Raw genomic sequence first — 144179 nt, 5'->3', positions numbered from 1 at the left:
CAGCTTTGACCACAAGTAAGTTTAGAATATTGTCATCACCTAAAAAATAAACCCCTTATCATTTAGTGGACTCTCCTGATGTCCCTCAGGGTTCATCACCCTGAGCCACTAATCTCCCTTATATCTCTATGGATTTTCCTTTTCACAATATTTCATGTAGATAGAATCCTACCATATATAGTCATTTGTGACTGGCTTCTTTCCCTTAGCACAGCGTTGTCAAAGTTCACCCATTTGTACCATGTTCCAGTATATTCTTTTGTGTTGCCAAATAATATTCCATTGCATAGATACACCACATGGTAATTATTCATTTTTCAGTTAATGGGTGTTTAGGGAATTAGCACTTTTTGGCTATTATAAATAATGCTGTTATGACCAGTCATGTACAAATTTTTGTGAGGACATATGTTTTTATTTCTCATGGGTATATATGTAGGAGTAACATTGCTGGATCTTAGAGCACCTCTGTGTTTAACCTCAGAAAATGTAAAGTAATATCTCATTATAGTTTTGATTAGCCTCATCCTTAAAAAATTTTTTTAATGTTTATTTATTTTTTGAGAGAGAGAGACAGAGTGCAAGCTAGGGAGGGGCAGAGAGAGAGGGAGACACAGAATCTGAAGCAGGATCCAGGCTTTGAGCTGTCAGCACAGAGCCCTATGTGGGGCTCGAACTCATGAACCGTGAGGTCATGACGTGAGCTGAAGTTGAATGTTTAACTGACTGAGCCATCCAGGTGCCCCAGATTTGCCTTATCCTAATAGCTAATCATATTGAGCATTTTTTTCTTGTACTTATTGGCCATTTTTGGAGAAATACCTGTTGATATCTTTCATTCATATAGGGATATGGATATCTGTCTGTCTCATAATTGAGTTCTAAGAGTTGCTATGTTTTCTAGATACAAGTTCATTATAAAATATTTGATTTGTACAAATTCTCTCCCATATTCTGTGGGTTGACTCTTCACTTATGATTCCTCGAAACCCCAAATTTTCTAATTTTGGTGTCAAACTTACCTTTCTTTTTCTTGTGCCATTTCTAAGAAACCATTGCCTAATCCAAGAGCACATGTTTTCTTCTAAGAATGTTGTATGTTTAGCTTTTGCATTTGAGTATTGAATATAGTTTCAGAATTTTTGTATATGATGTGAGGTAGAGGTAGAAATGAATTCTTTGGCATTTACATATCGAGTCTTCCCATCACCATTTGTTGAAAAGGCCATTCTTTTCCCTTAGAATGATCTTGGTACCCTTGATAAAAATCATTTGACCATGAATGTGAAGGTGTAGATTTGGACTCACAGTTTTCTTCTATTTATCAATATATCTATACTCAATCCAGTGCCACACTGTGATGCATGCTTACTGGGGCTTTTAAAAAAATTTTTTTTAACATTTTTATTTATTTTTGAGAGACAGAGACAGAGCATGAGCAGGGGAGGGGCAGAGAGAGGGAGACACATAATCTGAAGCAGGCCTCGGGCTCTGAGCTGTCAGCACAGAGCCTGACATGGGGCTCAAACTCATGAACCGTGAGATCATGACTTGAGCCGAAGTCAGACACTCAACCAACTGAGCCACCCAGGTGCCCCATTGGGACTTTGTAGTAAGCTTTGAGATGGAAAAGCATGAGTTCTCCAACTTTGTTCCTTTTCAAGGTTGTTTTGATTTGGGTCCTTTGAATTTTTGTACGATCTTTAGGATCACATTGTCAGTTAATACAAAAAAAGATGAAAAAAATAGGTGATTATTTTTTGGGGGTGATTTTTTTCTTGGGGTGGCATGATTTTTTTTATTGTTTAAGTCAAAGTAAAATAACTTAGTGTTAATAGTTATAGGTGTATACTATAATGATTCAACAATTCTATACATTCCTCAGTGCTCATCAAGAGAAGTGTAATCTTAATCTCTTTGATCGATTTCACACATCCTCTCGCCTACTTACCCCACTGGGAAGCCTCAGTTCTCTATATTTAAGAGTGTTTTTTGGTCTTGTTTTCACCTTTGTTCCTTCGTTCTGATTTAAATTCCCTGTACGAGTAAATCATATGGTCTGTCTTTCTCTAACTTAGTTTGCTTAGCATGATACCCTCTAGGTCCATTCATGTTGTTGGAAATAGCAAGACCTCATTCTTCGTTATGGCTGAGTAATGTTCCAGTGTGTGTGTGTTGTGTGTGTGTGTGTGTGTGTGTGTGTGTGTACATACCACATCTTCTTATCCATATCCATGGATACTTGGGTTGCTTCCATAGCCTGGCTATTGTAAAATAATGATGCGGTACGCAGAGGGGTGCTTATATGTTTTTGAACTAGTGTTTTCATTTCCTCTGCATAGGTATCTAGTCATGGAATCACTGGATCATACAGTAATTCTATTTTTAGTTGTTGGAGGAATCCCCATACTGTCTTCCACAGTGGCTGTACCAGTTTGCCTTCTGACCAACAGTGTGTCAAGGTTCCTTGTTCTCTACATCCTCGCCAACACTTCTTATTCTTGTGCTTTTGATTCTAACCATTCTGACTGGGGTGTAGCGATAACTCCTAATGGTTTTCATTTCTACTTCCCTGATGATTAGACTGTGCATCTTCTCCTTTGTCTGTTGGACATCTGTATGTTTCTTTGGAAAATTGCCTATTCAGGTCCTACACCCATTTTTAAATCAGGTTATTTGTGGGTTTTTGTTGTTGTTGTTGTTGGTGGGGGTGGTGTTGAGTTGTGGAAGCTCTTCATATATTTTGAATGTTAACCCCTTAACCAGATATATTGTTTGCAAAAATCTTGTCCCATTCCGTAGGTTGCATTTTTGTTCTGTTGTTGGTTTCTTGGTGGTGCAAAACCTTTTCATTTTGGGGGGTAGTCTCAAGTTTAACTTTGCTTTTATTTCCCTTGCCTGAGGAGACACCTCTAGAAAAAAAGATTTCTGTGACTGCTGTCACAGAAATTACACCTATATTTTCTTTTAGGAGTTTTATGGTTTCAAGTTTCACATTTGGGTCTTTAATCCATCTTGAGTTTATTTTTCTGTATGGTATGAGATGGTGGTCCACGTTCATTGTTTTGCATGTCGTTGTCCAGTTTTTCCAACATCATTTGTGGATGAGACTGTCTTTTATCAGTAGTATATTTTGCCTTCTTAATTAATTGAGTGGGTGAGATCTTACCTGGATTGTATTGAATCTGTAGATTAATTTGGTGAATGTTGCCATCTTAACACCTGTGAGTCTTTAAATTAATGAACATGGAATGTTGTGGCATTTACTTAGATCTTGACTTTCTCTCAACGTCGTTGTGTAGTTTTCAGAGCAACAGTTTCTCTTGTTTCGTTAAACTGTTGATAGCATTTTAAATGAGATTGTTTTACTGGTGCTTTTTACTATTATACACTGCAAAAGTATAGGAATAAAACAGATTTTTCTATACTTTATTAATTTAATTAAAAAGACATTTAAAAATACTTGTATGCTGTAACCTTGCTGAGCCAGTTGTTTTCATTCTAATAATTTTCAGTGAATTTCTTAGGATTTTCTATATACAAGGTTATGTCACCTACAAATAGAGATAGAGGCTTACATCTTTGCGATCTGATGGTTATTTGTCTGTTTGTTTATTTATTTATTGCCTAACTGCACTTCCAATACAATGCTAGTTGGAATTGATGAGATCAGACATCCTTATCTTGTTTCTGACCTGAATGTTACACCTACTTTACCCTTGTGGGATAGATCCCACTTGTCAAGGTATACAATCACTTTGTGGTGAGGCTTTTTAGATCTATATTCATAAGAGTTCTTGGTCTATAGATGTTTTGCCTCGTGATGTTTTGTTTTGGATAGCAGAGTAACCCTCCATCATGGCGTAGGGACCACAGACTCTGCCTATTCTGACATTCAGTCACTTTTCTTAAGTAAGTTTTCCTTTATTTGCTGTGTATTTGTTTCCTATGGCAGATGTAGCAGATGACCACACACCTTGTGGCTTAAAACAAAGAAAGTTATTGTGTTGCGATTCTGGAGGCCAGAAGTCCTAAATCGGTATCATTGGACTAAAATTACAATGTTAGCACTGACTTGTGCTGTGTTGGGGTTTCTCTGGAAGGATCCATTCCTTGCCTACTCCAGGTTCTGGTGGCTACTAGCTTTCCTTGGTTTGTAGCCACATCACTTTAACCTCGGTGCCCATAGGTCATAATATCTTCTCGGACTTTGTCTTACCAAATCTTCTGGTTCACTCTTGTAAAGATACTTCCAATTGAATTAATAGCTCAACAAGATAATCCAGGTTAACCTTTTGATTTTAACATAATCACATCTGCAAAAAAACCTTTTTCTTAAATGTTAAAGTTATGGGAGTGCCTGGGTGGCTCTGTCAATTAAGCGTCTGACTTTGGCTCAGGTTATGACCTCATGGTTCGTAGGTTCAAGCCCCACATTGGGCTCTATGCTGACATCTTGGAGCCTGGAGCCTGCTTTGGATTTTGTGTCTCCCTCTCTGTTGGCCCCTACCCTGCTCATACTCTGTCTCTGTCTCTCTGAAAAATAAACATTAAAAAATGATTTAAAAAAGATAACAGTTAGAAATTCTGAAGCTGAGGACATGGGGTCTCTGGGTCGCCATTATCCAGCCTACCACATGCTTGATGCCCTTAGGACAATTTCTCCAGACTTGAAATGTTTTTCCCTTGTAACTAATTTTACTAGTTACGATTGCTGGTCAAAAATAGGTGGCAGATCTCCTCCATTGCCATTCCAGAAACATTAAAAAAAAAAGATTTTATTTAAATTCCAGTTAGTTAACATACAGTGTACTATTAGTTTCAGATGTACAATTTAGTGATTCAACATGTAAAAGTTTTTAATCTAACATTTTCAACTATTTTTGGAAGAGTTTTCAGTTTATATTTTCTGTCCCTTTTGGGGACCTGGAACTCAATAATTTTAATAAACTCAGCATCACGTAAACCCAATTCAAAGCAGAACAGTCATGAGGTAATGACCCCTGGCTGCCAATAGGTATACATGCATTCGTGTGTAAAAGTGTTATTTCAACAGTGGGTTCTAAAAATGGATGCTATTTTATCCTAGTGGTTGATAGAAGTATCTGACAGAAGAAAGTTTTTAAAGGGGTCTTAGCAAATTCTACCTCTCATCACACATTGAAGGGTATTGTGGGGAGAAACATACCTGAGGTCGGCTATGATGATCAGAAGCTTGAAGTCTATGGGTTGGACGAAATCTTAGTGTTGACATTGCCAATGTGCATTCTCTTCTCTTTAGATAATTGAAAGTTGGTTTTCCTTTGGGAAGGGACTCAACCCTCATTCTCTGTGCCTGGGGTGCAAGATGGACTCCATGCTGTTTGGCTCCAAGTTGCACATGTTGGCGCATGAGTCAGCCATGGAAGGACAGCCTATTACCCTTGGCCCAGTGATAGGTGTATGACTTAAATGTGGACAAAGAGTGTTGGTGTTGTCAATGGTAGTTGTAGTAGTGTGGTTTACTTCTATGTGTATGTATGCATATGTGTGTTTTCCATTGAGATTCTTTTTAATACAATTTATTGTCAGATTGGTTTCCATACAACACCCAGTGCTCATCCCACCGGGTGCCCTACTCAGTGCCCATCGCCCACTTTCCCCTGTCCCCCACCCCCATCCACTCTCAGTTTGTTCTCTGTATTCACGAGTCTCTTATGGTTTGCCTCCCTCCCTCTCTGCTTGTAACTTTTTTTTCCCCCTCTTCCCCTCCCCTGTGTTCCATTGAGATTTAAACTGGGAAACTGTTGCTGGAACTATGTGAAAAGGGATGCTCTTTTTGTTGCATGATGGATGAGGTAAGAGGATGTAAGCCTAGAAATGCCAGATGCCAGTTTTGCTACTATTTGAGGAACACTATGGGAAAATAAAGTCAAGAAAGAAGAATGTGGAGAAGGGAGAGAGATGGTTCTATGTAAGACCATTTGGTAGGACCCAGCGGTGACCACTACCGGCAACAGTATAGGGTAGTCATTTATCTGAGGAAGTACATCTCTCCCCGTATCCAACCTACTTCTGTGCACATAGACCTTCCATTTCTTGTGCCTGGCCAACTTGGGTTGAACCTCTGCCCCTTGAAACTAAAAAAAAGTTCCCTGGGAAATAAGTGCATTCATGTTAATTTTCAAAAAAACGTGTAAGTCAGATATCTCATCTAACATAGGTATCACACAATAACATTACTCCCCCGTCAGAAGTTGATCTAGCGCTCCTTGAATCCTTAATATGCACCAGTTGCTAATCTGCCTGAGAGCTTTAAAGGTCGTTGGAATTAGGAATTTGTGTAGAAGAGGATGTGATGGTAGCCTCATCACTGTTTAGAGATCATGATTCTTTGTCTCATGTCTGTTTCTCCCAGGCAGAACCTCGCCGCATTCATACCCAGGTGGGGGAAGCATATGCTTCCTAAAACCAGGTACTTAGGTCCTTCCTAGGGACACCCAATTACAAAGATCCCTTGTCAGCCAGACTGTTGCCCTCTAGCAGCAAAAGCCAGGAATCATCTAAAACCTTCTCCTGAGCCTTCATTACTACCAAGAACTCCAAACACAAACACCTGAGGGAACAGAGAAGCTCTAAGTCAGGATTCCTACCGAGCAGCAGGCATATTTTTGAACAAGCTTGAGTTGTCTCCTGTAGGGATCACGAGGAAAAGGAGAAATTGTAGGCTTAGAGTGTACGGTGGGATATTTTTCAGGTGTCTTGATACTGTGTATTGTGCTTGCTCGTGCTTCTGAAGTTTTGGGAGCAGAGCATGGAAGGTGGGTCGCTTGGCTTTGCAGGGACTCTGACACATCTGTGCAAATGGCAAGCCTTTCTTGGGGACAACGAGGGAACTGGGCCACAGGAGAGTAAAGTTTGGCCCAGCTGCGGTGACTTACTCTCTCCCCCGGAACCAAGTATACAAAGTGGGAAGTCCAGGGTGGGGTGGGAGGGGTGGGGGTGGGGGTGGGAGGGGTGGGGGGGGTGGGGTAGGCTCTGCTGAAAGTGCTGGTTATGGGTAGTGGAGACAGCAGGGAAGGATTTTGCTAAATTAGGAAATGAAGGAAAGAAAAGGATAAAATAACTCTTGTGATTTTTTTCCCCCCAGTGGGATAGTTCTTTTATAGTTTGATGTGAGATCTTGGATAGAGGCCGTCTATCTTTACTGTTCTAGGATTTCTTCCTTCTTTTCTTTTTATTTTCTTTCCCTTTCTCTTTTCTGGAAAACATCCCTGGGAGCTCAATTACTCAGATATCAGAAATATTTTCTCATGTTAACTTAGAAAGGATAGGCCACCTGCTTCTTACACAGATCCCTAAACACTTGCCCCACCCCCCAGCAAATCTCTATGGATATTGGCATGTTGAGATATTACTGCTTAATTTGTGGGAAGTAGACTCCTCAGAGACAGATGACCAAGAGGTGGAAAAGACAAAAAACAAAAAAACAAACGCTGAAATGGCTTCCAGAAGGTTTTAGTGTTTTGTGATTTTGAGTTCTCTGGGGACAGACGAGAGGGATAGTCAAAGGAAACGTTGATATTTTACATGGCGAGATTTAACATCAATTTCCTCAACAGAAACACCTTCAAAAACAAATGAAAGCTGAGCTTTGAAATAGTCAGCAGTGAAGCGTGAGTCTTACTTACTCCAACATTATTGCTTTTCTTTTTCGGGCATACCTGGCCCATGGAAAGCTATTTATTTATTTATTTATCATTTTTTGTATTTTTAGGTTTTTCAAACGTTTGTTTATTTTGAGAGAGAGAGAGAGCGTGCGTGAGCGAGAAGGGGAGGGGCAGAGAAGGAGGGAGGGAGAAGCCCAAGTAGGCTCTTCCACTGTCAGCACAGAGCCCAATGTGGGGCTTGATCTCACAAAGTAGGAGATCATGACCTGAGCTGAAATCAAGAGTCTGGTGCTTGGGGTGACTGGGTGGCTCAGTTGGTTGGGAGTCCGACTTGGCTCTTGTGGCTCACGAGTTCGAGCCCCACGTGGTGCTCTGGGCTGACAGCTCAGAGCCTGGAACCTGCTTCGGATTCTGTGTCTCCCTCTCTCTCTGCCCCTCCCATGCTCCTGCTCACATACTCACTCTCTCTCTCTCTCTCTCTTTCTCAAAAATAAATAAATAAATAAATAAATAAACATTAAAATAAAATTTGAAGTTATTCTATTTGGAAATACTTGGAGACTTGAAATAAGCTGTATAAATAGTACACTGGGTTCCTGAATGTCCCTCCTTCAGCTTCTCCCAATGATAACATCTTATGTAAGCATCGCACAGTATTCCGAACCAGGAAATAAACGACTCTAAAGACATTATTTAAATGCTGCCCTTTGTCCCTCCTAATGTCTCTTTTTGTTCTTCCTAGTTTATAATCCAGGATCCCATATTTCATTTTGTTATCTCTGTGTTGTTTCCTCCAGTCTTGGGACAGTTAATCATCTCTCTCTTTTTTTTTTTTTTTTCTTTGTCTCTTCACATCCTTGACACCGTTACATGGTATCAGCCAATCACTTCCCTGAATGTTTCTCAGTTTGAATTTCTCTGCTTGCCTCTCCACCGATGTTAAAAATTTTGTCAAGAGCGCTGCAGAAGTGAAATTGTGCCTGTCTCCCTGCCTTGTGTCAGGAAGAACTTGATGTTGATACATCTTTTCCCTGTTGATATTTCCTTCAGTCACTGACTAAAAAGTGGGGTCTTCTGTGTTCTGCTACTGTGAACTTACTGCGTTGGTTTCCTAGGGTTACATGACAAAGGACCACAGGCTGACTGGCTTGAGGCAGTAGATACTTATTTCCTCATAATTCTGGAGGCTAGACATCTGAGGGCCATGCTCCCACCGGAGCCTCCAGGAGAGAATCTTTCCTTGTCTCTGCCAGATTCTGGAAGCCCCAGGCATTTCTTGGCTTCTGGCAGCGTAATTCCAAATTTGGTCTCCATGGACACATGGCGTTCTCCTTGTTTCTGTCTATGTCTTTCTCTTCTTATAAGGAAGCCAGTTAAATTGGGTTAAGGGCGCAGGAAGAACATGAACGTGAATTTTGGGGCAGACTGTCCTGTTCAGTTGGGTTACTCTTACTCTCTTTGTACCTTAAGTGCTTTGTAGGGGAGTTACTTTGAGATTGTGCACAGATCCATTTTCTCCGTAGACTTTAGCCCATTCATTTTAGAATCCCCGAGTGATTCTTGCCTGCATCATTGACCGCCGTGGTGTTTGCAAAACGATGAATTTCATTCTCTACCATTTCTTCTAGACTTATCAATTAGAATTCTACCATAAAAAAACTGTCTCTTTTCTTCCACGTATGCATATTTTAAATAATTTTTTTTGGATTAGTATGGTCTCACTGGTTGCTATTAGTTTTATAGATTATAACCTATTACTACTATATACACACACACACACACACACACACGTGTGTGTGTTATATGTGTGTGTGTGTGTGTGTGTGTTATATATATATGTGTGTGTGTGTGTGTGTGTGTGTGTGTTATATTTTTAATAGTCCCAGATTTGGTCACTGGAAACCTTTTAATTTGGCCCCCATTCTTTTTTTTTTATGTTTATTTATTTTTGAAAGACAGAGTAAGACAGAGCACAAGCAGGGGTGGGGCGGAGGGTGGGGGAGCCGGACGCAGAATCTGAAGCAGGTTCCAGGCTCTGAGCTGTCAGCACAGAGCCCGACGCGGGGCTCAAACTCACAAACCGTGAGATCATGACCTGAGCCGAAGTCTGATGCTCAACCGACTGAGTCACTCAGGGGCTCCTGGCCCCCATTCTTGAAGTCTGGCCACGTCTTGATCAGCGAAACTTTCCTTAATGACTCTGCTCCTACTTTGCTGTCTCTTCCTGAGTTCATACTATACACTGAAGCTAGTACCACATTCTAGCCCTTACTTTTCTGTACTTTCATGTAACTATTAATATTTCTTTATCCTCTTGTCTCATCTTCCAGACCAGGAATGATTTCTTATGTCTCTTGAATTTTCTCTTTCTTTTCAAGATTAGGTATTGAATCTCCAGATTGAACTCAGAGTAGGGACTCGGGTTATTCCGGCATTGTTAATGGGTGTATTGTTTCATGAAACCATAGGATTCTTTAGTCCTTTTCGAATAATTTAAGACCTGGTTGTCTGACGTTCCTTTCTGAATATCACAGCTTTCTCCTTTGCCCTGGCATACGTTTCTCAGCACCTGGGTTTCTTTGTGTTAAATACTAAGTACTTCTGACAATGCTTGCTTGGTTTTAAATTTCCTACTAACTTTAATTAAATACGCCCAGCAGCTTTTTACCCACTTCCCCAAAGCCTTAATTATAAGAGCATATCAGTACACAGAAACAATTACTAGTTCCTTCCTGTGACAGGGCGGAGTAAGTACATCTGGATAAATGTTTGTCGAAGGATTAAACCAAAGAGAGCCAATTTTCATCTCCATTCTTTGGGCAAATGCATTTGCAAGTAGCTTTTGCCAACTTCATTTTGGACTGAACTGCTGAATACCTCCATACCAGTGATAACTTGTGGACTGGGGGTTGTTTGCAAACCTATTGTATCCCATCCGTGAAGCTGCTTCAGAAGTGAAAGGCATCGATCCTAATTGCAAATGCTCTGAAAAGTCAGGTTTCACCTCGAGGGTCCTTTTTATTGCATTTTTGGAAGATGGACTGCACCTCAATTGAAGACAGTACGTGTGCTCTGGAAAAATATAGAGCATTTTGCTTAAGTCTGTGCCCTTCTGCAAAGAAGTAATAGCATATGGCATCAATAGAATTAAAGAGGATTACTTGTCACACATGGCCACCTGTTTATCCACATGGATGCATATTTTCAGAAACCCTTGAACATGGACCTAGCATACTGAGACTTACCGGACAGGACTTGTTTGAGATTAAGAGACTCTAGACAGTATTTTCTATCTAACTTTGTTTCTATACTTACCGTAGAGTAAGTCTTTAATATGGGATGAACATTATATTCAGAATAATCTGCAAATTCCACTTACAAAATGGTTTTGTGAGGAGGAAGAACCTTGTTGAGTGGAAAGGCGTGAGAGTTGAGGAGTTACCGGGGGAAGAGCTAAACTCTTCTGCACTTGGCATTTGAAAGGCAATGTGGGAGGCAGGAGACAGCCCTCAGCTATGGGATGTGAGACTAAAATCTGCATGGGTGGGGGGAGGGGCGGAGAGGGGAGCAGGGTCAGGAGAGGAAAAATGGAGGTAAGAAGAGGCAAGCCCAAATCCATACAAGTAAAAACTTCAGGGAAGAGACATGTATGATGTGGATTTTGGATTTTTTGGCTTTGTGTCCCCCATCTTATAACCAGCGGTTTTTAGCAAATTCCAAAGTCTGAGCGCTATCCTGTCAGTTTTGCTCCTTGGTTTAATGCCAGCTTTCACAATGCACAGTGAGGACCAGTTATTCAAGAGGTTAAAGAGACCCTTGAGAAGCCAAGTTTTCTTCTTTGCACTCCCTTGTCATCTTGGAAATAGTTGTGAGCTCCAAAAGTAGGAGAATGGACTATATGGAGCCACTCTTACCTGATCCCTGAGGAATAGGGAGTCTGCACACTAGGTGATCCTTCATGGCAGGCCAAACAATGCAGAATTAGGCCTTCTCATCTCTATTTTACATGCAAAAGAACTGAAGCTTAGCCAGATTACACGGGGCAGGTAGCCAAGCCAGATTTTGAACCCAGGCTCTCTGATTCCAAAGCCACACAGGCCTCCTAAATTCTAGCCTTTACGACAAAGGGAGCTGTCAGTAAATGTTGAGTACAGTTGGGTAAGAAATGTCTTGAAGACCTCGTTTCAATAGAACATTGGATTGCTGGTAATGGAGGAAGGATGGAGTTGGGCGGAAAGTCATGATATCAACCCTTGGGGTGCATGAAAACTCATGCGTGTCTCAGAGGAGTCCTACGTGGTGATCCTGGAGGATGGGGTAACTTGCCGAGATTCTAGGACTGGAAGTGGCAAACAAGAGATGTGCATGCAGGCAGCAAGGCCATGGAATCTCGCCTCCTAACTTTGTCCCGTACATTCTGTCCTTGAGATACAGAGTTCCGTGTGATGGAAGCGTGCCCATTCCACAGAGGTGTTGTTGTGATAATCCCCAAATATGCCCGAGTTAGTAGTCAGATGCAACAATTGATAGAAGGACAACCTATTTGTATCCACGTGGAGGGGCCTAAGAGTAAATTCCCTTGCAGCTCAGGTAGACTTCGTTACTCCGTCCCTCCCTTGTGCATTTCACTTCTCCCCAGTCCTACTGGCTTCACTCTTACAAAGATTATGAATCATGGTGGTGGTGTCTACAGCTAGGAGTCTACCTGACTCCATTTCATAGAAAGATCTGTTTAGCAGAGCTGGAGAGCAGCTCCCTTCAAGGTCTAAAATTCCGTCCTTCTAGCACAATCCTCTAAATTGGGGAAGCAAGGGGAAAAAAACCCAACAATGCTCAGTGCCCCGCCCTAGTTATGGCGGTGGATAGATCCCAGCTGTCAGGGAGTAACCCTCTTTTCGTTTGGATTCCAACTCTCCCGTGGATGTGTATTCCAACTGGCCCTGTCTCCATCTTTAGCCTCATTTCCTCATGAGAGCATCAGCCAACACAAAGATTCTCTTTCGAACGAGTTGGCAGGGCTGTGAGTTCACTGCTGGCTCTTCTCAATGACAACTTTCACAGTCGGGGTTTTGGCGAGAAGATCTACAGCTCCTCCTTAATTCCAGCCTAACAGGCAGTGCTAGGACTTGTTCCTGGAGAAGAATAGACAATCACCTCCCTAGAAAGAGATGGGTGGCTTTTAAGGAGTTAACACGGAATGATCTTGCTTAAAACAATGGTGGGAAGGGTGTTGGTAATGGTGAAAACATACGCCGCTGATTCCTGCTCTGTCTTATTTTACTTGGCTGCTGTCATAAGCAATAAAACTTCTCCTTTGTGTGACTGCTTGGCATTGTCGGAGGTGAGAGCTAGAAAGTGGTGCCCTCTTCCTGGCTCTGTGCTGATTTCTCACATAAGCAAAATAGTTCACCACAGTACGCCTCTTTGCCTGTCCTTGTCTAAGAGAGCTAAAGTGCTGTCCTTACTTGGACACCTCTGTCCTCTGTTTTCCTTTGTAACTTAACCACCTGGCACACTTGGGGCTCTGGATTGTGGTAGAAAATCGGGAATGAGTCAAAGGCTGGCACTGGCGAGAGAAATCGCTAAATAACTGAGTGAATTTAGTGTCCACACTGGACTCTTAGCATTGAATCTGGCCATTTCCAACAGACTGAAGCCTGGATCCTTGGAAAACAGGGAGAGCTCTGAAATCACAAGCTTCATTCACTGCACAAATGGTATCAGCACACCATTGTCTGGTCCATCTGGTCAACCATGAGGCCCGAGCAACTCTTTGTCCTCGAGGAGAAAGAGAAATTAAAAGAACAAGTGGTTTGGAATAGATCACTCTTTCATATAGCTTATAAATACATATGTGAAGCTGTCTACACAGATTCTGGTCAGATTAGAAATGTGCATTGTGGAACGCTGTCACTTGGGAAACGTTGCTACATTTGCTCGTTTCCATGTTAGGATGTTGTCCTTAGAATAGTCTGCCACAACCTCATTCTGGACCACGTGGGAGTGATTCTGAGTGTTGGTGGGCAGGGGACCAGGAGCCTGGCACACAAAGAGATCGTAAGAAAGATTAAGAGTGTCTCCTCCCTGGACCTTTTGGTCTCATCTGTAAGTGGAGAACACAGTAGGGCACCGCTGTAACTAATGTCAGAACAGGGCAGTGCCTCAGTCTACAGTGAACTTGTCCTCGCTTGCTGACCCCTCAGAGCCTGGAGCTTGCTTCGGATTCTTTGGCTCCCTTCTGTCTCTGCTCCTCCCCTGCGTGTATTCTCTCTCTCTCTCGCTCTCAAAAATAAATAAGTGTTAAAAAAGAAAAATAGAGTCTCTGCTCATTTTATAGGAGGGGCTCGAGGATTCTCATTAAGAAAAATGCTGCAGATGCTTATGTGGCTGCTGAGGTTGATGAGATAGTAAAACAGGAGAGAGAGTTAATTAAAAATGGATACATCCATTTGACCCTTGAACAATGCAGACGATGAGGCGCCCACCCCCCTGCGCGATTGGAAATGTACGTGGAACTTTGGGCTCCCCCATAACTTAATAGGAGCCTCCTGTTGACCAGAAGCCTTAGCAATAATATACGCAATGAACACACATTTTGTATGTTACATGTATTAGATAGTGTATTTTTACAATAAAGTAAGCTAGCTGAGAGAAAACATTAAGGAAGAGGACACCATAAGGAAGAAGAAAAACATTTGTGGTACTTGACAGTTTTTATCAAAAACAAATCCACAGGTGAGAAGACCAGGCCAGTTCAAACCTGTGTTGTTCAAGGATCAAGTGTGTGTGTGTGTGTGTGTGTGTGTGTGTGTGTGTGTGTGTGTAATTGTGTATGTGTGACACACATAGGTATCTATAAATGTATATCTGTATATATACACATTCATACTTGTATATATTCAAACACATATCTCTGATAGCTTAACTTTGAATACATATTATATAGTAAACCGAATTATATTGTCAGTGATATACGTCATAATGGTGTTCCCGCCTCACCTTTGAAACACACCAGAAAATAAAAGCAAGCTTTAAAAATGGACACTGTTGGGGATGCCTGGGTGGCTCAGTCTGTTAAACATCCGACTTGGGCTCAGATCATGATCTCACAGTTCTTGAGTTCGAGCCCCACATCTGGCTTTCTGCTGTCAGGACAGAGCCGGCTCTGGATCCTCTGTTTTCTTCTCTCCCTGCCCCTCCCCCACTCATGCACACTCTCTCTCTCTCCGTCTCTCTCCCTCTCCCTCTCTCAAAAAATCAACATAAAAAAAAAAAAAAGGACACTCATGTTTCAAGACCAAAAAAGCTGACCCTGTGAACATGCTTGCCCTGTGATTTTCTTAGGTTTTCATAGTCTAAAAACTCCTCAAGGAAAGTGTTGGTAGCCTCAGTCAGCTTTCCTTCATTAGGAAAGCAATGTTCCTTCCAAATAGCATGTTTTAGAGAAACAGTGTTTCCTGGTTAGATGGTCTGTGAGCTCTCGGCATGGGTCTAGTTAAGGAAATGTCTCTCGATGCCTATACCAGCATCACAGCCCTGCGGTGGGCAGGAATCAGGAAAGCTTGTTTAAAAGTGCTCACAAAACCTGTCAATCTAAAAACCTTTCTACTAACTATAGCCTACCTCTGTTTTACTTTGTCTTGTTTCCATATTCTATGAAAGGGAGAGATAATCATTTTTTTCCCTCCTGTTTTGTTCATTCCAGTCCCCTTCGGTAACTTCCTAGAATCTTGAATTGTTTTCTTTTTCTCATGACCTTTCTAGAAGCTCAAGGATTCACACCCAGCCTTTTTTTTTTCCCTTTTACCCAGTGAGATCTATAAGTATTACTAGTTCAATGAGGTGTACAATTGCTACGCTACCTATTTAAACTCCCATTAGTTACAATCTTAGTTGTTAAGCATCATTAAATAAGCATTCTCTGGCCTGAGCGTCTAACACCTCAAAGTCACGCAAATGCTGGTTCATGAATTCTGATAAATACCTACGTACAGTTTTGGGCACAGGCCACCATGTTTTTCAATCAGTATGAGAACCTTCTAAGGATAAGTGATGGAAATCAGGCATACATACTTAAAACAACAGTGCCCCCCACCTCCCCCGCCCAGTGACGACTAACAAAAGAAGTCGTACCCAGTGTAGCTGTTGTCAAGCCCTGCTTTCAGTATAATAGAGCGTCTAGCTGAAGTCCATTACGGAAAGTGCCTGTAGTCACCCTATGCAGCTGTTTGTTCAAAGATACCATACGAGCTGGCAGATCATAGGTGAGGGCTTGTGTGTACCAAGCTAGGTCATCAATATAGAGGAGACCAAGTAGTTCAAGGTAGAGCTCTTGCCTGTAAGGAGTGAATAATCTTAATAATCCAAGGTGCTGTAACAACTTAGGAAGCAGAGGGTCAGCAGGATTGAAGAATTAGGTATAGAGAATCGAGGAACCAGTCAAAACAAGACCATGATCACTACCAACCCAGGCAAAGGACTTTGACGTCCTTCTATCAGGATGGGAGATAGTTCCCAGTCCACTTGCCTCAGAGCCTACGTAAGGGTCACATCCGTCTACCAATTATGATGGTCCCTATGTCATTCAGAGTAAAGATGGGTGCATCATCATCTTGTTTCTTTGCTAGTCCCTTAGAAACCAACGTGGTAAATTTTCTTCAGCGAATAATCTAATTTTCCAACATCTTATCCTAAAACCGCATTTCTATGTTTAGAGACAACCAGGGTATACTATGTTTCCCTTCTCAAAAACAGGTTCAGTGTGTGTTTTCAAATAATGTCATGGAGGTGTGGCACTGGAAGACAATTGAGAGATTCATTGTAAGTGACAGGCTCGGAGTAATTATTTGCATAATGCAATATAGGAACATCACAGCATTAATCTGAATATTTAGGTGAAAATGACATTTTTGGCTTTTATTATGCAAATAAACTCGCCTCTGTCCTTTATTTCACTTTGAGTGCAAAGAGAGTAGCTCACTTATTATGTTCTCAGGTGGTAGAAATTTAATTCGTTTAATCTGATACCTAAAATCAATTAATTTCTGCCTTTTTAAATGTCTTTTCTGCCTTTCGTAATTTTATGTGTTCCTTTTCCTGTGGTGGTATCTTTTAGGAGTGAGACAAGTTCTGGAAAGTTGTTTCATTAAAAGTATAAAAGAAGAGAAGAAAGAGAATAGATAGCAAACATCAATCTCTGTAGGACAATTATCAGGAAAATAAATACAGCCAAATGTGCAGCTATCCTAGAAAGCCCTTCATAAACCACAGTATTGCCTCACATAAATTTAATAGGAACCAATCAATTTGCTCTCATTATTTTTTAATGTCTATGCACTGCAAAAGCGTACACATGACTCTAAACTAAACGTAATTGTGTCTGCAAACCAATAAAATAGGGCTCATTTAGCATCTAATTCCAAGGAGGATTATTACCCATGGGTATACCATAAGTACAATGCCCCTTCCTGATCTATAAACGAGATGATCTCAGATAAGCGCATGTACTTGATTTGGTGAATTATAATTTAATAAATGTTTGCCATCTCGTGTAAGTTGTGGTTAAGATTTTTATTGGAACCACATAGTTTAACTTATAAAATTCCATTGTCGGGCAGGTTTCGAATGGAGTCTCTCTGACAAGAAATGGCCATAATTCGGGGTGTCTCGTGGCTCAGTCAGTTAAGCATCTAGCTCCTTTCTGATCTCAGCTCAGGTCATGATCTTGAGGTTCGTGAGTTCGAGCCCCACATCTGGCTCTGGGCTGGGAGCGTGGAGCCTAGTTGAGATTCTCTCTCTCCCCTTCTCTCTCTGCTCTTCCCCTGCTCACACATTCTGTCTCTCTCAAAATAAATAAATGAACTTTAAAAAATTCCAAACAAAAATGGCAATACATAGTTCTGTCGGAACCACACCCCTCCCAACGACGTATGAAAGAATCAAGCAATTGGATTAAATGTGACTTCCAGAAGCCTGCTTCAGATGCTGTGTCTCCCTCTCTCTCTGCCCCTCTCCTGTTTGTGCTCTGTCTCTCTCAAAAGTAAATAATAAAACATTAGGAAAAAATTCTAAATGTGACTTGCAGAGAAAAACCTGCTCAACCATTCAAGCTTCTTCTCACAGTGGTTCCGTAGAATTTTGTTTTTAAAAATAGTGGTGGAAATGGAGGAGGGAGAAGATTTCAAGAGCAAAAAGATAAAATTGTGTCCCTTTTTTTTTTTTTTTTTTTTAAATTTAGAGCGTTAGTAACAAGGCTATATGAAAAGACCTGGCTGATTCACTAGGCTAAAAGTTGCAGAGCTGCATTGCTGTCTGGGAAATTATTTTCAAGATGTTGAGAATAACACGTTCTTCAGCTTGAGTGACGACTTACCTTTATAAAAATCAAAAGGTCTCGAGAGCTCATTTTTCCCTCTCTTTCTCATCAGGGAAGACTCACGTGAAACCTGGAAAAGAATCTATCCGTTCAAATTAAAGCTAAGATGTCACCGAGCCCTTCAGAACTAACTGAAGTACCTCACACCTCGTATTGTTGAAGATCTAAAACTCTCTTTTGCTTACTCTCTTTTGAAAGAGGCTTCTCAAATTAGACTTGGTGGAAATTCAACAGTGTCAAGCTAACCACTAGCTGGTGATGAGTAAAAAAAAAAAAATTCTGGCAACAATAGTGCATAAAAAGAAATGCACTGCTGGTGAAGATTTTGCTTTCATTTATTTATTTTTAAATGTTTATTTTTGACAGACAGCGACAGAGACAGAGTTGGAGCTGGGGAGGGGCAGAGAGAGAGGGAGACACAGAATCCAAAGCAGGCTCCTGGCTCCGAGTGGTCAGCGCAGAGCCCGACGTGGGGCTCGAACCCACAAACCGTGAGACCATGACCTGAGCTGCGATTAGACATTTAACTGACTGAGCCACCCAGGCGCCCCTGAAAATTTTTGTTTTAGAATCCAGGTTCACAGATTCTGAAACGGGATAGTATGTGCTTAGGCCCTGTCCCCATTCCTTCCTTTTCTACCAAGTAATTTTTCTGTAAAGCTTTTTCTGTGTAGCTTGGCGTGAGTGATCCAGTTGTCTCATCTATGAGAAGCGAAGAGGAGGACTAAATAAATTTGATTATTCTCAATAATAAATGAGGACGATTACTTTCTGTCTGCAAAATGTTTGTCGCGGTATCTTGACCATAGGAGGTACTTAATATTTACCACCAGGCCACTCTATGTTCACGCTCTCAGGCTGTCACTTCAGCTGGTTTGCACATGTCTACTGCGTGAGCCCAGTTTTACCCTGGCATTTCATGTCTGTGCCTAAGTTCTTGAGAGGAGCCCCAAAAGTGGTAACATGAAGACGTATAGCTTGGATCCATTTGTAGGTGTGTAGCAACAGGTGCAGACTGATTTGGAATAGGTTAATTCACCAAACGCATCCACCGAAGTGCAGGCCATAGTCCTTGCCTGCAGTTTTGGAAAGACGGTGGTGGGCTTCCTCCTGTGGAAGGCAAAATCGCTCTAGATTTGCCCTTGAATTGATTGCCTCCCTTCCCTTGATTCTCAGTTACCCGCGGTCGTCGGTAGCATCGTTTTTCTCTACAGGCTCTCACCTTGTGAACATAGTGCATCTGTCCCATTCAAATACACGTGAATAAAGCGTGTGCCACTGGGGGAGGATGGAGGTGGGATTCTTGCGTTACATATTCCGGCCAGAGAATGTACATTTTATTTATTTATTTATTTATTTATTTATTTATTTATTTACTTACTTACTTACTTATTTATTTATTTATTTATTTATTTATTTATTTAATTGCCAGGTTGGCTAACATACAGTGTATACAGTGTGCTCTTGGTTTGGGGGGTAGGTTCCCGTGGTTCATCTCTTCCATAGAACCCCCAGTGCTCATCCCAACCAGTGCCCTTGTCGATGCCCACCACGCATTTTCCACCCCACACCAGTCCGAGTGGCTAACATGAACAACTCGGGAGACAACCCATGCTGGTTAAGGATGTGGAGAAATGGGAACCCTCGTGCACTGCTGGGGGGAATGCAAACTGGTGCAGCCGCTCTGGAAAACAGTGTGGAGGTTCCTCGCAAAATAACATATATGTATTTCAAACGAGTCCCAATTATTTGATTTCTCTAGTTCTGTCGATCCATTTCACTGCCCTAAAAGGGCCCCACCCTCCACTACAACCCCAGGGTTTCCCAGCGACCTCTACATTAGTCAAGAAAATGGTTCTGGTTTATACTTGACAGGAGAGAGCCACTCTTGGGACAATTTTGCCCACTCTTGTCCTTGAAACTCCCACTGTCCTTCAGCTTCTATGGCTTCAGTTTCTCTGGTATCCCTTGTCACCTCTGAGACAATCTTCCTCGGTGTCCTTTAGCTTGGCTGGTGTCAAAGTTTCATATTGCTGACCTTTTCTGGTTTCAGGTCTGCTCAACACCCGTTCTTTGAGTTCAGTCACGGTTGTCATTTTAACCACTTTACATCAGTGACTCCTAATGCAGGCTTGCTTGCATTCTGTGCGATCTATACCAAGAAGGCCAAGTTCCTCCTGGGCATCTCTCATCTAAAAGTAGAGTCATCTTCAAGGCTGCATCTTTTTATTTTCTTTTTCTCCCATGTTCTCCTTAGTTGCATGCCATTACACCCCCCACCTCCTTTTTTTCACTGTACAGTCAGTATAATTATGTGGATCTTTTCGTTTTTGTCTTCTAAATTTGCATCGACTCAGTCTTCCTCTGTTCATCCCTACTACCTCTTTCTTATTTAAATCCCCATCATCCTTCACCCATTATTTATGATACTCTCTGCATCAAACATCTATGTTGCTACTCCAGGATGTGTGATTCCAAAATATGCTGCTTTTGCTTAGGGATTATTTTGAGCTGAAGACAATTGAGAAGAAGCAGATACAAGAAAAGATATCTGTCCTCCCCCTGTTTGCCTAAAAGCAGGACATAAATTTGTAAAGCTGTCTCTCCCTTCCTTTCTATGAGGAGAGAGAATTTAATCACAAGAGAACTCTAGACTTTTCTCAACCCAGAGATAGCACCTAGAAGAAGCCGACACAACCCTTTCTAACTAGCTATTATCTACCATTTCCCCCCATTTATTAACATTTCTGCAACTTTCATCCCTAGAGGCTCAAAGTCCTTCCATTTGGCTTTGTCAATTCTCGGCAACATTTTTGTTCTTAGCTACTATGTTATACAAGTTCAAGTTCTAAACACCCCTTTGAGTTACTCATCACTGAGTACCTCTGTGTATATCAACAATATACATATTAGTGAACTTCTTTGTTACTCCTTTGTTAATCTGTCCTTTGTCTAATTTGCAAGGACCTAGCCCCTGAATCTAAAATGGGTTGAGGAAAAGGTTTTTTTTTTGTCTCCCCTACATATCTTTGCCTTCAGTCTTGCTACCCTAAAATTTGTCTTTATCATTAATGCAATCTACCCCCAATGCCTATCTATTTATACTATGATTTCTTTCTGCAGATTAAGTTTCTGGTTCCTTACCATGATGTCCTTGGCCCTTTCCTAGGAGGACTCTCTCATGTCCTGAGTTCCACTGCTTGCCTGGAATCTATACTCCATTGCTCCAAATTCCACAAATGCTGACCCATTATTGTTGACTGTAAACATTAGGCTGTTTCACAACCCAGTATTTTGTGCCAGCTGTTCTTCCTCTGGAATATTCTTTCTCCATTTGATTTACCTTGATAAAATCTGTTCATTCTTTACGACTCAGTGTACCAGTTACTTCAGGCAGTAGTTTCGTGACCTGCCCTCCTTCCCGACATATCCCAAACTGGATTTATTTATTTTCCCTGCTTCCATAGCACTCTGGGGAAACTGCAACTAGAGTTATCTGTTGTCTATGAACCGCTGGTAAGGATATTGAGAATGAGAACATTATCTTGTTCTATGTGTATTCCCATTGATTAGTTCCAGTGTAAATAACTGTTGAAGTTATGTGAATTCTAGCCAGATAGAGCATATTTGACTTGTCTTAAAGCAATTATCCCAGAGTAAAAATTGTGCAAGTATCTTCAAAAAATATGGCATACATAAATCACTGTGGATATTTTTTCCCAAGGTTTTTTTTTTTTTCCTTTTCTTTTCTTTTCCTTTGTTCTTCTTGCTAATTTTTTTCCTATGTAACAAGAACAAAGTACTGATTGGGCAATTCTTAGATTGTTTATGGCACTTTAGGGATGTATGGAATAAATTAGGCCATCTTGAGGACCGCAAATCTTTCTTCAGTAAAAAGTACTCGGTGACTGAAAAAGTTCTAATCCCCCAGCTGCTCTTGTGAGGCTGGAATGAATTGTCAGTGACTGAATGAAGTGTCTGTCCAGCTGGTCAGTCTGAAATGCCAGTGTGGAACTTAAAAGAGGGGGTTTGTTTTAGAAGACAGATTTCTGTTCTATAAATGCAGGAGGGTGCAAATGCAAGGGTTAAAAATAAACTTGTAAAAGTTTATAGTTAACAGAGATACCCTGCTACAAAAATGCTGTGGGAAAACAACTTGAGGGAGAGAAAACCAAAAAAAAACAAATGTTGAGAAATCATAAGTATGTGGTGGGGAAGTCATAGACGCCTCCAAACAGAAATGCTTTAGAAATTCTCTGGAGCATATTAAGTTTGTTTAAATATATAGTAGTCCTGTATGTGCTGTTAAAAGTTTGGTAGTTGTCTTGAGCAACGTTGTAAATGGATGCCATTAGAAGTTTGTTTCTCCATTTGAATGGAGTCAAGGGAATGTTTTTTACAAATCAAAGTAGAAAGATACCATGATTTCTTTTTTCAGTGTTGTTTGTGACAGTAAATGGGGGAAATGAGACCAGCCCCGTAAAATGCCATACTAATAAGGTTCGAAGAAATGGCAACACCATTTAATACTATTTTCGGTTTTTCAAATACAGCAGGGTGGTAAGGATTGCATAAAACATCCAGCAACTTGTCTCCCAGAGCTTTTGTTACAAAAAGGATTAAGGAAGGCAATGTAGGTGATACAAACAAACTTGGTTTCACACTTTAGGAAGTAGGCAGTCTCCTTTCAGAGAACTGTGAAATGGCCTAGAAGGCAAGAAGCCCTTATAGGGTAGAGAATAAATAACAAGGATCGACAAATAGAAATGATCTGATTGGCTGGGGCCACAAAGTCAATGTGTTAGGGGTGAGAAGGCCCATATTGCCTCACGTTTGGAGATTGGCTAACTAGTTACAGTGAGTTTCTGGTCAAGCAGAGCTTTCCAAGGGACACGAAAAGTTCTCATAGTTTCTGTTAGCTGCACCCCCAGCAGTACCAGCTCCATCTTGGGCTTGGACGGTTACTGCAACACTTCAGTATCTGGGGATGAAAAGACAGCTTTGTGCTCGTTTCTTTCTCACATTGGAATAAAATGAACTTGCGTATTTAAGTTAAGAGTGTGGCAGTGACTTTTTTTTTTTTTTTTATTTATTTTATTTATTTATTTTTGGGACAGAGAGAGACAGAGCATGAACGGGGGAGGGGCAGAGAGAGAGGGAGACACAGAATCGGAAACAGGCTCCAGGCTCCGAGCCATCAGCCCAGAGCCCGACGCGGGGCTCGAACTCACGGACCGCGAGATCGTGACCTGGCTGAAGTCGGACGCTTAACCGACTGCGCCACCCAGGCGCCCCAAGAGTGTGGCAGTGACTTTTAAGCAATTAGTCCGAGGAAGTTGGAAAATCGCTTACAAATATGCTTATCAAACTTTACATAGAATTGTAGAATTGGGAATCAAATCTCTCCACTCATTTCCTAATATCCTTTACAAAGGTAATAATGTTCCCAGGCTTCCTATGTTACGAATGTCAACAGCCCCACTGGGAATCCCAGGCTCCACTCCCAAACCTCACCCTCACCTCCCGGAGATATTTCAAGGTTAATTATTGTGCAGTCTAACTTAAAAATCTTGGTCTGTGTTGATTGTTTTTTTCCTTGTGCCTTAATGTCAGGAACCCATACATTATAGCTTAGGAAAGAAGGTCTCAAAGCAGATTAGTGGAGTGGGGGGGGTGGGGAGAAAGCACAGATACTGAGGGTGAAGGCTGGAATGCTCCAGCGAATGTGGCCAGAATCATTAAGGCACCCCTGACCCTCACCTATAATTTGTTAAATGGCTCTAGACTGTTTTTTTTTTTTTTTAAATTTTTTTTTTTTAACGTTTATTTTATTTTTGAGACAGAGAGAGACAGAGCATGAACGGGGGAGGGGCAGAGAGAGGGAGACACAGAATCTGAAACAGGCTCCAGGCTCTGAGCTGTCAGCACAGAGTCCGACGCCGGGCTCGAACTCACGGACCGCGAGATCGTGACCTGAGCCGAGGTCGGACGCTTAACCGACTGAGCCACCCAGGCGCCCCTAGACTGGTGTTTAGATACATGCTCTCCCCCGACGCTGAAATTCTGCGGCTTTTCGTTTTATATTCACTCTCTCCCGTTCTAGGACTTCGCCTCTCTCCCTACCCATTCTCCAAAACCAGAACAGAAACACTTGGCTTTCTGTTGACTCATTCTTTTTCTTCTCTTTTATCTTAAAAGCAACAGCTAAAAGAGAAAACCTCAAATCTGAAGAAAGAATGAACAGTAGTCATACCCTCTCCCTCCACCAACTGGCAAATCAGGACGTGTAAATTAATGAGGTAGTTGATAGGATAATCTTTTTCTGACCTTTAAAGACACCTGATTTATCATACATTTGTCTTAAGTTTTACTGTCTCCCTTCAATTTCAACTATGTCATATCTGTTACCAATGCTGTATGATGAGAATTTTGTAATTATTATTTTCTTTATGGTATGAGGGTATGGTAGCCTTGCCAAATGTCAGAGAATAATTAGGATGTTGAACAGGTTAAGCTTTGATAGACTTGTACCTCCTGAAAACACCTTTCCGTTATGTTGGCTCTCTTCAAAGAGCTCTTTTCAAAGCTCGTACAGAAGCCTCAATGCAGCTTCACTCAGACTGTTTTCCTAGACAGAAAAGACAATCCTTGTCTTCTAGGAGCCCCCTTCCCACCCTCCCTCCCCGCCAGAAAACCCCCAACAAATTGCCTGTATCTCATTTTCATTCATTTCGTAAGACATGGCACTGATAAAGACTTTAGAGTTGGACTTTCCAGAACATGATACATATCATCTCCTGTGATAGTTCTTAAAAATATACAAAGTGTGAGCCCGAAAGACTCTTAGATGCTGGAATTTCAGGCAGTTTATGGGGGGGGGGTGATAAGATGGAGACAGGGGCAGAAAATTTGGTATGGAGAAGTCTTTTCTGACGAATTTTTCACCTAGGCTTTGGGATACATGTTTGGGGGACATGACGTGTGTCCACAGTCAAGTAATAGCTACAGATGAGCTCCATAAAGTCAGTCACGAATCTCCACCAGCCACCCTTTGGAAACTTGTTGCGTTGGAAAGTCTCATTTGCATTGAACTTTCGTAAGTGTCTGTTACCAGGATCTTTACTCAGTTGATGGAATTGTCTGTCTGCTGACACTTCATAGTTTGTCGTTTTCACTCTTCGGTAAGTAGAGAGCCTGCAAAATGGCAAAATATTTTCATAAACTCTATAGATACCTTTTTCTCTGTGAGAGAAGGTGTGGTTTTTGTTTTTTTGTTTTTGTTTTTTGTTATTGTTAGTGTCCACTGCACCCTGCCCCCACCCCAGCCCCAATGAGGCAGTAAGGATCCCAATCGATATCTGCAACATTATAGTATAAAGTTATTAGAGGAAAGGAAGTTAAATAATAGTATCATTCTGGTAAAGAATAAATATGAGGAAGCCCATAAAAATTCACAGATTTTCCATTTCCGCAGATGAGTCAACTGGGGGAAGGTTGCCCCCAAAGGGTATGTGTCAAGATAGGTTTTGCCTTTTAATAAAAACAGAAGACGTGTTAAGGGATCTAGTGCTGGGGTACATTCCTTCCTTATGTGTGCCTGCATTTTTACCTGAGTTTTTCCTTTTGTCTATTTTCCAAAGCTCTCATTCATAATTTCTTTACCACCATCTCGCCTCTCAGGTTCAAATCTCACTCTTCCCTACTCCTCCAGATCACCGTCCTTCACTCCTCCCTCTCCTTTGGGTATTTCCCTTATGTTCAAGTTGCTTCTCTTCCTATATCTTGGTTAGGAGCGTGCTGTGGGCTTCATAGCCTCTGCAAGTTGTAGAATAATGACAAAGATGTCCTTCTCCTCCACTGAAGGAGCGTGCTTCAAGTTTCTCTTAAGGTTGCTGTCTGATAATATAAACCTTCTCAAATTCTCTTTTATGTCGTTGTCTGCTTTGATCTCGGAGATGACATCGAACTGGTTAGGCAAGTGTAATCCTCTCTGTTTACAGATGGAGAGACTGGAGGCTCTGAGACATGACCCCTTGATTAAAATTACACACTTGGTCAATGATGGCAGGAGACAAGAGCTGGGGCTCCCAGCTCTCTGTGTTGTGCTTGGTCCCTGAGCCGAGGCTGGGAGTAATGTTGGAATGCAAGGTCTTCAACTGCTGTGAAAAAAGGGTTCATCATTATAATCAACAAAGGTGCAGAGGATTTTCCCTTAGGGAAAGCGAGAGGGAAACTGAGGCCAATACCCCTCTATAGATTTACAAGTGTCAAAGTCTTTATCTGTAGGTCTCGAAAGCTTGCCACAGAATGTATTTCTCTATTGACAGCAGACCTCATGGATATTTCACATGTATACCTTTATACCTATATTATGAAATATAATCTATTTCATGAATTTAGACTTGATGAAATATTTTCAAGTCAGGAATATTGCATTAACAGGTGAACCTAACCACTCAGTTAAGCTAGTGATCCTCCACTTGTAGTGAATTTCCTTCTATACAAGAAGCCCACTCAAACCTAAGATGCTTTGGGGCACCTGGGTGGCTCGGTCAGTGAGGCGTCTGACTTTGGCTCAGGTTATGACCTTGCAGTTTGTGGGTTCAAGCCCCGCATCAGGCTCTGTGCTGACAACTCAGTGCCTGGAGCCAGCTTGGGATTCTGTGTCTCTCTCTCTCTGTCCCTTCTCTGCTGGTGATCCCGGTTTCTCTCTCCAAATAAACAAATTAAAAAAAAAAAAAACACAAAAAACCTAAGATGCTTTGTCGTTGCTATTACCCCAGCGCAAATTCCATGCCCCAGATTTTGTAAGCTCTGTTTTGTCATTAAGTACTCAGTTCAGTAGGTGTCAGCTTAGAGAAGACTTTTTTGAACAGCTATCTAAAGTTGACCCACATCCTTGGTCATACTCTTTCACATCATGATTTGTTTTTCATGGCAGTTATTATCACCAAAAATTAAGTTATTCATTATTTGCTTACTTGGGTTTTTTTCTTCCTCACCCTCTTGCCAGAATGGAACTCTGAGAGAAGTATCCTATCACTTATTCAACACTGTGTGTTTTAGTTGTCTATTATAATTATAATTTATTTTATAAATATGTCCATGTCTCTTGGTCACCAGGGCATTCTGAGCATTGAGAAGCATGCCTCACTCACAGTAGATGCTCAGTTCATCTTTACTAAATGGATGAATAAATCGAGGACACCTACTTCTTGCACAGATTCCCGAAAAGTGACCACCCAGCCACTGTTGGAGCTGGAATTGAGAAAGCCATGAATATTTTTCAGTAGTTTAAATTATAATGCCTGTTTACATATTAATGAAAATCAGCCACCCCCATTTTTTCATTCAACCCCCCAGCAGAGGTCAGCTTTCTGCTTATGGATCGAATACATCTAATCTTGCTTCCACTCTGCATCCATTGAAATGATGGACAGTAGTGTCCTTGTCCTTGCCATGTGTCCTCTGTTCAGAGTTAACCTTTTCCATTTCATTTTGCTATGACTCATATTGCATAATTTTTCAAATCCCCATCACCCTGACCTCCCCCCTGCCCACTTCCTCTTGCAGTGGACTTGAGTCAGTCCATGATCCTCAGATTTTTCATTAATTAATTAATTATCTAAATTTACACCCAAGTTAGCTAGCATCTAGTGCAATAATGATTTCAGGAATAGAATCCATGAATTCATCCCCTACATATAACACCCAGTGCTCATCCCAACAAGTGTCTTCCTCAATGCCCCTTACCCATTTAGCCCATCCCCCTACCCACAACCCCTCCAGTCATCTTCACTTTGTTCTCTGTATTTAAGAGTCTCTTATGTTTGGTCCCCCTCCCTGGGCTTATGTTAATTTTGCTTCCCTTCCCTTCTGTTCATCTGTTTTGTATCTTAAATTTCACATATGCGTGAAGTCTTAGGCTATTTGTCTTTCTCTGACTGACTTGTTTCACTTAGCATAATACCCTCCGGTTCCAGCCATGCTGTTGCAAATGGCAAGGTCCATGCTCCTCTTATAAAGAATTCCACCAAGTGTAGGAAGGACCCTAACCTCCTGCCTCCAGGAGGGGTTGGGGGAGTGTAGTTAATGGCAAGGGTTTTAAAGCCATTCAGATCCAGGCTCAAAAACTACCATTAGTATGGGCTGGCTTTGGGAAGTAGGGAAAGTCTCTAAGTCTCGGTACCCTCAATTATACAATGAGAATACAAAGAGAGAAAAAGATAATCAGACCTAAAAACCATTTGTTTTGGTTTGATCACACTTCTCCTCCCATAACTTCTGATCCAGCTGAGAAACCAATACAGATATATACCAGGAAGAAAATATCAGCTTTATTGAGAGATCAGATGGTACAGATGGTATTATCTAGAATATAAACTAATAGTCTGTTTTTCTTTTTTTTAATTTTTCATGTTTGTTTATTTTTGAGAGACATAGAAAGTGTGTGAGCAGGGGAGGGACAGAGAGAGAGAGGGAGACACACAATCAGAAGCAGGCTCCAGGCTCTGAGCTGTCAGTGCAGATCCTGACACAGGGCTCGAACCCATGAACTGTGAGATCATGACCTGAGCCAAAATCAGAAGCTTAACTGACGGAACCACCCAGGCATCCTTAGTCAACTATTTTTCTTACGTACTTTTTACTCAAACTGCCCTTAAACCAGGTTTCCCTGTCTTTTATTTTTTCCTTTATCTTTTCATTAAGCAACTAATTTTATAAATCTAGTGGAAGATTCTAGGTATATCTAGATTTCCTTTAAAAAACATAGTCTTGGGGTGCCTGGGCGGCTCAGTCTGTTGAGTGTCTGATTTAGACTCAGGTCGTGATCTCACGGTTTGTGGGTTTGAGCCCCGCGTCGGGCTCTGTGCTGATGTCTCAGAGCCTGGAGCCTGCTTTGGATTCTGTGTCTCTCTGCCCTACCCCTGCTTGTGCTCTGTCTCTTTCTTTCAAAACTGAATAAACATTAAAAAAAAATTGTTAAAAACATAGTCTTATATGATGCCAGACTGATTATCTCTTGGATTAGTCTTTTGTAATTGGATCAGGTATGTCACCAGCAGTTGTATCATCTATCAATTCGATGGGATCAAAGTCCCAGGTTTCTTTTCTGGCATTTTGAGTATGAATATTGATCAAGATGAGGTCAATAGCAGCATCGCACGGCGTATCACTGGAGTTTGTGCTCTACCTTGACTTATTAAGACTGAAGATGTGAGTAACTCCCGTGTCATCTCAGCAATGTCTCCTCGCCCTGTAAAGAAGAATGTAGTCCCAGATACTCTCAGGTTCTTGTTTTGAAACACATTGCCCTGTGTCTACTGCTTTGCCTTGCTACATCAGTAATCGTAGTTTCTAAATTCCAATCCTTAGTCATAGTAGAGTTCATTAGTGGGTCTAGAAATGACTCTTGGAACTAGGAAACGTTTGCCCAATGGAAGCTCTCTCACTTGATTCTTCAAAGATCACTAAGAGGAGAACAGCCAAACCCACCTTCAAAGTTCTGTCTATATGCGAAGAAGTAATTTGAATGGGCCTAGAGACTCAGCTTCATGAAAAGGGTATTTCCCTACTATCGTTTTCCTTATCTTTGGCTCCAATTTCCTTTTAACCATGTCTCCTGTACACTGTGAAGTGCAAAGATTATGCTCTTTGATAGCCCACCTGGAAAAAGGTAATTGTGCTTCCTGTTAGTGTTTGATCATTGACCCCAAGCAGTGGGCCAAATCCTCCCCCCCTCCTCCTTAGAGTCAGGCTCTTAACATGGATGGAAAGTCTCACTGGTTATTATCTCCAACCTTAGTTTAAGAAAAACAGCATTCTTTGTCTTCTTATTGGTCTTTGAGTGTCATGGCAATATTTACGACACTATTGTTTTTCTTTTTCCTGGGTGTCCTATCATTATTACTATCTATCACGCCAACCCAAGCCAAACAAAACAGGAACCACCAGAGTTGTAGAAATCGCTTGCTGTGTTGCCAAATTCATCTTTTGGTAGACAGTTGTGATTGTATTAACGTTATGTTTATTATAGTCAACATTCTGTCCCTACTAAGTCATGACTCTGAATCTCCAGAAAAGGGATTCGATTAATCAATTTATTTGAACATTAACTTTTATAAAATTTTAACAAAATTCAGACTGGGCCAAGAATTTCCCTAGTACTATTTTATTTTATTTTTTACATTTATTGATTTTTTGAGAGACAGAGACAGAGACTGAGTAGAGCAGGGGCAGAGAAAGAGGGAGACGCAGAATCCGAAGCAGACTGTAGGCTCTGAGCTGTCAGCACAGAGCCTGACACGGGGCTTGAACTCACAAACCTTGAGATCATGGCCTGAGCCGAAGTCGGACCGTTAACTGGCTGAGCCCCTCAGACTCCCCACATTATTTTCATTTCTAAGGTATTGGAGTCATCGTTAAAAATTTCTCTGCGTTATCTCTTTTTCATCTTAGCTAGTACAACGGTACATGTGCCCCAGTGATTTCCTCACTTTGTAAAATGGCACATCATTAGAAAGAAATTTAATAATTTATGAAATCTCAAAATGAGGGAAGATATATTACATATTGAACATACATACATGATAGAATGTTATGCAAACGTTAAAATATTTATGAAAATGTTTAAATAATGTAATAACATATAATGAAAGAAAATTACGCAAAGTCAAATAATTAAAAGAGGGCAAGACACCAAAATGTTTATTGGATGTGCTAATATAGAAATGAGCGATCAGGAGTGATGTATGTACTTTTATCCATGTTACCTTAAGATAGGATTGCTTGGAATTTTTTGTTTTTGATTTCTTTATTACAGAAGCAATCAAGTAAATCCATTAACATCATAAATGATGTAATCAAAATTACCCTTATTAGACTATGAAAATATTTTCTTCATAATTACTCCTTACTCTTAGTCCAATCAATGCCAGCGTAGGCAACTATGATTTAACATCATCAGAGATAGAGTTTTAAATGAGATTGTCAGTTTTGCCTATGTTTGTTGCTTGATTTGAGTGTTTAGCACGTCTCAGGTCAAATTGAGTCATTTACATTTTCCTGAACACGTCATTTCTGATGTTGATTTCGGTTATATAGGCTATCTTTTTCTGTCTTTCTCTCTCCCACTCTTTGCCTCTTCATCTATCCATCCATCCATCCCTCTGTGATAAAGACCGAGAGATAGACAGACCGACGCTTACATGATACACAATACCAGTGCTTTGCTTATTCTATGAGATAGTTATTATTTGTACAAAGCACAATTTTCTGGAACCATATTCTAATTATATGCCCCAGGCCACTCAAAACATATCTGAATGATACATATGGCATGTTATTAGTAATAATGAAATTTGGGTTTTCTGACATTAATATGCTGTCTGGTGACCACGAAGGCAAGTATGTAATGCTGTAACAATTGTTCCTGGGTCCCCATCTTGGATTCTCAAAAGGACTCCTAGATTTTTCTACCTTGATGCTATCTTGATTTACAGCCTTAGTCTTATTTCTTCTTTCTCAATTTTTATTTTAAGTCTTTGGATGCAGCTGGTCAGACCCCTCTTAAACATGCTCTATTGCCATTGAAAGTGCGCTTTTTTTAAATAGAATATTATTACACAATCCTAAGTCAGTGTTTCTTGAAAACTAGTCTGAGTACCAACTTGCTGTCTTGAATAGCACCCTGAGTGTTCATAAGGAGCCCCCCTCCCCTGCAGCAACTGAGTATTACTTGTTGGTGACAAGGTCCAGGAATCTGTCTTCGAACCACTCTCCTGGATGATTATCATACCCAACAAAGTTTGAGACCCATTCATTAAATTCTCATTCCGACAACTAAAGTCCATTCTGTAGCACCATTTAGACGGGCAACTTGTTCCTTTCCTCCCCCTCTTCGTTCTTGTCTTTCCCTCTGTTTACTTCTACATATTTTCATATCCATATTCCCAAGCGTGACTTAAAGTGAAGGTGAGAAAAATGGCAGCCCCAGCTCTGTCCACCCAGGCTCCACAGACAGCCGAAACATTCCAGCACTCAAGTGACATCATTGTTGGACTGCTTAGGAATTAGTTGATGCTTTCGTATGTGGAGTACTCCACTGTGTGTCAAAACATGTTCTGTAGCAATACCTGCCTATTAATTAGTAGGGTCATATTTTCAGAGAGCAGCTAGTATTGGATTCAGTATGATTCAAGTTCATTTTTTTTTTTTTTTTTTTTTTTTTAGTATTTCTTACATTTCGATTCTGGGAACTTGCATAATTTTAGGTTACGTATCTATTGTTGGGCTGAATTTGGAGCTCTTTAAAAATGACTTGTAACTATGATGTACGCCTGAAACCAGTCGGTTCCTGTATGTCATATACACTTTCATTAAAAAGATGTGATGATCCCTACAAAGGAACAAAGAGGGTTTTATAGAGAAAAACACACAAAAGTGAAATTATACCTATAGTGTGATTATAACGTTATAATAAAAGAGGAAAAATACATAGAAAAAAAAGCAAATGTAGATGTTATTAAAAATAGTTGTCTTTCACTAGAGGTACTCTTGATTTTTTTCCTTTCTTTTTATATTCTGTATTTTTATCAGTTCTTTACTAAAGACATACTACCCTTAGATGAAGGCATAAAATTCATTATTTTAAAGGCCACCTTAATTTCAGAATTAAATTAGGGAGAAAAAATAATCTCCTGCTCTTTTTCTTAATCCAGGAAACACGATGTTAACTGGACAGCCTACATTTAGAATTTGGAAAATTGCTAGCTTCTGAAAAACCGAAATGTTAACCTGCAAACGGGTTTTTTAAAAAAGAATACATCATTATTTTGGGTTATTTGAAAATTTGGGAGAAATAAGAAAAACAACCATACCAGCAAATCAGCAAGGATAATGAGTTCTAGCCTAGGCTTTTCCAATTATTTGTTTTTTGCATGTATTCTTTATATTTGATTTGATTTGATTTGATACCTGGTTTTACCAATTGAACTTTGTAGCAAATGCTTTTCTGTTTTCTCATAAACTTTTTATAGAGACACCTTCACTCACTAGGCAGTTAGTGTTTTGAGTCAAGTGTTTTGAGTGCCTGTGCCATAGATTATACGGCTATTATCCTATGAATATTGAACTTGTATACATGTTTTTTTTTTACATCGTAAATTATTTTTTAATACTGCAAAAAACCACACCATGCTTTGCCTTTTAAAGTATCTTTTTCTCTCCATCTCTCTTGCTCTTTACTTCTCTGCTTCTTTCTTCACCCCCTCATTCTTTTTCTTTCTTTTTTATCTTAGAGATTATTTTCTTAGGCTAAATTCTGAATAGTGGCATTGTGGGATCAAAGGGAATTGACATTTTTTAAAGGTTCCTAGCACACACTAAATTGTTTTTTAAAAGTTGACAGATTTACATTCCTACCAGTAGCATGCAAGAGTGATCTGGAAAGTTTTTAAATTGTGAACTTGGAGATGTTTTTGCCATGTTTGTTTGTTTGTTTTCCCTTCCTGAGCATGTAATCATACTGACTGGTTGGTACCTTGTTATAGAGAAGCCAAAGTAGACATTTTCTTTGATATAAAACCTGAAAAGCTTGTCTTTTGGGACATTTACTAATAGATGACCTAACCCAACAGCTTTCACAAATAATGACAGTTTCCTTTTGGAGATGTTTCTTTAAAATTTTTTTTAACATTTCTTTATTTGTGTGTGTGTGTGTGTGTGTGTGTGTGTGAGAGAGAGAGAGAGAGAGAGAGAGAGAGAGAGATACAGACAGACAGAGTCCGAGAGGTAGAGAGTCAGAGCACAGGACGGAAGGGTCAGAGAGAGGGAGCCATGAATCTGAAGCAGGCTCCAGGCTCTGAGCTGTCAGCACAGAGCCCGACTCGGGGCTCAAACCCATGAACTGAGAGATCATGACCTGAGCCAAAGTCTGACATTTAACCAACTGAGCCACCCAGGTGCCCCTGGAAACGTTTCTGATAGCAAATTAACCCAGCCAGATTTTCAAGGCACATTAAATATCAGATCAGAGTGCACATGCATGCTGTAAATTGAGGGTATGTTTTAAGGTCAAAATGGTAGCCCAGCTAAATTTTATATAGCCGTAACCATACCGCAAGTTTAGGACAGACAGCACTTTAGTTGCATGGTACCAACAGACAAATTTGAATAGAGCCAAATACCATGAGAATTGTTTAATTCTTAGTCCCAATGATGAATGGAGATTATATTCATTTTTTGTTTTGTCTTCTAAGACCACACAATCCAAATTGTCTTAATTCTCCGAAATGTTGAGGACGGTTTCCTCTCCTCGTGAAAATTCCTGGTGTGGTTGTTTTCCTGGTATCAGCCATCATTCTGTGGCATGACAACAGCTCATATTCCAGGGGCTGATGCACTCCAATCTCTCTCCTTTTCTGTTAACTGTGAGGTCAATAGTTAAGTTCGTCCTGCCCCGGACTTGATGTTGGATAGCAGTGGTTTTAACAGTTGAGTTTGACTTTGGGTGGTTTGGGGTGGGCATTCCTGTGGATGGATCTTCCAGTGCATGCTATGCTTATGACCTTATAAAAGAGGAAGCTAAACCTGACAGGCATCAAGTGACTCGCCAGGTCACAAAATAGAGTCAAGCGCAATATCCAAATAAGGTAGGCCTTCTGGCTACGAATACAACTTCTTTTCCCTCTACCATAAATGGAGATAAGCCAGTAGTTTTTCTTGGGAAAGTTCATTCTACTCCAGTAGGACATGTTCAACAGAGTCGGTCAATGTTAAGGAACAGGGGAGTTTGTGTACTATTCAAGGACGTGAGCTTTGCTGTCAGAGCTGTATTTGAGTTTCACTACCTAGCCTGATAACCTTGGGCAAATGACTGAACCGCTCAAAGCAAGGGTTCCATCTGTAAAAAAACAGCATAAAGTAAGATTGTACGTATGAAGGTGTAAAACACCGTTTGGCACGTAGCACGTACTCGCTAAATGATTTTATTTTTATATTAAATTTCTTACTTAAATTATATTTTTTACTCATTTCTACAAGAGTAATCCAAAACTAGTGTACATAAATATTGTTACTGTAGGCAGATGATATTAATGTCTTACATATTACATCATACTTAAGACTATCACGGCATTCTAAAAACTAATAGCCCTAGATTTTATTTCCTACTAAAATTAGAAAGTATGGGGCATCTGGGTGGCTCATTCAGTTGGGCGTCTGACTCTTGATTTCATTGCAGGTCATGGTCTCAGGGTTGTGGGATCGAGCCTGGCAATGGGCTCCATGCTGAGTGAGAGGTCTGCTTGAGATTCTCTCTCTTTTCCTTCTGCTCCTCTCCCCTGCTCATGTGCATGCGCTCGCACTCTCTATCACTCAAAAAAATTTAAAAAATAAGAATAAATGAATGAATAAATAAATGAATAAATATAGTATAAAGGTAAATGGAAATCTTCTAACTTAGGAGTGTCTTCAAGTGTTTAGGTCAGAGCCACATGTAGACGTTAATTAAAAAAAAATTTTTTTTTTAATGTTAATTTATTTTTGAGAGAGGCAGAGACAGAATGCGAATGGGTTAGGGGCAGAGAGAGAGGGAGACACAGAAGCAGGCTCCAGGCTCTGAGCTGTGTAGCTGTTAATTTTTAAAAGTATAGTAAGACGCAGGGCCTTGTCTTGGCTGTCCTGGGGAATCATGACCAAATGAAGAAGAGAATTAACGATGTTGAAGAGTGTGATACCGCTGTTTTGTAGGAATTTTTAAAACCTAGGACAAAGAGGCTCAAAGTGGGGATACAACATTTCAACTATTTACTGGAATTCAGAGCTAATCAATATAAGGAGTAGCAGGTTTTCTACCATTTCTTCATGCATGTGATGTTTCAAGGGAAGGAGGGGATAGAGGTCAAGTACTTCTAAAATCCAAGGATTATATACTTGGAGACCTAAAAATCTTCCTGCTCCCAGTCTTTTAGTCCATTAATTATAGGTGATGAACTTTACAAAGAATTAAGCCAATTAGCTCTGATGGTGCCAATCTAAAAAGCTTTAGAGAGTAGCTGTGAGCTTGGGAAGAATTTAGAAAACACTTGAATCAATTCTCAGATTATCTAAGATTTTATTTATTTTTTTTATTTCCTTAGGCCACATGAGACACTGTATTGAAAACACTTTTTGTTTCTTCAAGTCCTTCTTCTGTGGCTGCATACTGAACCCCAAAGAAAGAATTTTCTGTTTATTGTGTTCAAATAGTTTCCTGGGCAAAGGTCATAAAGTAATAAATTGAGAATTTAACTTCTAGTGGACTAAAAACTAAGGAAATGAATTTCTATCTCTATTACCATAAATCGACATAGGTGCCGGCCATGGAGTCTAAAACACATGACCACTTTCCATGTCACCTGTCAAACACAGATTGTTCACAGGTGGCTGGAGTGAATATTTGGCTCTTAGATTAATAAGTAATCAGGGTTGCAGGGCTTTTTGTTTTTTGTTTTTTTTCTTCCCAAGACAACTTATTCGCATGAGATAGTATTTGGCTCCTCTGTAGGTTTTTTGAAGGTGATCAAATGACACTTTGGTGCATAATTTTAAACAAGTCTCTTAGTGAAAGTTTTACAAGTCTTTGGCAATAGTTCCCATGGCATGATAGTTATTTTCTGTCCTACATCACTCAAAATGGAGAAATAAAATCAGATATAGTTTATATTCTAAGGACTCTTCCTGATTGTAGTGGTTCTTACAAGTGCCAGAAATGAGAATCACCTGGAACCTTTCCTAAAAAAAAAAACAAAAACAAAAACAAATTCTTCTTCCACTCTAGATTCAGAATTATTCTTTTTCTTTAAGTTTTTTGTTTTTGTTTTTTGTTTTTTTGTTTTGTTTTGTTTTGTTTTGTTTTGTTTTGTTTTTTACAGGATTATCAATTCGTGAATGGGACCAAGAAACTGAACTTTCACAAGGCAGCTCAGGGATTACTTCGACTGGATGAGTTTGAGTCATCAAACTTGTCTTCAGTTGACAGGCAATAAGGTCTGAGAGGTGGATAGTTGCTGAAAGTCAGACACTTAACTTTCTACATCACAAGAGACGCCCCTGATCCCTTGAGCTCAGACATAAGCTCATGCTAATTTTGATGATGGTGACCGCTATCGTACATAAAACTGTGTGCTTAAGGGGCCACTGCACAACTGCGAAGCTTAAGGAAACCGACAAAAATGTGTTAGCACCTCATTCTTGAGTAAGAAAACCCAGCAAGCTCTATAGCAATTCCTGTCAAAGACATCTGGAGTGCTTACTCTGAGAAAACTCCTGTTCTTTCTTTTCACGTATATCTGTGTGCAAAAGAAGCTTGGATTTCATTCAGCTTCTCCTTAAGAAACTAAAGCAGTAGAGATCAGAATTTGGAAATTCCTTAACCGATGGAACTGCAGAGTGAGACTATGAAATGGTAATGTGAGCTGGTGAGAATAGGAGAAAGGGTTGTAGACATTTCTGCTCATAAATACTTGGGGTTAGATTAGATTAATGTTACAATTGATCAAGGATGACACTTTTTCTTAACTTGCCTTAAGAACAGACATTCACTTTCGGGACACCTGGGTGGCTCAGTCGGTTGAGTGTCCGACTTCGGCTCAGGTCATGATCTCCCTGTTCGTGAGTTCGAGCCCCGCGTTGGGCTCTGTGCTGACAGCTTAGATCCTGGAGCCTGCTTTGGATTCTGTGTCTCCCTCTTTCTCTGCCCCTCCCCTGCTTGCGCTTTTTCTCTGTCTCTGTCTCTCTCTCTTTCACTCTGTCTCAAAAGTAAATAACCTTTAAAAACATGATAAGAACGGATGTTCAGTTTTGTTACAATTTCTTCCATTCGAATTGTATCACAATTCATCTTTCATCCTTACTTCTCTCCTATTTGTCTTTTTTTTCCTGGCTATATTTCTTACCCTTCTACACTTTCCTCATACTTTCTCATGTAGGCTATTCTTGCCATATGTTTCCTTACTCACTTTTGTTTGTTGAGTTGACACAGCCATATTGGCACCAACCTGCTAACCAGTCAGAGATCGCCTTCCGTTCTGAAGATGGTTCGCTGTTCATAGGAACGTGGTTGTAAAAACTCTTGAGGGAACCTGACTTGGAAGATGCTTTCTGTTAATTTTGTTCTGTAGAGTTGAGTTACCGAATGGATGTTTAAAAAAGTTTTAATTTAAATTCTAGTTAGTGAACATACAGTGTATTGTTTAGGTGTACAATTGAGTGCTTTAACGCTTACCTGCAACCAGGGTTGCTCATCATGATTAGGGCCCTCCTTAATCCCCATCACCTATTTATCCCATCTTCCCTTCTACCTCTCCTCTGGTAGCTATCATTTTGTTCTCTGTGGTTAAGAGTCTATGTCATGGGGTCCCTGGATGGCTCAGTCAGTTGAGCATCTAACTCTTGATTTCAGCTCAGGTCATGATCTCAGGGTTTGTGAGGTCAAGCCCCGCATTGGACTCTGCACTGACAGCATGGAACCTGCTTGGGATTCTGTCTCCCTCTCTCTCTGACTCTCCCTTACTCTCTCTTTCTCTTTCAAAAATAAACTTGTTTTCTTTTTAAAGGGTCTGTTTCTTGGTTTTCTTCTGTTTCCCCCATATATTCGTTTATTTTGTTTCTTAAATTCCACATATGAGTTAGATCATATGGTATTTGTTTTCTCTGACTTACTTTGCTTAGCATTCTACTCTCTAGCTCCATTCACATCATTGGAAATTTCAAGATTTCATTCTTTTTTATGGCTGAGTAATACTCTATTGTGTGTGTTTGTGTATATCTATATCTCTATATGTTTGTTCTCTCTCTCTCTCTCTCTCATATATATACACACACAGACACCCATCACATCTTCTTTATCCATTCGTGAGTCGACAGGAGGATGCTTGGACTGTTTCTGTAATTTGGCTCTTGTAGATCATGCTGCTGTAAACAGCAGTGTGCATGTCTCCTTTTGAATTAGTATTTTTCTATCCTTTGGGTAAATACCTAGTGGTGCCATTGCTGGATCATAGGGTAGTTCTATTTTTAACTTTTTATTGAATGGGTTGAATGGAGCTATTGCAGCTTTCCTTTTATCTCCTCCAAGTTCACGTCTGGGTCATCCCAGTGGACTTCTCTTAGAACCTAGTCATCGTGGGCTTTGTGTCCTCCTCAGAGGCTGCTTTATTCTTGGTGGATGGGAGTGGATGGTGGGTGGTCCAGACGTATTTCGGCACTTAAATTCCCATCCCCAAACTTTCCGGTGTCCGGGCAGTAACTCTGTCATCACTCACCTCTCTCTTTCCTCAGCCTCTTATTTTTCAGATACACATTAAAAAATAGCCTTTTATGGAAGAACCAGATAATCCTTTTAAAACTAAATGCTAAGCCATCTTTTGCCGTTGATACCTTGCTTGTGGATGGAGTTTTGTGTCTGATGTCATGTCTCCTCCTCCCCACCCTCCCCCCACCTCCAACCAGCACCGGGCTTTTCAGTGTTGAAATAAAAAAAAAAATGTAGATATACGTTAGGCTATTACCTGAATTGATTTAATTTCTTCATCATAGGCTTGAAGTGCTCTCCCTTATTATGTAAAAAAAATAAACTAATCCATCTGTCCTATGGAGGAAAGAAAATATTTGTGAGGAAAGCAGATAGTTGTAAAACAGAGCACAAATGAGCCACAAACTTGAGAGATCATCTATAAGGAAATCTGATAGGACCCCAGTTGGGATTGCTTTCACAGGGGAAGAACAAAAAGGAAAGTTTTTAACAGTGTCTAATGCATTGGTGAAAACATGGCTAGAAAATAAACAAAAAAATAATTCCAGGAAACTAGATGGTATGGAAGGGATGGAAATAGTCGACAGACAGCAACTGAAGATTTCAACTTAAGGTTAAAATACGACATAGACTTGAACTGAACCTTCAAAGTTTCAGAGCCAGAATATTGGAGAGTCTTCGAGGTTTCAGTTAACCGCTCTTAGTTAAAATCTGAGAGCCTGGATGAACCCAAATTGTTCGCATGGATCATAAAGTACTTTATCGATGAATGGTCTGATTGGCTACAAGACGAGGCCATGTTCACAGTTGTATTTTTAGCCTATTGATCGTTTTTTTGGTAAGTCTTCAGGTTCAAAGAGGTGAGTTACAGAGGGCCATAAACTTACCCAGCTGTTCTGAGAAATGTTTTATGTTTAGTGGGTGTTTGTTTCTTTAATCATCTAGAAAAAGTTGTCATCATACCAGGTCAACCAGCTTTTCTTTGTCTTTGTTATGACTGACTACCGAATTGTTGAAGAGCGCAAGCTCAAAGTGTTTATTTTTATTATTCGGTGAGCAGCGCTGCAGTGTAGCGTCTAAAAAATACACTTATCCATTTAACATAGCCTGGTGTGCCAATTTTACTACTGACTTTTCATCTTGCAGACTGCTTCATGTTTGGCCTCTCGATTCCACTCTACAAAAGTACACTTCTTTTCGTTCTCACCCTTAATCATATGTGGGATGAAGGAGCCTTTGCTGTGACATCTTCTAGAACAAAGATTCCTCAAAGCTCTTATTTTCTCTACTCACAAACTGTGGGCTCCCTCTCTGTTCTCTTTCTCCCAATCTTTCCTTTATCTTCGTCTAAATCAGACTTTGGCTGTCCCGAATACCTTTTCAACTTGAAATTCAGCAAGAGCTGTATCTTAAGGGGAGGACAAAATATATCATGTGTTATCCATTAGTAAAATGAGTGCCCCAGATCTCAGCGATGTTGGGTCATTTGCAACGTAGGACCGTAAATTTCTGGAGTTAGCATTCATATTTTCCCTATCTTGAAACGCTGAGGTTAGGTAAAAAGTAGAATAATTAAATTAAAAACTCTTTAGAGCGAGGGAAGAAAAAAAAAAAAACCCACCACAGAATGCTGTCATCAATGAAACCATAAAACTGTAAGGAGCAGACTATAGCGGGGTCAAGGGAAATGGAGCATGGGTCATGGAGAGAAAATTCCCCCAAGAATCGTATTTCAGACAACTGCTGTTGGAATAAAACCGCTTCTGGGACCATGCTTAAACTTAATCTGTAGTTACTGTTGCATATAAGATCAGTATGAAGGTGGTCCTAGCATATAATAATGATAATAGTAGTAATAATAATAATAACAATAATACTATTATCTCCATTATGTAGAACTTAAAATTTTGAGACCCTTCTCTGTCCGTTAATCCTATGATGTCAGATCTGTCAACAATGCTCAGGCAAATACTGTGATGATCCTTCCGTGTTCCTCTTAGGGTGATGTTTCTCTTTGTTTTCTCATTTTGCACAGAGGGAAGCCAAGTCACTGTCACATGAAAAGCAGCTGGAAGGAGAAGCCTGTCAGATGAGTACTTGCTTCCCTGGCACTGTCCGAATGTGCAGGGACTCCCCCAAGCCCCTTGTCTTCCTGAGGTACATTCTGCCTGTCCGAGTCCTACTAATTGACATGATCTTGCCAGATGTTCTGGTCTGTCTGGTGGCAGAGTTTCATGGGGGAATTTGTAATAGGACGGTTGCCCAAATGGTTATTATTCTGTTGCTTTGCTGGCCTCAGAGGGGTATTATACACAGAGGGATCATTACCCACAATACAGTGTGGGGGAGAATGAATCTGAGAGCCCCTGGAAAGGAATGCGGCGTGAAAACAAGGTCAGGGCCTCCCGTTGCTTTCTGACTTGTAATCGCCGTTCGGTGGCTTCCAGACAGCTGCAGGAGGCCCTGGTAGCATGACTGTGTGGCTGTGACATGTGTGAGTAAATGCTGGCTCCATTCTGTGCCTGAGATGTGTGCTCCCTCCACACCCACGGAAGGCTGCGCTTTTGCGGGACGCGGGCAATTTTGGAAGGTTGGCTTTTGTGCTTTGTAACTTTAGAAAAAGCTACTGATAGAGCTGACACTTTTTTGGATTCTCCTAGAACCCCGTCCGTACAGTAAGATTATTTCTGAACCTTCTTCACTACTAACTGAAATAAACACACATAATGAGAATTTGGCGTCAGGGAAATGTTCAGAAATGGCATTGTGTTTTTAAGGGGTGGAAGGAAAGCTCAAAAGTCTCAAACAACTGGAAATCACCCAGCTGCCTTTTTGAATCTGCTTAGTGGATTCAGTTACGGGTTCTACAAACATCTACGTTGTGAAGCATTTGTCTGCTTTGAGTAATGTCAAAATTAGCCGAATCAATAAATAAAGCTCTTACACAGTATGTACAAAGTGGGCCGTAATTATAAAGTTATTCAAGATCATGTTAGGGAATTTATAAAAGGATGAATTGAAAGAATCGGAAAAATGTTGACTCTGACTCCTATTTCTTATTCCACCTCCCATTGTTAAACGTTTTGACCCAATAGTGTAATTCCTTCAATTCATTGTGTGTGTGTGTGTGTGTGTGTGTGTGTGTGTGTGTATTTTAAGCTTGATATTATGGTGTATATTAATGGTGAGTTTGCCCAAATATTCTATGTCTCTGAATGTCACCTTTCCACCCTGAAAAGTGACAACACTGTACCCACTTTACTGACTTTTCCTGAGGATTCGAGAGTAATACACTGTGTCTTGTAGAAGTAGAAGTTGTGTGGGGACAAATACAAGGTGTATTGTTTCTCCATTCTCTACTCCCGCCTGTGCTAGGCTGGATCTTTGTCTCCTTAACATTTGATGCCTTTTTTATTCCTCTGTGGCTAGTTTCCTCTAAAAATGTCAGGATAGGGGTGCCTAGGTGGCTCAGTCGGTTAAGCGTCCGACTTCGGCACAGGTCATGATCTCACGGTTCGTGAGTTCAAGCCCCGCGTCAGGCTCTGTGCTGATGGCTCAGAGCCTGGAGCCTGTTTCAGATTCTGTGTCTCTCTCTCTCCCTGACCCTCCCCCGTTCATGCTGTCTCTCTCTGTCTCAAAAATAAATAAACATTAAAAAAAAATTAAAAAAAAAATAAAAAAATAAAAATGTCAGGATAGTTCATTTTAAAAGTTCAGTGAAAACTTCAGGTCTTGGAAATGATGAGGGGTGGTTTGCACTTTTATAAGTCCAGTGTGGCAGCAAGGAGAAAGGATTAGGGCAAAATCCGACTGGTACCTATTTTGGCTTTGGAGTGTTCTTCTCAGGCTCTTTCCCTGGCTAAAACCAGTTGACCACCATCACTGTCCTCATTGTGACAGTCAAATATTTGCTTTCTCAACAGGTCCTCCTGCATGGTTTTCTCTGTGTCTACAGGATTTTACCATCCCCCAGTTCCTCTGACTCCATGTTTCACTTCTGTCCCCTTTCAGCTCCCACCCATGGCTGACTCTTGAGAGTTTGTTGTTACTGGGATTTTCTTGCCTGATGACCAAAACTCTTGGCAACATTGGAGGGGGTGGGTGTGGGTGAGATTGTAGCCAGATAGTTCTGGAATGTTCCTTGGTTCCCCTACTAATGGTCTTGGCTGCTCCTCTGGTGGATAGCTGTGTCACACAAACTTGCCAAGGTGTGGCCTATACGATTGTGTAAATGAGAGAGAATCCTTACCTTTGTTTGCAATGGAAACATCCCAAGGAAGACAAACTAAAAATGTTGGGGACTTGGAATCTATCAAATGTGACTTTCAGCTCTGATCCTTATGCTTCCTGCTTTCTAGGTATGTGATCTTTGGTATATTGGACAAACTCTCTGGCAATCATGTGAATCGTGTGAATAAGAAAGGTCAAAGGATTGGCTTGCGAATTAAATGAAACATGGTATTCCAATAAAGGTCTCTAGCTCTCTTACCTACTTGTTTGCTTTACAAGAAGGTGTGCAATGTGTGCTTTTCCTTTTTCTTTTCTCTCTTCTTTTTTGTTTTCTTTCTCTTTCCTTGTGTTTCTCTCCTTCCCTCCTCCTTCCCCTTCCTTTGTTCCATTGTTGGGGAGTAGAAGCAGAGAGCTGTCTAGGTATATGGGTGCATGAAATGAATGCGGGATGCCAGGAAGGGAGCGAGGGTACCATTGTGCTTTAATAGCCAATCACCTACCCTCGATGGGCCCCAAACACAAAACTTCCCATGCCTTCACTGGAGTCAGGAGCTTTGTGAGTTTGTTTGGACAGAGTGTCACGATTGGAGAGGTGCACAGGAAAAGGAGGTCGGTCCCATTTAATCTATAGAGGATAGAGTTTCAAGATCAAAGGACAGGATGGCATACACTACAAATTGATTTCAAATGACAGGAATATAAAATCCATGTGAATAAATTCATAGATAGTCATATACAGTTTTCAAATAACTCTTAACGAAGTTTGCCATTTCCCTGGGTACAGACAATTCAGAACCGTATGTTCAATCACTTTAATATTTATAAGAAATAGGTGTGGAAGGAAGTTAGAAAATACAGAGGGAGAACTGAATCCCCAGTTTTCCTCGAAACACATTAAGCCTTGGATTAACTGCCTCCAAAATCCATTTTTGATAGAAAAACCCAGGCTGAAAGTTTTTCCAAGTTGCCACAATAATGGTACCGGCAATAAACTTGAGCGTTGTTTTTCCCTCAGGGAAGATTATGCTGAGTGCGTTTGATAGAATTTTATATGGAGAAATAGGGAAGCAAGGGAAGCCACGGGGGAAGGGGCGATGAGCAGCAGAGAGAATGAAAACATAGCAGAAGCATTAAAGCTTTAACTTCAATACAAATGATTTTCAGACTGTTGGAGAATACAAGGGTGATAGTCATAATTGCCCAGCTGTTGTTTGCAGACTACAGCAGCTGCACAGAAGTGCCTACACAGATACGGAATTTTATTGTCTTTTCTGCAATTCTTATGTGACTCTGGGTAGTGGGGGATATTATTTCACCCTTGAATGGAGGGAGGAAAGACCATGTTTTCCTGAAAGGTTTAGACAAACCAAGGAAGCGTGAGAATTCAACCCCTTCTCCACGTCCTTTTGTTGAAATGTGGATTCAAGGTGCAGTTAATTACACCTGTCTCATTAACACCATTGAGAATACTCCAACCCTGGATTTTTTAAATGGCCTTAAGTTGCATAGATAGTGGGGGGAAAAAAAACAAACCCAAAAAACCAGTTGCGAGTCCTTATTTTTCCCTTCAGTGACCTCACAATGATTAGGTCATTATGAAATGAATGACTTTTAAGATAATTTTGAATTTTAATAAAACTTAAGATTTTTCTCCTGTGTTTGACATAAACAGTGCTTTCTTTCCTGTAGTGTTAAAAATTGGTGTTTTTAACTAATGTGAAAAACTAGTAGTGTTAAACACTAAGAGGTAGTAAAGGAATGCTTTAATTAAAAAGGAATTCAGTGGACATTGTAAAAATGAGCCTCCTGCCTGAATTTGGGAGCTACTTGGCAAACATGTGGTAGAGAGTGTGACACAGAGGTAAAACAATTCTAGCATAATTTGCTAGCATCTCTACTGTCCAATGATTAGAAACCTTCAAGACACTTCCTACTTATATTCTGATGTCCTTTTCCCGCTGAACTGTGTTTACGTTTACTCCTTTATCATTGCCTTCGTTTCTTCAGTTTGAACCAAACTAATCCGACTTTACTTTTTCTAGTAGATTTCTTTTTCTTACTACTCGTGTTGTACCATCTCACAGTTATAGAGACGTGCGTTCATTCACTGTGGGGTTACATGTCAATAAACCTAGTGTGAGTTGAAAGTAATCCTGACTCAAAAATGCATTTAATACACCCAGCCTACTCTACAGCACAGCTTAGCCTCGCCTACCATAAATGTCCTCAGAAGGCCTGCATTAGCCTACAGTTGTGCAATATAAGCTAACATAAAACTTCTTTTATTATAATGTGTTGAACATCCCAGGCAATTGATTACAGAGAGCGAAAACCAAAATGGTGGAAAGCGTATTGGTTGTTGACCCTCGCGATTGCACGGCTGCCGAGAAGATGCACCTCGATGCTGCTGCCCAGCAAGGGACACAAACCTAGCCTGGGAAAAGATGAAAATGCAAAATTTGAAGTATGTGTCTACTGAATATGTACCATCACAAAGTCAAAAAGTCTTAAGTCAAACCAGCATACAGTGGGGACCATCTGTATTTGTATGTTTTCTTTACATCACCTTGCATAGAACTTTGTTTTCACTGATGGTTAAACACTTGTACTAGTTCATAATTTAGGAAAACAATACATTTTTTGCAGTGAAACGCAAAACAGTTGCTAAGCCCCTTACTGTGTGCTGGAGATGTACTTGAATTATGATTGCTTCCACTAATCCTCCGACAGACCCAGAGGATTTTTATTACGATTATGTGCATTTTACAGATGATAAAACTGAGAAGCAGAGATGCTAATGTGTGTATAGCTGTATAACTGGAAGATTACAGAGCTAGGGTTCAGACTCTTGTTCTGTCTCTAATGTTGGGCCTGCCCGAGATGGAGGTCCATCACCTTTGCCCTGCTCCCTTGATAATCATTCAGATTTCTTGCTCTAAATATGAATCATGTGGTTCCAAAATATATTTTCCAGATTTAACCTCTCCTGGAATTCTGACATCGTATATTACTTGTCTGGTTAATAATCTTTACTTGGATATAGAAGTAGACATCTCAAACATAACTAGTCAAAGTAGATGAATTGATTACTAATATCCCATGTCCTGTAATGAACTTCTTTCTGAGTCAATATCACAATCTTCCTCCTAATTGTTCAAATCAAAATTATGGATCTCTTTTCATTCCTGTCTTTTTCACATCCCTCTGTTTAATCAGTCGATAAACACTGTCAGTTTTACCCCTACAGTATATTCCAAATCCTCTCACCTTTCTCCATATTTAGTATTGACACCATAGTCCAAGTTTCCACTGTAATTAACCTGGTCTACAGCAGGAGGCCTCACGTAGGTCTCCCTGATTCCATTACTGCCCCTATGCGGTCCACTGGCAACCCAGCAGTTACAGTGATGCTTCTAGAATGAAAATTACATTGTAAAATAAATCTGCAGTAGATTCCCAAAACACTTAGGATAAAATAAAAACTCTTTTTTCATTACCTTTTTGTCTGAGTGATACTTGTTATCAGTCTAAGGCTTGAGTGACCTTCAGGGAACCATACAGTGTAAAAGTAGGCATCCTGTTACTTGAAGATTACTACTACTCCTGATAATTTTTCTTACACATATAGTTATTTTATTTTATGCGAGAATAGGGGTTCCATGAGTCAAGTGCCTTGCCCGTCTTAATTATATCTGTACTCAAAGGTACTTCATGAATGTTAGTGACAATCAAACGCATCCAAACAGGAAAATTTCATGCCATCACACTCGAACAGCCATCATTTGGCCAACATGCCCTATTGGACACTGCACGCATCTTTGCACATTTTCTTTGAACTACACTTCTAGATGTGGAATTCAGTCAAAAGGTACTCACACTTAACTTCTGATAGGCTTTGAATAATTGGCTCTTAGAGACTTACTGCTTACCAAGAGTGAATGAGAATTCCCATTCCACTGTTCTCTCTTCAACCGTGGGAGTTGTTAATTTTTTTTCAATTTTGCTGATCTGAAAGGTGAAAAATGGTATTTCATTATGGTTTGAGTTCGTGCTTACTTCATTAGCAGTTAAATTGAACATCATTCTGAAATTTAAATGCCATTAGCGTTTCTTCTTTTATGGATTCTCTGTTAAATTACGGTGCCTATTCTTGTGTGTGAGCCTGTGGGCACGGGTGCATTTTTTTTTCTCACTATTGATAAGCGAGAGGCCTTACAGGTATTACAAATAATTTCAGCCACATTTTTAATTTATTATTTTCTTTTTTAAAATTTATTATTTTCAGCCACTTTTTTAAAAAAGTTTATTTATTTTGAGAGAGAGACAGACAGACAGAGAGAGTGAAAGAGAGGGAGAGAGAAAATCCTAAGCAGGTTCCACACTGTCAGTGCAGAGCCCGATGAAGGGCTTGAACCTATGAACCATGAGATCATGACCTGAGCAGAAACCAAGAGTTGGATGCTTAATTGGTGGAGATACCCAGGTGCCCCTATTTTCAGCCACTTTTCATTTTTATTTAATTTTTATTAACTACTGTTTGTGTGCTCTATAGAAGTTGACATTTTTATCTGGTATTATTTACAGTTTTCTTTGGTGACTTTCTTCATTGTTAGCTCTAGAAAGCATTTTCCCTTCCTGATACTTTAAACACATTAACTAATGTTTTGCTGTATTTTTTTTTAAAGCTTCAGTCTTCATGTTTAAAGTTTTATTTCTCTGTCATTCATTTCAGTATCGAAATAAGGTAGAGAATTACCTTCTTTTTTTTAACTTCTAAAAATAGCATTTTTTCTAGTATAACTTTTCTTCCTAGCATCCTTAACTGACCACTTCTCACAATTTTTTTTCCACATTCTGTATTCCCATACATACCTGGATCCATTAGCTGATTCTCTATTTCAATACATTCTAAAGAGTGTTCTTGGGAAGATAATTTTAGGAATTCTCTTGGGAATGATTTCATGGTCACACAAGTCTGAGAAGCTTAAGATTGTGTAAGTTTAGACAGATTTCTATAGAATGGTACTTTCGGATTCTTTAATATGCTAAAATAGATGATAAGTCTCTAAGGAATAGACACAAAGAACGAAGTTTCCATTTTTGATAATGAGTATTTGTCCATGGAAATACTTTTGGGAAGCATTTCAGTTGTGCATACTTTGGCAAACCTGATCCATTCTTTTTGTTATTATTATTTTGTAAAGTTTACTTATTTTGAGAGAAAGAGAGCAAGCAGGGGAGAGGCACAGGGAGAATCCCAAGCAGGCTCTGCACTGTCAGCACAGAGCCCTATGAAGGGCTCGAACTCACAAACTGTGAGATCATGACCTGAGCTAGAGTCAACAGTCAGATGCTTATCTGTCTGATATACCCAGGCACCCCCCCAATCTATTTATTTTTAGTGATCTGTCTATGCATTGGTTAGTGCCACAATCTTTTAATGCATGTACCTTTATAATCTGTTTTATCATTTGGTAAGCCATGTCCTTGCTTGTTAGTGTCCTTTTTCGGAATCAAAGAGATTTCCCAGTTTGCACATGTCTCCCCCAACAGACATTTTACTTCATTCAGTCGCAAGGGGAAAATAAGTCATGAAATTTCCAGTGCTTCCGCAGGACAGAAGTTGGCTGAGGTTTATTTTTTTCTTTTCTTTCCTCGTCTTTACATTTCCTTCCCTTTGTTTAAGTTAAGAGAAAGCAAGATCTTGGATAACACTAAGGTTTTTCAAAGGCTAAGACTCATGTGAGGTTAGTTGAGATAATTCTCATTAAGAGGAAACAGAAAACCCCTGAGATGAGAGGGAGCAGCCAATCAATAAGAGACAAGCAGAGTAGGACAATTGGACAGTCACAGTCCTGAACGTTGAGAAGGAGCTAGGAGGCTTCAGGACTGAATAATAAGAAAGCGTTAGTAATAACGGAGGCATATGTCAGAAAGTGTATCTTACTTGTTCATTTTCCATGTCATTCTAAAATAACCTTTAAAACCGTAGTAAAATTTAAATTTTTTAAAGAAATTAAAATCTTGCTGTAGGGGAACCGTTGAAACTTGATGCTGAGACGAGACAGAGAGACGTAAAGCACTGCTATCTGTTAGCTTAGGAAGAAGATGTACCCTCAATTTAAAACTTTAGTTTACACACTGTACAGCAGTGAGAGGATTAAGGCACCTGAGGCAGATTTGCTATAAGGGAATAACCCCTGAACTTCAATCCAGAAAATGTGGCTCTGAGCCCTGATCTGTCGCCAGTTGTGTGACTTTGCACAAGGTGCTTAGGCTCTCAGGTCTTCCTATTTGTAAGGCTGTTATGTCCTGGAGCTTGATCTTCAGACATAGCTGACTGTGGGCGTCTCCTCCACCTCCACACTGGATGACCTCACGGTTATGGTAACTTGCATTCGGTCATGGTGGGAGTTTGTACACCATGGCCCGTGACGCATCCGGCAAATCAAGGTGGTCTTGTTGTTATTGTTGTCCTAGCTGTTTTCAGGGAGGCTGTGTGAGCATTGCTATGTGTCATCCATACCAGTTCTTAAAGTTGTTGGAACACCAGAATGATTTAATAAATATGGAAGCACTTTGCTAATTAATAACCTCAGCCAGCTGAAAGCATACATGTCACTGTATCTCTAAATACCTCGTTGGAGACAAAAACTAAAAAAAACCCTGTTGATTTCTAAAGAGAACAAATGTTAGAGTCCACAAGTGTCAGTCATTCATCTACGGCTAATTTTGGAAATATTTAAAGTATTTTCCTAGAGTGGGTATTTTGAGAGAGAGAGAGAGAGAGAGAGAGAGAGAGGGAAAGGAAGAACACGAGTGGGGAGGGGCAGGAGAGAGAATTCCAAGCAGGCTTTGTACTCTTAGCACAGAGCCCATTGCAAGGCTCCATCTCGGGACCTTGAGATAATGACCTGAGCCAAAATCAAGAGTCAGACCCTCACCTGACTGAGCCACCCAGGTGCCTCCTGAAAGCCTTGCTTCTATCATCTAAACATCTTTGAGTCATATTCCCAACTACTTTTTGACTTTGAACACCCTAGATACATTAATAGAAAATGAAGTGACCGCTTCGGTCAGAGATACAAATGCTTTCTGGTATAGTGGAAAGAGCATGAAATGTGGTCAGGAGAGTGGGGTTCTAGTCCTTACCAGAGCCTTGGTAAGAGGGTGGGGAGGATAAGTAGCCATGAGGGGAATCTTATCTCCGCTTCATACAGAGTCCTATCTCTAGCGATGGTCTACAAAATATTTTCCTGCCCTTCTCTTCGCAGCCCCCCTCCAAACCAGTCCATTGGCACACCACTTTTCAAGATTCTAGAACACACCTTGTGTGGGCTGAGTGTTGGGGGTTCTCTGCTTATGTAGATAGAATTAATGGTAAGTTTGACAAATATGTAAGAAAATCAGAAAAGAAATTTGTGAGAAAGTTTTACCCTGAAGGGTAGAAGCTGATACAAAATCAGCTGGCTTGATAGCCCTGATTGTATTGTATTGTATTGATCAAATTTGACTATAATAAAATTGTTTCCAGAAAGTTCTTTCTTGAGTTATTCGTTGGGGATTTGCTCTAACCTTACTATTTTTGGATAGCATTTAAAATTAGTTTTTTATTTTTATTCATTTCATTTCCTAAAACAAGAAAACTGATATATGTCATAAAAATTTTACTTCAATATGCCTGATAATGAAAATATTTTCAGTATATAGAGATGAGAACTTTAGTCTGACTATATTTTCTGCTTAAGTCTTTTTCATTGCCCTCTACTGGCATTTGATTGGTTGACTGTGTTTTAGATGGGTTAGATGGGTTTTTCAAGAGTTGACCTTTTATTAACATCATAAGATTCTTCAAAATATTGCTAGAATCAAAATTCTTAACAACACATAACAAAAGTAAAGTTTCTTTGCCTCCTTCGATAGGTCTTTGTTAATTTTTTTTTTTAATTTGATCTTGTGGCAAACTATTGTTTTGGTGTCAGCAAAAGCCTTTAGTCGTGTGACCACTAATGATACAGGGAGAACCCAGAAAGGCCAGTTTCAACTGGCCAGTAGCTGGACGTGGGACACCTGCGTGATTCAGTCGGTTGAATGCCCAACTCTTGGTTTTGGCTCGGGTCATGATCTCAGAGTCGTGGGAGCAAGCCCCATGTCAACTGCCTCACTGAGCATGGAGACTACTCAGGGATCTCTTTCTCTTACTCTCCCTCTTCCCCACCGCCCCTCTTCCCCACCCATGCTCTCACTCTCTTTCTCTCTAAATTAACAAAAGAAAAAGAAAAACAAAAAAAAGTGATTGGACTTGTGTTGTCAGCAAAAATGCAACTGCTGATGATATTGACAAATTGCTAATGAATCAGGTGACAGTATGAAGATTACACACTTCATTCCCTTAACTGGATGAAATACCACAGTGTTCTTAATATTGAGCACAAATAAAGTTTAGGTTGATGTTGCATTGAATCAATAGCTAAGTTTTGGAGGCCCCTGGGTGGCTCAGTCTACTGAACATGACTTGGGCTCAGGTCCTGATCTTATGGTTCATTGGTTTGAGCGCTGCATCGGGCTCTGCTGACAGCTCAGAGCCTGGACCCTGCTTCGGATTCTGTGTCTCCCTCTGTCTCTGCACCTCGCCTGCTCACACTCAGTCTCTTTCTCTCTCAAAGATGAATAAACACTTAATTTTTTTTTTTTTTAAAAGAGCCAAGTGTTAACCTAACAGAGGGATTTTTGTGAAAATCAGACTCCATTTAGGGAGCCTTAGGCTTGGAAGTAAATTTTTGGTTTCCTAAAATTTTACCCTATTAGGCTAATTTAATTTGATAGTTAAAATCCGTGTTATTTTACTGTAGTAATTAAAGTGTTACAACAATAAGAAAAATCCAATTATCCCTTTATTTTGATAGCCCTGTTACAATACTCAGAACACACTCTCTCAGGAAGTGGAAATAGCGGATATCCACCAGAAGGGCTGGTTTCCCTAACACTGCTGGTCAACTAGGTTTTAATGTTGTGTCTGTATCCTGCTCCTGGAGGAATACAAAATTGCAACTTCTCACCTAATTGGTGTACCACCAAGAAAAATTTTGAGGACAGTCTTGCTGTTTTGTTCAGCAGCAAAATGGGAGGGATTTTAGTGGGCGAGATGATGAATTTCACTTTATATCTTTCCATATCCCCTGATCTTTTTAGTTAGATTCTCATTTTAGGGACGCCTGGGTGACTCAGTCAGTTAAGCATCCAACTCTTAATTTTAGCTCAGGTCATGATCCCATGGTTCATGAGGTTGAGCCCTGCGTTGGGTTCTGCACTGACAGTGTGAAACCTGCTTGGGATTCTCTGTCTCCCTCCCTCTCTGTTCCTCCCTCACTCTCTTCCTCCCTTTCTCCCTCTCTCAAAATCAATAAACATTTTTTTTAAAGGTTCTCATTTCAGCCATTCTTTGTTCATTCCCAGTTGAAAGCTTATTTTTTTTTTATTTTTTTTATTTTTTTATTTAAAAAATTTTTTTTTTTCAACGTTTATTTATTTTTGGGACAGAGAGAGACAGAGCATGAACGGGCGAGGGGCAGAGAGAGAGGGAGACACAGAATCGGAAACAGGCTCCAGGCTCTGAGCCATCAGCCCAGAGCCTGACGCGGGGCTCGAACTCCCGGACCGCGAGATCGTGACCTGGATGAAGTCGGATGCTTAACTGACTGCGCCACCCAGGCGCCCCCCCAGTTGAAAGCTTATTGTCTTGCTTCTCCTTTATTGGTAATGTCTCTGCTAGTGCTTTCTACATGGCTACATCCTACTCACTTTTTCAAAGGTTTCTGTTTTAAACTTCTTCCTTTAAATCTAGTACTTGATTCATTCATTCACCATTTGCCATCTACTTATGAACTATATATCATGTATTGGGCACTATCGTAGGGTCCTGGGAACCTGATAGTAAATGGCTAGAGTTGTTCTATATTCTTGTTTCTGTGGAGAAATAAATGAGTAAACAAGTCAGGAAAATTATTATGGCTTATGACAAGGGCTGTGAAAGGAGGACATCAGCAGAATAATAGATGATAAGCCAGTGGGGGATTGTTTTTGTTCTCCGTTTTATACACAAAGGCATGAGAGCAGAGAATAGTTAACCACATGTTAATGGCCCCTGGCCAGCTGAGATTAGCCAGCTATTAAAGTCTGAAGGCCACATGTGTCCCTCTACTGTAGGCTGAGGCCAAAGAGAATTCAGTGACTATTTACTCGTGTGGCAACTGAATTCTGATGTAAGGAGTTTGGCTAAGTCAATTTTTATTATTTTTAAAGTTTATTTCTTATTTATTTATTTATTTATTTATTTATTTATTTATTTATTTAGAGAGCAACTGGGGGGAGGGACAGAGAAAGAGAGAAAAAGTCCCCAGAAGGCTCTCCACTGATAGTGGGACTCAAACCCACAAACTGCAAGGTTATGACCTGAGCAGAAGTAGGATGCCTTACTAACTGAGCCACCCAGGTGCCCTGGGCTAAACCAATTTTTAAAACCTTCTTCTTATAATTTAGAATAACCATCATCTGCATCATTAGCTCACAGAGAACAATGTAACAATAAAACAGCAGAGACCAGATAGAAGCATGTGAGGGCTCGACACATAGCAAGCAGGCCTTCACAAAACAATGGCAAAAGGACTGATTATTCTTTTTTTTTAAATGTTTATTTTTGAGACAGAGACAGAGTGTGAGCAGGGGAGGGGCAGAGACAGAGAGGGAGACACAGAATTTGAAGTGGGCTCCAGGCCCGAGCTGTCAGCACAGAGCCCAACGCGGAGCTCGAACCCACAAACTGTGAGATCATGACCTGAGTCAAAGTCGGATGCTCAACCGACTGAGCCACCCAGGCTCCCCAGGACTGATTATTCTAAAAAGTCTAAAAGGACTACCTGAAAGGCACTGGGGCAATTACTTATTCATTTGGAAGCAATAAGATTTGACCTTTACCTGACATGATGTGCAAAAGTAAAATCAAAAAGAAGAAATGATAAGAATTTGAAAAACATTACTATAAAATTTTTACAGAAAAGAAAGAGACATTTTTAATGATGGTCAGTAAAAAATTCTCAAGTTACAAAAAGCACAAAAGAAAGAAAAATATTGATGATGGGAGCACATCACTAATTTTCATGAAAAATAAAGCCAGAGGCCGGAGCAAATACTTGTAGAACATACAACTGAACAAAGAGAGAGAACCCAAAATTGATAAGGAGCATCCAAAAAAGAAAAGTAGAAACAACTCATTGAAATAGCAGTGAAAGGTATGAACAGGCAATTCACAGACGAAAGGATCACCAATTCATACATGTAAAGGAATAATAATGAAGGAAAGGTGTATTGGAATCATAGTGAGATGTATTGTGACCCATGAGATTGGCAAAAAATAAGACTGCTATTACCAACATTTATGAGAACGTAAGGAAATATTAAGCCTCATATTCTATCCAAGCGAGTATGAATTTTGCAATAATTTTAAACAGTCATTTAGTAATTTTTTTGTAAAACTGACCAAGCAACAGGATTGCTTTACCAATTCCTATTTTTGGTGTAGACCTAGGAGTAGCTCCTGAAAACAGACTGGAAAAAAAAAAAAAAAAAAAAAACAAACCCTGTAGGTGGATGTTTCACAGCATTGTGTGCACTGGCAAAAAAAAGTAGAAACAATCTATCAACAGAGGAGTGGATGAATAAATGATGAGTTATTTAGATAATGACTAAACAGATGATATATTTCACCGTGGATTAATTTCAAAATAATTTTTAGGGAAAACATGAACTACAATATGATGGTATATATGTAAATAGCAGGATGCTATATATGCTTATTAGATACGCATATTGGCAGAAAAATGTGAACTAGAAAGTACACATGAACTTGAGGAAGCACTTCTAGAAATGGGGATTCAGGTATACCTGGAAGATTTAGTTCCTTAAAAAACGTAGAGATGATGAAGTCGTCATTTGTTGACAAAAGTTACATTTGTTAGAAAAGTAACATTTGTCAAATCTGCATGGTAAATAAATAAGTCTTTTATTGTCCCACTCATCCGTACTTTAGAAATGTTTTGTAACAAAAATGATTCATGATTTCTTATTTCCTGATGTCATAGTTTTCTTTAACGTTGCCTTTTCTCCTGTCAGTCAGATGCTAACTGCATCACTAAGTTTTATACTTCTTTAAGTTCTACTTGCTTTTTTCACTTCATGTATTGTAATGGTGTTATAAATGGAGTTTTTTACTTAAAAGTAAAAAAAAAAACTATACATTTTTGTATATTCACGGCCACTTTTGTTTAGTAAGGAAATGTATAATGGAGTCTTCTTAGAGAATATTGAGGTGGTTATAGACCATAATTAAGATATGGTAGCAAGGCAACTCCAAAAACTGATGATGAGTATGATTGTTGACCTACAGACACAAGAGGACACTTGAAGAAAGTCTTCCTTTTCAATACAGAGTTGAAATTTGTGTAGGTTACAGTAGTGCTCTCTAGCCAAGGCCGTGTTGACAGGACAATGGAATCCATTCCTCTAGATCTGCCTTGCTTACTCCCCATTTATGGTCCGCCTTCTCCCCACTATGTGCACCGTTTTTGAGGTACCCTGATGCTAACCAAGCATAAACTCCTTAGATGTCTTTTAAGACTTCACGCTTCATCCTTCAGCGTTCATTTCCTGTTACGTCTTCTAGTTTCCCAGACACCGCCAACCTTCGTTACTCCCATGAGCCTTTCCTCGTGCTAATCTGCTTAGGATGCCTTCTGATCTTCATGTCTCCTCCTCCTTTGGCCAATTCTCCCTCTCTTTCAAGACCTGCCCCAGGCCTTGTCTTCCATATTCATTCCTGAACCCTGCTCTGAGCCTGCCTTCCATGTTGTCCTTAGAGCGGTAGCAAAAACTTAGGGGAGGGTACCAGCCATGTATGTTTGAATCAGGTGAGTAGACTCCATAGAAAGTGAAGTTCCTGGTTTGAGGACAGTGTGGGAGGAAAGAATGCTCTGCTTTGATAAATAGCAGAGAGAGCCACAGGACTTGAAGTTGCTCTCTGGACGGATGCAAGGAGTATCTTGAGTAGCACTTCAGTAGACAGCCCCCCAAATAGGTAAATAAAAGGAGGACCAGTGCCCACTCCCCATCTCACCTTGTACTTTGGTACCACGCACTTGACGGAAGCCCAGAGAAAATGGGGCAGGAGACTCACCGTAGACTGATCTGTGCTACTTGGTGGAAAAGGAGCATAAGAATAGAAACTAAGAATTAATAGAGCACTTTCAAAAGTTAGTTTTCTTTTAACCTTTGACTTGGTGGACTGATAGTCTACGTCATAAATTTGTACTTGTATGTGGAGATTGAGTGGGGAAGTGACATCCTTTGATGCTGCTTCCCCCCCCACACACTCCCCACCCCATGTCCCATTTAATTCTTCAACCTTGTAGTGCTGACAGGAGGATTGGAACCACCTGGACTTCTTTTGTTCCTTATTTTAATTTTCAGAGATGTGAGTCATATTTTCAATGTTCTAATACAAGGATATTAGTCGTCATAAAATTTTATTTCTTTGTGGTTTTGCCTTCTTGCTGTACATCCAGGCACTAATGAGTGCCATAACAGAAAGAACCAGGAACTCCAAAGTAAGTGGTCAACTTTATTTCACAGAACAGGCATTGTTTCACATTATTCTGTCTCACTCAGAATTCCTTGTTGCTGATATTATCAAGAAATTCAGACAAGAAGTGTAACATTGAAACTGTAGAACCACAGACAGATCTTGACCCCAGAATAAGAGGTCTTTGCGTCTTCTCTCTACTATGCATAGAGACTCCACTGGGTAAAACTTACCTCTTTTAAGACACTACCAAGTGTTTGGGGACAAGACACCACAAATAAACAAATTATACCCAGAAGGCTAGCTTCTGTTTTTTTTTTTTTTTTTTTTTTTCAGTTACTCCAAGCTCAAAATACTTTGTCAAATACAGAATAGGAAGCCATAAACACCTTTCAATCAAGTGGCCTGGTTATTGACGACCATCCTTTTAGAAACCATTAAGCTCTATTTATGGCAGACAAGCTACAGACATATTTACGTGATATGTTCTCATCACACCACAAGGTGTAGGGTGAAGACTGGATCCTCTTGGGTAAAATTCTGAAGAACTTGAACGGACTCTGAATTGTCTTGGAAGCCTCATAATTACACAGGAGCATCACTGAATTGTATCTGGGGCAGTTTCCGATTTCACATAATACTGGACTTTTAACTTCTTGAGATTTAAGAGTTACCCATTTCTGCTGAAGAGGAGGGTAGAAAATGATGTGTTCACAAATCATTAGCCCAAGTCTCCGGGCCACAGAGCTGTCTTGAAGCGTAACCCATTCCATTGGTAAATGGCAGTCTTGCAGAAAGTGGTGTGCCGACGAGAATTTTGTGATACCTTGATGTCATCCTTCCTAAAGTCGGTGACTCTTCCTGATGGTCCATTCCTATACCTCTGACCGTATCCACTGTTATTGAGTCACTACTTGTCCAGCCAGCACCTCTAAACGTTAGCACTTCAAGAACTGCAGTCATAAAATTTGCTTCTTTACAAGAGTCACCTTTAAAGAAACTATACATATAAAATCTGAAAATATTTTCCAACGCTGTGCTTCCATTTAGTGGTATCATGTTGCTGGCTTCTCAGGGGAAGCAGGTCTGTTAAATTACCTTCCCTGTGTCTTATGATAAGATCATGGTAGTGATCTCCGCATCCGTGGAGTTCCTTTTATTTTCAGTCTTTGAATCTATACTGAATTAAGGGTGCATGTAGATCTGTTCAGTACATTTTGTTTAGCTGAGGTAGAACTATTATTTTAATAGATCTGAGACCTTGGTCAATGCCTGAAAATCAGGGTGTTTGGTATATATTCTGAGTCTATTCTTTATTTTATCCCTTAAGGGAATCTTTTATGAAAAACTATTCAAATGCACTTTGGAGGTAATGTCGTAAAGATATCATGACATTAAACTTGACACCAGGTATGAAATTACTGTTGTGAGTGTATAGATGTGTTTTTTTCAGCGTCCACAGCAGAGCTGGTATTCCTTGACTTGTGCCCTCTTCCTAGCAGTGATACACAAAGGTTTCTGGTTTACTCTGGGACTCATTTATAAGCACAGCTTAGCCTTCCCTACATCACACACAAATAGAGGGACTATGCTGATTGCAGATAGGAATAAGAGAAACATACCTGGTATGAAAGGTTCATAGATTGAGCTGTCAGAAATGATGAGTGTTTGGAAGACTGGACCCATGTCTCTGCCTTCTGTCCCGGAAGGCCTGCCTCCTGTCTGAAATGGCCTGTAGGTTACATAGCTGTCATAAAGTTACCCATCAAATAGTTGTTGGTTTATGATGGAATTATTTTTAACTTGATCAATCTTTTGTGTTTTGGGAATAGAGCATTAATACGGCATTCTTACTTACTTTTCTGATAAATAAGAAAATCTCCAGAACTATCAAAATGGAAGAGACCAAATATGACCACAAATTGGAGATTGACATCATTTTCAAGAGGCCATTTTCCTGGTTTTACAGGAGCTTATCTACACTTAAGATTCAAAGAGGAAGGGTGTTACGGCAATACTGTACTATCTCTGTGCCCCCCTATATTAAGGAGAAGAACTTTTTTGGAACGTGGATTAACATCAGATTATTTAACAATGTAGAAAAGTTACATCAGAATTATACGGAGTTTGAGAATCAAAGCCAACCAGAGGTTAAATGATCGTGACACAGGCTACCTTATTTTAGTTGAAGACAGTCATTTTTGCCCCTGAGGGTGAAGAAGAAAGCAAGATGCATTTATGGTGGGATGCTAAGGAGATCCAAGCACCTGAATTAATACAAACCACCCGGGGAGTTACAGGAGGCTGTGCATAATCACAAGTAATATGGCGCTAGCAAGGAAGACTCACTGAGACAGGATTATGGGAGTCGAGGGAAGGAGAAGTCAAACAAGCTTCCTTGGGCCAAGGAAGAGCTCAAAACACTGTGACACCAGAGTTTTTAGAACTAGGCCAAGTCAGGAAGGAGGAGGAGTTTTCAAACTTGGCTCTGCATGAGAATCATCTCCAGCAAGTGTTAGAGATACATAAGCCAGCATTCTACCTCTGATCCACTAAATCTGAACTCTGGGATGATCCAGGTCCTAGCTGCTGGTGTTACTAAAAATCTCTAGGTAATTCTGACGCATAGAAAACTTTGACGTTGGGAACGCCCAGAACTCTCCGGTATGTTGGGTGAATTGTGAAGTTGTTCTCTGAAGAAGCAAGTGTTACTTCTCATGAATATGCCTGCAACCATCTAGATGATAAAATTTGGCTGACTCACAATGATTAACTGTCTTGGCTAGGCTTCAAATACCAAGTCCTAGGCTGCTTGCAAGGTTTAAAAAAAAAAAAAAAAAAAAACAAACTGAATTGGACTCCAAGGTCAGAAAACCATTTTGAATATTTGTTCCATGGGAGCTAGTTTGTTTGTGACATTAGGCAAGGCATTTAACCTTTAAACGTCATTTTGTTTCCTTTTTTATTAATGAGAGAAAAATTCCTTCTTTCTCATTAGGTAGGAGAAATCATTTTGAAAACTGTACTTTAACAGAAGTTTAAGTGGATCAGAAATTTAAGCCCTAACAGGTCGACATGCAGAAATCTAAAATATTAATGAATTTTATATAACTGAACTTGCCTTTGCTTTGAAGATAGAAATCTTCCAAGAGTAAATAACTTCTTTCTCGGATTTTAGTACATTCCGTCTGATCTCACCATTGCCTGTTCGCATTTATATATCATCTCTGGCGCTGTGGGGTTCAAAACACAGTCACTTTGAGGAAACTTATCAACCATCATGGTTTGTTTCCTTCTTTCTTCTACTTTTTTTTCAGGGGTTGTCTTGAATGAGAGAAGCTTCTGGAGCAGTGTGGACAGTTGGTCAGGGCTGGCTCCTCTCTGAGTCTTCCTTCATAACATTGCCCTGTCTGCCTCAGTTTGGCAGGCTGGATCTGCGGGTGTGGACGCCTTCTTGTATCTGTTGAAGAGAGGCTGCTCCCACCTTGTCTTTGGGGCATCGTGCTGGCGTGTGGCACTTGCTGTCATGCAGGTGTAAGGCTCGATGAGCCTGTCCTCAGATCCCCCCTCAGTGTTCAATACCCTGCCGGGCTCATGTCCTGTTTGGGGAAGCAACATAGTGAATAAGGAGAGTGTTTCAGGGTGAGGTCTCCAAGAGCTGGGGATTTGAGTGCATGTGAATTCTTAAGGAAATATTCGAAGAAGAAACTGATAGAGAAGTGGAGGAAGCCGGTATGGAAGGGGAAAAAGGCAAGCAAGGATTCAAGGTCAGGGAAAGTTCTAGTATCAGCCAGATTCTGTAGCAGCAAGTATACTTCCTATCGTCTTTCATCTTGCACTCAGGGGGCTGAGGTTTTTCACTTCTTCTGCTTTAGTTTAACTCAGTGGCTTATTAAGGCTGTGGTGGGGGGAAGGGGTGGTTGGTCATAAGCTCCCTGGAACTTTGCCATGGTGGTTCCTGCCACCCAATGGCATTCCTCAGTAAAAAACGTCACTGATGCAAGTCTTGGGCAGAACAGCAGAGGCTGACGGGTGGATATACAGACCTTGATGGAACATGAAGGTATTTGGGCGGGGAGCCAGGAGTGTCTATTACAGCTGATCTTGTGCAACTTTTCCATTAAGTTTGCAGCTTTTTCAAAAATCTGGTGGGTCACAACTTCTGCAGACAAACTTTATAAGATGGCTTGGTGTGATGAGCTTTAATCTCCATTGCTAGAGTTGGTCCCAAGACCCACAGTGATGGTCCTAATCTTCCCGCTACACCCATACCAAACTTACCCTTGGCTAACACCTCTGCTGTTCTAGAAGATAGCCTGGTGGGGTGAACTACACCAACGTCTGAGGAGTCTGAGCTCTGGTCACTGGCATTCATCTTCCACAGTTAAAATTCCTCTTGGAAGTCACTGCCATGTGTGACCAAGTAAGCTGATATTAGGCAATACTCTCACACATGACAAGTATATATACTCTGGACAAAATAGAAAAAAGGAAACAAAAACCAAAGACAGCCACTTGAAGACATTGGAGGAAACTTAAAGACTGAAGGTGGTGGAGAGGAGTCACCAGTTGGGTAGAAGGGGTAGTGGGGGTAGGAAAGGATTTTCTCTTTTTCGTTAGCTTCTAGCTTAAGGACAAGCCTCGTCAGGTGCAATATGTAGCATACAAACCGGTCATAGAAAACCCTGCATTTTCTCTGTCCTGAAGAACCAGAGGACAAGATTGAAGGCAGCTGTAATAGCTGGTCATGTATGGGGGAACACAGAACAAAGGGAACCAGAGAGAGCAAACCTCCCATTTTCCATAAATTTTGTGTGTAAGCCCTAACACTCTTTTAGATAACGCAGGAGCCAGATACATTAGGAAAAGTATCATTTAAGCTACCATGTTAAAGTTTAAAAAAAACAAAAAACAACGGAACTGATATTTGAGCTTTTACCCAGCTGACAGAATTTCTAGTTTTAGTTCAGTCCGGTTAATTACCTGATAAAACAAACAGCGAAGATCCTCAGTTTTTGGACCTGTATAACAGTTCAGAGTGTTCACAACACAGGATTCCAAATGTCCGTGATACAGTCCAGAATAGCTTGGCATACGGAGAAACAGGAAAATGTGCCCCATTATCCTGACCAAAGACAATCAGTAGAGACCGTTCCTGAGATGGAACAAAGTCTGGAATTTGCAGGCAAAGGTTTTATGGAAGCTATTATAATAATGGTAGGAAAATATGCTCACGGTGAATGAAAAAATTGGAAAATTCAGCAAAAAGTTAGAAACTATAATAAAGAACCAAATGGAAACACTAAAATTGAAACGTACCACATCTGAAATAAAGCTGGTCATTGAAACACTGAGCGTTGCTGAAATGCCAACCCTAGCTCTAATATGTAATAGTAACACTAAATCTTTTTGACGATCGGTATCAATGTTACCTGTCAAGATGGTAATTCCGTCCTTTGCCTGTTGGTATTGGTGTGAGGAGTCCAAGAGACCCAATGGCAATCAAAACTTTACATTTAGTAGGGCTCCACTCTAGGTCTTGCTGGATTCATTTCTCTCTGGGAACTAGGAGCTTTAGACACACGGAGCTTTAAGATACAGAGCTGAGAAGCGTTGATTGTTTATATATATCATTAGCTACAATTAGTAAGCGAGGACACTGTCTTTCCACCCCTAGGTCTGAGACCCATAAATTACACTAGGTGGGGACTCAGCACCACATAATGGCTGTAAATTTAATGTTTCCGTTGTATCTTGAAGAGTAATCCCCTACCTTTACAGAGGCTCGTCTCTTAGATGACATTTCAGAGGTTATTCTAGAGCTCTGCTAGGCGAGCAGATTCTAAATTGTGTGGTATGTGTTTAAACCAAGAAATGTTCTGGTCATACACCTACTGTTGGGCATCCTTCCAAATAAAGTAGGTCCGTTGGTCCAAGGCAATTTTTTAAGGAGACTGTATTAGTAAATATGACATTCTGTAAGCCCTTGGATAGGGTACATGCCAAGGAACTACTGTCAAGGGAGGCAATCTCTTTTCTCATCTTGGTAAAGGGAAGTTACTTTGCTTCCACGATGAACAGGGTGCAGTGTAATCAACTTGCCACAGGAGTAGCACGTTTGTTTCTTCAAGAGATGAGAATTGACCAAGTACTATATCTTGGTTTCTTTTGTTGACATATTGGACAAAATGAGTTAGTGTCAAAAACGACCTCATGTTTGATGGGAGAGAGGTCTATGAGTAGCTTCCATCTCTAACAACATGACTAATCGGTTTACCCATCCATCGCGTAAGCCCTTGGGGAACCAAGGACACATGCTGCCTGATAGTGATTTGATGAGGCGTCCTGGTCACTGTATTATTTAGTACACCTTCTGCAATGGGTGCTTTATCTTGGGTATTAAAATGTGATGCAGATATCCTTTTCTCCTGTGGTTGCTCTTACTCCACAGATCAAAGAAGCAGAGTTCGGGTTTTATCAGATCGCTGGTCTGTACATTCCATGTACACATTCAAGAACCAGAGTAATCACCATTGGATGAGTCTGTGGATCCATGGGACACTATACATGTTGAACATAAGCCAGCTCTCTATTTACCACTAGATAGATATACACCTGCCCATACAGTAACAGAGGATCAGGATAATAATTTCCATCCCAGGTAACAGGATCAGTCAGACTCATTCCGCTTAAAAATACCTACATGGTTTTCTTTCTTGAATATGCCTGTAATGAGGTGAATGGCTACAAGTCCCATGGGGAAAGGACAAAGAAGATCACTATTGTTAAAAGCTGTTGTGGCAATGCCTCTTCCTTTCTCAGGAACCTAATGTCTTTTCATCTTTGGATTCTAGGTGTAAAAATTATTCAGGTGTAGAAACTGAGCAGGAGATCATAACTTTTAGTTGAGGTGGTTGATAGCAATGTTCGTGATGTATGCCTGCATGCACATGTGCACGTGCGTGCGCACACACACACACACACACACACACACACGCTCATGTTAGTTACCCATCTCTGTTGGTCCTAGGCTTTCCCTATCTTTTAGCCATTGACATAAATCTCTCTGAGCTACTGCCCCTGGTTATTATTTCCACCTTACTACCCATCATGGTAATCAGACTTACTTTGCCTCTAATGGTGAAAGCCTGCTGCTGGAATTTTTGATACCTTTGGTTACTAGGAAGCCCAGTTCCCTAAGAGCATCTTATACTAGGAGTCCAACCCTTCAGAACACAGTCATTATAAGCTTCTCAGTGATACCAGTGACCCCTGCCAATTCATTTTTTATTGTCTTATATAGTAGTGTTTTGGTCATGTCATTTTATATATTAGATGTATCCTCACACGCTCCCTTCTCTGAGCCTTTTGTTCTCTCACTGTGTCAGGTCAGGGCTAGCATTTTTACTTGGTTTAATGGAGGCTTGTAAAAAAATTAAGACAATTTTTAGAGCAAATGAAAGTTCACAGCAAAATGAAGGAGAAAGGTACAGAGATTACTCACATCCTCTCTGCCCTCACATATGTATAATCTCCTTATTACTAACATTCCCCACCAGAGTGAACTACAGTGGGTCACGCTGTGTTGACATGTCATGTTCACCCAAAGCCCGTGACTTGATCATCTGCTCTCTGCATGGGACTTGTTATGGATTTGAACAAACCTATAATGACCAGTAGCCACCGTGTGATATCACCTAGACTATTTTTACTGCCCTAAGAATCCACTCCACTCTGCTTTTTCATCCCTTCTCATCTCCCTGGAAACTACTGATATTTTTACTGTCTCTATGATTTTACTTTTCTCAGAATGTCGTATAGTGGGAATGATAAACCTTTTTAGAGTACAGCCTTCTTAGATTGGCTTCTTTGACACGCTGGTATGCATTTAAGATTTCTCCATGACTTTCAGTGACTTGGTAGCTCATTTTTTATTCACTGCTAAGTAGTATTTAACTGCCCAGGTGTACCAAAGTTGATCTATTCACCTGCTGAAGGACTTCCTGGTTGTCTTTTAAGTTTGGGTAAAGTTGATGAATAAAGTTTATGAGTAAAGTTGCTATAATCATTTGTGTACGGCTTTTAGTGTGGATTTATTTTGAAACTGTTTTGGGTAAATTCCAAGCCGTGTGATTGCTAGGTCATATACTAAGCCTGCGTTTGGTTTTGTAAGACCCCACCAAAGTGTCTTTGAAGGTGGCTGTACTATGTTGCATTGTCGCTAGAGAGGAGTGAGTGGTACTGTCGCTCCACGGTGCTCACTAGCACTTAATGTTTCAATGATCCCAATTTCAACCATTCTAATAGTTACAGGATGGTATTGCATCGTAATTTGCATTTCCTTGATGACGCGTGGCATTGATCTTCTTTTCGTACACTTAATTGTCCTTTGTATATCTTGTCTGGTGAGGTGTCTCTTAAGGTCTTTGGCCATTTTTTGATTAGGTTGTTTGTTTTCTTATTAGAGAAAGTAATTTTTCTCTAAGAAAATGTTTTCTTGTTGACTTTAGGGATCCTTTGTATATTTTCGTTAGCAGTCCTTTATCAGATATGTGTTTTGCAATTTTTTTTCTCGTAGTCAGTGGATTATCTTTTTACTCTCTTGACCTTGGATTTCACAAGGCAGAAAGTTTTATAATTTTAATGAAGTCTGGCTTATCAGTTGTTTCACAGATTATGCCTTTGGTGTTATATCTAAAAAGTCATCATTATACCTAATATCATTTAGTTTTTTCCCTAATATCTTCTAGGAAGATATTTTATAGTTTTGCGTTTTACGTTCAGGTCTGTGATCTATTTTGAGTTATTTTATATGACAGGTATAAAGTCTATGTCTAGATACATTTTTTTTTTTTTTTGCATGTGAATATCCAGTTGTTTTTACATCATTTGTTGAAAAGACCCTCGTGGCTCCATTGTGTTGCCTTTACTTCTTTGTCAAAGATCAGTTGACTGTATTTTTAAAGGGTTTATTTTTGAGCTATCTATCATGTTGCATTCATGTGTTTTTCCCTTCTTTTGCCAATATCACTCAATCTTGATTAATGTAGCTTTATGGTAAGTCTTTAAATCAGGAAAATGTCACTTTTCCAACTTGGTTCCTCTGTATTGTGTTGGCTATTCTGGGTCTTTTGCCTCCCCACATCCCCACATAAATTTGAGAATGAGTTTGTTGATACCCACAAAATAACTTACTGGGATTTTGATTGGGATTGCATTGAATCTGTAGGTTAAGATGGAAAGGGCTGACTTTGTGGTAATATTGGGTCTTCTTGTTTATGAACATAGGATATCTCTTTATTATGTATGTATGTATGTATGTATTTTAAAAAGTTTATTTATTTTGAGAGAGAAGGAGAAATCACATGAGTGAATGGGGGAGGGGCAGAGGGAGTGAGAGAATCCTAAGCAGGCTCCACACAGTGCAGAGCCCGTTGTGGGACTTGACCCCATAAACTGTGAGTTCATGATTTCAGCTGAAATCTAGAGTCAAACGCTTCCCTGAGCCACCCAGGTGCTGCTATCACTCTAATTATTTTGACCTTTGATTTTGATCATCAAAGTTATGTAGTTTTCTTCATGCAGATCACGTACATATTTTGTTAGATTTATATCTAACTATTTAATTTTTGGCATGTAAATGCTATTGCCTTTTCAATTTCAATTCCACTTGATTATTGTTGGTATACAGAAAAGTGGTTGAATTGTATATATCAACCTTCTAGTATGCAACCTTGCTATGATTACTTAATAGTTCTGGGAGGATTTTATGTCTGTTCTTTCAGATTTTTGATAGAGATGATCATGTAATCTGTAAACAACAGATTAGTATTTCTCCCTTCTTAATCTGGCTACTTTTTACTTCCTTGCCTTACTGCATTCGCTAGAGGCCCATTGTTCTTTTTATAAACCTGCAAAAGCAATTCAAGCTGCACATGAGATCCAGCCTGAGGTTTTCTGGGAAGTTAAATCCAGAGTCAGAGGAAGTTGTCCCCGTATGAGCAAACTTTCCCTTATCCAGCTCTCTGTTCTAACTTTACCTCTTTCTCCATCTAAGACCTTCCAGATTCACTCCAAGGCCTACTCTTCCATTTTCTACTGGTACACATTATGCCCTGAAGGTCATTCAGTGTATATTCCTTTTCTTCCTTTAACTGGATAACTTTGTTCATTTGGGTCATCCTTGCTCTTAGTTCTTGGTTTAGTGTCCAGGGTGGGAGATGGGGGGGAATTTTGAGGAGAAGAGCACTTTCCTGTAAGATTTCTGTTTTGATTGAGGCATCAGCATAAGTTTTTAAGCATGAGGGTGTTGGTTCTGACCTCTAACAGGTCTAGAAGTTGTTAACGAATCTGTGGGTACTAGGACATTCAGTGCATATTCTTACATCACGTCTCAGGCTGCCCCTGTTTTCCTGTCAGGCACCTGACTTTAGAGTAGGGGACTTGCCAGTTTATTAATTCATTCTCCTCTGAAGTTCTGCTACTTTACAGTTAAGTCTTACACCTGGCCATCAGTTTGGTTTCCTCTCTGGGTACAGTTGATAAGAGGTTTTTTTTGTTTTTTGTTTTTTTCAAATACTGCCTTGGATGCCCTGAGGTTTTCGCAATATGCTTTAGGTTGCTAACTGGCTCTCTGGAACCTGTCATTTTGTCTTCTCAGTGCCTTACTGCCACTTAGGAACAACCGATTTCACAGTACTTATAAAGTACTCTTTCCCTTCTACCTCTCATAGGCCAAGGATATTGCAAAAGCCATTACCTTTCCTCCTACTTGTATGCCTTCCCAGTTCACCACAGGTGCTTGTGCAAAAAGAACATAACTGCGGAGGAGCGCCTGGCTGGCTCAGTCGGTTAAGCGTCTGACTCTTGATTTTGGCTCAGGTCACGATCACACAGTTTGTGGGTTTGAGCCCTGTGTCAGGCTCTGTGCTGACAGCTCAGGGCCTGCTTCTCTCAGGGCCTCATTCTCTCAAAAGGAAGGAAGGAAGGAAGGAAGGAAGGAAGGAAGGAAGGAAGGAAGGAAGGAAGGAAGGAAGGAAGGAAGGAAGGAAGGGAAGGAAACAGGGAAGGAAGGAAGGAAAGAAGGAAGGAAGAGGGAGGGAGGGAAGGAAGAAAGGAAGAACATAATTGCACCCTGCCATGTTTCATTGACATTGCATAAACTACTGTGATAAGATCCTCATTGATACCTGTCCTGTATGTGACCTGACTCTAGAATCCCATACATAGAGTCTAATTTCTAAAATCACTTCATGTACCAAATGTTTTAGGTTAGGTTTCTGAGAAGCAAATCCCGAATCAAGGATTGGCATACAAGTGATTTATTTAAAAAAAAAAAAAAGAAGTTTCTTGGAGAGAACAATGAGGAATTGGGAAAATTTGAATATGTGAAAAGAAGCGAGTAAGAGAGGTAGGAAATCTCCGTGAACTTCAAGGCTCAACCTGTTCCTATGAGGCAATACACATTTGACCCTGGAATTTATTTCATCTTTGGGCAGGAGAACTGGACTTGTGTGCTCTTCCACTGGCTACCATCATCTGCCCCTAACCATCCTTAAGGGTTTATAAGCGTCCAGGCCCTCGTCTATCTCCCCTGGGACAACCCTCTGAAGGAAACTGAGTGCAGCAAAGCACACACAGTGTAGGAGACAGGAAAGCAGCGAAAGAAACCAGAGAAAGTCTGAATGGGACACCAAGAAAAGCCACTGTGGGTCCCTTTGAGCGGCTTGAACACTATCCCCAGGAAAGCAAGTTTCCAGCACCCAGTGTTTTTACATTCCCTCAAACCTATCTGGATGTCTCTAGGATTTCACTACCCTTGATGTTCAACCCTAAGGTTTCAGACAACGTCACTAACACCCACCCTTTCTCCTTCTCCGAACTCTTTTTCAGTTATCCTGGCACCTGAAGGGCTTTTCACTTTCTTGCAGGAACCATCCTTGTAGCAAATCTTTCTTGTGCTTTGCTCTGTGACGTAGAAAAGAAATCCTGTGATCTTAATTCCCCTACGGCATGATACCATGTGTTCAAAAAACCTATCTCTATATTATTAAGAAAATTATTTTCTTTCAATAAAGCCTAGCTCCTGTGAAATAAAAAAAAAAAAAATGTCAGTTTCAACCTAATGCCGTGTATTGGTCTACAAATTCTGACTTGAAGCCAAGCATTGACCATCCTGAACTTGGCTGAGTATGGCTGCCCCTTGACGCAATGGATAGCACTGACTCAAAAGGTACTGTTGCAAAGGGGGCCACCGTGATGAACCAAATGTTGGTTTGCTAGTTCAATAATGTCATCCCTGACAAACAAATTATTGTAAAATTATTGAACATTCATGAATCTTCTGTGTTATAACATTTTTATGATTCTGCTCATTCTGTTCAGATTTTCTCTCTTCTGCTTATTCAGGCAATGCCAATTGACTTCTCTCTGTTCTTTTTCTTTTGCTGTTTGCCTCTAATAACCTTCTGAAATCCTCCCATACCGTGTTAGTTGGTTCGTTCTAATTCACTTAGGGCTGGGAAACCAGATGCACAGCCATGTTGGAATTGAATGTTTGAGAGTTTCATTAATTTAGATGAGAGACTAAGTCTTCTGGGGCATCGCATTAATGACTTATTTGTCAGTCCTCATGACTGACACTCCAGGTGCTGAGAGCTGTGTGTGTGTGTGTGTGTGTGTGTGTGTGTGTGCACGCACATGCATTTATGTATATTAGTGTCATGTTCATTTCTTCTAGACCCTTTGTAATACATAACTCCATTGAAATAGCTAGAAATAAGATCATTTGTGAGTAGGAAGATTATCTTCTCAACAAAGTGATATTATCCATTATTCATCACGTCTGCTCCATCTTTGACAAATTAAAGAAACTTAAACATGGAAACTTCTGGAAGTTTTCAGGTCAGTCTTTGTTAAGAGACCCAGTTTACTATAGATCCTACAGATTTGCATGCCTTTGGAGACAGAAAAAAAAGATGTTTAATTGCAGGGCGTGAAGACAAAGGGAATATGCAAAGCTCCAGGAACATGAATGAGCAAACCAATATGACAATCAAATTAACAGACCATGTGTGAAGCTGATTGTAGATGTGGGGTCTATAGCTTTCAATTAACCAGACCACACTGAGACATCTGGTGCTCCTAGTGTATCCCATCATTACCACTGGTTTCCAAACTGGAGAGCAGCTCTGTTCATTCAAGTTTATCTTTGGAAAAAATATTTTTGTATTATTCAGTGGAAAGCACCACATTCAAGGATATATCCCGAGCTGGCTGATCTTTCCCCATTCTAACAAGTAAAACTATTGATGTTGTATTAAATTGATTCCATTGATGGTGCTTTCTTGATGCATACATGGGTTCTAAGGAAACCAGAGGAAGTATCGATCATTCTCTTACTACAGGAGTTGTAGTAGTGGGTGCTGGCTGGTGGAAATGAATTGAGGAGGCACTGAGGTTCCTTCTGCTCTGGTTAGTGCATAAATGACGTTATGGTGGTCCCGCTTTACAGGTGGTTGGAATCCCTCCAATGGTATTGTGAATGACAGACATCTGCCTCTGGTTCAATCTTTCTAATGATGAGTTCTCCCAAGTTGCTATTTTTGCTCTTGGATGGTTGGCTGCAGTTGTCAAAAAACATCTCTTTCCATGGTCAGCCAGAATCAGCCCCCTTCCCTCTGTCTGTCATCTTGTTTCCAGTTCTGGGCCAGAGCAGCAGAGAATCAGTGTATTCTTCTAAGTCCTTCCACTACTTAAGAATGTCCTTGTTGACATCTATGAACAAAAAAATGAAATATAGTAAGTCTAGCTTAGCTTATTCCTTTTGAGCTCCTTCAAGTCTTTTGCTCATTGTCGCAGGCTTGCACTATATTCCAAAGATCCAGGGGCCAGGGTGACCAGAATACTGCTCATGAAGACCTGCTTACCTTTTGTCATTAACTTTTGACTTGACTCCCCACTGTCATCTTAATCATTTTTGCAGATACAGATCCCAGGCCTCAGAGAAAAGGCAGCACACACTGCGAGCTTCCTCCTTCAGTATTTACAGTGAGTTCCCCATAGTGCTGGAAGCTACACCGGAAGAAGAGAATATTGATGTTCCTAGAAAGTTTTTCATGGCTCAGCTCAGGATCTTGCAAAACAAAATCCGGAGGCTAGATAGATTTTAATGGGAACGCTTAGCGTTCAACTATGAGAGATTGTTGAGACTGATAGTCTGGAATGTTAATATGTGAACATTAACTGAGGTTATTTATTTTGGTTATATTTCAGAATGAAAGACTGCTTCATGGTTATTCATTTAAAAGAGTTCACATTTAGGAAATACTTTGAGAGAAGGATTCGTGCAGGGATAAAGTACCTGTCTTTTGGATTACTGAGAGGAAGGACAGAGGAGTGGAATTCTGTCCCTTTAACTTCTGTTTGCTTGAACAGCTTGGAAAGAGCGTCCACATGAGTGGACCATAGGCATGCTGGGATCTGAAGGCATCAAGTAGAAGGAGAAAGCATGGCATTCGTTTTGGCGGCACACTTTTGCCATAAAGATAATTATCAGGTCACAGACTCAAATCTGCTAAGTGTGGGTTGAGGTGGGAAGACCTGTATGGACAAGTCTCCAGTGTTGTAACTACAGGGACAGTTGGGTTTCTCTCCTCACTTTACTCATATAATGACACAGATACGAATGCATAGGACATTTGGTACACATAAAAGGCCAGCTCCTTTTCTCTTCCTTGACAGAGCCAGGAAGTTTAAAGCTAATGAATGACTTGAAATTACCAGCAACTGTACCACTGGGCATTTTTCCATGGGATACACGTGTGCTGTTGCAAAGGGACACGTACACCCCCATGTTTAGAGCAGCACTATGGACAATAGCCAAAGTATGGAAAGAGCCCAAATGTCCATCGATGGATGAATGGATAAAGAAGATGTGGTATGTATATACAATGGAGTGTTACTCGGCAATCAAAAAAGAATGAAATCTTGCCATTTGCATCCACGTGGATGGAACCGGAGGGTATGATGCTAAGTGAAATTAGAGAAAGACAAAAATCATATGGCTTCACTCAGATGAGGACTTTAAGAGACAAACCAGATGAACATAAGGGAAGGGAAACAAAAATAATATAAAAACAGGGAGGAGGACAAAACAGAAGAGACTCATAAATATGGGGAACAATCTGAGGGTTATTGGAGGGGGTGTGGAAGGGGGGATGAGCTAAATGGGTAAGGGGCACCAAGGAAACTACTCCTGAAATCATTGTTGCACTATACGCTAATTTGGATGTAAAATTTTAAAAATAAAAAATAAAATTAAAAAAATAATAATAAAATAAAAAAGCACCAGTCTTGAGGGGCGCCTGGGTTGGTCAATTGGTTAAGCATCTGACTTTGGCTCAGGTCATGATCTTACAGCTCATAAGTTTCAGCCCCACATCGGGCTCTGTGCTGAAGGCTCAGAGCCTGGAGCTTGTTTCCAATTCTGTGCCTCCCTCTCCCTCCGCCCCTCCCCTACTCATGCTTTGTCTGTCTCTCTCTCCCAAATAAATCAACATTAAAAAAAATTTAAAAAACAAAACAAAACTGAAGTACCAGACTTAAGAGTCTTCTTTGAAGGTGTTTACGTCTGTCTGCCGGTATTTTTCTATTGTCCTTTTCTCTTTCCCTTTCCTTGCTTTGTTTTGAGATTTCCCATTTGAGGCATTCGCCTTCTAACTGCTGGAAGTCCTTTTTGCATGAAGATGCGCAGCCTCACCCTGGACTTGCGTTTCCCCTCACAAGTGAGGGAACCCTTGGGCTTTCTCCTGGTTTCTTTTCAGAAAAGAAGTTTCGAATGGTGGCTGAGAGGAATTTGCGTTTTTGTAAACGGATACCAATATAGGTTACAAAATTAGCCCAGTCACCGGGCATGACTGGGGAGGAAACTGACATACGGGTGCTTGGTAGTGCCCAAGTGGACACTTGGGACTCTCTGAGAAGCAGTGACAGTAAACAGAGGGTCAGGATGGGAATTGGCTCATTAGCTTTTCTCCCAGTGCTGTTGCAATAAAATCTCACATTAATTCAGGTCCCCATTATTGGAAGAGGAAGTCAGGGAGTGTTGCCACCACATTCCTTGGCTCCAAAGGGGGGCAGTTTGTTGGGTGCTGAGGGATCTTCCCTTGATTGTACAGCAGCACGGCCGGGCTGCCATCTTTGCCTTCAGATGTCTTCCTTCATTCCTCTGCTATTAGTTCAAGGTTCTTTAGTTCCGTCTGAATAGAATTGCCTCCCGAGGGCACTCTGCTCTCCTTTACACATTTCAGGTCTCTCTGAGTCTCCAGGGCTCTTTGAGCTCACCTGCCTGTATCAGAACTGATGTACCTCAGAGCTTGACGGGAACAGTGCCCTTTGGGGCATATTAGAGCCATTTCAATTGGCAAGTAGAGAAAAATAAACACCACATAAGGAGCAGTAAAAAGATTGACTTGCAGGTTTTTTGGAGCTTTATGGTGAAGGAAAAGGATTTATTATAGAGGTAATCAGGCGTGGAGATGGGCTCTATGTAGAGCAAACAGTGGGTGGGCTTAGATTTGCTAACCCAGCATTGCTCAGAGCACAAGTAACACCAAGCTGGCCTTAAGTGGACGTTCTAATCTCTGGATAGCATCTTTCTTGTCACTGAAAGAGGCATTTCCAGGATGCCACCTAGTTGAAAATAGCATTGCAAGGAGGAGGTGGGCCTAGGTGGTAACTACCTTTTGGCCTTCACATCTGTAACTGGGACAGGTTCTCTGTGGTTCAGGAGAAGGCAATGGAATCAAGCCTGCCAAAACAATGAAAGCTTTTTCAAGACTGTGATCTGTTAGATAAACAGTTTTCCTTCTGTTCCCCATCCCATAAATCCACTGCTGACTCTGACTTATTTTTGTGTGTATCTCAGAATATAAAATCTTTTATTAACCACAAAGTAATGGGACCTATTCATCTAATTGATCACCCTTCTGCAGTACAAATATCTAAGGCAATAAAAGAATGGAAGGAACAGAGAGCTGAGAAAGATGAGCAGAGCTCTTGCATTTTTGAAATCTCTCCATGAGTATTTGCTTTTTATAGCAACGTGAACTTTTAGATTAAAAAGTGGGTGGAAGGGTAGATGTTAAAAAATTTTCCCCCCATTTAAAAAAAAGTTTATGTATGTATGTATGTATTTTGAGACAGAGAAATTGAGAAGGAAAGAGGGACACAGAGATAGGGAGGGACAGAGAATCCCAAGCAGGCAGAGCCTGATGCAGGGTTCAGTCCCACGAACCACGAGATCTTGACCTGAACCAAAATCAAGAGTTGGATGCTTGACCGACTGAGCCACCCAGGTGCCCCCTTTTTAGTTTTATTTATTTAATTGTTTGTTTGCTTCTTTATTTTATTATTTTATTTTGTTATTTTATTTTATTTTATTTTAATTTTATTATTTTATTTTATTTTATTTTATTTTATTTTATTTTATTTATTTTTTTTAGAGACAGAGCATGTGTGCAAGGGGAAATAGGCATAGGGAGAGAAAATGTGAGGTTTGGTCCCACCACCCTGGGGACCCCAGTCTTTTTTTCTTTTAACTTTATGAATGTTTGTTTATTTATTTTGAGAGAGGGGTGGAGACAGAACCTCAAGCAGGCTCTGAGCTGTCAGTGCAAAGCCCCTCTCGGGGCTAGAAATCATGAGCCATGTGATCATGACCTGAGCTTAAATCAAGAGTCAGTCTTTTAACTCACTGAGCCACCCAGGTGCCCCGTTTTTAGTTTTGTTTGTTTATTTTTTGGAGAGAGAGAGAGAGAGAGAGAGAGAGAGAGAGCACGCACGCGTGAGAGAGAGTGTGCGCAAACAGGGAAGAAGGGCAGAGAGAAAAAGGCTCTTAAGCTGACCTCATGCTCAGTGTAGAGCCTAACACAGGGCTTGATTCCACCAGTCTGGGGATCCCAGGGTTTAAAAAGTTCTTTGTATAGTTGAGCATTGTTGTCAACCTTGAGGCTGACAGAACACCACTGTTTGGAAGTCCTACAATCCCAGCCACCTTCCAATGAGTTGGACGGTTAGCCATGTATAGAATGAGTTAAAAGCATAGCTGTAAATAGTCTGTCCACGTACTGTATACACTTACTAGGTTCATAATTAAACCAAATAAATCTCCATTTCCTTTTTTTTTTTTTTTTTTTTTTTTAAGACACGACCTATTTATGTTTTCTGTGAAGGCCCATGATTTCTATTTTCATGAAAATTAAAGTGCATCCGGGGAAAGAAAATAAAAACTCCTACTTTATCAAAATAGTAATGTGAGAAAAAGTCTCGGTCTTACAAGGAAGTGATATGGGGGAGAGGGTGTGCTTAGCTCACATCTGAATGTATAATGATAGTGTTTAAGCACGACTTGACAAGTGCCGTAGAAATACACGGAAAGCCCTGGGTGAAAACTTTTGCTAGAGACGTCTTGCCTAGGTGTGAACTTCAGATTTTTTTTTCTGTCTTTTCAGTGTCAATATCCTTTCTCTGAATCATAGTCTTTAAGGGAATATTACTTGAGTTCAATTTCCTACCCAATTCCAGTTTGCTCTCTGTATCCAGTAATTCTATCGTCCTCTGACTCCTGACTGCCCTTTCCCTACATGGTGTACATGATATTAAACACCTTTATCAACCAAGTACCTGTTGTGTGTTAGGTGTTTCTTTACGCTTCCAGCTCCCCACTCTTGCCTACAGAGAGCGGATTTAATAAAGGAGATGGGCTTTGGGCTAAGGCTAGGGTCGCCTGAGTCATTGTCTTCCTGAATTCCAAAGCCTGTCACCTTGTTCGCTTCTCTCAACCTCAGTATTGGCACCCAGTAAGTGCTCACCCAGTTTTGATTCCAGAATTCATATAGTGACTAATGGTTTCTATAAACAAGAAAATAAGAGAGCTCGGTGTAGATCTTGTAATAATGAAGAATAGATCCAACATTAATTTGATCTGATAGATGTGTTTCATTATTTTAAGGTTACGTTTACGTTTAAGAGTTAAGATCACATTTGAGACTACACCTTTGGTGTCATGCAATCCTTTTATTAATATTTACTGACTTTACTATATGCTTGACACAGTCTTTGAAACAGTGGGACCCCCTCCCCCCATACATACATATACCTACAGTGTGTATCATCCAGATGTTCTGAGGCCACTTGGGTAAAAAATTACACATGTATAAACTATTAAATTATAAAACAGTTATATAAGAAAAGTCAAAGCCTTATTATGAAGGATTGCCTCACACTCAGTAGTGCACACAGTAAATGTTTAGAGTTTATAGTAGTAGGAGACAGAGCGACTTGAGTTTAAAGCCTGGTTTTGCTTCGTCATTGTCTCTTTCTTTCTCAAGTTCCATGAGAATGTCCCCTTTTATTCTTTGACTTGTCTTCACTTCTGCATACATAACAATCTCATTCCTCCTCAGTTTTTTTACCATAGGTTTAGTTGGTTAATAATTATATATGGATACCGGGGCACTTGGGTGGTTCAGTCAGTTAAGTGTCAGACTCTTGTTTTAGGCTCAGGTCATGATCTCACGGTTCATGAGTTCAAGCCCCGCATTGGGCTCTGCACTGACAGAAGGGAGCCTGCTTGGGATTTTCTCTCTCCCTGTCCCTTCCCTGCTTGCACACTCTCTCTCCCTCTCTCTCTCTCAAAATAAATAAATAAACTTTTAAAAAATTGAAAAAATTGTAAATAGATATGTGCATACATGCATAAATATATATACACACAATAAGATATATTTATGGGCATAGGTGTGTGTATGTGGCTAGAGATGTACATATATACACACATGCATACATATTTGTGGGTGTATGTATATCTATGTATGTATATCGGGTGTACATATGTATACATATACGTGCCAGGCGTTGTCATAAGTGAATCGTACACTATTTTTTTGGTCTGATTCATTTTTTTTTTTTTTTTTTAGAGAGAACATGTGCACGCAGGGGAGAGAGGCAGAAAGAGAGTCTTAAGCTGGCTCCTTGGTCAGTGTGGAGCCCAACACAGGGGTTGATGCCACCACCCTGGGGATCCCAGGCTGTAAAAAGCTTTTTGTATAGTTGAACACTGTCGTCAACCTTGAGGCCGACAGAACACCACCGTGTGGAGGTCCTACAGTCCTAGGCCCCTTCCAGGAAACTATTCACTTATTCAGTCTTTGCAGTAATTTTCTAAGGTAGGTTGTTGTACATCACTCTTTACTGATGGCGTTACTACGACGACACAGGGAAGCGAGGCAGCCTGTGGAAGTTATCTCAGCTAAGTGACATGCCGGGATTCAAATTCAGATGTCGTTCCATAGTCCGTGTTTACATCACTATACTTTGTTGCTTCTCAAATCATCTCTTTATAATCGTTTATCTGGTTTGGTTGTCCCAGTTAGACTGTAATCTTGAAAGAGTTTTGGCTTTTTATGTTAGTAGGCTTCGGATAGGACAGAGTAGGTAGAGTGTAGAAAAGGTCCAATCTAGGGGCTCCTCGGTGGCTCAGTTGGTTAAGTGTCCAATTCTTGATTTTTGACTCTAGTCATGATCTCAGGGTCATGGGATCGAGCCCCGGGTTGGGCTCTGAGCTGACAATGAGGATCCTGCTTGGGATTCTCTCCCCGCCCCCCCCCCCCCCCCGTTGTCCTCCCCCAAGTTATACATTCTCTCTCAAAAATAAATAAATAAACATTTAAAAAGGGGGATTAAAAAAAGAAAAGGTACAATCTAATATATAAAAATATCTAAATGTTGGGCAGTCTTGGAAGGAGAGGTGCTACCCTGTATGACCCCGAAACAGAATTCCAGCAAAGGTAGTGTTGGAGTGAGTCGAGGTAAATAGAAGTAACACAGGGTGGGTAGGTCGATGCCGGGAAGGCTTTTTATTCTATGATGATCTTCGTCGAGGAAAAGACATAATTTCAGGCGTTCGGTAGAAAGGTAATATTTTAGAACCGTACCTGAGAGCGGTACGATGTACTTGTGAAGAAGGAAAAGGACTGGAGAGTGGAGCAATCATTGTTCCTCTTTTCCAGAAAATTTCAGGAAGGAGGCCATGAGACTTAAAAACAATGGGTACAGGGGCGCCTGGGTGGCGCAGTCGGTTAAGCGTCCGACTTCAGCCAGGTCACGATCTCACGGTCTGTGAGTTCGAGCCCCGCGTCGGGCTCTGGGCTGATGGCTCAGAGCCTGGAGCCTGTTTCCGATTCTGTGTCTCCCTCTCTCTCTGCCCCTCCCCTGTTCATGCTCTGTCTCTCTCTGTCCCAAAAATAAATAAACGTTGAAAAAAAAAAATTAAAAAAAACAACAACAAAAAAAAAAAACAATGGGTACAGATAGTGGAGGTAGAGGGGAACGCCAAAAACGGAGATCCATTGATGAGATGGGACCCACAAGTTGATAGGAGATTGGAAGGAAAGGACAGAAGCAGGGTATCTCAGAGAGGCTTTACTCCTAGCTAAATAGGAGGTATGGCAAACGGGTAGGAAAGAAAACAAGTTCTGATGGGAACATATTTAGGTTGATGTACATTTAAGATGTCTATTGATGGGTGTCAGGTAGAAGATTTTATATACACTTTGGTATGGTGCTCTGGCATGTAGGGGAAAGATCTAGACTAAAGGTGAATTTTGAGAGATGTTGCTTTTTTTTTTTTTTTTTTTTTTGAGAGAGATCCTATTTCTTAATTGATAAACGACATCATGGAGAAGCCTTAAAAAAATTGACCCCCTCTCCCCCAAGTAGGCCAAGGGAGAAACCCCTTTGAAATATAAGCATTTATGGGGGCAGATGGAAGAAAATATTCTGGGGATGCCTGGAAAGGAATTCATGTTTTTGGAAAAGACAAACCAACCAAACACCCCAACCAACCAATGAAACAACAAAAGCACACCTAGAAAAATATCTGTTCTCTTGACTCTTCTAGGCCAGAGGTTTGCAAACTATGGCCTGTGAGCTCTATCTGGCCTGCCATCTGTTTTTAGAAATACAGTTGGACTGGAACAAAGCCACACCCGCTGGTTTATGTATTGTCTGTGGCTGTTTTTTCACTAAAACACGCAGAGTTGGATAGTTGAGACAGGGACCGTATGGCTGCAAACCCTAAAATATTTACCATCTGGTCCTTTACAGAAAAGTATGCTGACCCCTGTTCAAGAGATAAACAAGAGGAAATAGAAATAATAGATAAAAGGAACTTTCTGCATACACTTGCAGGATAATCTTCTACAAAAGATCTTAAATGAAGACTAGTGTAAATGAAAGGCCACCACTTGATGTGTGGTAGGATCAATTAAAAATATATATATATTTGTAAGCATATATATTATGTTATATGTTGTATAGGCTTATAGATGCACATGTAATTATTTCTATATCAAATATATGCACACATATGTAATTGTGTGTGTGCGTGTGTGTGTGTGCATTTCTTCAGCAATGTTTCAGAAAATGAGAAGGATTTCGCTTATTCGCCTTATGGGGAAGGCATTTCTGTGTCAAGGAGGGTCTGTGGCTTTCCTTCTGCGTCAAAAAGATGAGTTGTGTCATCCATCCATGTCAGATCGTTGAAATTTGCACTTACTCTTGGCTCCGTCCTTATGAAGACACTGCTTCATTCATATTCATCAATCACACTAGGAAAATCCAGTCAAGAGAAAGGCTTGCGTTATGGACTCATTCAATTAAACATTCTGGAGGGCATGATTGCTTTAGGCCCGAAAATGGAACAACATCTCCGTAGAAATTAAAAACATAAAGGAATGTGTTCAGGTAATTGCTTATTAAATTTTCAGACTCCAATGACAATAACAAGTTGAAATTGATTGCTCAATATGTTTAAACTAGATGATGCTGAATGTACAACCAGGCTGTACCAGCGAGCCCTAAAAGTAAACCTGATTGAAAAGCTAAGTACAGCAGTATCTTTTTTTTGCCTCTGGGAGCTTGGGGAGAATTGAATAAGGCCAGCTGAGATAGTCCAAATTAAATTGGTTAGTAACAAGGGTCACTTCTTCTAGTAGGTAGTGACCCTTAGCTCAGAAGGTTTCAAATCAGCTGCGGGTTCTCAGCAAGAGAAAGACAAAGGCATTCATGTTCTTACCTCTGGAATGTACTTTTCAGGGGTATTTATTGTTTTCTCCCAGGAACCACTTAAGGGCTTCTTCCTTCTTTTTCTTACCACTCACCCAGGCACTATCATCTGCAGGCATTTAATTGTGGAATGAATTTGTCTCGTGTTCTGAAGTGTCCAGTTTGCCTACATGTCTCTTGTAGAAGGGGCCTTGTAAGTCATTACTAGAGGAGTTCCATGAACTTTTTGATGAGCCAGTATTTAGCGAATGCCTGTCTCAACATGAATGCAAGAGGGCCTCCCTTGAGCACGACTTCTTTAAAAAAATTTTTTTAAGTGTATTTTTTTCAGAGAGACACAGCACAAGTGAGGAAGGGGCAGCAAGAGAGAGGAGAGAGAGAATCCCAAGCAGGCTCTGCCCTGTCAGCCCTGAGCCTGATGCAGGGCTCAAACCCACGAAGCCATGAGATCACAGCCTGAGCCGAAACCAAGAGTTGGATGCTTAACTGACTGAGCCACCCAGGTGGCCTTTAAGTAGGACTCTTAAAATTAAGACTCTGGGGCGCCTGGGTGGCGCAGTCGGTTAAGCGTCCGACTTCAGCCAGGTCACGATCTCACGGTCCGTGAGTTCGAGCCCCGCGTCAGGCTCTGGGCTGATGGCTCAGAGCCTGGAGCCTGTTTCCGATTCTGTGTCTCCCTCTCTCTCTGCCCCTCCCCCGTTCATGCTCTGTCTCTCTCTATCCCAAAAATAAATAAACGTTGAAAAAAAAATTAAAAAAAAAAAAAAGACTCTTCAGCAATGCTGTTTTTTTTTCTTAATATTTTGTTTTTATTTTTGAGAGAGAGAGAGAGAGAGATAGTGTGTGAGCAGGGGAGGGGCAGAGAGAGAGGGAGACACAGAATCTGAAGCAGGCTTCAGGCTCTGAGCTGTCAACACAGAGCCCTACGCGGGATTTGAACCCACACACCGCGAGACCATGGCCTGAACCAAAGTCGGACACTCAACCGGCTGAGCCACCCAGGCGCCCCTCAGCAGTGCTGTTTTATTGTGGATTCTACCTACTCTCTAGTCTGTAAATTATAGACTGTATTTCATATCTGAGTTTTTATCTTTGCTTTTCTAGGAATGCCACAAAATAAAAAGATAGATTCAAGTACTTGTCTATACTATTTGGACCCATAGAGAGAGCACTATACAATATTCAGTGATGTGCAGCAGTGATCTGGAGACCTTTTGACGATATGAAAAACCAATGGGTACATGATTAACCACAAACTACAAGCTAAAGTCAGGAAGTGAAACAATACCTTTTGGACCTACGTTGAAATGAGAGCCCATCATCTCCATCCTTAAGTGAGAAAATGCAGTTATTTTTAGAATCCCACTCTCCTCGGTTAAACTGGGGCTGAGGACCCTGCACTTTTTTCTATCATCATCATCATCATCATCATCATCATCATCATCATCATTATTTTTAACAGCTGGAGAGACTGAGGATTGAAATGTGATAGAGAAGACTGCTCTGGGTATAGTCTTAGTGATGGGAAAGTTCATTGTACTTTCTTAGAGACTCTTAAAACGCGAAGAGTAAAACATCTCAAAGGAAAGAACTGATATAAGAGTGGAGAACGGTTGTTAGGCTAAAGGAAAAATAGAAAAGTAAGAGGTGCTCCACTTGGGAGAACGGTGATACAGACACAACTTTTCAAAAGAGTTTGAAATCAAAACTGGCCTTGTTGGAGTGGGCACCTGGGTGGCTCAGTCCCTTGAGCATCCAACTCTTGATCTCGGCTCAGGTCTTGATTTCAGGATCATGAGTTCAAGCCCTGTTTTGGGATAGGCACTGGGTGTCAAGCCTGCTTAGAGAGAGAAAAAAAGAGAGAAAGAAAGAAAACTGGCCTTTTAGGATCTTCTTTTATGATACAGCACCAGTCTGAGACCACATTTGACCTGAAAGTTCTTAAGGATCAAACTTTCCTGGGTAAAAAAGCTTCTGTGCTTTCTCATCTTTCATACAGACATTTTCTGGCTGTTTCATAGCTAATTGGTGAGGTCTCTGTGATTTGTGCTTATACCATAGTCACTGTCCTGATTCTCCACAGATGCCTATTGTCCGTCACTCTTAGATTGGCTGGTTGTGCTACAGTGACAAACAGCTTCCTCAAACCCCAAGCTAAAAATCAAAGTTTGGTGTTTTCTCTTTGGTCTCGCATGGGTCCACTGGGTACTCTCCTCTGTATGGTCTTTGCTCTAGGACCCAGGCTCCTGGAATGGCCTTTGTGTGCATCTTCTCCAAAGATGACAGCAAAGGGAAAGAGAGGCAGTGGTGAACTGCATTCTACTTCTTAAAATATCCATGCGGAAGAATAATCACTTCCTCTCTCATGTTACTGGCCTCAATTAGTCCTGCCAAAATGCAAAGGAGTTGTGAGGTAATTGTCCTATGCACTAAAGAAAACTAGATGTCTTGGGTGGAGAGTATGGTACAAATACCTATCCATCCACCTACTCCTTTTTTTTTTTTAATTAAAAAAAATTCTAATGTTTATTTTTGAGAGACAGCACGCAAGCATGGGGAGAGGTAAAGAGAGAGGGAGACACGGAATCGGAAGCAGGTTCCAGGCTCCGAGATGTCAGCCCAGAGCCCGATGCAGGGCTCGAACTCATGAACTGCGAGATCATAACCTGAACTGAAGTCGGACGCTTAACCGACTGAGCCACCCAGGTGCCCCTATCCCACCTACTTTTTACAGGTAAGGCAGTCAGAAAGGGTATCAGCCTTTAAAGGGCTGAGTACAAGGTAATGGAAATTCTATGCAAACTATAAACAAGTGGAAACTGGCCAAGTTAGTGAACTAGGGGCATCTCTAAGAAGGCTTGAGGAGGAAGGTGGTAAAATGAAGACATGAGGCTTAAACACTGGCTCCCCACCTAATAGCCATATAACAATGGACAAGTGAGTTAATCATGCAAATGAGGCAGTTTCCTCATCCATCTAGTAGGGTGGTGGATAGCGCTTTCCTCAATAGGTATTTTGTGATGCCTACACGAGGTACAGTGTGCAACGTGCTTAGATAATGTTATTGAACATGAATACGAGAAAGACTCTTGGCTCATATACTTATCTCTGAAGATCTTGGAGACCCTTGGGAGAAGAAGATGAGGTGAGCTCATCCATGAAGTGAGGCTGCACTGAATTAGCAAAAAAAGGAATTGAAGACAAAGTGAGCCAAGAGTCAGGGTCTGGGTGCAGCTGGAGCGTGTCTTAACACGGATGGGACCTGCTTGGTGGGATGGGGAAGACTGTGGAAGGAGCTGCTTTGCGGGCAAGTCAGGAGCCCCTGGAAGTTCTCAAGCAGAGGATTTCAAAACAGAGGTTGGGAAAATGAGTTGGACGGAATCGTGTGGGATATATTGGAGAAGAAACAACGCAGGGAGGGAGCTCTGTGTAACAAGAGGAAACGGAGATGGAAGGGAGAACAGATCTGTGAGATGATTTGCCTATTAGGGCAACACGGAGTCTAGTTAACCATGGAAAGCAACGAGAGGAAAAGATAAGGAGGGAAGAGAGAGTCTCGAGGACCAAAATGCCTTGTGTTTTGTGCTTCGCTACCTAAACACAGCCAAGTGTGTTAGAGCTGAGTGATTACCCTAACTTAATTCCCTGTCCTAAAGTGACATATCACAGTTCTAAATACTACCCAGATGCAGTTTGCCTTTTATATTGATGCTCTACAGAAAGTCAGAATGAGCCCATGAAATTCTGCATGCTGACTTGTTGGCTCCTTGGAGCAAATGCCAAAGAAGAGGCTGTCAAATAAATACAACAAGAGCTAGGAAAGAAATAAACACGAGGGCAGCCAAGTAAACCAATCAGCTTGAAGTTAAGAAGCGCCGTGAATTCAGTTGTTAGAAGCAGCAATAATTCCATGGCTGTGAACACACCAGTGACTGGCTTCGTTGGCAGGCGTTGTAAAGTACAGGCTGCCGCCAGCTGCGGTATTTAAAGCTGCTTTAGATTAGAATGCAGACGTACAACATTTAAGGTTCATGGTTCAAACATGGATTCATGGATCACTTTAAAGGCGGCCCAACCTGTGAAGTTACAAAATGGCTCTAGACTCAATTACAGATTAACCCGAGCTTTAGGAGGTACTGGAAACAGCCCTCCCAAGCAGGGGTTGGAGACAAAACCGGATCAGCCCTTTGCTTCCGGGGAGGTTCCGACATGTTAATCTTGGGATAGTTAGGGCAAAGGTGAAGAAGATGATTTTCTCCCCCCACGTATCTAAAGGAGGACTAAAGCTCTCCGGTATAAGGATTGCAATGAGCCTGCCATTTACTAGAACTCTATGGATTTTTTCAGTGCAGGGAGTAGATTCAGATCTTTCCATATGCCTCCTTTTCCTCTGATGGGGAACCAGTAGGAAGATCTCTATTAAGCCCAGCTCCATGGCTGACATGCTTTGGGAACAGTGAACTCTTTTTATTAGTGGATATCAGCATATGTTTCTTGGAAAGGGAGGGGGAGAGAGAGAGAGAGAGAGAGAGAAAGAGCTTCCTGTGGAAATGAAAAAAAAAATAACTTTTTTATATGGGTTTGGAGTATATATATCTGAATATTCATAAGGCATATGATTTAAAGAGTATCTAAGATTGTCTGAAGCCACCCGCTCTTGAGCTGTTGAATAGTTTGGCTTTTCCTTAGGATTTACTTCTTTTCGGAAAGCATCCACTTCTAAAGTTTCAGACTTTCTTTCTCATAAATTCAATTCCGTCGTCTTGATTTAACATCAGAATTTGCTTTGCTCTCTCCTTCTCTTACTTCGACGCGCTGTCGTCCTAGAACAGAAAAATCAGTGATTCTCTCTCATCTTAGGGACTTTGCGCCATGATGAATTTCCCTTTTAGAAAGAGTCCATTCGCTTTCACTGACCTGACCCTGTCCAAAATTCTCTGCCCCACCGAAAGGCACGCCAGCATCTGAGCCGCCGTCCCCAACAGCTTGCTGCTGCCTTTTGGGGGCACATATGTCTGATTCAAGCTCTAGTTCCTACATATGTCCATATTTAATGCCCAGAGTCATTGTGATATTTGCCAACCTACTTAAGTCTTAATCAGTTCGTTTTCTCCATGCGAATGCTCTCTTAAATGCTGTCCTGCTATTTATTTCTTAATGCCTGATATCTTTTGAGCGGCCTAATGCCATCTGAGCAAACACAGAGGTAGCATAGACAGACACATCATGTGGACATATACAGAGTGAACAGATAATGTACTGAAATGATGTAATGTGCAGTTGTGGGCGGGGACGTGAAGGAGATCCCTGTTATTTTGCTGAGATTGATAGCTTGTGGCTTCTTAGACACAGTTTGGGCAAAAGTGATGTCGCTGCTGTGTCACTTTTTTTTTTTTTTTTTTTAAGATTTGGCTCATTTTCAGTGCTTTCATGTGAGAGCAAAATACTTCTTTCAGTATTTTGTTACTTTTGACGTTTTAATGGAAGTTTACTTGGCATATGATGTTCAATTAGGTCAGGGGTACAACCCAGTGATTCAACAATTCTGTACATTGGGAATGCTCACCAGGATAAGTATAGTTACCATCTGTCACTGTACAATGTTATTCTAATGTCACTGACTATATTCATGATGCTGTACTTTTCAATCCCCATGATTTATGTGTTTAGAACGGGAATTGTATGCATCTTAATCCCTCGTACCTGTATTCCCCGTCTTATAACCACCATTTTGTTCTATGTATTTTTCCATCTGTTTCTGTTCATTTGTTACTTTGCATTTTAGATTTTATGTACAAGTGAAATCACATAGTATTCACCTTGCTCTGACTTATTTCACTGAGCATAATACCCCTAGGTCCATCCATTGTTCTTACAAATGGTAAGATCTCATTCTTTTAAAAACATTTTTTTAATGTTTTTTTGGGGAAAGAGAGGGAGGGAGAGAGAGAGAGAGAGAGACAGACAGACAGACAGAATCTGAAGCAGGCTTCAGGTTCTGAGCTGTCAGTACAGAGCCCAACATGGGGCTCGAACCCATGAGCCATGAGATTCTGACCTGAGCCAAAGTTGGACACTTAACCGACTGAGCCACCCAGGTGCCCCAAGATCTCATTCTTTTTATGGCTGAGTAATCCCCCTTGTGTGTACATACCACACGTTCTTTATCCATTCATCTGTACATGGTCACTTGGGTTGCTGAATTGAAATTCCAAGCCCTGAGGCTTTGCATGTTATCCAAGAGCTGGAAGGACCCTCACCAGCTGACTTGCTTCACATATTTATGTTGCTTGCCTGGTCTCCAAAGCCATTTTAATCTGACCCTTGCTGTATATATCTGTGCATTGTCTGGACTTGCCACGTTAAGCCCATGGCAAATACTAGGCCAAAAATGTGAGCGCAGAATGCTGTGTGAAACCACAGTCAGTCCCAGGGAATGATCGCCAAGGAGGAAGGCTAGAGGAATGTTTTTCAAGAGGCTGCACCAAGTGACCACTTGTCTAGAATGACCTGGTTCTGTCCTTGGAGTCACAAGTCCTCCTATATTTTTTCTGGCAAATAGAGAGCAGATATATATATTTCATTATATAATCCAGAGTTTAAGAATACAGCATGTAACAGGTTCATCCGGTTATGATACGATGAGAGAGAAAACTGTCAAAGGAATTAGAATACCTCATTTACAGGACAGCCCAATGTCTTCCTAGAGATGTTGGGGATGCTGTATCGCATTACAAATGCCAATTGCTTTATAATATTCAGTAACTGACATGGCAATTCAAGAACTGGAGATTGATGTGATAGAGTCATCTCTTGACCCACCAAAATTTTCTTTGTTATCACCACCTGTACCCACCAAAGGAGGTCTTAAGGTGAGAGTGTAGTAAACAGAAAAACAATACAGTAATGCAGGTGTATTTCAGCTTCAAATATGCCTGTATCTCCCTCTGGGGGAGTCCGTATAAAGTCTCGTTCCTTTGATCTGTGTGTGTGGCAGGGAACAGGCACAGTATCTCTTACTTTTCCATTTCTTCTTGCTCTCTCTGCTCTTCTAAATCATTTCTTACTTTCCAGGAATTTTACTTTACTTTCTTTCCAACATTTTACCCCAGTTGGCCCCCATGGGTAAGGGGATTGGACACATTGCTCTGACATCCATCACTTCTCCAAGAGATGTAACTTGGACAAAGGGAGGAGGTTCAACACCAATTAAAACAGAAAATGCTGGGGCGCCTGGGTGGCGCAGTCGGTTAAGCGTCTGACTTCAGCCAGGTCACGATCTCGCGGTTCGTGAGTTCGAGCCCCGCGTCGGGCTCTGGGCTGATGGCTCGGGGCCTGGAGCCTGTTTCCGATTCTGTGTCTCCCTCTCTCTCTGCCCCTCCCCCGTTCATGCTCTGTCTCTCTCTGTCCCAAAAATAAACGTTGAAAAAAAAAAAAAAAACAGAAAATGCTGAGCATTGATGTTGCTCTTGTTACTTCTGGCTCCCCAGGGGCCACATTCAGGGTAACTAGAGAGGGTTGCTTTGCGGCACGGTCAGCTAATTTCTCATTTCTTCTTGTTTACTGTGAAAAAGGTTATTTTATTATAACAGGTAAAACTTCTAAGACACGGATCAAAAATACATAATGCAAGTGTTCTCCGAGGAAGGGTCAGTCATGTGCCTTCCTTCTTTGCTGTCTCTTCTTTGTGAACAACAGAAGCCTCATCTACGTGAAAATGCCTGGTCATATATTTTGCACCTGTCAGTGCTGAAGGGGTGGCTGGTGAGGGGGAAGGGAAGGGGAGGAAGAAGGAGGTAGGGTGCAAAGTGACCTTGCCTCCAAAAGCCTAGTTGAAGGCAGGTCCAACTAGCCTCTCTAGTACCCACCTCCCCCGCCCCTCCCCCCCCCCCACAATTATACTCAGCCATCTGTCCTTAAGACCCAGCTATTTTCTTTATTATCTCTGACATGTTCTCATCTCTGTGCTGGCAGAGAGCCCTTTGGCTTGAATGGAGGCTCTTTCTCTTGTACATCCCTGATCTATCCTGAATACTACCTTGGTCAGTCTATTTCTTCTGCCTAGGGATGAAAATATACCCTTTAAAATTTGCACAGTGAGGTAGTTGGGCTTCCTGATGTGCACGAAAGGGATTTTATTCACTAGATGTCCCGTGAGGTACAATTTCAAGATGGCAAGATATGGTTAAATTCACCTCTGCGAGGGTGAAGGCCTAGCAAGAACATTTCACCAGTTTCCACAAAGATCTCATCTGCCATCACGGGGTCATTCATTGCACATGGCAGTAGGAGGGACACCACCTGCCAGTCCCCCCCCCCACCCCCACAAGAAGAGACATCAGTCATCAGCCAAGTGGAGGGGAAAAAAGAAAATGTCCATTTGACATGTTGCACGGATGTTGTGTGTCTTTGGAATCTGGATCCTCGATCAAACAGAAGGAATTTGTTTTTTCTGCTGCATTCCATTGTTAAAAAACATTTTGCTATTAGCTTTGCTAGACACGCTTCCCATTTTTAGGCTTTGCAGAAATGTCTGTCTACAAGAAGCAGAGGGCTGGCTGGAAATACCTGCTTCTGGGCCCCATCTGTCCACGCTTGGCAAGACTGATACTGTATTTCGCTCGTATTTGAGGCTGGTTATCACACACGCAGTAGAAGTGCTGTAGCATTGGTCTAAGAGCAGAGCTGGCCACCTAGAGATCCATGTCTGTTACTTACGGGGACACTGCTCGTGTATTTTTATTCCTCGTGGTGGTTCTTTTCTGAGTCTAGGAAGGAGGCCCACTTTCTGAAGTCTATTTAGGGCGGTTAGAATGTGAAATCAGACTCCCCTAAGGAGGAATCAGACATAGCACACAGTGTGAACCGTAAGCCCTACCGCAGGCTTAGACAGAAAAAGATCAAATATCTCTGACATATGGTAGGAGGGATTTTCAGGTCCTGATATTAGAAGGGCTAGCAAGGGGGGGTGGTGGAGGGATGCCCCTTGCAGGAGACGGGAGAAAGATGTGGAAAATAGTTTTTGGGTTACAGATCATTGGCCATATGTGTTTCTGAGCTTCAAAAGCCTCCTTTGTCAATGCCATTAAAAAAAAAAAACAAAACAAAACACGGTATTTGATTGAGATGCAAAGGAAATGGGAACAGTGGAGTCAGAAATCACATTGGCAATTCTGCCGTGCTTCACAAAGTGGAGAGAAAGTACACCTTGAGGTACATGTAAGTAAAACAAAGATGAGTCAGAAGAATGCATATGGCAGATGCAGTTGTTAAGGCTTTACGCTTGGGAGTGTTAGGGGACTGGCTGCAAGTGGACATTATCAACGCTAATGCCTCTGAGATTTCAGTCTGTTTTAATAACCCACAACCTTCTGGGGCACCTGGGTGGCTCAGTCGGTTCACCGTCTGACTCTTGGTTTTAGCTCAGGTCATGATCTCACAGTTGGTGAGTTCAAGTCCCACATTGGGCTCTTCTCTGACAGCACGGAGCCTGCTTGGCATTCTCTCTCTCTCTCTGTCCCTTCTCCACTTGTGTGCTCCCGCTTGCTCGCTCTCTCTTTCTCTCTCAGATAAACATTAAAAAAAATAACCAAACACACAACTTTCACATAATATGTTGTGGTGACTTAGTGGTCCCATAGGTACATTAGAGATTAAAACTGGCAAGAATACTCAGCATTAGGACAGGGGACCTATAAAGTAGGTTTATTCTATTAAAGTGGCCTTGTAGAATTGTCAAGGAATCTCAAAATTTTTGTCCTCAGATACATCTTGTAAGAACCCAGGCACACATCTTTCATTAGCTTCATGTTTTCTTGCTGTTCACAATTTCTTTCTTGATTGGACGGAGAAGAACAGATAGAGAAAGTAAAATTTCTTGTCCAATTTCTCTTAATATTCTCAAGCAGACTCCATGCCGAGCATGGAACCCAATGCGGGGCTTGATCTCATGACCAGTGAGATCATGACCTGAGCCGCAATCAAGAATCAGACACTCAACCAACTGAGCTACCCATCTCTACACATTAGAGACACTGAGTTTTATCACTAGTGTGGAAAATTATTTTTTTTAAATAGATGAACATGATTATCAACATAAAATATGTTTAAATATTCTGCTTTGATTTATAGGAACTGAGTATTGCAGTACTTAGGGTGTTTTGTAATGACTTACTTGTCAAAGCAAGGCAAAGCCTTATAATAATAGGTTATGAATCATCTGTCATAATTTTTTAGTGGGCCTCTGATTTATGTTGAGGATAGCAAAGCAAGTCTTTTCTATTATTTTCAGTTCCCCGGAACCTCTAACAAAACCAAGATTTTCCTTTGGTTCAGTCTACTTGTTCATTATGAGCTTCTATAATGCATCTCTGTTATTTTTGCATGTTTCTTAGATCCTTTTCTCACCCCAACTCATGTTTTGTTTCACCTAACCTGTCTTTTGTCCCGGGGCCTTGCTGCTCTCATGTCTTCTTTTATGAGAAATCACCCACGTTAGTGACTCGAGGGTCATCTTTCAACTTAACACGACTTCAAGTCAGCAGTTGGACAGTTTTCTACATCTGACCCATCTAGGGGTTATATCTTGGTATGGTGCTCAAGAGTGCTGTTTGAGAGATTCAGTAGCCAACTGAGCAAAAGCCCTGGCCAGTCAGAATGGAAGAGAAGCCATCACTGGTGAAGCAGAGTCCTCGAGGTCCCCTCACATGCCAGGCGTGAGCATTTGAGTTGCTGAATTGATAGCGGCATGTCAAGCTTCCTCAGAGAAGGTGCAGGCTAACTGGAGTGGGGAGCTCACAGCTATGGCTCTTTTGCAATCTGGACAAAAGGCTTTCATTCTTTAACAGCTGAAATGGCCCTGCATTTCAGTATGTGCCGGCCATATGTCCCCCTAAGGATGTCTTTGCGGAGACTGTTCCTTCCTTGGCTGCTTGCAGAAGGCCATGAGTGGGTCAGCACCTAGCTCCTCCAAGCGTGGCTTGTGAACCCACCGGCGATGTCATTAGCACCATGTAGAGCTCGTTAGCACAACAGAACCTCAGGCCGGAGCGCAGACCTACAGACTCGGAATCTGCATTCTAACAAGATCCCTGGGTATCTGTGCCCTCACTGAAGGGTGAGAAGCATCACTTAGCACCTACATCCAGGCTGGGCAGGAGGTGTAGATGAGTTTAGTGGTTCTTAATGCAGACCACAGATTGGAAGCCCCGGGAAGCATTAAAAAAAACCAAACCAAAACCGTGACTAGGACCTATTCTGTGAGAATCTAATTTCATTTGTCTGGGATGGGGCCCAGGCAATAATTATTATATTTTTATCACAGTAATATTATAATATGATGTAATATAATATAATAATATATAAATAACCTATAATATATATGACATATTACAATATATCAATTATTATAAAGCAATCTTTAAAACCTCATTAGGTGATTGTTCTGTGCAGCCTGGGTTAAGGAAAGGTGCCATCTGTATCTGATATAACTGGAGCAGGTAGAATTTATTTTTATCTAGGGCAAAAAGGGCAGGACCACACAGAAGGTGTATTTGAGTTTGCCCCTGGGCTTGAAAATGAACGTTGGCTTCAGGCTACTCTAATAAATCTACTATTGGAAAAATTAAGCACCCAGTACACGTGACAACTTGGAATGGAACTTTTCTTGTATCCATGGTGGTTTTATGCATAATCTCCTCAACACAGAAAACCAAGATAGCTGGAAAGGATCTGCTCTTATTTTAGTGAGCCTGATGGTATCAGGAGTTAAAATTTGCTCTCATGTACTGGAGAAGTGACCTCCTGTGCGAAACTTGGCTCAAACACCCAGGGCTCCTTCCTGTATTCCTTCTTGTATTCATTGATTGTTTTCATCTTCATTATATTAAAGAGACTGTCCTCAGTGTCACAAGTATAATAGACAGAAAAGACTTAACGTTGACAGTATAAAGTTGGGTCTCACATCTGCTTTCTGCCTCTCTTGGTTTGAAAAGGTGACCATTTTCTTTTCCCTTCAAGATGGAAAATTAGGCCAGGCTCAATATGGACCAAATGTGTGTGTGTGTGTGTGTGTGTGTGTGTATGTGTGTGTTTATTTTAAATTTAAAAAAAAATTTAATGTTTTTATTTATTTTTGAGACAGAGCATGAGCAGGGGAGGGGCAGAGAGAGAGGGGGACACAGAATCTGAAGCAGGCTCCAGGCTCTGAACTGTCAGCACAGAGCCCGACATGGGGCTCGAACCCACGAACTGTGAGATCATGACCTGAGCCGAAGTCAGATGCTTAACCGACTGAGCCACCCAGGCATCCCTTTATTTTAAAATTTTTTAATGCTTATTATTGAGAGAAAGAGAGAGAGAAAGAGAGGAGAGAAAGAACACGAGCAGGGTAGGGATAGAAAGAGGTGTGAAGGACCCAAAGTGGGCTCTGAGCTGACAGCAGAAAGCCGACATGGGCCTCGAACTCAAGAACTGTGAGATCATGATCGGAGTCAAAGTCTGACCCTTAAATGACTGAACCATCCAGGCACCCCATATGTATATTTTTAGTGATATAAAGGAATTTCCCAATAGTAAGAGTTTCATGCTCTATTGAGTGAGCTAGCTGGATGCTAGAGAAATTATTCTATATTAAAAGGCAAATTTTTAGTACCATACATTGTGTCTAGTTTCCACAGATAACTATCCTCTATTTGCGTTAGGAGGCACCAGGTGACAAGACCCCCTCCTCCAGGCTGTTGGCCACACGTTTTACTCAGTGGGTGGAAATGGTGGCACATTGTCTAGATGTGGAGATGACAGTGGTGTTTTGGTGATTTTTTTTTTTTTTTGTCAATATCCAGAAAGGCACCAGCAAATCAACTTAGTAGAAATAACCCTGGAGTCAATGGGCTCTAACCCTAGACAAAACTTCTTAGACCTTATAGTCTGTGGTCCTGAAGTCTTAGACCCATTATGCATTATTTTCCACTGGTGCCCCAATCACTGCATTTCATTTATTCATGGATGTATTCGTTCACCACCCTTGTATTGAGAATACGCTGTATGGGCTGTCCTCTGTGGAACTTTGAAGAGACAAAAAAATGTTTCCTGTTCTCACATTGCTTCAAGCTTGGGGGATTGCTTTTATTATTTTTTCAATCAGGAGACCTAGGTTTGGAAACCATTAGCCTAGAATAGATAGCGGGAGCTAAAGGATGAGATAAAGTTACTCTTTTTTTTTCTTTATTATTTTTTTAACATTTATTTATTTTTGAGAGACAGAGAGAGAGAGAGAGTGAGGGAGCATGATTGGGGGAGGGGCAGAGAGAGAGAGAGAGAGAGAGAGAGAGAGACAGACAGACAGAATCTGAAGCAGTCTCCAGGCTCTGAGCTGTTAGACCAGAGCCTGACGTGGGGCTAGAACTCAAGGACACGAGATCATGACCTGAACCAAACTGGGATGCTTAACCGACTGAGCCACCCAGGCACCCTGGAGATGAAGTTACTCTTACTCATTTATTTACAAAGTGCTCACAAGGTGGTTGGAGAGCACAGAGTCAGACATAGAAAAAACCAAAAGCAAAATTTCAGATGAGTTGTATTGTAACTAACCATTTCCAAGTCTCTATTTTATCTGCTAGATTGGGAGCTCCTTGATGGGAAAAAGAATGTCTTACTCTTCTGTATTATCACAATTTGTGTTAATTGGTATTAGCACAATTCCTGGTATCTTTATGCTCATTAAATATTTTGTGGAAATGAATTCATGAATAAATCTCGAAAGCTTGGATCCTGAATGATTAAAGAAAACTTAATATTATAGTTTTATGTGCTTTCGCATCCACCTACTTTCTAGTAATGAATACAACAGACAAGTGAGAATACAGGTTTTTACTTTTCCATTGATGAATTCATTCCATCAGTGACAGGATAGATTGTTGTGCCAGAGTCTTTGAGATTACCAATCAGTAGATTAAAAATGCCACTAATGTTGAGGGACACCTGGGTGGCTCCGTTGGTTCAGTGTCCAACTCTTGGTTTCAGCTCAGGTCATGATCTCACGGTTTGGGAGTTCGAGCCCTGCATTGGGTTCCACGCTGACAGTGTGGGGCCTGCTTGGGATTCTTTCTCCCTCAATGTCTCTCTGTCATACCACCTCTCAAAAGAAATAAATAAACATTAAAAAAAAAAAAAAAGACAGTGGTGGTTCCGGGTTCTTTAAAGTTCTGAAGGCCATGTCTCTTCCACACAGATAGGGAAGCCTAGGTTGACATGGTGTAATTATAAAAAAAGTGAGACCTACCCCAGATCATCTTTTGGTCTCTACGTAGGCAGTTCAGTTTAGAGGTTACATTGTGGTGAATTGCATTCTTTTTTTAAAATTTTTTTTTTTTCAACGTTTATTTATTTTTGGGACAGAGAGAGACAGAGCATGAACGGGGGAGGGGCAGAGAGAGAGGGAGACACAGAATCGGAAACAGGCTCCAGGCTCTGAGCCATCAGCCCAGAGCCCGACGCGGGGCTCGAACTCACGGACCGCGAGATCGTGACCTGGCTGAAGTCGGACGCTTAACGACTGCGCCACCCAGGCGCCCCTTGAATTGCATTCTTTTACACAGACTGGGGATTCTGGCTCTGTGTCTCCACAAGAGCCCCGAGTAATAATTGGTACATGAAGAAAGGGGAGACCCTATCAGGTAACTCCGGTTCCCTCACAAATTCCTGGGCCTCTTTCTCTGTCTCATAACTGACCCTGAAACCCCGCCCCCCCCCGCCCCAAATTCTTTCAAAATGACGAGATATGTTCTCTCCCCTTCCTTGTCCTTTGTCCATGTGGCATTCAGGTTTTGACTAAACGCTGGTTTCCCACAAAAGATGTCAGCCCTCACTTCAGCTGCCATCTCTTGAGACTTCGCTCTTTGGCAGCCAGTGTAACGAGCTGTGCGTGTATAATCAAACTTAATCCTTAAAATACGCTTAAGAGATGGCTGCTAGAGTTCTCATTTTTCCAGCTGAAAGGAAAACTCCCAATAGCTGTGCGTCATTCAGCTACTAGTAAGTGGCAAAGCTGGAATCGATGGAGATTGCTCTGATCCCAAAGTCTGTTGTGTTACTTGCTGCCCTGGTGGACGGTGATCTTTATGGTATTTAAAGGAAGACGGTGGGTTAGGACTCATTGCAAAAACTGCTGTTTGGGGGTTATGTACTTTGCGAGTTCTTTCTTTCTCTTCATTTAGTAGGGGGAATGCAGAACTTGGAATCTGCTGAGGCTCTCTCTGGTATCAGGAAATCTGAGGCTCTCTCTGGTATCAGGAAATCTGGTGAATTTCAGATTAACACGGATGCTCAGTGAATATAATCCACTTGGTGGAAAGCCAAGCATGGCCAGAGGAGAAACTGCCCCAGTCGTCTGTTGGGATGCTTTGAGGCGTTCGTGGGGGCAAATGTCAGATGTGTGTAACAGAACATGCCTGGACCCGGGGGCACAGACTTGAGGCTTTCATCGCCTTTCCCTAACATACTAGCTTTGCCATCTAGACACAGGTCCTTTATCTTGCTCTCTTGTGGCTCCAGGAGGATATAATAGAAAATGAATACGAACATACTAGGTCAATGCTAAAGCATGCAACACATTAATGTCTTAGGAGCCTTGTTATCTCACGAGTACCTGAGCGTAAAATGTACTGGCTTCCGTCCTCAAGCACAGCAGTCCTCCATTCTGAAAACGGGAAATCCTGGGGGGAGAGATGAACATTCTCCTCCTCACCTTCCTTCGCTCCTTATGATCAGCCTGCCCAGAATTCTGGTCAACTTCACATCGTGAATTCTAGTTCTCTCTCTCTCTCCACACCCTGTCCCTAATTCAGCTGGTTAGCTTACAACTGGAACCCTCTCCTCGCCTCCTAAGTCGTCATCTTGCAGCCATTTGTTTTTCCCTCCAATCTGTTTTTTCTGACGGTAGCCAGAGGGCACATTTCTTTTCTTTTTTCTTTTTTCACCTTTGTTATTTTTTTATTATTTACTTATTTCTTTTTTATTTTTTTTAAACCTTGATTTTTGAGAGACAAGAGACTGAGCTCCAGTGGCGGAGGGGCAGAGAGAGAGGGAGGCACAGAACCGAAGCAGGCTCCAGGCTCTGAGCTGTCGGCACAGAGCCGGACGCGGGGCTTGAACCCATGAGCCGCGAGATCACGACTAAGCTGAAGCCGGACATTTATCCGACTGAGCCACCCAGGCACCCCTAAACTTTATCATTTGTTTAATGTTTATTTTTGAGAGAGAGGGGAGAGGGAGAGAATCCAAAGCAGGCTGTGCAGTGATAGTAGAAAACCCGACGCAGGGCTCAAACTCACGAACTGTGAGATTATGACCCGGGCTGAAATCAAGAGTTCGCTTAACCGACTGAGCCACCCACACTCCTCCCAGAGGCAAAACTCAAAGCAAAACTGCTTGGCTCCTTCAAGGCTTTCTTATAGCTCTTGGGATATTTCAAATACACTGACCTCACCTGCAGGACCCTGTCCCCTGCCAGCCCTCTGCGTCACCACTGTCCCCTTGGTGCTTCCTTGTCCTCACACATGCCAGGTTCCCTCTTAGCACCAGGCTTGTGGCCATGAGGTCTTTGGGCCTGGCACGCCCTGCTTTTCCATCCTTGCTGGTTTATTCATTCCTTCTTGGGATCCCAGCTCAATGATTCCTCTCTGCCTTGTGGATGCCCTTTCTGACCTGCTTAAGTCTGATCTCTCTGCTTTGTTCTCTGAGGACTCCTGCTTTTCTTTTTTCTTTTTCTTTTCGCTTCTCAGCCCTGCATCAATAGGTGAGATTTTTTGAATTGACACCTAATTTTGCCTGGAGGAAAGGAACTGTGGTGTCTCTTGCTTACTTTGGTATGTGCTTGTAAAGCCTGATGCTTCTCAAATCAATGTTTATTGTGTAACTGGATGTATGACTACGTTTAAGGGGTGCATGATCTCTCTCAATAGCTTTTTGTTGACGTCTGTTGACAAAAGAAAAACCCCGTGTATGTAAATAAAAATTGAGGGCTTGAGTAATAAAAAATATTTTTTTAAAAATGACCGCAGGTAACATTTAGTAGGTACTGTGTCTCAGACACTGTGCCCAGCACTTTAGAAGCATCTCGTTTCATTCTTAGGGTGAATTTCACGGGTAGGTACACTGTTATTGTCCCAGTTCGTTAATGAGGATGGGTTGATGACTTGATCAAGTACCCACAGCCGGCTGGAGGTGGGTCTTTATTGGAACGATATTGAAACATTCACAAAATTCACAGAAGATGAGAGAAAGAGGTTGGAAGCAAGATTGAGCGTTTCTATACAGCTGAAAAACACTGCCAGGGTCAGGTCCCAGGAAAGATTGTTTTAGCATTTATTTATTTTTGAGAGACAGAGAGAGGCAGAGCATGAGCAGGGGAGGGGGAGAGAAAGAGAGACACACAGAATCCGAAGCAGGCACCAGACTCTGAGCTGCTTGTTAGCACAGAGCCCGACGCGGAGCTCGAACTCACGAACTGCAAGACCATGACCTGAGCTGAAGTCGGACGCTCAACCGCCTGAGCCACCTAGGCGCCCCGTTAGGCGAGACCGTTTTAAGTGACACACGTGGCTTCGCTGCCCTCGGACGTCGTTCATCCCCATGGCTGACTTCTCTGCTCTGTTGCTTTCCTGTGAACGATTTCTATATTTGCAGCAGGCTCTCTAGGTCCTAAGTACTGATCAGGAGCTCCTCCTTGGAGCATGCTAGGCTCCAGCTGCTAGGCCACACATCTGTGTCACAGCTGTCAGAGATAAATAGGGAGTCAAGACCCTGCCTCCTGCCAACACTCCAGAAATGGGGGATCAATGCAAGTCAGAAGGGGGGTCTCAAAGGGGCAGCGAAACCTCTGCACGTCTAGTCCTTTGATGTGTCTGTCTCTTGATTGTGTCACGTGCCTCCAGACACACGTCCTGTCGCGGTGCCGGTATGCGGCGGTCACGCTGCTGCTTTCCAGGGGCCATCAGAAAGCATGCTGTTGATAACCCAAGCTGGAGGAATCAAGGACTGCCTTCGCGGCGCGTTGGAGGCTTTAAAATAAGACAGTGTACCAAAACACACAGAAAGAAACCTTGAGAAAAAATTCTCAAGGCCCTTGGACCCAGGGTGTCTTAAGAGATTCCTGCATATTCTGGTCGTGATCTCACAGTTGATAATTTCGAGCCCCGCGTCGGCCTCTGTGCCGACAGCTCAGCGCCTGGAGCCTGCTTCGGATTCTGTGTCTCCCTTTTTCTCTCTCTGCTCCTCCCCCACTCGTGCTCGGTCTTTCTCTCTCAAAAATGAATACACATTAAAAAAACAAATTGATGCATCAACCAATTCAATCCCGGTAGGGAACAAAAATATTTCCCTATGACAAGGACTGCAGAGGAGACGGTGACCCTGGAGAAGCTTCTGTGTAAGTGTGTGAAAATTTGAAACGAAGCAAACAGGTTTAAAAACAGCTATCAGCGATCCTCAGAAATAGTGCCACACTTGGTGAATCCAGACAGTCTCATAAAGAAGATTCCCAAGTCGGAGATAAAATGAAGTGATTGCGAGCACAGGCTGTTTGTCCTTGTTTTCTCGTTTGGGGGAGATTGTGACTTACCCTTCCCACCCTACACACTTGGGATCGAGAAAATAACAACAGTAGAAATGGCTGCTAGGGGACACACGTTTCCCGTTGTATTAAAAATTTGCCTAAATTCCTTGCTTCTCTTTGACAACCTTTTAAGGGAAAGACTTGAGTTCCACCGGGTGTGTGCATCAGGGAAATCTTGGCTTCCAGTCACCTTGGACTTATTTGAATATATCGTGTTCATTCTGACCCTTCAGTCATTCATGGTATGCCCATGGCACACAGTGTAGTGGCTGAGACGAGATTTGAAAAAGAATATTTTAGATCCGTAATTAGAATTAAGTAATAACCTTTATTTAACATTGATCTTAGTTTTTACTGCCACACTGAGATCCAGGTGCCACAGCTGTATCCAATGTAGAGGTGAGGAACTTGAGGAATAGTTTATGTGATTGGCTTTATGTGCTTTATTGATGCAACTTGACCCAGGTACTAGGTGTTTACCATTCAGAGAGAATCTTAAAGGAAGATGGGTGCCATTTCTACCTGTCCAATGTCACATTGGTTTCGGAGTAACCTCTGGCTGAGGAAGCCAGAACCAGTGCTTAGGTTGAGCAGTGCAAGCGGCAGAGTGTGGGTGAAGGGATTCTCCACCAGGAAATAGGAGACGCGGCCCTGGTCCCAGCCTTTGCACTCGCTACTGATGTGAACTTGAACAAATCCAGTGACCACCCTGCTTCACAATTCTCTTACCTGCAAGGGAAGGGAACTAACACTGATAGGAGGGGGACCCACCAATTACAAAGCACCTGGAAGCTGAGGACAAAGATGAGAAACCTAGGAATGGTGTTAAAAAAAAAAAAAAAGTGTGTTGAAGGGATTGAGAAATTTGAAGGTGGAGAAGAGACAAAGTGTATGTGGTGGGCATCCACAAATAATTGAAAGCAGAAAAGGGATGAAAAGGTTTGCACATCTCTTAAGTGGGAAAAATGTACCTGGTTGGTGGGAAAAGAGGCAAGAACAGATTCCAACTCCATAAAATACTGTGGCAAATGATGAGGGTTGTTCAGATAGGAGATTGAGTGCCTCAAAATGCAGACTTTTCCTTTCCTTTCCTTTCCTTTCCTTTCCTTTCCTTTCCTTTCCTTTCCTTTCCTTTCCTTTCCTTTCCTTTCCTTTCCTTTCCTTTCCTTTCCTTTCCTTTCCTTTCCTTTCCTTTCCTTTCCTTTCCTTTCCTTTCCTTTCCTTTCCTTTCCTTTCCTTTCCCTCCTTTCTTTCTTTGAGAAAGAGAAAGAGAGAGTGAGTGTGAGTGGGAGAGAGCCAGAGAGAGAGAGAGAGAGAGAGAGGGAGACACAGAATCCCACGTAGGCTCCAGGCTCTGAGCTGTCAGCACAGAGCCCGATGAGGGACACAAACCCACAAGCTGTGAGATTATGACCTGTGCTGAAGTCGGACACTTAACCGACTGAGCCACCCAGGCATCTCAAGTGCAGAGTTTTTCTAAGCCTGGAAATGGTCTAGACCTGAAAGGATCTGTTCCTACAGTGGATAAAACTTTCCTGTAAATCAGTGATTGTCAGCCAGGGTGATTTTGTCCCACAAGGGACATCGGGCAGTGCTTGGAAACACGCTTAGTTGTTCCAGCTCTGGAGTTGCTATGACATTTATGGGTGGACATCCTACATCGCAGCTTCCATGACAAAGAATTCCAAGAACTATCCAGCCCCAAATGCAAATGGTATCTAGACTGACAGGCTCTGAATGAGAGCACCACTTACAGATGCTCCCAAAAAGTAGAGTCATTGCTTTTCCATTTTTTAAAAGCTTTTTAAAGATGGAAAATTTGATGTTCTACTTTACATCTAAGCAATTTATTTTTTTTAATTTTTTTTTTCATTTTTTTTTTAACGTTTATTTATTTTTGAGACAGAGAGAGATAGAGCATGAACGGGAGAGGGGCAGAGAGAGAGGGAGACACAGAATCGGAAGCAGGCTCCAGGCTCCGAGCCATCAGCCCAGAGCCCGACACGGGGCTCGAACTCACGGACCGCGAGATCGTGACCTGAGCTGAAGTCGGACGCTTAACCGACTGAGCCACCCAGGCGCCCCTACATCTAAGCAATTTAAAGAAGCTTCAAAGAACATAGATTTTTAAATTTGAGTTTGTCCTTTGTCTCTTGCTACCAGTTGTGTCCGTATCTAAGCTTGTGTGACACGACCTTTGGTTAAATCTTGACATCATTGGTTTGTGTTGTTTTAAGTGCAAGATTCTAGGGGCGCCTGGGTGGCTCGGTCAGGTAAGCATCTGAATCTTGGTTTCAGCTCAGGTCGTGATCTCACAGTTCGTGAGTTCTAGCCCTGTGTCGGGCTCTGCACTGACGCATAGAGTTTGCTTGGGATTCTCTCTCCCTCTCCCCCTCTCACGCTTTTTCTCAAAATAAAAAACTTAACAAATAAATGTAAATTTGAAGTCTGCTTGTTATTTCTATCATAAGTTTCCATTATGTTAGTTTTAAAATGTATTGCTGTGGTGCCTGGGTGGCTCAGTCTGTTGAGCGTCTGTCTTCGGCTCAGGTCATGATCTCGTGGCTCAGGGGTTTGAGCCCCGCGTTGGGCTCTGTGCTGACAGCTCAGAGCCTAGAGCCTGCTTTGGGTTCTGTGTCTTCCTTTCTCTCTGCCCCTCCCCTGCTCTCTCTCTCTCAAAAAAAAAAATAAAACATTAAAAAAATACATAAATAAAATGCATTGCCCAGCTGTTTCACAGACTGTTTACCTACCTACCTACCTATCTACTTATTTTATGATCTATCTTCTTTTTCTTAGTGTCTCCATTTTACCGTGCAGATGTTTCCCTCTGGAGCACTTGTTATCGCAGGCAGTTGTCCGTGTTCATTATGATGTGGTGGGTATTGTAGAGACGGTTCCAGGCTAGGAGTGAGAGGCTGGGTTCTGTGACTGGCTGGCATCACTCTGGGCCAGTTGTATCATCTTCGTGACCATTTATAGAACGACAACAGAGTCCATTTGTACTCCAGGTTCCTGACACTAGCATTGTACAGGCAGCGAGAAGGAAAACATGTATTGAACATTTACATCATGCAAAGCACTTTATGTGTTTAATCTCTTAATCCTCATAACAAACCTGAGAGATTGGTTGTATTGCGCCCATTTTTAATTAATGAGGAAACATGCTCACGGGGATTTATGTGAGTTGCCCTGTAGCACACAGCTAACTAGTGCTGAGCTTTGATCTGAAGAAAAAGACAATTCCAGCATTATCTCTTCTAGGAAATCATTCTTGATCCCATGGTCTGACCTGAAGTCCCATCCTAGTGCTGTTTCTGCACAGAGCACGTCAAGTTGAAATTAACTGTATGTGGTCGGGTAGTCCTGGGCATGTCACTTCCCCAGGGTAGTGGCCACACATTTTTCTTCTTTATATGTCCAGCAACGCAAAATACTATACTACTGTTATGTACAGAGTAGACATACTAATGTTTTTAACCAAACCGAACCCATAATACTGTTCTCCAAATTAATGTTGGCTGAGGCACACATGCTCTGTTCAGGAGGCCATGGTGATCCTGTTTGGCCAATCTCCAACATTTTCTGCTCTCAAGTTGATTGTCGTACCTCGGAAAATCCGTGTTGACGATCTAGTTGATGATCCCTCCCCTCTCCTAAATGAGCCTTTTCTGCGCTCCCTGTTTGGATTCACTGCTTCATTTCAAATGTTGCTGTCAGATGTCTCTCCTTTATGTCACACCCTTGGGTTTTGTGTCCTTAGAATGGACCAGCAACACCGCTCTTCCTGGGATGGGAAGGCAAACTCGGCTCGCGTTGGCCCCTGTTTGACCAAGTTTCATGTTTCTGCAGGATCTTTATCTCTGCCTCTATTGTTCCCTTTCCTTCCTAGCTTTCTCTTTATGCTTAAAAATGTTCTAGGGAAGAAGCAGAATGTGATTGATGTCTGCCTTCTCAGTTTAAGCAGAGTCGGGTCCCCTGGTTAACTGCAGAGGTTGTCTCTATGGGTCAAAGCCTCCGTTTCGTTTCTGTGCCTTTCTTCTCCATTTAGAGACAGGGATTTAACATAAAGAGAAAATGACCTTCAACCTCAAGAAGATGACCTAGCTCTTGCTGCACACACAGGCTGGAAGATCATATTACTGTTTTTCCGAGTTTCAGACAATAAAAGCACCATTCTGGGGATTACCTTTCGAGATGGTATTTTAAGCAGCAGTAACTGAACAAAACAAATCAAACCGATAGGCTTTTTATAAGAGGAAAATATAAAAGCCAGGGTATCTATAATCCAGCCACTGAAAGGGTCTTAATTCCCAAGACTGCTGCCTTTTGAGAAGACTTTTGCACCCCTTCTAGGTGGTGACAATGAACCTAATTAATTTTACAAACAAATGCTCAACCTTTGACCACAAACAAAACAACCTCGTCGGTCCTTCTCTTTTATTGATGGGAATTTTAATAAACAAGAACGAGGGATGTTTTCCCATAATAAAATGCATAATTCAAGAAGAAAATTCATATCCTCACACCCACATAGATAATAAATAATCACAGAGAATCTGGAAAGATACTGACCTCAGGCAAACGAGAGTAGAGATTTTGACTCTACTCCCTGTGTTGATGTAATTTAGAAACAACTTGATTGATGACTGACTACGGCGAGATGGCCTTGTAAGCTGTTGTGTTCGCTGTTGCTAAAGGTATTCAAAAGAATTCCATGATACAGGAGGTGATGACACTAGAAAGGTGATAAATCTGTCAATCTCAGCCCAAGCTGAACCAGACCTGGAGGTCTACAGTTACTTTGACCTCGTGTTACAATTTCCCCTAGGGGTACACTGTCTCTCTTCCCAACTAACCTTAGTAGAACCCCAGCTCTCTGACATCACAGGCAACCACATGACCATTTGGTGTGAGTGGAAATCTCCAAGCTCAGCACCGCACATACTCAGAAAAATGAGCTGTCTCTAAAAATGTTGATTCACCTTGAGTTATGATTGTTTCCGCTCATCTGAACATTTCGGAATACGCTTAAAATGATACTCTAGTTCCTTTAGATATGTATTTATCATTCTTTTCACCCGAAGACATTGGTCCTTTTTGAGAACACCGTAAATATTTTATTGTTGAATTGCTAATTCCAATTTATGGCCTATAGTAATAATAACTCTTCCCAATAATAGAAAATGCTTCCTTCAAAGAAGAAGTCACCCCAACTACAACAAATGCTTTTTTGTCACTAGTTCATTGTTCTTTCAGCAAGACCTTTGATGGTGTCTCTATGACTCATGATCTTTTTAATTAGTTGGTTGGTTGGTTTAGAAGATCCGGGAGTGCAATGCTGCCTTTATAGCAAATAGGGTGACTTTTGTTTTTAACTTAGAACAAAACACGGGGAATGACAGATTTATAAAAATTAGTTGAGAGGCAGGAAATAGACCTCAATGCTCATTTCTTTAGCCTTCAAGTTCAACTGATCAAAAATAAAAACCAGTGCGGTAAATTGTAGGGACACAATTAAACATCTGCCTGCCCTAGCAGACATGAGGCCATTTTAAGCCCCTTTCCAGGTAGAAATCGGGTTAGGACTACCTCTCACCACGGACCTGAAACAGCCCTGGGAATGGAGCACTACCGAGCCTGATGATTCCAATCTGTGGCATCCTCAGTTCCATTTACCCAGAAGAACCCGTGTGCTACTGGTCTATTTGAGTTTGCACTGCACTATTGTTTTGAAATATTTGGCAACACGAGCACAGGCCATATGTGAAGTAGAGAAATAATTTATTATTCAGTTTGTCAGTCTCTACATTTAGCGGGTTTATGGCATGTCGAAAATTCTGGCAACAGCCTCTTGTATAATTAGTTGCCTCATCCTTCAGAGCTAATGGGATGAGTTTGAGGCCAGAGTGAGATTGTTTATGGGAAATATTTCTTCCCCTGGTGCTCTGTAAGAATATGTCCCTCGAATCAGGGTAATTGTGAGGGTAATTTTGGGCAGGTCTTTCCTGAAAGGGAAAATATTAGGAGCAATATGGAGGAACCAACCGGAACCTGATCAGCTTAGGATATTTTGAATGTATCTCTCTCTCTCTCTCTCTCTCTCTCTCTCTCTTTGGTTGGGGAAAGGAATGTAGATGAAAAGCAAGTATGAGGATGAGAAGAAAAATGTAATTTTCATCTAATTTCTTTTAGAATTATGCAATAAGTTAATGCCACCAATATGATAATTAGGGACTTTACATAATTGAATTGAATGCTGACTTCCTTAATCCCATTTGGTAAGACTAACTCCTATTTTGGATGAGCGCCGTCACTTTGTCTCTCTCACATCAGACCCATCTCATTCCTAGAGACCATTGTTTGTAATAAAGCCTAAACAGTCTTGCGAAGTTGATTACTTAAACTCAGCCTTTTTCTCGAGTCTCTTTAGTGATTCCCCTTTGATAGTAAATATAATCAGAGCTTCAAAGGGTAGCCTAAGGAAGAGAGAAAATTATCTGGGAATATGTGCAGTATAAACTAGGGAAGCCACCAGACTTCAGTGAAGTTTGAGATAGAAAATAGAGGGCTCAAAATTGCTTCCTCCTGTGCTTCATCCTCAGCTAAACACCTGTCTGTCCTTAACGACATGAGATTATTTGCAAAAGCTATGGAGAAGCCCGAGTTACACGTTGTCGACTTTGCTTCCACCATGGAGCCAGCCTCTCTCCTAGTCTGGCTTTTCCCATCAGCACAGCAGCTCTCATAGCCTTCAACCCCCACCTGCCCAAGTGCCTCATGTTGGTGGCTGTTGATAAACCACCTCTGTCTTCCCTCTGTTGAGGAAAAACTCCACTCCACTTTCCTTCCTGACGAGCTCCTAGTTCCTCAAGGCATCCATCACCTCCAACTGCCTCTTGGCTCTGAGGGTCGCAGGCAGGAGTCCAGGGCCCCCGCCATCAGATCTGGGCTTTGCTGGCAAGCTCGGGTTCTCATACTGAAGTGGGTGGGTCGAAGCCTCAACTAACAACCCTACCAACAGTGCCTGGTTCTGGATGAAGTTTTTTCTGCTGCTCCCAACTATAGAATTGGTGGAGATCTATCTTTTGGGAACTTGAAGACTTTTTGTCTGTGGCTGTGTGTATATTTTTTGTTGCTGTATGTGTGCCTTTCCGTGGTTATGTGTGTACATGCATACATGTGTGGGCACCAGAGACACAGACTTGCTCTTTCCTGATAACCTGTCATTGCAGGGATTGTGTCCCTCAGCGTTACATCAGTTCTATTTCTCTTGGGACTTAGGTTTGATGTCTTAGAAGATCCAGAGATAGTCCCAACCTTATTAACTCCTGCCTAGAGCGAGTGTAGTTCATACATGAGAATGTTCCCGATGCATAGGCTTCTGCATTGTAGCCACCAGTCTACATCCCACTCATTTTGTGTTTTCCTATAGACCAATGCTATGAAAAGTGTGGTCTGTGGACAGAGATTATTATTTAATAATGAGATGGTGAGCCTACACCAGGATCTAAACCAGTCTACTGCTTCCTTCACTGACACAGTTAGGCTGTGGAAAAAATAGCAGCTGAACAAAATGCTCAGAAATAGAGTTGACTTATATTCTGACACAAGCTCCTTATAATATCATGAACTGGCAACACATGGTTCCGGGTATAGAACTTGGGGTAACACTGCTGTTGGAGAGCATTCTCGTAGCTTAGCTATCCTTTATCTTTCACAGGAGGCTGGGCCAGCACTGAGAGTTCACCTCCCCTCCTTACTTAGCTTTTCTTGTCCACACAGTATAACTTTTCAGCTCTACAGGCATGTAGAAATGTTAGCCAGGACATTGACTCTTAGCTTTTGGAGTGCTTCGTGAATTTCTCATTAGATCTGCCAGCAGCAGCCACTGTCTTGTGAATTGGAAACGTTAATTTTAATGTTTTAATACCATTAAATCAAAAGACAAAGATGTTTAATAAGTTACATTAATAGATTTCTATGCTCCCTTTTTCTTATCCCCAAAATATTACCAAGTCATTACTTAGTTGTGAGTAACTTAAGACTCAGTATGGATCTCTAATTTTTTTTTAAGTTTATTTATTTTTGAGAGAAATGGAGAGAGAGAGCGAGCGAGCACAGGAGCAAAGGAGGGGCAGAATGAGAGGGAGAGATAGAGAATCTCAAGCAGGCTCCACGATCAACATGGAGCCTGATGCGGGGCTTGATCCCATGACCGTGAGATCATGACCTGAGCTGAAATCCAGAGTTGGATGCTTAACTGACTGAGCCACCTGGGTGTCCCAAGGATCTCTCACCTTAATTTGAGTTTATAAAGTACTGGCATATAGGATACTATTTTTGTGAGCATGTCATGATTAAAAAAAAAAATCAGAGTGAGGATTGCCTCAAGGTTAAAATGAATCTACCTAACATCTAATATAATTAAAGGGAAAACAGACTTTGCAGACTGTGACTGTATTAAATATAAACTAGAAAGTGAATATATATTTATGATGCTTGGAAATCTCTATATCTGCTCTTTGTCTCCAAAACCTTGCCATCTTGCTTTTTGTAACAAGATGATAATACAACTAAAATGTATATATGTCCAGGCAGGCATTCAGCTACATAAAAATTCATTATTCTGAGCTAAAATAAATAAAAATGCAAAGAGAATTATTCTCCAGTTTATTTCTCTATAAAGTATGAAAGCCGGGTAATGTATTAAGCATGAAAACCCATTACCATGGGTTGTTATTAAATTTATCATTTTTAAGTGAGTCCGTCCCTTTGTACTCTGAAGTCAGATCAGTGAGTCTGCATTTTGATTTGCATCATTGTTTGGAAGAGATTTGAAATAGGATTTATCATCTGCTTGTGTTTTCCGCTCAATCTCCCTGTTTGTTCATTGCATAAGCCACTTAACAGCACCATCAGAATAAGATCCTTGAGACTCATTCAAGTTGCTGGCGGACATCGCTTTGTATAACACTCACACGATAGGAGTTGTGAACTGGAAACACCATGTCATGTCTCTCTGACTTCAGGTGGATGGAAATGACCCACTTTCCTGCACACCGACCTAGCACAGGGTGTCTCATGTGGGTTCTATGGATGCTTGTGGCTGGAGAAAAGGCCACAGAGCTTCATAGTTTAGCTTCAAGGCAAAAAACTTCCTTGTTCCCTATAATCATTCTCCTCCGCTTGCCCCCCCCCCCCCCCCGGCCCCAGACTTTACCACTGTCAGGAACCTTGAAGTTTTTCAAAGCAGACTCTTGAAATGTTCATTCAAACTAAGAAGAATACACAATACAAGAATTGGCTTCCTGAAGGTACCCTCGTGGTCAGACATATCTCCTGTAGATTTACAGCTCCCGGGTCATTTTTTTCTCTCCAAATACTTCTTCCCTGCCTAACCTGTTGCCCACCCACTAACGTCTTTGTCCACCTCTACTTCTCTTGCTACTTCCTTCAAAGCAGTTATTAGAGTGGTTGTTTTTCTTTATTGACTTGCTTATTGTTTGTCTCTTTCTGAATAACGTAAACTCCATGAAGGCAGTGAACTTGCGGTTTTTAAATTCATTAATTATCATTATGTTTATTTCAAAGAGTGAGAATGTGAGTGGGGAAGAGGGGCAGAGGGAAGGAGAGAATCTATTTAAAATTTTTTTTAAGTTTATCTATTTATTTTGAGAAAGAGATAGAGTGAGTGGGGAAGGGGCAGAAAGAGAGAGGGAGAGAGAGAATCCCAAGCAGGCTCTGTGCTGTCAGCATGGAGCCCGATGTGGGGCTCAAACTCACAGACCGTGAGATTGTGACCTGAGTCGAAGTTGGACGCTCAACCAACTGAGCCACCCAGGGACCCCAACATGTATGTTTCTATTTTTTTAACCTCAGAGTCTAGCCCAGTGTCTGGCTTAGATGGACTGCTCAGATTTATTGGAAAGTGTGATAAATAAATTCTGTAGGTGTGAGGTTGTGCTTTTGGCTACTTGATATTTTTAGGAAGAGTGTCAAAATATCTAAAAAGATGGCTGATGTGAATGGGAATTGCATTTTGAAAAGCCTATGTTACCCTTATCCCCTCATGGGGTCACAGCAGCAAACCTTTCTTATCCCAGTAACACTAAACTGAAAGTGAGCTCCAGATGTGTCTCTGAATCTTGAAATTATTAGAGTTATTTTTTTGGTGTTCATTAAATGGCCACTTCCTTAGGAGTAGCTGATCATCAAGAAGCCAAAAATGTTTGCTCTCCCCACTTTTCAATACATAAATCAGATAATTCTAAGGCAATGTCTATGTGTAATATCTGTTCTTTCTTTCTTTCCGAATTAATTAGAAAAAAAGCTGTGTTTTGCTACAAATGTATGGGGGAGGTCAGATAGTAAGGCTTTTATCTGAATTAAGTGGGAACGAGCTGTTTGCTTCTTCAAGGGGAATTGAACACTTTAGTCAATTTTGCTTTCAATATTACTAATTGCAATCTTCCTTAAAGATCATTCAGGAAAGAACAACAACAATTAAGACCTCCGAAGGGGAAAGCATAATTTTGTCAATTAAGGTATAAAAAATAGTAAACATTTTTATTTTTTTGAAAGTCGATCTGGTGTCTTAGGAAATATAATCAAGAGGCAGTGGATGTTTCTGCAGGAGAAGAACATGGCCTTAGTTAATGGGTTATTTCAAAACACTCTCTGGAAACCTATACAGTTAGCAGTCTCAGAACCAGGCTGGGCATTTGTTTTAGTCTTGGTTATGTCTCTGGTACCAGTCCCTAAAAAAGCAGGGAGAGAGAAAGCCATTAAAGGCCAGGATAGTAGAGGTCAGTATGGAATCCAGACTGGATTAAAGCGGACCTACAGTTTGATGATAAATTTTTTTTAATATGTATTTATTTCTGAGACAGAGAGAGACAGAGCATGAGTGGGAGAGGGGCAGAGAGAGAGGGAGACACAGAATCCGAAGCAGGCTCCAGGCTCTGAGCTGTCAGCCCAGAGCCCGATGCGGGGCTTGAACTCACAGACGGTGAGATCATGACATGAGCCGAAGTCGGATGCTCAACCGACTGAGCCACCCAGGCGCCTCTGATGATAACCGGGACATATTGGTAATGGCATTCTAAAGAATTAATGTTTCAAACGTTAGGTAGGCATGTTGGTGAGCTGGTTATGACATTTTGCAAATTGTTGTAAGGACTGGACCCAGTTCCATCCAGGCGACTTCCTCCTCCTCCTCCCTCTCCTCCTCCTCCCTCTCCTCCTCCTCCTCCCCTTCTTCTTCTTCTTCTTCTTCTTCTTCTTCTTCTTCTTCTTCTTCTTCTTCCTCTTCCTCTTCCTCTTCCTCTTCCTCTTCCTCTTCTTCTTTTGTAGAAATGGGCAGGCTAATTTTACAACTTATTAAAAAAACATAAGGAACTAGAACATGTAAAACAGTCTTGAAAATGCAAAATGAAATTTGAGGACCATCACTACCTAAATCCAAGAGTTACCATGAAACCACGTTACCAAAAGATAAGGTACTGGCCTGAGGATGTACAGATAGCTCCATATGTGAGACTAGAGAGCTCAGAAATAGACCCCCATTGATCTGGTCCAGTTTTAATGCAGAGAGCAAAGAAATCCAGTGGAGAATCTTCTTACCCAATGGTTCTGGAACAACTGGATATGAATAAACAGAGTAAATGGTCCTCAACTCCTACCTCTCTGGCACACACAATTAATTGGGAATAGATCATTGACCTATATGAACACACACACACGAACAAACAAACAAAAACTAGTAGAATATCTTTAGGAATTATGTGTAGGTAAAATTTTCTTGAACAGTAATCACAAAAGAAAAATTCAATAAATTAGAATCCATCACAAATGTAAAACTTCTTGCCAAAGTACGAAATTGAGAAAATGGTAACTCAGTCCATACATGGGCAAAACGTCGTGCAGAAAATGACTGGTGTTCAGTGCATGTTAAAAATGCCTATAATTCAGTAACACAAGGCCATACGACCCAATAAAATTGGGCAAGCGACCGGAACACTTTGCCAAGGAACACATGCAGATGGCCAAAAAACATGTGAGGACATCGATCTTCATTCATCTTCGGGGAAGTGCAAGTCAAAACCATGAGAGACCACTAATTACCATATCCATCAAATGTGTATGACTAAAGACCACACCGCGTACTGGAGAGGATGTGAAGCAAGCAGAATTATGTAGGTTGTTTGTAGGGGTGTAAAATAATATGACTAGGCAAAACAGTCTGCCAGTAACTTACAAAACTAAATACAGGGGCGCCTGGGTGGCTCAGTCGGCTGAGCCTCTAACTCTTGACCTCAGCTCGGGTCATGATCTCACAGCTCGTGAGATCAAGCCCTGCATCAGGCCCTGTGCTCCCACTGAGGAGCAGGCTTAGGATTCTCTCTCCCTCTCGTTTTCCTTTTCACTCCCACGCGCACATGTGTGGTCTCTCTCTGTCTCCCTCTCTCAAAATAAATAAACTTAAAAAAATTAAAAAAAAAAGATAAGTATACGTGTAGCTTATCATGCAGTTCCCTTCTTCAGTATTTTTCTAAGAATGATAAGTGCTTGTACCCACAAAACAATTTCTCCAAGAATGTTCACAGCAGCTGTATTCATAGCCGCCAAAATCAGTAAACAGCTCAGGGCTTCATCAATGGGTGATAAATGCATATCCTGGAACACAGTTCAGCAGTAAAGAAGACTGAATAGATTCAGGGAAAAATATGGCTGGGTCTCAAAAACATTATGCGTAGAGAAAGCCTTACATAAAAGAGGACATACTGTATAGTTCCATTTATATGAAGCTTCACTACAAGCAATGCTAATCTTGGTGAGAAAACAGTCAGAATTGTGGTTGTTTCTGGTGCGGGTCAGGGAGTAAAACAGACCGACTTGGAAAAAGGATGAGGGAACTTTCTGGGGTGACGGTAATGCTTCCATCTTGAAGCAGTTTGGATTACTTAGTTGTATACATGCATCAAAACTTGCCAAATGATCTATTTATAACTGGTGTAAGTAAAGTGTACAAATATTACCTGACACAAACAAAAAAGGAAAATGCCCATAAGAGTTTAGCTTTCAGTACGATAGTATTTACTAATCTGGATGGCGTGGGAGCCTGGGCTGCGTGTCAGCACATCTGTAAACCCTTTGAAATTGTATTTAAACTGTGGAAGGGGGTTTCAAAGTGTCTGTGACGTTGTCAAGGGGAACGTCACCCTTTGTGACCTCCCCCCAATTTTTGGAAACAGCTATAGAATTATCCTTCAGATTAATACAGTACTTTATAAGTACATTTTTATTACAAAATAGATACTCTTACATTTCGATGTCTGTTCTGCAAGCTAAAAAAGAGATATTACATAGAATTACACGTGTATACAATCTCGAAGCCCTGGCTATTCATAGATACATATGGATAGGTAGTAATGCCCAAAGATTCAAAATTGGGTTGCTCAAGGTCACTGTCAAAACAAGGATTAGACTCTGAGGGTAGTAATATTACTTGTTCGAATGTTTTCATTAGATTAGATTGCAACCCCCCCCACCAGTGTCCTTTAATTGTCAGTTTTATTTTAAGCTCTGACTCTCATGGTGAGTGCTGAATTTCTTTGTTCACGGAAAATCAAGTATGCACATGTACTTCATGCCTTCTGTATTTAGGAAGAACCATTAGGCTGCAATTAGTATTTAGTAATGATTTCCAGAAATAGTTCCTAATGACTAAAACTTGTTAAAACTTATGATGCTTTATAATTAAGAAAGAATATTAGATTTGTTAGAACTCTCGCTAACCTCTCCTGCCACTTTGCATCCAATTGTGAGTGGTTTCTTCAGACCCACTGATACACTATAATAACTACATTTGAGGATACATAGCTATGTTGTTTTGGTTTTGTTTATTTTTATTTTTTTCAATGTTTATTTACTTATTTTTGAGAGAGAGTAAGAGTGAGCACAGGGGCAGGGCAGAAAGAGATGAAGAGGAAGAGAGAATCTCAAGCAGGCTCCATGCTGTCAGCACAGAGCCTAATGTGGGGCTCGATCTAGGGACAGAGAGATGATGACCTGGGCTGAAATCAAGAGTCAAACGCTTAACTGGCTGAGCCACGCAGGCAGTGCCAGAGGGGTGCCTGGGTGGCTCAGTCAACTAAGCATCCAACTCTTGATTTGGGCTCAGGTCATGATCACAGGGTCATGAGATTGAGCCCCGTGTTGGGCTCTATGCTAAGCATGGAGCCTTCTTCAGATTCTTTCTCTCTCTCTTTCTCTTCTCTCCCCTCTCTCCTCTCCCCTCTTTGCCTGTCTCCCTGGCTCACGCTTTCTGTCCAAAAAATAAAATAAAATAAAATAAGATAAGATAAGATAAGATAAAATAAAATAAAATAAAATAAAATAAAATAAAATAAAATAAAATAAAATAAAATAAAATAAAATAAAATGCAGGTGCCAGTGAGCCCTGGGTATTGTATATAAGTGATGAATCACTAAATTCTAAACCTGAAACTCATACTACACGGTGTGTTAACTGACTTGAATTTAAGCAAAAACTTGAAACTAAAAAAAATAATGCAGGTGCCAAATCTTTTACTTGACAGGATCCAAAAAGAAAAAAAAAAAAGACAAACAATTAAAGCTGAAAGTCTTAATAACTCATTACATCACAAATTATTCTTTCTGTATTTCATAAAAAAGATGCTATTTATGTATCAAGGGTAATTAAATTGATCTGCTCAGAGGATGTAAGAAAAAATACCTGTGCCCATTATTTGAAATGGTTACAAGTGTGAAATAGTTCATTCCAGTAAATTATGTTTAATAATAGCATATGACTGAATATCTCGCCTACAGGTTTGATCAGTGTCCAAATGCTGTATTGCTTTTGATAAAGGGCAAATTTGGGTAGATTCTGTGTTCCATTTCACACTGTATTAACACCATGACCATCAATTTCAGTAGAGTGCCATATTTGAACTTAATAGTAACATGATTTTAAAGGTCATCTTTAGCTATGCCCATAAAAATATTACGGAATGAGAACTGGTTAGACTAAGTGAGATATCTATTTGCTGTTTTAAAAGTAAAACTTTGAATCATGTAAAAATACATGACCCTATTTCTCTTCTGTTTTGTGACCAGCTCAATCACTTGCTCATGAAAATTAAATTGCCCTCAACAATTAATCTATAGAAAGGTTGTTAAGTGGGTTGCATAGGAGTGATTCGTTTGTCGTTGTTCATAGTGAAATACTTCAGTGTAGTACCTTCACAGAGAGGTGTGGCTACTGGAGTAAAAGTCCCCAGGCAGTGAATCTAATTAACGGTCCCTGGGTTTCCCATGGTGACAGACTCCCTGATTCTATGTCTGTCCTGGGCTTCTCTTCCAGATTCTCACTGTTCCATGAAAAATTCTTATCATGCCTGTCATGATGAACACTTACCCTTCCCAATGATCCCTGTGGGTCTCTAATGTAAGATCTTCTCCCAGCATTCAAGGTCTTCCCTGATAGTTGCCATAGTTTAGTGCCTAGAAATGTGTTAAGTAGTTTGCAAAGTAGAAAATGTGGATTAGTTAACCTACAGAGTATCATATGTATGGTTTACGCTCAGGCATAGGAAACCAACGGACTCTTTGACAATGGTGCTTCTGCTAGCGATGATACTGTGACCTATGCACACTGAGGGGAGAATCACTTGAACTGGGGTCTGTGAAGTTAGTGACAAACACCACTTACCACGAGAAAAATTATATATATATATATATATATATATATATATATGTATGTATGTATATATGTATATATGTGTGTATTTATACGTATATATATGTGTGTGTGTATGTATATATATATATATATATATATATATATATATATATATATATATAAGATGTATTGAGGTATCCTGGTAATAACATAAATCAGCAACACACGCTTCTTTGAAATCCGTAGTTTTCAGAAGGAGGCAGTTAATTTCTAGCTTCAGTTACTCATTATATCTTTCTAGTAGGGTCACATTAGCACGTTGTAGATGTACTCTAGACAGAAGGGAGACAGCTGGAATTCTTAAAGACTTTTTTGTCATTTGTTAATGTTTCCTTTTGTTGGAGATTAATAGGTAGTTTAGGAGTCTATACCCAGCAGTTTCAAAGGGATCAATGGGACGCATGCATTTCAGCAGCCGAAGAATTGGAAAAACGAACATTTCTACATAACATTCTCTTGCTATAATGAAACTCAGAATGCCTCTGTAATCAATTATCAGCCTAAAATTTTTCACACTCTTTGGCAAACTTGTTTCTCTTTTTTTTTTTTTTATCTTGTGATTGGATATATTTTAATATAATTGGCCTTTGTATCTACTGTAGTTCTAGTAACACTATGCTCAGATGCCATCCGGAGAAAATGCCTAATTGTGTCCTACCCCTCCATTCCCACCTAGTTTCTTCCCTTTAAATTAGGTCTGGGATAGAGTGGGGAGATGTTCAGGTAAATCTGTGTTCACGAGTTGGACAGTAACTTTGTTGGCATGAGTTAATTCATCATGCTCTCATTTGGGGAGGGCTAGAGATATGCACTATAAGGATGGAAAATAGGACAGGTAAGTTTGACTGTTAGGGTAACCGGTCTACTTGGAACCACTCTCATCATGAGAAGACAAGTCTGTGGTAGCAGCTAGAGGAAGGAAAGCTCCAGGCAAGATGTCAGAGTCGGGCTTTATTCATTTGTTTTCTGTCTCATTATGAGCATGTGTGTTTATGTGCCGGTAGTGTGGGGAAGGGGTGGCGTGAGATGAGTAGGCTATAGACAGGTAGCTTAACCTGAACTTGTTAGTTAAAAGCAAGGTCAAAGTTGAAAAGCATTTAATCATAAATAGTAGCATGGCCGGAGGCACAAATCATGGCCTTTGTTAATGTATTCATTTTATTTTAATTTAAACAATTTCTCTTGAATACTCAGCTCATACATTTGGTATGTAATCGTAATCAAAAGATGAAAAAAACATCTCTTCTTGAAGACTTCACCGGGGAAGATAAGAGTTGGAACATTTCTTTCTCTTGTATGACCTTACGGTGATGCCATCATAGCAGTGCACGGAATGGGTGTCAGTTTTAAACTAGAGACTTGAGAGATCATTCTTAAAGAGTTGATTACTGATGATCTTAAGCCCAGAGGAAATAACATAAGTGAAAAGAATACATGTCCCATTGAAGGAGCTAGAAATGGCACAGAGAGCTGCCGAGTGGGAGAGAAATGGACTAAGAGATATAACTCGAGTTCCATCCATGGCTGGACCATTTGGAGGCTTGGATGTCCTACTGAAAATTGATACCCTAAAGTTGAGGTCACTGACAGAGGAAATTAATATCACTATGGGCAGATTGGCATTTATTTTTATTTTTTATTTTATTTTATTTTAAAGAACTTCTTTTTAAGTAATCTCTACAACTAATGTAATACTCCAACTTAGAGCCCCAAGATCAAGAGTTACATGCTCAACCAACTGGGCCACCCAGGCACCGCCCCCCTTCCCCAGATTTGCATTTTAGAATGATCCCTCTAGCTGTAAGATACAGAAGGCATTGAATAGGGATAGGAGTGGAGACTGGTGGCCAGTTAGAAACTTGTTTTCATAATCTAAGGAAGGTCTGTGTGAACAGAAACAGTGATAAAGGTAACAGAGTGAATTCAAGGAATATTAATGCAGTAGAATTGATAGCAGTTGTTAATTAATTGGATGCGAAGGACAAGCCACAGAGGGAAGTAAAGCATAATGCTTGGATTTCTCTCTTGGATATGGTACTAGGTACTAGTATAGGCGGCGTGGGGTGGGGCTTGGAAAAGATGGCACTCTACTCTGGTAGAATACATCCTAAAGAATTCTGGGAAAACAGCCTGACAAAAGTCAGTTTCTCAAAAACGGAAGTCTAATTCTTTGAAGAGATTCATTTAAGAGGATAATAAAAATGCCCAAAAAAGTCTAGGAAAACATTTTACAGATGGCTCCTGTCCCGCATGTATACTCTATTGTCTTTCTACCATTACTCCTTTTGTGTCACAAGACAGAATGACAGAAGGACATAGAGAGAGGAGGGCAGGACATAGAAAAATAGGCAGCCATCTAGTGAAAGGAAGGTAGTAGTTGTCTGGCTCTTGAGAGCTATGTTTTTTTTTTTTTTTTTAACGTTTATTTATTTTTGAGAGAGAGAGTGTGAGCGGAGGAGGAGCAGAGAGAGAGGTAGACACAGAATCCGAAGCTGTCAGCACAGAGCCCAACGCGGGGCTCGAAATCATGAACCACAAGATCATCACATGAGCTGATGTGGGACCCTTAACTGAGCCCCCCCCCCCCCCCAGAGACCCCCTGAGAGCTATCTTCTACTCTATACGGTGAACGTTTACTTTATGGACTTGGCTAATTTGACCTTTCCAGGTTGATTTTGTCTCTAAATCATTGTCCGCCAAGTTGATTTGTAATCTAGAATCCGTGGATTCTTCTAGCTCTGCATTTTCTTATAATGGGAAGGAAGGGTAGAATAAGTACAAAAGGCTAAGGGAAGCAGGGAACCGGCAAAGAAGGACTCAGCTAGGGCTGTGCTGTGTACTTCCAATACTTTAAAAGAGAAAAAATGCAATAACCATTTAATCATAATTCTGCCTAATAAGTCGGTTAAGCGGGAGAGAATTTGGGCATTGGCAACACGGTGATGGGGCTGGTGGCGGAAGTGAGGATGATGCTGCATTATGATTGGGACTCCTGCATTTTGCTTGCACATGTCATGATCAGAGAAAGTGAGGGTCAGATTCTGTAGAATGATTCATTCCTTCTGGGTGCTAGTGACAGTCTGGTAGATTGGGGGGAAACACCTTGAATCTCTTAGTAATTTCTCATCATCTAAGATACACATTTGCTATGATTTAGATTTTACCAGATGACCCAAACCAGCATAATTTTGTGTTTCAATGAGATTTTTTTTTAATGCTCCAGTAGAAAGAAGAATCTGTGTACGTAGACTGCTACCCTAGCTGCAACCATGTTGTGTGCAGTCTAATTAGTACAATCAAGGAAAGGGTGAGAAGATACACCCTCTTTTTGGTCATGACGCTACACAGAGATTGGACGCCCTGCTTCCACACTGTTATCCCTTCTACCCTCTGTTGGCCCAAACTTAGTTACATGGCAACCGGAGGCTCTAAAGGAGCTCAGGCCATGCAGTTTTTATTGGAGTGGTCACACGCCTGCTAAAGTTTTGGCATTCTATTTTTAAAGGAAAAAGAGGAGAAAGAAAGTAGAAACAACTGGCAGTCTCTGCCATAGGAGTGGAAACAGTTCTCCGAAATACTCAGGCAGGGCTGGATGTCTTTAAGTTGTATTGGGACCACTGGCTGTATCTGTATGTATATATGGCCAATTAAGCATAATTCTTGCTTAAAGTTCTTTTAGAATTATTTTTTCTCAAGGTTATCAGTGTGATAAGTATGATTTTAATTAAAGATAAAGTTTTAAAGCAACAAAGAAAATTGATTGATGATAAACAAGAAAAAGAAGCCCTATTGTTACCAAGTTTTTCCATTAAAATACTATTTAAAGTTTTATACTGTTCCTGCGGAACTTACAGAGTATAGTCTGTTAATACCTATGTTTGACTTTCAGGTTTTATAAATCCTGAATTCTTTGCACAAAGCAAACTCAACTATGCAAACTATTACCCTCAATATAACGCTCCTTTCCTGAATAAAATCTTGGTGACAAAATATTAATCATTTCTAAGTTAAGATGTTTATTCAATTCCTATGCTTTCTATATTAATACAGAAATAGATATGCCAACTTGTACAAATGTTAGTCATGATTGTTCTTGCTTGATTTTCCTGATTAATTATATTTTTACATATATATTTATCTATATATATTAGATTGCATATATTTTTATATGTGTATACATTACATATATCTTTTATATTATACAATATACAATTACATTATACACTGCATTTGTGTGTGTGTGTGTGTGTGTGTGTGTGTGTGTGTGTGGATGGATAGATAGATAGATAGGTACATAGATGTTAAATGAGTAAGATTTCCTGATTCTGTTACGGTTTTCTTGTTAATCAAAAAAATTTTTTTTAACATTTATTTACTTTCAAGAGAGCAAAAGAGAGACAGAGTATGAGCAGGGAAGGGACAGAAGGAGAAGGAGACACAGAATTGGAAGCGGGCTCCAGGCTCTGCACGGTCAGCACAGAACCCGACGCGGGGCTCGAACTCATGGACTGAGAGATCATGACCTGAGCCGAAGCGGGATGCTCACCTGACAGAGCCAGCCAGGCGGCCCTCTTGTTAATTTTAATACCAGTACTTTAACTAAACAGTGATGATGGAGGCTTAAAAGCTATTCTACTGGGCCACTGGCTCTGAAATAAGTTGATAGCATTAAATTTCCTTTGCAAAGAAATCATTTTTCTTTAAGGGGGACTGTGGACGAGGCCCTGACCTGGATTATTTTTGTGTTTCTTTGTTTTCCATCTGGACTTCGGCAAAGAAAGTTGGGTGAGCTCAACGTTCCACGTCTCTCCTGCATTTTTACAGCCTCTGATCCAGCCCTGGCTGTAAAACTGTTGAGAAGGTATTTATCTTTTTTTCCAAAGGTGCTGCCCAGATCCTGGGAAACAAATAGCCTTAAGCTGCAAGAAGTTAAAAAGGAAGTCAAAGAAAAGAACTAATGAAATAATTGGTAGCCATAAGCAAATGGCCCTCGAAAGATTATCCAGCCAGAGCCTAGATTTGGAGAGCTCTGTTCCAGCACGGTTGTGTTGATATTGGCTCTTAGTCCTGATCCTTTTATTGGAAAGCTTGATGATACACCCAGATGACCGATTCTCTTTTACTTGAGCTACTACAGAGTCTTCATTCTGGAAGATCATTTCCTTTGGATTGCCATATGCCACCCGGAATTTTTCCAGCATGCTCATGGTTCTAATTCTCTAACAGAGTGTTCTCTCCTGCTCTGGCCAGTTTATATTACAGACACTATAATGGCACCAAACTCTTGAACCCATGAAAGGACTAGACCCATGTCAGAAAAATAGAACATGTAGTGTAAGAAAACTGCATTCATTCCCAAAGCTATGGAACGGCAAAGGTAGGTCTAGAGGCAATTCGTAGCACCATTAAAAGTTGACAGAAAAAGTGATAGCAGCTTGGGCTTACATGCACCCCAGCCCTGATCTCAAATGGATTTACCTGATTCCGGCTAATTGAATGTGCACAACAAAGCAGGAGTTGAGGCACTGAGGGGGAAAAAAAAAAAATCTTATCGGTGGTTGTAACTGTTCTAAGCAAGGAAATGCAATTTCCTGATTGTGGAGAAAGAGCCTGTGTAAATCTTGGTGACGTACTTTATATCCCTGCTAATGAAATGTGTTTTAGTGATCTAAGTGCTGTGATCCTGGTCTTGGCCACAGTGCTCTTGCTGCGATGTTTCAGAAGGCTGTTGGTGAAGAATGTCAAGTAGTTTTCAAAAAGTTAAACTTGGCTAGCTCGTGGGTGTTTTCTCTGTAGAAAATGTTGGAGAGAGTAGGGTGTTGGGTCTCAAGAGTGCTGGCTTAATGGAGGGGACTGTTCTGGAAGGGCAAAGGCGCTGGCTCCATTGGCCATTGAATTAAGGAACAAAAATGATAAGGATTCAAAAGGAATTGAATCAGTATAGAAGCAATCAATCACAAGGGCAGTATAATACCATGGAGGCTCTTACACACCAGGGTTTGATAGCTACGTTGCCATTGTTACAGCTGGAAACTTTCCCACCCCCACAATGCTCATTTTCTCTTTATTTAAACTGCTTCTTTTAAAATTAAAAAAAAAATTAATGTTTATTTTTGAGAGAGAGAATGTGAGAGGTGGGGGGGGGGGGTTGGGGGGCGGGGACAGAGGATCTGAAGCAGGCTCCGTGCTGACCGCAGAGAGCCTGATGCGGGGCTAGAACTCAAGAACTGGGAGATCATGATCTGAACCAAAGTCAGACGTTTAACCGACTGAGCCACCCAGGTGCCCCACAGCGTGTATTTTCCTTAATGCAACCCTAGACTTTCATAATGTCACCCATCCTTGAAGTTACTTGCCTCCATATATATTTTTTGTAACTTTGTCAAATTGTTGGATTATCTTTGAGGCTTTTATAGAAGCCAAAGCAAGCAGGTTTCTATAAAACGGACACTCTTACCGCTGCTCAATTATTCATTCGCCCGATCGTGGGAGCTGGGGCGTGGGCAATGGATCCATTTGTTTTGACACTTCGACTACCAGTTTGGATGGGCCGCGCTGGTTGTTGATGATGGTAAACAGAAACGGTTCAGAGTAGGTAGATTGGGCTCCCGATTTGAAGCCACGAAGCCAGGGGATTAAGAGAGGGAAGAATGGGGAGCAAAGGGGAAGGCAGAAGTCATAAAGGAAAGTGGAAAGAAAAGGCACGGAAGAGGACTCATTACTCTTATCCCTGCTCCTGAGTCCCTAACCCAGATCTGTCCATCCTTCCTTCCTTCCTTTTTCAACACTTATTTTTTTAGAGAGAAAGCACGTGTGCACATGAGCCAGCATAGGGGAGAGGCAGAGAGAGACAGACAGAAGATCCAAAGCCGGCTGCTTGCTGCTGATAGCAGAGAGCCCGGTGCAGGGCTTGAATTCACGAACTGTGAGATCATGACTGAGCCGAAGTTAGATGCTTGACCCTCTGAGCCACCCAGGGGCCCCTGAATTGCTTCTAACAGTAACTATTTCATAGGATTGTTAGGAGGATGAAGTGAGATTATGAACACAAAGGTCCCCATAGTAGATACTGAAAAATACTAACGTTGCCAGGCACGGGCCTCACCGTGTATTTTAAGTATGAATGGTGTTAGGGGTTTAGTTCTTACACTTTAGTCTCAATAATTGGCATAATCAGCTATAACTAGGTATAATCAGCTATTTAAAATCAAAAGCTGATCGTTTCCTCTTTATCTTAAATGGTTGACAATAACTGCACAATCCAGGCATGGAGAAGGATACATTTCTCGACTGGTTGCCAAAGTAAATATTGTTTGAATTAATAATACATTTGCTTATTCATAACTTATTATATACATAATATATAATGTTTCTGTGTTCCTAAAAGTTACTCTAAATATTTTATAGGGTAATAAAACAAATAGATTATTTTGTCACGTATTTTCAACTTCTGTCCATTCCTGTTTTTGCCTATCACTCAACATTTTGTCCCCCCACAGTGACTTCTAACTTTGTAAAATTGTAACCAGTTGCAGCGTGAATTTCATCAGACTTCTCAACTCCTGATACTTGGTTTTACTCTATTAGTTTTTCTTTCATTTCCCATCCTACTTCAGTTTCCACCACACTCGCCGTAGCCTTGAGAGATACACCCATAATGATTTATATATGTATATGTTTTACTTTCTTAGGTGCAGATTTCATTCCTTATACTAAGTTTATTTTTTTACATTCTTATCTAACAGTATTTTTGAAATGTATTCATACTCATAAACATTGCTGTGTCTTTCCTTCTTACTGTTCCGTGGTAATCTATATTGTACACAACCACCTTGTTTTACGTACCCAGTCTTCCAGAGCTGAATACCTAGGTTACCCGTGATTCCCTGCTGTTAAGACAACCCTGAAGCAAAAGTATCCATGCACAACTCGTGACGGAATTGTGAGCTTTGCTGTCGGGTAACACTCGGGTAGAATGATCGAACAGAGGCTCTTTATGAATGCACCTGACCTATGTTCCATCACTTTGCTCTCCAGTACAGTTTTACAACTTTGTATTCTCAACAGAAGTACATAAAGATCCCCATTGAAAATTCTCATATTTTATCTTGAGTAATTGATGGGAAAAAAGGGTGACTGGGACATTTTAATTTTTGAGCTGTGTTTAAAGAGACAGAGTCCTGTTTAAAGAGACATAGTTCTGGCAATATTAACGTAAGCTTTTTGTGGTTTCTGACCCTTTATGCAACTGATATTAGCATATACGTTTAGAACAGAAAAGCACCAAAACAGCATCGATAACGAGGCAAGATGGGAAGCTAAGTTCTGTTCCTTAATTTGACTTTGAAAATGCAAGCCCAAAATTGATGGGGAAATGCTATCATTATATAACAGGTGCACATTTTAGGGAAAATTTTTAAATAACTGACCCAAATGGGTGATGATGTCTCTGTCATTTCTTAAGTTTCAGAAAAGGTGTTTTTTTTATTTATTTATTTATTTATTTATTTATTTATTTATTTATTTATTTATTTTATCAGAAAAGGTGTTTTATAATCGAAACCACAGTTCCTTGTGAATTCGCTAGGTAATTTGTAGTAAAAATTCATTTGCTCTTTCTCATTCACTGAAAACATAATTAATAACATTTTGATTTTTTATCCAGGAGTAATTATATGGCTCCCTGAGGGACATTTTTATTTTTGATTCACTTGTATCAGAGATTTGGGATCTGGAATGCCCTGACATAATTAGAAAAAAATATGAAGTTAGAGGACATGACTTACGTGAACACGTGTAACACTCTACTGACTGTTGGATTTTCCTATTTTCTTTGATACCCATGTTGTGTGATTCCTGGATTTGGATCACCTTCCCTACTAACCTCTTCCCAATCCCTGAAATCTAACTCTGTCCCTAGTATGGTTCCAAACTTGCTATCTTCAAGAGCACACTGTTTTTTCTTAATGTTTATTAATTTTGAGAGAAAGCACAAGCAAGGGGAGGGGCAGAGAGAGAGAGGGAGAGAGAGAATCCCAAGCCAGGTTCCATGCTCAGCACAGAGCCTGACACGAGGCTTGTTCTCATGACCATGATATCATGACCTGAGTCAAAATCAAGAGTCAAATGCTTAACCGACTGAGCCACCCAGGCACTACAAGAGCAGACCATTTTACTGCCAAATATAAAGGATGTTCTTAAGCCTTCACATTCAATTTTTTTTTTAATTTTTTTAATGTTTATTTATTTTTGAGACAGAGACAGACAGGGTGCGAGTAGGGAAGGGGCAGAGAGAGAGGGAGACACAGAACTGGAAGCAGGCTCCAGGATCTGAGCTGTCAGCACAGAGCCTGACGCGGGGCTCGAACTCACGAACCGCGAGATCATGACCTGAACCGAAGTCGGACACCCAACCGACTGAGCCACCCAGGCGCCCCAATTTTTTTTAAGCCTTTGATGTGCTTACACCGTCTTTCATGTTGAAACTCATTTCACGTAATTTTTTGGTCCTTGACTATTCTAGCTCTGCCTCTTCTCTATTATCTCTCCATTTGTTTTGCTTGGTCCACTTTTCCTCTGTCCTGTTCCAGAGTTGGGTCCTAAAGGCCAATTGCTTAAGGACAGGGTGAATGTAGATGGGATTGGATTCAGTCTCTCTGTTGGTAGATATCTGAGGGGCTTAAATGTTAAATATCTTTGTGTTTGAGAGCTGAGGCAATCCTGCTATACCCCACACTCGTCACTGTGTATCTTTCCACTTAAGTTAATTTCTAACCAAAACAGATTAATGGTAACCCTAAACCTGAGAGACACAGAGGAGAGAATCCAGAAAGATGAGGATTTAGAGCCTATATAATGACAGGAACAAGTGAAAAGGAGGAATATTTACCTTGGGAACAGAAGAGTAAGGATATTCTTTTTTTTTTTTTTTTTTTTTTTTAAACGTTTATTTTATTTTTGGGACAGAGAGAGACAGAGCATGAACGGGGGAGGGGCAGAGAGAGAGGGAGACACAGAATCGGAAACAGGCTCCAGGCTCCGAGCCATCAGCCCAGAGCCTGACGCGGGGCTCGAACTCACGGACCGCGAGATCGTGACCTGGCTGAAGTCGGACGCTTAACCGACTGCGCCACCCAGGCGCCCCAGGATATTCTTTTTTTAAAGTGTATTTATTTATTTAGGGGAGGAGGGGCAGAACGAGATGGGGAGAGAGAATCCAGGCAGGCTCCACACTGTCATTGCAAAGCCCAGTGCCGGGCTCAAACTCACAAACCATGAGATCATGACCTAACACAAAGCTTAACTGGCTGAGCCGCCCAGGCGTCCCCCAAGGATATTCTTGATAACTGACTTCACGGGTTTATATACATGAGTGACACTTGGAAAAGAAGGAAGACTTACTTTGCCATTCTCCTCCAAGTGAATGTAGCAGTGCAAGTGGGTAAAACTTGTGCAAGAAAAGATTTAAATAAAGAAGCACTGAGTGATAATTAAGCCTGTCTACTCCACACCGATTGCTTTGTGGAGGAAAAAAAGTCTTCATTTTCCTGAAATGAGAGAGAAGAAACTCCTCGCTCATGGATGCTACATTGAATCCAACTGTGAATGAGATTACTTCTGGAATCCTTTGCCGCTCAAAGCTCCTTTCACTTTCCCCTGATTCTTTGAATAGTGTGACCATTTTCCTGGTGAACTAACTCCAAGCTTACGAGTCATTTTCAGGGCGCCTGAATGGCTCAGTCGGTACAGTGTCTGACTCTTGATCTCAGCTCAGGCTCATCAGATCGAGCTCCCCCTCGGGCTCTGCCCTGACAGTGCAGAGCCTTCTTGGCATTCTCTCTCTGTCCCTCCCCAACTCGTGCTTGTGCTCTGTCTCTCAAATATAAATAAACATTAAAAAATCTTTTTAAAAGTTCATTTTCAATTAATCTTTTTCATCTACCGCTTTTCTATTTAATTTTAATTTTATTATTATTATTTTTTAATTTGTATTCAGGTTCGTCATCTACCTCTTTCATTCAGAAATGCATTCAAAATGCCTGTTAAAACTTGCTCTGTTACTTGATTTCCCCCTCTTGACCTCTCTTGGTTACTGCTGTAGACTTCTGGTGGTCAAGTCTGGTCTCTGGTCTTCTCTGCATTCACGCATCTGGCCGGGAATGGGAACGTCCCTTAACATTATGCTCCGCATATGGCCTTAGTTAAAAGCTCTGCAAAAACTTCTGCTGTGCTGATTTCATCTAACTCAAAACTCTCTGTTACCTGACTGCCCTGTAATGATTTCACTACATTTGACACTCCTTCTTTCCATCTGTTAGAACTCACTAGTTTGCCTCCTTTCCTACAATAAACACTCCTAAACCACTCTTCTGCGTGCCTCGCGGGCTCACTTGACCCAACACTTTTGGTCTTTCTTGTTTCAAGACCTCCCCCCCCACCCGCCCGCCTTCTGCTTCCAGTAATGTGTGTTTCGGAATCAATCCTTCACTGCTTCTTCTCTCTTTGGGAGAAAAATAACAGCAAATGCAGCAACAAGGGCTAGATCCTTGCGGTACAAAAATGGTAGCCACCCTGTTGCAAAAAAATAGGCTAAAATCCGTCTCAATTTTTCACCAACAGCCCTTCATTAAGGGGATGCAACACAAGTAATGATTCATCTATTCACCCCTCACTCCGCGCTGATCCACAATCTGATGAGCCACAATGTCAAGTGACACAGACATAGCACCGTGTCTGTTTCAGGCATAGGTACACTCTGTCCACAAGATACCACAGTCGTTCCTCATCATTTGTGGATTCTGCGTTTGTAAATTTACATACTGGCTAAACTTTATTTTTCAGCCCAAATCAATGCTGGTACTTCTTTGGTGCTCATTCCTGGACAGGTGCAGGCTGGCAGTAAGTTTGAATCACGTGACTCGCCTTCCTATTTGAGCTCCAACACACTGGAGCAGCTCCTTCACCTCCTCTGACGCTATACATAACGTCCTATTCATCATCTATTTAGTGCTGCTGTTTTTACGCTTCTGTGAGATTTTTGTTGTTGGTGGTGGTGTTTTTACTGTTTAAAACAGTGTATGCGTAATGCTGATGTGTGTCTTGTGTTCCTAAGCTCAAGAAGGGTCAGGGTGCTTGGCTGGCTCAGTTGATTAGGTGTCCGACTCTTGATTCAGTGCAGGTTGTGATCTCGTCGTTGGTGAGTTTGAGCCCCACATCAGGCTTCGCACTGACAGTGTGCAGCTTGCTTGGAATTCTCTCTCTCTCTTCCTCTCTCTCTGCCCTTTTCCTGCTTGTGCCCATGTGCATGCATGCATGCACCTGCATGCACGTACACATACTCTATCTTAAATAAACTTAAAAAAAGGAGGCTGTGATGTACCTTAGGGAGAAAATACTTCCTACGTTCATCAGTTAGAGTGCTTTGGTCAGGAGTAAGTTGTTAATGCATCACCAATATATATGGAATCAGGTGTCTTTAAACGCATGTAAAACAAGGTTAGGCCGTGATCATTTGGTGAGATGAATATGTTGTGACCGCAGCCTTCCAGGAACCTCCGTATTTCCCTTGGGAGCCACGTTTCAGGGTTCCCTGTGACTTTACAGAACAGAACTGCTACAAATCGTAAGAATTCACTGTCTCCTGTAGCTAGTGCATGCATAAAATATATCACACATGCATAAAGGATCATCTGCATCCTCTGCTCTAATAATTAGTAAAAACATGTAATTTGGAATAAAAGAGTAGGAGAATGTAGATACACTTAATTGCCGGCCGAGTGGAAAGCTAAGACATGATTCAGACATCAAGTGGTACATCAAGCTGTGTGCAGCCTGCCAAGCATGAAGAACCGTGTTGCAATTCACGGAAAGAAAAGGGGGAGGAAGAGGTGGGAGAAAAGGAGGAGTGCGCAGGAGGAGGGAAGGGGGAAGGGAGAAGAAGAAGAAATAGAGCCAAGAGAATGGGGCCCACTTAACGGGGGAAAAAAAAAAAAAGATCGCCAAAGGGATGAAAATGGAAACTGTAGTGTGACGGGCAGACAGAATTATAACAAGTGTGCTGCTTAACGCCCGTGGTCTGTTCAAGTTTACGGCAATAAAAGATAAGGAAAACGGAGTATAATGACAGCAATTGTATTTAGTGAGAGGAGTCTGTTCTGGGAAATATTTTTCAAGTTACCATTCCAACTTCTTGCTCACCACCCCCAGGGGTTTTAGTCCAGGGACTTTTCCTTCATTGTCTAATGCACGCTGATGCTCTGGGCAGTTGACTTGAGAAATGGAGACTTGAGGCAGTAGGAGAGAGGGGCTGCAAGCAGGGGTCCGGGGGCAGACGCACAGGGAGCTGTGTTGTGCACACACGCACACGGAGTAGAGTGGTGTACATCAGGCACAGCGAGAAGGGGCTGGGAGAGACTGAAGAAGGGAGGGAGCACTTTGAGAAGTGATAAGAGCTTCTTGGCACAGAGATTCCATTTTTCTCTGTGCATCTAAACGCTCCCGCCTACAAAGGACGAGAGACACAGATCATTGCAAGGTTTCTTTAGAAAAACTATTACAAGATCAGGAATAAAATGAGATAATTTTGGTTTGGGTAGTGGTTTTTTCTTTTTCTTTTCTTTTTGTTTTTGTTTGCTTTTTTTTTTTTTTAGGTGTATTTATTTTGAGAGAGTGAACGAGTGGGGGAGGGGCAGAGAGAGCAGGCTCCACACTGTCAATGCAGATCCTGACGTGGGGCTCATTCCCATGAACGACGAGAACATGATCTGAGCTGAAATCAAGAGTTGGTTGGATGCTTAACTGACTGAGACACCCAGGCGCCCCAGTTTGAGTAGTATTTTGATTGCTGTGAACTGAAAAGTCTTGGGTGAAGCCACTTGCCTTACTCCCTCCCACTCCTCCCCCACCGACTCTTAACCTCCAACTTGGATCCCCTTCTAAAATATTGGCGATGAAACCATGGGAGTGTAAAAGGGTCCTCTCTCTGAGGGTGGTCTTTTATAACGGCGGCAATGTACCCCAGAACTGAAACGGTTTCTATTAAGTGACATCTGTGATGGCCCCACCATCAGAAATAAAGGGCCGTTCTAGCTGTTCAGGTGTGTGAAGCTCTTCCTTAGAGAGGGACGCCGCATAGTAGCTTTGTCATCCATTGTGAGGTTCCAGATAGTTGGATAAATGTGGCAAAGAAGTGCTTGATGTTCGGTGGGCTCGGATTCTACTGTGATACGAAGAAGTAAGGGAAATAAATGCCTTTTGAGTTTGCCCTCAACAGAAGATCGAAAAATGACAAGAAAATGGCTCTCAATTTTGGGTCTGTTACTCATTTTTTGGGTTTGATGAATAAGCTTGCCTTTAGTCTGCCGCAGCGGGCCTTCAGGAGGCACAGATATCCTCGCCATGAAGACAGAACCCAGAGTTCCGATTTTAGTTGGGGGTTTCAGACCTGGAGTGTCCTTGGCAGGTATTTTTTTGCTGCTTTCGCCTTTTGGCTCTGGGTTCCCCCACTTAGTTGACTTTCCTTCCTGACTTGCTGTTGGCCTGCGGCTGGGTAGAAATGGTTTACTCAAGTTCAGAGCCTTCCCGTGATTGATTTGTTGATCTGAAAGACTTACTCTGCTCCCAGCCCTGAGACTCCTGTGTTTGGCAGTGGAGAGAAGTATTTATGAGCTTTTCATAGCTAGCTCACGACTGGTTGGGATACCAAATGACAATAGCAGATGTAATACCAGTTCTCCTGCTAAACAAGCCGATGAAGTGTCACATGAGAAGAATGGACGAGGTCGTTGATCACGATTGATTTTAAAATGACACTTAATTACTATGGACTTCCGTGGACATTAGTGTCTGGAACTAAATATTGTCAACTCCATCACGTTCTGAAACTTGAGACAGAGATACCTGCTTTATACAGCTCCTTTGCCTTTGAATTCCCGTGAGCAAACGACTCTCTGTAAAGCAGCATCAGTAGATGGAGTGGAAGGAATTATTTGAACATGTGTATCTGTTTTTCATTTATATCCTCCAGGAGGCAGAATTATTGTGTATGAATTCACTGAAGTAATCAGCAGTATGTGAGCTAACTGTAGCTAATGATATCACATTGTATATCAAGAACCTTATTGTCATTTTCTTGTCCAGAATTACTGGCTGAAATCATTCCTCATAGAGGAATTTTTCCTCAGTGACTAATTCCCTGGGGTTTCTCTCAATTTGGAATGTTGTCTTTATGACCAAAAGCTATTCTCCATATGAACCCAGTGGAGATGTCACTTTTTCCAAACTTGTTGCCTCGTCCTTAACAAAGAGCCATTTGATTTGTTCCTAAATATATCCTCCAGCAACTGGGATCTCTTCAAAGAAGCTGTCACATACCTCATGTAAAAATCTCTGTAGTGTCCCTGAGGATCAGAAAAGGCTTTTTTATGAGTCAAGTAATTTCTCCGTGTGAATCCAAATGATAGTACAACTCAGTATTATCTAGACTGTGTCAGGAATATTCTGGATGAATATAATCAGAATTCATTTGATGATAAGGGCCCTATTACGTGTTTGATGGTAGTGACTGGCTATCACTGGATAACAATCATAATGATGACAGTGGTGGTGGTGATAGTCATTTACCACCTATTGAGAACATTCTATATGACAGATTCTACGGTCAGTTCTCTATACGAATAATTAAATTGCTTCACTGTTTACTTATTTTGAGAGCCAGAGACAGAGCAAGAGCAGGGGTGGGGACAGAGAGAGAGGGAGACAGAATCCGAAGCAGGCTCCAGGCTCTGAGCTGTCAGCACAGAGCTAGACGCAGGGCTCAAACTCATGCACCTTGGGATCATGACCTGAGCCGAAGTGAGACGCTTAACCGCCTGAGCCACCCAGGCGCCCCTGAGTAGTTTTATTTAATTGCCACATTGGCTGTACTTTGTGGGTTTTGTTATCCCCATTTTCTAGGCAAGGATACAGAGTTCACTGAGGCTATATAAAATGCTAATGACACGGTGTGTCATTGTCAACAAATGTCCTCCCTAGGTCTGATTAATTTCAAAACCTCCTTTAGGGCGTTACAAAATAAAGTATCTACTTGGGCCCTTCAAATGAATTCATGTGGCTTGGCTAGGTGGAATAGAATGGAAAGTAGAAGGCCCCTGGACGAACACATGAACACTTTTCAAATTGGAACGTGTGCACAGTCGCCCAGGGATCTGGTTAAAATTTGAGATTCGGATTCAGTAGTTTGGTGCGGGGGCCTAGGATTCTGCATTGTTAGTAAACTTGCTGGAGTGGCCCATCTGGTGATGGAAGGGCTATAGTTGGAAAGCAAAGAACTTGTAAGCACGTGGCCCTGGCCAAATGGAACAAATCCGGTGACCTGGACGGCCTGGGGTATCAGTGCTGCTTAATGTGAGCAGGCCCTAGGCTAGAGAAATATGCTGTCTGACTCCACAAGGCAGTGTTCATGATCTTCCTCATTTTTGATTAAAAAAAATTTTTTTTAATGTTTATTCATATTAGAGAGAGAGAGAGAGCACATGTGCAAGTGGGGGAGGGCAGAGAGAGAGAGAGAGGGAGACACAGAATCCGAAGTAGGATCCAGGCTCCGAGCTGTCAGCACGGAGCCCGACGTGGGGCTAGAACCCACGAGCTGTGAGATCATGACCTGAGCCACAGTCGGAGGCTCAAATGACTGAGCCACCCAGGCGCCCCTTCCTCATTTTTTTAAAGACATACATCGTCAGGCACTTAAAGTTTACCTGAATTATTGACCTCACTGGGGACAGGGCTTAGCATAGAAACCAAGTTTCCCAGTCTGGCTGGAATGATTTTCAATGACTGCACTTGGCTGTCCGTCTTACTGATGCGGCTGTGATAGTTTAGGGTTGGTTTCTCTGATTGATTGAAACCAGGTAAGTCTTTATGTCTTTCTCTTTCTGCTGAAAGTGGAATGCAAGGCGTGTTTGTGTGTGAAATCCTGATTATTTACGTTTGCTGTTACTTTGGTTCCGGTCTCACAGAGCTTTCTGTTCGAACGGCCAGCAACCTTTTGAAGTCTACCTTGAGTATTTGGATACTCGAACCACGGCCATTTGAATAAACTTTCTTCTTCACTCGTACAACGAATGACAGAGTTACTTGGCAGCCTTCAGGAACCGCTTTCCTGAGCTCATTCATTCAGCAGATTTTCCCTGAGCATCTCCTTTGTACCCCAGCCACTCTGCTGGGTGCTGAGGATAAGGCTGTGGATACCTCAATGTCTCCCCTTAGGATGCTTCTGGAAGGAGAAAAGGATATTACTTATGGCTATCTGTTTGCTAGTACCATGCAATTATCACAAACTTAGCAGCTTAAAACAATAGACATTTATGAGTTTATAGTTCTGTAGTTCACATGGCCAGCTAGGCTTGGGGCGCTTGGGTGGCTCAGTTGGTTAAGCGTCCGACTTTAGCTCAGGACATGATCTCACGGTTTGTGAGTTCGAGCCCCATGTCGGGCTCTATGCTGACCCTTCACAGCCTGGAGCCTGCTTCAGATTCTGTGTCTCTCTCTCTTTGCCCCTTCCCCGCTTCAAGCTCTGTCTCTCTGTCTCTCAAAAATAAATACATGTTAAGAAAAAAAAAAAAAAAAAAAAAGAATCAGAAGTCCAGGTAGGTTTGACTTCTCAGTAGTGTGCCAATAAAAAGCCAGGATTTCCCCTTTAAATATTCCGAGAAATCATCATCAAAATTTACCTTACCACCAGCATCTTTTCCCATGTTAACATAAAATAGTTTTAGATTCCTCCCTCATGCATGCCCGTGTTTCATTCTGTGAAAATTGCTTTTGAAAATCCTGCTCTTTCTCGTGTGGAAAGATGGCAGTCAAATTCCATGATGTAAAACGTTGGTATCTGCCAGGGCTGAGCTTGCTAATTTTTAAAAATAAGGCAATGGTTTAAACAGAGCAAACACGGAGAAGTTTTCTTTGAAATGTGGAGTATAAGATTTCCCACCCATTCCCTGCCCTCCTTCCCCCTCCCCCTGTGCTGGTGTGACTTATCAATGCGGTCTTTGTGAAGCCGGAGAGTGGGACACAAAGGGCTTGTTGAAAAATGCTATTTTTCATTTGCTAAATTCTATAGGAATATAGCCCGAAGGCAGTCCACTAAAGAAAAACATCTGATGTGGTTCCATTTCTCACTTCTGCCAGGGTTCTGGAATAACAGGGCCCTTTGGGGACACCCGACACGGATGTGCTAGTGTTGATAACACATTTTAGCCAGTCTCTTGGCTTTCTCCTTTTCGTCCTTGTAAAGGTAAATATAATGGGTGCATAGCAGTTACGTTCAGTCCCATTTTTATTCTCAAATGTAACAAGTTAGAGCTTATGGTCTTTATGGGTATCAAGCTGCCGGCCAGAAAGCCTCAAGTATTATGACAGGTATCTACACATTGCCTGGGGGCGTCCACAGAGGGCAGAGTAAATGTCTCAGCAACCTTTTATTGTACAGTAACCGGCAAAGGGAGAACAAAGTCAATAACTTCCATTGTTCAAAAAGCACCATTGGAAGAATTGTTTTTGCTTGTGAAAGAAAAACCCACACACCAGAGATGAAACAAACACACACAAAAAAGCAAGTATAGTATGGAGCTAACAGCCGCACTGTTTTATGGGAAATAATAGGTTGCATTCAATCTTAACCAAACGATTCAAGATTCAAAGCTGAGTAGAAAATGACCCGCTAGGCAGCCTGTGTGTGGTGCGAGCGCCGTGCAGGTGATAGAAAGGCGAAGATTTCTCCCTCTCCTGTCTACTGACTGTAATCTAGAAGATAGAGAGTCATTTAAAATCAGCGATGCTTTTTCAATATCTTCAATGAAGGATCCATCTTGATTAATTACATTCTCAAATATCAGGTTGCTTAAAAAGAAGTCTCAATAAAAAGTCGAAAATTAGAATCGATTCCAAATCAAAAGCACACATTCTCACATTTCCAGCGTTGTCCATATGAAGTTTAGGGACGGATCTCGGTGAGGATTTTTCATGTGCTCTTAGTCTCTAGGATGCTATGTTCATAAGTTACATAGAAAGTAAAAGGGACTTGTAGATTCCTTTGAGCAAACGCCTGACCTGCGCTAAATGATTTCAGAGCTGCCTTGTTGGATTCATTTACGTCAGAACTGTTCGACTGGAGGTAGCTACATAAATTCATATCGTTAATTCTGGGAAAGCCATAGGCGATGGTCGGGATAGTTCAGACATTTGAATAGTGCTATAAGTGCTTTTTTATTCTGAAAAATAAAAAACAAAACCCCACAATAAACTACTAGACAAATAATGAAACATTAGAAAGAAGAAAACAGACAACCACATCACCACTACCCCATTTCAAAATAACTTCCAGGGGCACCTGGGTGGCTCCGTCACTTGCCGTCCAACTTCAGCTCAGGTCATGATCTCACGGATCATGGGTTCGAGACCTGTATCAGGCTCTGAGCTGATAGCTCAGAGCCTGGAGCCTGCTGCGGATTCTGTCTCTCCCTCTCTCTCTGCACCTCCCCCACTTGTGCGCTCTCTCTCTCTCTCTCTCATATAAATAAACATTAAAAGATAACTTTTAATTCATATATATTCAGTATTGATATATTTTAAGTAGTTGCATCATAACGTGCCTATGCACCTATATTTTTTCTGACTTTTTTTTCATTTAACATTGTATGTGAACATTGTTCCTTGCTAACCCATGGGCCTCAAAATTATCATGTAAGTTTTGTATGGTGTTCAATTTGCTTAATAATGCTTTCTTTACTTAACAATTCCCTAATGAGCTATTCATTTGTAACCACTATAATTATTAGAAAGGTTACAGTGCATATACTTCCCTTATATTACTTAAGATATGCACTTAATACATTATATTTTAAAAATGACACTTAAAAAAAATCCTTGCCTTTTATAAAGGGCTCCAGCAACCCAAGAAAGTACATAGAAAGGAAATAGGCAACAAACCAGCTAAAAAAATAAAAATAAAAAATAAATAACCGCATGCCAACACTCACAACTAACCATCGTTTATATTATGTCATCTTAATACCAGACATCGAGTTTTTTTGTGTATGTGCATAACGTAAATAGATAAGTAGAGAGATTTTTTGCTTTGTGATATTTTTTGCTTTTACCATACAGGATCATAAGTTGATGCTATTAAAATCTAATATTTAGATGTAATCTGTAATAAAATTGTTGCATAGTTTTTTGTTTTAAATAATGGAAAAACAAAGGGGATTCAAGGAACTACTATATTTCAAATAAGTATTTACCATAGGGTTTAATTTTTTGAAAGATTATTCTAACCAAAAGAAAGTGATTAGGAAAAGCAACATTGAAATTAGAATCCTCAGGTTTTCAAAACTCCTACGTATAAACTTGAGACAATTCTTTCTCTCTCTCTCTCTCTCTCTCTCTCTCTCTCTCTCTCTCTTATTTATTTTGAGAGAGACAGTGCGAGTGGTGGCGGGGCAGAGAGAGAGGGAGAGAGAGAGAGAGAGAGAGAGAGAGAGAGGCGGAGAGGGGCAGAGAGAGAGGGAGACATAGAATTGGAAACAGGCTCCAGGCTCTGAGCGGTTAGCACAGAGCCTGACTCGGGGCTCGAACTGAAGGTGAGATCATGACCTGAGCCAAAGTCAGACGCTTAACCAACTGAGCCACCCAGGTGCCCTGTTATTAGTTTCATGTTTAAAAATATTTAGATCTCACCTCTCAAGTTTTCAATATTTGTTTGTTTGTTTTTCTTACTCTTAAGTTATTGATTTGATTTCATGTGCAAATGGTGGTTCCAGGAAGGATTCAAAGTAGCATGTATTTGAGATTTTCACCCTGTTGCCACTGTACTTAAAAACATGTTGGCTGAGTATAATTATCTTGGGTGACAAGACTGTTCCCACTGTATTCTGTCATTGTCAGTTGCTGAGTAGAAATACGAAACCTGTCCTAATTTTTACTCTTTTTCAATGCTTTAGATTGCTTCCTTAGTTGCCTGGGAATGTATCCCACATTTATACCTGCATATGTACAAAATGAGATATATTCTGTATTATGAATTATCTCATTTGCGTGGGGAAAATGTTGAAAATGTCCTAAATATTCACTGATGAGCTCTGGTTAAATAATTTATATACATGCATATGCAGTAGAATACTATGTGGCCAGAAAAAGATTGAAGGAGCTATTTATGTATTATGTAAAAAGTTGTCTGAAAAAAAATTGTTACATGAAAAAAAAAAAAACAGAATGGTACAGAATCAATGCTTCCTTTTGGTAAGGAAGGGGGAAAATAGAAGTACGTGGGGGTTTTTTGGTATGTATTTGAATACAGAAACGGTGGAAGAATTCTCCAGAGACTCTGTACCATGGAGATGGGTAGATTGTGTAGCGGTGAGCGTCAGACTCTTTAGTGTGTGTCATTTTATAATTTGATATTTGAGTCCAATGAAAACAAACAAAAACAAGTCCATGAAAAAGTAGGGACATAGCTATTTTATTCGATGGAAATTGGAACTTGGTTTGGTGCTCGATATTTTACGGCTGACTCTCTATGCTGGTTGATAGGCACATTTATTTACAGCAACAGTTCTATGGAAATACCATCTATTTTTACAGCTGTTTAGCAAACAGGAAGTTCAGGTCAGTATTCTCCATTCCCCCACTGTCCCCTCCACTGTGCTGCTTCTTCCCTTTTTTTAAACATTTTTTTTTACAGCCTCATGACCTTGGGGCTCAAATGGGAATTACTTAGGTTCTGTAAGGCAATACTACGTAAAAATCCGCTCCCTTCGGACTTTTGCGGACCCCCTCACCATTTCCAGCAAATAACTTGTTTTTGATACAGCTCTAGTCTTGTTAACAAGAAGCAGAATGGATTAGGTGTAGCTACGATAAAACAAAGTTTAAGTTCCATGACGACCACCAGGTGCATTTCCAATACATAGGTCTTCAGTTTAGGGGGGAAAAATGGCTTCACTGATATTAAGGCTGTGAATACCAGAGATAGTATCCCAAATTAAACCGTAGCTGTAGTCAAGTGTGTTGCCTGGTACCTTTGTTGGATTCCCATTTTTTTCCTATCAAGTAATAAAGAGTTTCATGTAGAGTGAACATCTAATGTGTTCCAGGCACAATAAAGGAACCAGATGAACATGAGATAGATCCTTCCCTTCAGGAATCGTCCAGTGTATTTAGGGTCATAAAATCTAACTGCCTTAAAGGAGGATACGAATATAGTTGCATCACCTCAGAAATAATACTGTATCGTTATTTCAAGCAATGTTTATGTTTTCATACTATAATATTTTCATATTTAATGATTCATTGGCACTATCCCTCCTTTTGATACTCAGTATGTCTAAAATAATTGAGAGTGTTCAAATGGGGACAAAGTTCCCTCATTTTAATATGGCAATGGACTAAATTATCCTTCTCATCACTAAGATTCATTGTCACCTCTACCTTGATTAGTGACCAGAGACACTAGTCTGATAGGTTGGGCTAAAACACAAGCAAATTTGGTGATAGAAACCAGGTAGAAATCCTTACAATAACCCGCAAGAAATAGGCTGAAGCTGTGTGGACTGAGTGTCCCTGAAAATAGAAATGAAAGGAGAGATGATCATACGGTTTCAGCGACAGAAATCTGTAGGATGTAGGGCTGGATCAGGGTGAAGGGCAGTGAAATCAGTGCTAATGGAGAAGGGGGTCCCTTCAGGTTAGTAAGGAATAAAAGATAATAAAATGTGGTCTCCAGCTTGTTCTTAAGCATTTTGCGTACAAAGGCCATAGATTATTAGTCACTTATTCTTTGAACAAATACTTAAACAAATTAATAACAATTTACTCAATGCCAGGGGGCACCTGGGTGGCTAAGTCAGTTGAGCCACGGCCTCTTGAATTTGGCTGAAGTCATGATCTCAGGGTTCGTGAGATTGAGCCCTCTTCTGGCTCTGCGCTGCCAGCACGGAGCCTGCGTGGGATTCTCCCTCTCCCTCCGTCTCTGCCTCTCCTCCCGCTCCTGTGTACTCTCTCTGTCTCTCAACATAAATACACTAAAAGAAAAAAGAGAAAAGAATTCACTCGATGCCATGGACTAAACTTGATGCTAGGAGCATAAAGATTAGAAGACAGAATTTCTATTTTTTTTTTTTTCAACATTTATTTATTTTTGGGACAGAGAGAGACAGAGCATGAACGGGGGAGGGGCAGAGAGAGAGGGAGACACAGAATCGGAAACAGGCTCCAGGCTCTGAGCCATCAGCCCAGAGCCTGACGCGGGGCTCAAACTCACGGACCGCGAGATCGTGACCTGGCTGAAGTCGGACGCTCAACCGACTGCGCCACCCAGGCGCCCCCAGAATTTCTATTTTTAAGCACCTCCTAGTCTAATAGAATGATAAGGATATAAGGAAATAATTACCTTACAATTATACTAAAATAGTACAAATGTCATAATAGAGACCCTCCTTCTCTATTCCTGCTTCATAGGAGGACCCTCCTATGAAGACCCTCCTTCATAATAGAGACCCCCCTCCTTCACCCCTACCATTGCTTATATGGCTCAGCATATAGGTGCCAGATAAATGTTGGTAAGCGTAAATTATTGTTTGCTGTCTTTCCTTCAGAGCAATGAGTGAAGATTTTGCTAAATCTTCCCCCCCCAAGAATAGGCTGATAAGATCTCACCTATTTCACAGTGGTGACAGGCAAGGACGGCATCTGTCGTTTATTAGTGTTGAGAATCGTGCTTATTTTTCCTCCTTCTCTGCCTTGACCACAAAAGCATTTTATACAATCCCAAGTCACAGTAAATGACTCCCTATGTTTTTCAAGTAAAAATCAATGCTTTTTAAATAATTCCTTTATCTTTTTTATTTTTTTAGTGTTTATTTAGCTTTGAGAGGGAGAAACAGAGAGCGGGCAGGAGACGGGCAGAGAGAGAAGGAGACACAGAACATGAAGCAGGCTTCAGGCTCTGAGCTGTCAGCACAGAGCCCGACGCGGGGCTTGAACTCACAACCGTGAGATCGTGACCTGAGCTGAAGTCGGACGCTTGACTGACTGAGCCACCCAGGCACCATAGTAATTGCTTTAGAGATGGGTATACATATGCCTGGGCCACAACCATGAGCTCCCATCACCTCTCACTAGGTCCTGAGCATCCTATCCTTCTCATTGTAAACCTGCTTTTAGATGGTGCCACTTGCATGGACCTGGGTTGAAAAAGGAGCCCTTCTCCAACTCCTGCCTCCATCAGTGCACAAGCGTTGAAACAATAAACCGTGCCCTTCACTTTTGCATTATATAGCGACTTTTAATAGTATCGGCCATAGATGGACATAGGTTCAGTTCTTGGCTCGCTGAAGCTGAGCTAGCCCTACCCCACGTGACAGCAAGGCTTTGTGGGCACGTTACTCTTACTTGCTCTGCATTCTGTTTATTAGTTTTACTGAAGTGACCTCTCAGTGACTGCACAGAGCTGAATGCGAATGGAAAGTCAGGGAAATTTGCTCCGGAGAATGCCTTGTTCCCCTTAGTGGCAACTGTAAGAGAAGAAAGCATAGCAATTTTTTGCCTTCACAGTGGAACTGAACATGGGGGATGCTTCTTTGGGACGGGTCTGGCGTTGGAATAAGAGGTAACTCTGCTCTCTCCAGCATCTTCGCTGCTCGCTGTTGGCAGTGTCTGAGACCTGCTAATGACCACTGTGCCTCAAGGCAGAGCAGGTCCTGGTGCCTTAGAGGACTGCATTGATTTCTGGGACATCAGTCAAAGAACAGCTGAGCTCTCCAAGGAGAAACAGGATTTTACAGCTGGAAAGAGGATGTGGAGGTCCATTATTGATTCACCATCCTTCATAATTCCATCCGGGACCCGAAAGAGAACAGATTGATAGGATTTCAGAAGAACATTAAGATCCAGCAGAAATGGCCAGGTCCTTTGGGACTCTTGTAACCCTAGCAGAGGCTTTGTGAATCACTTGACTATTTAAAAAAAAAAAAAAAAAAAAAAAGGAAATTAAAAATTGCATCCCCATTAGGAATAAACTCCTGCCCTCTAAAACATCCAGATGCTTTGGTTTTGGTTAGGCTTGGTGATGTGACAGAGCTCCAGCATCTGCAAAGCTCTAAATTAGCAGTTGTGCGTTTGTGGTTAAGAGTGGTCAACAAGTAAGTCACTACTGAAATGTGGTGGGTAAAATCCTTTAAAGCATGGTGGGGTGGAGGTGGGGTCTGTGGAAGAAAAAAAAAAGGTAGATTTCATGGTAAAAGATTGGGAATTGTTTCTCTAGAGCTGCACTGACCAATATGGTAGACACGAGACACATGTAGCTATTGACTTTGAAATTAAGATTCGTGGATTAAAAATGTCCGTCCTCCATCACACTAGCCGCATTTCAAGTACGCAGTAGCCACTCTGGCTCGTGGTAATGGGGGGCAGTGTGGACCTAGAATATGTAGGAAACTTTATTGGGTAGCATTGAAGAACAACATTTGGTATAGACCAGAGTTTCTTAAAATATATACGTTAAAAAAAGCTTTTTTGCTGTCTATATTTTTAATTATAAAAGTATAATAGTATAAGGGATGATGAAAATTGAAACAGTACTCACTGGGATAATACAAAACAAATCCTTTGGTGTCTTCTCCCGTTGTCTAACATTGTTCTTTGTTTATAATATGTCTAGCGAGGTTGGCCTCCTCCACAATTGTTGTTCCCCTTTCCATATACTTCTTGACTTACCAAATTCAAATAGTAGTTATAGACTCTGACATATAATAATTACACGTTTGGTTCACTCTTCCCACCCCTCTCAAGTTATGTGTCATATCGCTTTAAAAATACTGTCGTCATGAAGTAATCTAATATTCTAATGTAATAATAATTTTATTTGCTCATGATATCCCTTACTTATTCCTATATTTGATGAGAAAATATATGCCCCTCCATTTCCTTCCACTTCCTTCGGTATCTCACAAACCTGATACACACCATATTAGTTTTAGATAATCTACATTTGTTTTTATTTTAGTTTTTTTAATGTTTGCTTATTTTTGAGAGATAGAGACAGAGTGTGAGCAGGGGAGGGGCAGAGAGAGAGGGAGGCACAGAATCTGAAGCAGGCTCCAGGCTCCTAGCTGTCACCTTAGAGCCTGACACGGGGCTCAAACCCATGATCCGTGAGATCTTGACCTGAACCAAAGTCGGACGCTTACCCAACTGAGCCACCCAGGATGCCCGAGATAATCTACATTTGTAATGCACACAGACACACAAAATTGAGTGTTCCAGGCTTTGCTTGTATAGTTTGAGTGTAATACTGAGGTCAAGAACCAACATAATATTATGATTACATAAATATTCTTAGTTATAACGTCAAGTAGTGTAAGTGATTTAAAGTGATAGATACTCACTCCTTTGCCAAAGACTTGCTTTGGTTAATGAAGAATGATTATTAACACAAATTTAAAGGAGAATCTGGCTCTTAACCTGTTATACTTTATTCTAGATAATCTATGGCTTTCTCTTCTAAATTGAGATTTTATTTACTGATGTGATGCACAGCCCACATCCTGAGATTAGTTGTCTTTTTTATTTCTGAGAGTTTCTGTTTTACCTTTTAAGCTCATTGTGTGTCTTCCTCGTTCCTTCTTGATTTTGCTGCAAAACATTCTTATGAAATTGCTTTAGAAAGGGTTTTTGGGGGCGCCCGGGTGGCTCAGTCAGTTAAGCGTCCAATTTCGGCTCAGGTCATGATCTCACGGTACGTGGGTTTGAGCCCCATGTCAGGCTCTGTGCTAACAGCTCAGAGCCTCCAGCCTGCCTAGGAATCTGTGTTTCCCTCTCTCTCTGACCCTCCCCTCTCGTGTTCTCTCTCTCTCTCTGAAAAATAAACCAACATTAAAAAAAAGGTGGGGGGTTTGGGTAGTAAGTTTCCTGGGTCCTTGTATGTCTAATAATTTTTTTCTCCTCATATTGGATTAAATAATAGGATGAAAATTCCAGATCCAAATCATTTTCACTAGAGATTAATATTCCGGTTATCTTTTCTTCCAGTAGCCAATCTTGATTATGCCTGGTCCTTCAAGTTTAGAACCATCATGCTTCGCTTTGCCTACAGCTCAGGTGGTGTTCGACCTTGAGTACCTTCTCATTTGGCAAACCCTGTCTTGTGCCAGTTACCATAGTTGTTGATGTGATAAGGACGAATCAAACAAATGCTGTCCTTTTTATGCCCTTTGGTAAATTACCTTGTTAAGTCACTATTGGGTCCTGAAAGCAACACAGGATATGTCAATTGCTTAACTCACTGAGCAAGTTAATTGGCTTCTTAGAAGGGATTTGGTATCTTTGGTCTTTGTTGCACATTTCTTTGGTCTCTGCACACAGAGTTCCATGAAAACATGTGACATATAAAATATTTCAGCTTCTGCAGGAGGAAAAGGCATGCTTTCTCTCAAAATTCCCTACAACCGAACATTTTCTGTATTCAGGGAAAGATGGACACGAATAAATGAACCTTCTGGGAAGAGATTTTTAACAATAAAACCACCATGGTAATCAGAGTTAGGAGATTTATGACATAGGAGATTTATCTGGTTTCTTCTGTTACTTCAGTGAAGACCAACCCATGGCGTTTTAGGAAACTGTATTTGGGATATTCCTGAGGATTCTCAGTGAAAGAAACCAAATGATTACTTTTGATAGGGCATTTTTTTTTTTCTTCCTGAACCTTCTTCTTTTATATACTTTACCATTCTCTGTAAGAGAATGAACCATAAAAATCTAGGCAAATGGAACTTTTCCCAATTATACACGTTGAAAAATTCACAGTTGGTCAGAGAAAATGAGTATTTAGTATGTTGTTGCTGGGAGTGATTTTAAGAAAGTGTAAGTCAAATAGATTCATTTTTGGTTGGTAGCCATGTGAGCTGCTAAAAAGGGAAAATGGAAGAAATATTGATGGCATTCAGTGGAAAAAAGTGAAGTGAGAAGTCAGAAAGCCAAAACAGACTATGTATAAATAAATGTTAACGGTTAGAATGGTAAGCAGACTGTTAAATATAACAGTTATATCTACTATATATATAGTATGTAATCTTTATTCATGAGAGATTGAGACACTTGATAATCTTTATGTATATACAAGTACATGTATGGTGTTATAACTTAAAATCTATCTTGATGTAAAAATGAGAAATAAAAGGTACTGATGAATCAAATAGTTATGTTAGGACTTTGCTTATGGCCTAGAATTTTTCAAGACATTTATTTTGTTCCTGTGGACAGCTCCTTCGTCAGGGCAAGGTACAATTAGGACTTTAAAAAGGGGTTAGCAGACTCACTCAAGGTCACTTAGCTTGTCAGTGCGAACCCTGGTGGTAGGAACCACTTTGTTGGCTCCCACTTGACTGGTTTGTGATTACTGTGGGTGTTGCTGTCTCAACCCCAGAGACAAAACCAATGAACTCATACTCCTATGAAATAATGATGTGACAATTGAGTGCCCAGCTTTGTGACCGTGCAAATAGACTAAGGGAACAACGACTTTGAGTTTCTACCCTTACAGGCAGGCATAATGAAAAGCAGAGTACTTGTGATGGGCTGTACAGGTCCTCTCAAGAGCCAACTTATCTTTATGAATTCTGGGGCTAGAACAAAGTTTACTTGTCTTTGAGCCTATGCATACATGGATTTACAGAGTTTTCTTGGGGTGGCTTTTTTTTTTTTTTTGTAATTTCCAAAAACTAATTTCATAATTATGAGATTTTCAAAGATCTTATTTTTCTTACTAATCACCTTATTAAAGTATAAATAGAGTAGTAATGCAAAACAGTCACAGATGCACTCAGGATCTAGGAAGAGATTTCCATCATTGCCACAAGAATGTCTTAGATGTAGAAAAAACACATATCAAAAAGGAAACCATTTATGGCATACACTACATTTTAATTTGAAATGTTCGTATAATTGAGGCGACATTAAAAAGAAAACAAGACAATTGATTCAGACAATGTATTTGCTGTGGGTATAAATGACACTAAATAAGTATCAAATTTCCACAAATGAGACAAAAAGACAACTGATTCAGAGAATGAATTTGATGTGGGTATAAATGATGATAAATTAGTGTCAGGAATTTCCACAACTTAACTTATAAAAATGGGCAGAAGATTTAAAGTGGATGGCTAGAATTACAGTAAAATATTTTGTTTTAATTTTTTTTAGTGTTTATTTAGTTTTGAGAGACAGAGAGAGCACGATCAGGAGAGGGGCAGAGAGAGGGAGGGAGAAAGAGAATCTGAAGCAGGCTCCAGGGTCTGAGCTGTCAGCACAGAGCCCAACGCGGGGCTCGAACTCATGAATACAAGATCGTGACCTGAGCTGAAGTTGGACGCTCACCCGACTGAGTCACCCAGGTGCCCCTATAGTAAAATATTTTTTAACCTCACTGGTAATT

This window comes from Puma concolor, chromosome A1, assembly GCF_028749965.1.
Source record: "Puma concolor isolate L17-30 chromosome A1, mPumCon1.1.hap2, whole genome shotgun sequence".
Classification (NCBI taxonomy): domain Eukaryota; kingdom Metazoa; phylum Chordata; class Mammalia; order Carnivora; family Felidae; genus Puma; species Puma concolor.
Note: the sequence above shows the minus strand (reverse complement) of the source record.